Source organism: Sapajus apella, unplaced genomic scaffold (genome assembly GCF_009761245.1).
Source record: "Sapajus apella isolate SASKATOON/1434 unplaced genomic scaffold, GSC_monkey_1.0 scaffold29, whole genome shotgun sequence".
NCBI classification, from domain to species: Eukaryota; Metazoa; Chordata; class Mammalia; order Primates; family Cebidae; genus Sapajus; species Sapajus apella.
Window position 1 is genome coordinate 16,429,097 of NW_022436969.1, and position 144,179 is coordinate 16,573,275.

The window sequence follows — 144,179 nt, forward strand, 5'->3', positions numbered from 1 at the left end:
TCTATATTTGTAAATCTTTTCTCTAACAGAGAGAAACCTGACTCCCATTCTCTTGAGTATATTGACTTATTTGCTCCATCTAGCCTTACATAACAATCTTCTGATGACATCAGCCACCTCCTCACTCTTGTCCTGGCTGCTGCACCTTTGAACCTCCCACCCAGGCATTTGGCTCCATCACCGCCTCTGCGACTTGTCTCCTTGGCCCCTGGTTCTGCTGCTGCCTCCTCAGCTCCTGACCATACCCACTCAGTAAAATGACTTTGCTGTCCTTGCAGTTGTTCAGGTCAAAATCCTGAAATCATCCTTCATAATATTCTCTCTTTTACATTCTGTACCCAATCTATAGCAAATTCTGTTTGCTCTACCTTCAAATAGGTCCAGAATTCAACCCTTTCTACCAACTCCACCATGACCACCCTGGCTCTGGCCAACATCACCTTTTGTCTGGACTTTTTTTTTTTTTTTGAGACAGGGTCTTACTCTGTCACTCAGGCTGGAGTGCAATGGTGAAATTTAGGCTTACTGCAACTTTTCTGCCACCCAGATTCAAGAGATTCTCCTGCCACAGCCTCCCTAGTAGCTGGGATTACAGACACCTGCCACTGCACCCAGCTAATTTTTGTATTTTTAGTAGAGATGGGGTTTCATCGTGTTGGCCAGGCTAGTCTTGAACTCCTGACAGGTGATCCACCTACCTTGGCCTTTCAAAGTACTGGGATTACAGGCATGAGCCACCGCGCCCGGCCTTGTCCGGACTTTTATGATAGCCTCCTAAGTAGTCCCCTACACCACCCTTTCATTACTTTCCTAAAGATCTTGTCGGTCCAACAGCTTGAATAATACTTTCAAAATATGCCACATCATTTCACTTTCTTGCTCAATGGTGTCCACATAGGCAGATCCTAACCAATCTGCCTCTTTCACCTCGTCTTCTACTGCTCTCCACCTCTCCCTCCTCAGCACACTGGCTTTCCTACCCTTCCTTCTACCTGGGGCTTTCTTCCCCACGTAGCCTCAGATCTCCTTTTCTCACCACATTTAGGTCTTTGCTCAAACGTGTCTTCTCCAGTGAAGTCTTCTCTGGGCACCATACTTAGCATTGCACTCCCTCCTTCTGACTCACCTTCTCTCCCTCACCTGCTTGGCTTTTCTCTATAGCATGTAACACAATCTACCATACTATATATTGATATTGTCTTTTTTTTTTTTTCCCCCCAAGACAGAGTCTTGCTCTGTTGCACAGCCTTGAGTGCAATGGTGCGGTCTTGGCTCACTGCAACCTCCGCCTCCCGGGTTCCAGCAATTCTCCTGCCTCATATAGTCTTGATCCAGTTATAGTCTGCAGCCTCCCTGTTCCCTGGCTTGACTATAAACTCCATGAAAAGGGAGATTTTGGCCTGTTTTGTTTACTGCTGACTCCGTGGTGCCTATTGCAGAACATGATATGTAATAGACCATCAATTAATATTGGTTAAATTAATGGATGAAATTACAAAAATACAGAAATGTATTTAGGAGTAACTATAGATGTACCCAAGATAGGTGGTTGCCAATGTGACTTGAGGGACCCAGGCCAAATGGTGTTAACCTGAAAGGTTTCACAGAAAGGAATTCTGCATGCACATTAAAGGCAGAGGATAGCAAAAGACTATCAAAAATGTAAAGACAGAATAAAACACATTTCATTCAGCTCATTGAGCTTCATTGTGTTGGGTGATTATGAACTAGAGTAAGTAATCTGGAAACAGGAGGTTATCAGGCATCAATTAACCACTTGTCAGACCATATTATGTACTATTAGGCATTAAAATTAAAAGTTCTAGAAATATTTCCGTAGTCTCTAAAATCAACTATTCTGTTCACAGGTTTTAGACATATTTTTCTCTTGTGAAAACAAAAGCAGAAAGAACTCATTAAAGGGGCTCAGGAAATTTGAAATCCAGTACCTTCTTTTTTTAAAGGCAGCCACTCAGTTCACTCAGTTCACAGGAGAATAAAGCCTCTTCTTCTATTATTAAAGACCTGGGTTCAGCTTGGTCCTTTATAAGCCATAAGTCCTCAGAAAACATCTATATAAAATGAAATGGAAACTCATACACATTGGACAAATTTTCAGCGTCGATTAGTCATCACATTTTTAACGTACCTCATTCTGCACACTTTGGAAGACTCTGAGTGCACATTTAAAAACTGTTTAGGAAGCAAGTTTTACCAAGGCCAGTCTTACAATTATTTAATGACAGTGCTTAGTGACAACACATAAGATATATTTGTAATTGCAAAAGTTATTTTTATTTTCTACAAATCCCTCCAAATATATAGATACAGATTTCAGATATTTCAGTGAAGCTCAATGAGTTGAATGAAAGATATAGCTCTGATAAAAATAAATATTGGTATTCTAACTTTTAAAGGTTTTCAGCACATCCTTAAGGGGATGTTGAGGTGGTTGGAAACAGTGTTATTTCTTTTAAATTTATCTCATTAGTGTGTAGCCTTCAAAATGAATTTTGGACTCAGAAGAAACAGCTATCTGGTTTATGCATTAAGGATCATTTGCAAGCAAGAGCTTTCATTGTTTTCTCAAAGGAGTCATCACTGCTAACACAATGACTGGCAAAACTCATTGCCGGTGTCCAATGCCTACCTGTGCACGAACTGGAGACTGACCCTTGCAGCATAAATCACTTCTTCCTGATGCTGTTATTCTGCCACTGAAAAGTGTGAATGTTAAGCAAAAAGTCAAATACAGTTAAAATTTCTTGAAATGCTTCTAAGTTATTGTCTGGTGCTGTTCCTTTATTAGTAGTGTGGTCTCACACTAATCTCTCTGAATCTCAGTTCACTTATGTGAGTTGGGAATGGCATTGAGTATCTTGTGGAATTGATAGGATTAAATAAAATAATTTGGTGAAAAGACTTTGAAAACTGTGAAGTTCACAATCATCCTCTTCATCAGGCTACCTACAGTGAGCAGTGACAGAAGTTTTAAGGTGCTGTCAAATGTGACGCCTCCCCTCCTCTTCGGCCTTCCCCCTTCTCCACCTCTTCCTCCTCCCTTTTCTCTAGATGCTACAATCCTGCTTTCTCCCTAAGTGAAGTCCTACTCTATTTTTTAAAAAAGCAATTGAGCCCTCAGTGATTTCTCTGTACTCCAGAAGTTGTTAGGTTTGACATGACATGAACTAGCCCCAGAATGGTTTCTTTGAAATTGCCCCTAAATTAAAATAAAAATTTAAGCAAGTTGCTGATGCCAGAAAGTTCCAGAGTAAGCTCTGCCCTTTGCAGCAAACTATCAAACAGCAGTGACTGATCAATAAACTTTCCACATAACTGCAGATCGTAAAGTCACTGTAAAGATTTAGCACTTGACGTTTCCTTGTTCTTTGCTTGATGCATGCCAGCCTATGAAAAGAGCACTCTCGGAGACTGAAATCTGTGAGGTTATTTTCTGATTTGGGGCAACGCATGCAACCTCAGCAGTAAGCTGAAGTTTATTATCCGAAAAGTGAATTCTTTGTCAAATTCTACAAAGCAAGAAATGTTCAAAATACAACCTAAGATTGAAATATGTAAGTTGGCGGCTGTTGACATCTGTATCACCTTAAGCCAATGCTGGTAACTGGAGTGAATGTTAATCTGAGTTATGCATTTTCTCTTGTAAAATGACAGCCACACTCTTGGTCATGAAAATCCATCTATTTTAGCTGATATTTATTTTCATTTACTGAGATTGAGTTCATTTTAAGTTTTCCTAAATGAGATCACTGAATATCTTTCATTCAGCTAGAAGCTAGGATCAGAAGCCCAGTTTCTAAAGGAGGCAACCGCTGTCTCCGATTATCTTGGATTCTGTTGGTGCAAACCTCCTCCAGTTTTGTTACTTTATGGGAAATGATCATATCCTTCACTGTACTTGTGATTTAGGTGCAAGGTCACTGCTAACCCAAAGGGCTGTCTCTTCTGAAAATAAATCCCCACAGGCACAAAGCTATCTTGTATTAGGGCAAACAGTTGGCTGGGTCCTGGTACTCACTGACCTCCCTGTATTGTCTGGGGCTTTAAAGTCATGTGTCTACATATTCAGGTCCCACCAACGTCTAACAGTAGCTGATTACGCAGTGTTAACCCTTCACCTTGATTGATTTCAGGAACTCCATCCTTGCTGGTGGTCCCTGAGGTTTTTGTGCTAGCAAAGACTTGAGTTCCCTTTCATTAATGTTATGTTTAGGGAAGAGAGGGAAGAAGAAAAGCTCATCAAGACAGGGGCCAGACAAAAGGCTTTTTGCTTGACCAGACATTTTATAGCTCTAAAATGGATAATCCATGAGTTGAATTATTACCCTTTTAATGCATCTCTCTAATACTCTTATGAAGTCAGTTGGGATCAGTTCAGGTCAAAGCAAGACTAGCCAATGTCTGTAGGGTTGGGATCCTACAATCTCGACTGCATGGCTCCTAGACCTTGTCAGTCGTTGTCTCGGACCTAACCCTCAGTTTTATGATCTTGTCTTACCTGGCTTGATGCAGTTGTTTGTGGGGGATGGATTGTCCCCAGGGGAAGAGGCTGATGCAAGACTTTGCCAGACCCGAGATGTTGTGAAAAGGGATTTGAGACAAGTATCGCACAGGCATCACAGGGAGACACGCAGGAACCCCACAAACATGAAGGGCTTCTTTGGAACTGTAAGACACTGAATTATGAGTCGTTTCCTAAGCAAACAGTTTATCAGTGACACTTTAAAGGGAAGAATTCGCTCCAGAGAATTGTTTGGTCATCAGATTCTAAGTAAACTTGTGAGTGTTCTCGTATTTCCCACATCATTGATCGATAAAAGGACAATGCTTATTTTTAAAAGCTAATCTAGAATTTAAAATCTATAAGAAAAGGACATTTCTCCCAGTGTTTCAACTTTAAAACCTGTATTTCTGTGCACATAGCAAAGATTCCTGTGAGTCCCTGAGTCATCTGGAGACTTATCAGGTTTGGCCAGATCTGCCTCCAGATTAAGTGTTGAGCATGCCCACCTCTTCTGTCCCGCAGTTGCCAAACCTTTGTTTTCTCTTGCCTGGGTTATCAGCAGCCTCCTGACCATTCCCCATCCCTACCGCCTTCAGCCTCCTCCTCCTCATTCCATCCAGAGAGGTCTCTCTTGCTTGATACTTTTCAGTGACTTTCCATTTTCCACAGATGCAATGCGTAAGTTTACAGCAGAGCTCAGGCAAGGATTGCCACCTGCCGACCCGGCAGCTTCATCTCCTTCCACCTCCCGGGGCCCCAGCATGCCCTTACTCTGAGTTCTGTGATTGCCAGGAGCTGTTCTCTTCCCCAGGCCTCCTCACAGGCTGTTTTATCTGCCTGGATTTCTCTTTCCCATCTCTTCATCTTGCTAAGGCCTGTTTTATTCCTCAAGCTCAATTGCTGACTCATCTTCTCAGGGGGAGCTGGGTCTCCCCTTGCACCTCTCAATTTCAGTTAGATCCCACATAACCTGTATATTCTCCCACCCCGGCCCTGGTCACTCAGTACTGACCGATTCATGACATTCCCTGAGATGACTGCAAGTTCTGTGAAGACTGAATTTGTTCTCCCCTTTATCTACAACAGGCAGACGACCCTCACCTGGAGAGAAGGTGGAACGTGTGGTTGATCATACCAGCTCCGGAGCCAGACTGCCTGGGTTGAGTTCCAGCTCTGTCTTTCTGACCTGGGGTGAGTGACCACCACCTCTATATGTCAACTTCCTTATCCGCCAAAATGGGCCACTGTGGCACCCATACCATTAGATTTCCTATTCTGTCAAGTGGGGTCAAGTGGGGTCAAGTGGGGATAGGCCCCTTCCACAGCAGAAAATTGTGAGACTTCGCTTAGTTATATGTTGATATTGTTTGGATATCTGTCCCACCCAATCGCGTGTTGAATTGTAATCCCTGTGTTGGAGTGAGGCCTGGTGGGAGGTGTTTGATCAGGGGGGCGGATCCCCGACTGCCTGCCGGGTGCTGTCTTCCTGACAGTGAGTCTCACAAAATCCGGTCACTTAAGAGTGTTGTTCCTCCCAGCGCTCTCTCTCTTGCTCCTGCCCTCCCCACGTTTTGCTTGCTCCCCCTTCGCCTTTCATGATTATAAGTGTCCTGAAGCCTCCCTAGATGCCAGCACCGTGCTTCCTGTAAAGCCTGTAGAACCTTGAGCCAATTAAAACTCTTTTCTTTATAAATTACCCCATCTTAGGTTTGTTTTTATAGCAATGCAAGGACTACCTAACACAGATATGTAAAGCACTTAAGAAAATTTCAAGCACCTGGTAAACAATGTTATTATTATAAGATATTCTTACAATCAATAAATCTTTTTAAGTGAAAAAATGAATTAATTTATTCTATTTTTGTCACAGATTTTTGCCTCCTTTTGGATAATTCTTTCTTGATTTATCAATACATATTATTAATCCGTATTATATAATTATAAGAGAGAAAATAAAATCCTCCTGGTTAACATAATTAGTTAAGAATTTTATTTTTTTTATCAACAAAGATGTGATAAATAGCTTCAAAAGTGCCAGATTTGTACTTTTTAAAGTATCAGTTCGGAGTTACAATGGATTTTTTTTTTGACACTTTCTTTGCCTTTCCATCACAGTCCAGGCATAAAATGATGACTCCCACAGAATCCCAAATTTGACACTTCTTTTGATAGAAAAATAGAAGAAGGACCTGGGAAAATCTCTGATAATTAAAAAAGAAGAGCTATTTTGTTCTCTTTTTTTTCAGATAATTTTTGTAATCATCCAAATATATGTATTAAGAACATTGCCATGGAGAAAATGGGTGAAAGAGTTGCCAGCTTCTTTACTGGCATCAGAAAAAAATGCCTAAATTAATATTAGCTACCTATATTTTTGGTCTGTTTTTTTCTTTAAGTGAATAAATCCATTACATGAATAGAAAAAATAGCGAAAGAAACATTTGTTTCTACTCAAACCTTGACTGTTTATGGTTGCAATGCCTCGTTTTAAACTAAAAGCATCTCTGTTATCATTTTCTATAATTAGTCCATCATTTATTACAACATATTTATTATTTTATAATTTCCAAAATTTAAAATAAACCATTGTGACACTTATGTCAAGGTAGCCTGTTACATTGAAATGGCTTCTCTAATAATATACTAATGGCTGTGATTTGAATATGTGATTATTTACTTTATAATCGGGCAAAATAATTGAGTATTTTTAAAATGTAGGTACATTATATCCTGGATAGTTGTTCTGTTTTTATTGTTGTTACTATTGTTGTTGTTTTTTATTAAATGTATACATATGGGCTGGGTGTGGTGGCTCACACCTGTAATCCCAGCACTTTGAGAGCTGTGGCAGAGGACCCCTTGAGCCCGAAGCTGGAGACCAGCCTGGGTAACATATCACAAAAAAATGTATACATATATATGTGTAGACTTCACAGTGAACATTGAAGAAAATTAACCTCTGCTTTATAACAATAGTTTCCAGTTTCTCTCAGAGCAGGGCATGACTTAGTTACCTGCTTTGCTGAGTTTTGAAAAGGCTTTTGTATATAAAATTACACCTTAATTTAGTGACTCAAACTATACCTATTTTGGTTAGAAGATTGGAATATAATTAATGTCCTCAGTTGTTGGCTGGTTTATCCTTCAAAGGCTAAATTTAACTGTATAGAACTATTTTATATTAAAGGCCATTTTATTTGCTATTTGTTAAGTTCCATGTTTTTATCTAAAATAAGCCTTTATATTTTTTCACAGCTTCCCACTTCCCCATCCCCAGATTATCCCACCCACTGTCAAATTTGCTGCTTTAAATTTTTAACAATCTCATTCTTGTATATATTTTTTAAATGTAAAAATAAAACCTTACCATATGTACTATATGGTAACCTGGTTATTTTCATTTAATAAGTATTGTGAACATTTTGCTGTTCAAAAAGTATAATTTTTACTTTTTTGAAAAAAGAAACAAAACACAGTTCTGATTCTTAGAGCCTGTTTCTCGAGGGCTCGAGTCCTGAAATACTGACTCTGCAAAGACCTGGGTATGAGTCCGAGCAGTCCATGAAGCCACACCAAATGTTGCAGTCAAATATGGGAGCTAAGCAATATTCTTATGAAGTGTTAAGTTAGGTTAGCTCCTCAGTAAAGCAAGGACAGTCCAGAGCACAAAAGTCTTTCATTCATAATTTGATTGTTTTTACAACATCTGCAGATATAGCGATTAAAACAACCTTCTGCTCGAAGTATAGATATATACACATTTTATTGCCCGCATATGGATTCCTCTTGGCTGAGATCAGGCCATATCAAATGTAATTAGCCACATTCTACCTGCCTAACCCTGATCATTGTCTTGATTTAGGCAGCTGAGAGCAGAGTTGGAGTAGTTTTTCTTCACTGCAGCTTGAGCATTCTCCCCTACTTTTTTATTGTGGCACAATAGACATACTTACCATATTACCCGTTTTAGATGTACAGCCTAATGCATTAAGTACATTTGCATTGCTGTGAAATCATTGCTTGAAACCTTTTGAGTTAAACAGCAATGTGGACTGTGCTAAGGTGTTTTGTTTTGTTTTGTTTCTCCTTGGCTGTCCTTCTCCCTCCAGAAGCGACTGATGAAAACACACAGCTAACCGGAAGTACTTGGTATTTCTGGATGCTGGAAATTTTATTCAACATAAAGTACCTTCTGATATTGTCTGGGATGGTTATTTAGAATGATTTTGAGTTTTTCATTGTTACTGAGGAGCAGAGAGCTTTATAGAAAGCCGCTAGTATTAAAGACATTGATCTTTGCTATTGTAAACAGTGCCACAATGAACATACGTGTTCATGTGTCTTTATAATAGAACAATTTATAATCCTTTGGGTATATACCCAGTAATGGGATTACTGGGTCAAATGGAATTTCTATTTCTAGATCCTTCAGGAATCGCCACACTGTCTTCCACAATGATTGAACTAATTTACACTCCCAACAACAGTGTAAAAGTGTTTCTTTTTCTCCACATCCTCTCCAGCATCTGTTGTCTCCTGATTTTTTAATGATCGCCATTCTAACTGGCATGAGATGGTATCTCAATGTGGTTTTGATTTGCATTTCTCTGATGACCAGTCATGATGAACATATTTTTCATATGTTTGTTGGCCTCGTAAATGACTTCTTTTAAAAAGTGTCTGTTCATATCTTTCACCCACTTTTGAATGGGGTTGTTTGCTTTTTTCTTGTAAATATGCTTTAGTTCTTTGTAGATTCTGAATATTAGCCCTTTGTCAGATGGGTAGATTGCAAACATTTTTTCCCATACTTTTGGTTGCCAGTTCACTCTAATGATTGTTTCTTTTGCTGTGCAGAAACTCTTACGTTTAATTAGATCCCATTTGTCTATTTTGGCTTTTGTTGCCAATGCTTTTGGTGTTTTGGTCATGAAGTCCTTGCCTATGCCTATGTCCTGAGTGGTTTTGCCTAGGTTTTTTTCAGAGATTTTTATGGTGTTAGGTTTTATGTTTAAATCTTTAATCCACCTGGAGTCAATTTTAGTGTAAGGTGTAAGGAAGGGGTCCAGTTTCAGCTTGCCACAGATGGCTAGCTGGTTTTCCCAATACCATTTATTAAACAGGGAATCCTCACCCCATTGCTAGTTTTTGTCAGGTTTGTCGAAGATCAGATGATTGTAGATGTGTGATGTTTCTTCTGAGGCCTCTGTTCTGTTCCATTGGTCTATATCTCTGTTTTGGTACCAGTACCATGCTGTTTTGGTTACAGTGGCCTTGTAGTATAGTTTGAAGTCAGGTAATGTGATGCCTCCAGCTTTGTCTTTTTGTTTAGGATTACCTTGGCTATGCGGGCTCTCTTTTGGTTCCATATGAAGTTAAAGTGTTTTTTTCCAGTTCTGTGAAGAAGGTCAATAGTAGATTGAACCCAAATGCCCATCAGTGATAGACTGGACAAATAAAATGTGACACATATATACCATGGAATACTATGGAGCCATAAAAAAGGATGAGTTCATGTTCTTTGTAGGGACAAGGATGAATCTAGAAACCATCATTCTCAGCAAACTGACACAAGAACAGAAAACCAAATACCACATGTTCTCACTCATAGGCGGGCATTGAACAATGACAACGTATGAGCATAGGGAGGGAAGTGTCACATGCTGGGGTCAGTTCAAGGGGAGGGCTGACTTAGGGACAGTGGAGGGTGGGGAGGTTGGGGAGGGATAACATGGGGAGAAATGCCAGATATAAGTGATGGGGGGATGGAGGCAGCAAACCACCTTGCCATGTATGTACCTATGCAACAATCCTGCATGATCTGCACGTGTACTCCAGAACCTAAAGTACAATAAATAAACAAAATACAATAAAGCCAACATTAAGATGAGAATAAATAAATAAATAAAAATAATAAAGACATTGATCAATACCAGGAGATAGTTGTCACAGAACTTGCCCTTTAGAAGTGGACACTCTATTCCTCTTTCAATGTCCCAAAGTTCTGAAGCAGTGGACCTCAGTGCTATTTCTTATTTTATCAGATAATTGCAACTTTGGGTGCAAATGAAACCACCGTGTATTGTTATGTTTGATTGCACTCAGAATAACCAATCAGACTGCATTTGCATGACAGTCAATGAGACAACTTTGAGACTGAGCTCAATCACTTGGTTTAGGAGTGCCATCCTTGACAAGATTGAACAGGTGGGCTCTCTGTAAAGCCATCGTGCCTTCACATCTTTCATTCAGAAGCAAAGACGAGCCAGTGCCAGGCATGCATGCCTTTTTTCTCTGATTTCCTTTCTGTAGTCTTCAAAGAGCACAGACAGACACTGCAGAATCGTGCGGCGTGCCTCAGATGGCTCTCCAGGTATTTGTGCATGGCCAAATGAACCAGGAAGCCCAACATGTGTGCAGACCCATTTTCATTTGAATTCCCATGCTAATCCCCTCAATTTTGCTCGGTATTAACTCTGAATGAGTGTGCAAATCACGAATAAACCATTGCTCTTTTGTTTCCTACCTTCGGTTTGCCACTCTGTATGCAGCAAGAATTGACCAGGTGCGAGCCCCAGCCCGAAGTGCTCAGAGCAATCTATGGGAATACTGGAACTCAGGTTACTTTCCCTCTTGTTACCTTCACGCTCCCCATGCTGCTGACTTGTTGTCTTTTTTCCTGAATATTTCATGAGGGGCTAAGTTCAAATGAGCAAGTATGTTTTGTAGCAGCTGCTTTCAGACTTTTTGTTTTCCTGATCTTTTTACACTCCACTCTAATCTGAATGTTTGTGCCCCCCAAATTCACATGCTGAAATCCTAACCCTCAAATTGATATTGTTAGTAGATAGGAACTTTGGGAGGTGATTAGGTCATGGGAGAGAAGCCCTCATGAATGGGATTAATGCTCTTATAAAAGAGGCCTGAGGGAGTTTGTTTGTCCCTTCTGCCATGTGACGACACAGAGAAGGTGCCCTCTGTGAGAAACAGGCCTCACTAGATGCCAGATCTGCCGGTGCCTTAGTCTTGGACTTTCTAACCTCCAGAACTGAAAGAAAGAAATATTTGTTGTGTATAAGACACCCAGTTTATGGTATTTTGTTACAGCAGCCCAAATGAACCAAGATATTCTCACAAATTTTACTGGGGACCCCAAAGAACTTATGCTTATGTGGATTACATCAATATTTATCATATTAGAGAATAAATGTAAGAAAGTGAAAAATATCTAAATACAAACTGTTAGATCAATGACATCGTTACATGTCATGCAGACTCTGGGAACTTCATAGTCTTCTCACAAGAGAATAAGAGTAAAAAAGGCAATAATGTCTTAATTTTATTGTGAAAATAGTTTTAACTATGCAGATTCCCTGAAAGGGTCTCAACTACTGCCTAGAATTTCTAAGACCACACATTGAAAACCACTCTCCTAAAATAAATCCTCATATTTTAGCTCTTTATACTCTTTAAAGCATTACTACTTCACAGAACCCAAAGGACATATTTAGGAAACAATATTTGGTAACATTCTGCTTGACTTGAAGTGTAGGTGGGTGGCAAAGGTGCTTGAAAAAGGAAGTTTTTTTCCCCTCAAGATACTTTTCTTGGAGTCAGATTATCTATTTTTTCCCACCGCCTACATCTCACAAAGTTAGTCCCCTGTCAAGAATAGAGTCTTCAGTTGCAGTTTAAAAACTGTGGTATATAAATAGCAGATAAAACTGTAAATAAAGCTCAACTTGTTTCCACCATTGTGCTGAAGTTTAGTTAATGGACTTTGTAGGTATTTGAGCCCTGCGTTTGACAAGCAATCAAAATAAGGAGAAAACATCCCTCCTTTGGACAATCATTCTGCAGGGGATGTGGTGGGGACATGGTGCTGGCATTTCAGAAAAATGCTGTCAGATTGGCCTGCTGCTGGAGATTTCAGAGAGAAGCCATAGAGATCCAGAAGGAATTAAACTGTAATAACAACAACAATAACAAAACTTCAGGGAAAGGTGGTGGGATTAGGAATTAGAGGAATTGGGTCAGCATGTGGTGGGGGACAGGTAAAGGTGCATAGGTCTTTATTTATACTGAGCACATACAACTCATTTGTATGTGCTCAGTATACATTTCTTGCCTACTCAATAATGCAGGCAAGAAATAGCAGAGGGAAGGGAAAATGCTGTGCTTAGCAGTCAGGCTGTCATGCCTTCCACCAACTGACTGTGTGAATCTGGATTAAGTAATCAAGGCACTTAATCCTTCTGAACTATTTTATCTTTTGGAGAATAGCATTCAAATACTACCTAGCCCAGTGATGGCCAGGAGTAGACATAATAGTTTCTGTACATGCCAGTTGCTAAATAAGCAATAGTAGGGAAGATGGGCAGGAAATAAAAAGTCACATGGTGATCATGATGATGGTTTGTTCACTCTTCGCCTCCACAGACCTCCAGAAATCTAAGGGAAAGGGAAACACCTGTAACTTCACTCCCCACCCTGGTCCTCAACTTGCCCTTGACCCTAAGATCACCCCCATTGTTCTGCAGGTACCTGTAGATACAGCTAGGCTCTGTGCTGCTCAGCCTGGGAGTGGACTTGGGAGTAAACGGGAAGGACTCCCACTGTTTGAGTAATTCTAAAACTTGATCTCCAGGGACCAGGAGAGTGGCTCCTTCCTAGCCAGACTCTGCTTTCCAAAATCAGATGCAAGACCACAGTCTCAACTGGTAACATTCTTTCACCATGAGGTCAGTGAAAGCACCCCTGCCTTGCATTGAAAGTGGAATGGGGCAACCCTCTGGCATTTTATACCAAGGAATATGAAAGACTAGCCTTGCTGATGAGTTTCGTCTTCTCTGCCAGTTATTATCACATGTCTAAGGTAGGGTGTTAATGCTTCAGATGAGTCACTCATGGCAGCGGCTAGACATTTTCTCATTACTTATTAAGAATAGTGTGACTTTTTATTTCCTGCTCATCTTCCCTCCCTCCCTCTCTTTGAACTCTTTGCAACTATGTAATTTGTCAGCGCTGGCAAATTTCACTTATGTGCTACTTTCTCCATCTCCCAGATCATTAACAAAGGTGTAAAACAGGAGGGGGATAACAGAAAGAAATGAGACATATTTCAGGACTTTTTAATAACATAAGAGTACATTTAAGGATGTGAAAATGACACTCAAAGGAAGAAAAGCACATCTTAGTAATAGGACTCCCTGTGCTTCTGAGAAATGATCAGCTGAAACTTTTATTAGAGGAAAATAGTGATTTTTAAACATCATATTGTTTGTTAGATGTTGGCCAGGGTTCATAGTGTCACCTTACATTTTACTAGGTGCTTCAGGGAATGCCATCTGACTTCCAGGTAATCCAGGGACATCTAAACACGGTTAAAGAGAGGCAGGGAAGATAGGAAGAAAATAAAATGCCAAAGTATTTTTAACATACCAAGACTTGGTGAAATATTTTATTCTCTCCTGGGCTACAGGTCAGACTATTCTTTTGGAAATCCTTAGTTTTGCAGGAACTGGCCAAGTGACATTGGATGCATTAACTACCTAGCTTTCTTTTGAAGTTAGGTGAACCTAAACCACTACTATCCTATTTTGTACAATGGCCAGGAGCTGTGATCTAACAATAACCAATGGCCTGGAAGGCTTCACCTGCCAGCTGGGTGCTCTGGACATCAATGGAAAAATATCAATAATGAATTGGGCACCTATTCTATGGCACTCCATTTTAGTCACTGGAAACAGAGTTCATTTCTCTTAAGGACATACAATATATATATTTTTAAGAAAATGAGCTAAGTGGGTGGCTGGCAAGATGGCCAAATAGGAACAGCTCTGGGCTGCAGCTCCTAGTGAGATCAATGCATAAGGTGGGTGATTTCTGCATTTCCAACTGAGGTACCCAGCTCATCTCATTGGAACTGGTTATACAGTGGGTGCAGCCCATGGAGGGTGGGCAGAAGCAGGGTGGGACATCGTCTCACCCAGGAAGGGCAAGGGGTTGGGGAACTCCCTTTCTAGCCAAGGGAAGCCATAAGGGACTGTGCTGTGAGGAATGGTATACTCTCGCCCAGATGCTACACTTTGCTCATGGTCTTTACAACCCACAGACCAGGAGATTCCCTCAGGTGCCTATGCCAGCAGGGGCCTAAGTTTCAAGCACAAAACTGAGCAGCCATTTGGGCAGACACCAAGCTAGCTGCAGGAGTTCTTTTTCATACCCCAGTGGCACTGGAATGCCAGCAAGACAGAACTGTTTACTCCCCTGGAAAGTGAGCTGAAGCCAGGGAGCCAAGTGGTCTAACTCAATGGATCTCACCCCCACAAAGCCCAGCAAGCTAAGATCTATTGGCTTGAAATTCTTGCTGCCAGCACAGCAGTCTGAAGTTGACCTGGGATGCTCAAGCTTGGTGGAGAAAGGGGATCTGCCATTACTGAGGCTTGAGAAGGCGGTTTTCCCCTCACAATGTAAACAAAGTCTCAGGACGTTTGAACTGGGCAGAGCCCACCACAGCTCTGCAAAGCCACTGTAGCCAGACTGCCTCTCTAGAGTCCTCCTCTCTGGGTAGGGCATCTCTGAAAGAATGGCAGCAGCCCCAGTCAGAGGTTTATAGATAAAACTCCCATCTCCTTGGGATAGAGCACTTGGGGGAAGAGGCAGCTGTGGTCACAGCTTCAGCAACGTAAACATTCCTGCCTGCCAACTCCGAAGAGAGCAACAGATCTCCCAGCACAATGTTTGAGCTCGGCTGAGGGACGGACTGCCTCCTCAAGTGGGTCCATGACCCCATGCCTCCTGACTGGCAGACAATTCCCAGAAGAAGTTGACAAACATCTCATACAGGAGAGCTTCAGCTGGCATCTGGCAGGTGCCCCTCTGAGACAAAGCTTCCAAAGGAAGGAAGAGGCAGCAATCTTTGCTGTTTTGAAGCCTCTGCTGATGATACTCAGGTAAACAGCATCTGGAGGTGACCTCCAGCAAACTCCAGTAGAACTGTAGCAGAGGGGCCTGATTGTTAGAAGGAAAACTAACAAACAGAAGGAAATAGCATCAACAAAAAGCATGTCTACACAGAAACCCCATCCCAAGATTACCAATATCAAAGATGAAAGGTAGATAAATCCAAGAATATGAGAAAAAAACAGCCCAAAAGGCTGAAAATTCCAAAAACCAGAATGCCTCTTCTCCCCCAAAGGATCACAACTCCTTGCCAGCAAGGGAACAAAACTGGACAGAGAATGAGTTTAACAAATTGACAGAAGTAGACTTCAGAAGGTGGGTAATAACAAACTCCTCTGAGCTAAAGGAGCATGTTCTAGCCCAATGCAAGGAGGCCAAGAACCTTGAAAAAAGTTAGAGGAATTGCTGACTAGAATAACCACTTTAGGAAAGAACATAAATCATCAACTCAATGAAATAAAGTGTGAACACAAGATTAGAGAAAAAAGAATGTAAAGGAATGAAAAGAGCCCCAAGAACTATGGGACTATGTGAAAATACCAAACCTACATTTGATTAGTGTACATGAAAGTGATGAAGAGAATGGAACCAAGTTGGAAAACACTCTTCAGGATACTATCCAGGAGAACTTTTCCAACCTAGCACTACAGGCCAATATTCAAAGTCAGGAAATGCAGAGAACACCACAAAGATACTCCTCGAGAAGATGAACCCTAAGACACATAATTGTCAGAATCACAAGAGTTGAAATGAAGGAAAAAATGTTAAGGGCAGACAGAAAGAAAGGTTGGACTACCCACAAAGGGAAGCCTATCAGACTAAGAGCAGATCTCTCTGCAAAAACCCTACAAGCCAGAAGGCAGTGGGAGTCAATATTCAACATTTTTTTTTTTTGAGATGGAGTCTCACTCTGTCACCAGGCTGGGTTCAAGCAATTCTCCTGTCTCAGCCTCCCAAGTAGGTGGGACTAAAGGTGCACACCACCATGCCCAGCTAATTTTTTGTACTTTTAGTACAGACAGCGTTTCACCATGTTGGCCAGGATGATCTCAATCTCCTGACCTCATGATCCACCCATCTTGGCCTCCCAAAGTGCTGGGATCACAGGCATGAGCCGCTACCCCTGGCCTCAACATTCTTAAAGAAAAGAATTTTCAACCCAGAATTTCGTATCCAGCCAAACTAAGCTTCATAAGTGAGGGAGAAATAAAATTATTTACAGACAAGCAAATGCTAAGAGATCTGTTGCCACTAGGCATGCCTTACAAGAGCTACTGAAGGAAGCACTAAATATGGAAAAGAAAAATCAATACCAGCCACTGCAAAAACATACCAAATTGTAAAGACCATCAACACCATGAAGAAACTGCATCAATTAATGGGCAAAAATAACCAGCTACCATCATAATGACAGGATCAAATTCACACATAACAGTATTAACCTTAAATGTAAACAAGCTAAATGCCCCAATTAAAAGACACAGACTGGCAAATTGAATAAAGAGTCAAGACCCTTTGATGTGCTGTATTCAGGAGACCCATCCCATGTGCAAAGACACACATAGGCTCAAAATAAAGGGATGGAGGAATATTTCCCAGCAAATGGAAAGCAGCAAAAAAGCAGAGGTTGTAATTGTAGTCTCTGATAAAGCAGACTTTAAACCAACAAAGATCAAAAGAGACAAGGGTATTACATAATGGTAAAGAGAACAATGCAACAAGAAGAGATAACTATCCTACACATATATGAACCCAATGCAGGAGCACCCAGATTCATAAAACAAGTCCTTAGAGACCTACAAGGAGACTTAGACTCCCACACAATAATAGTGGGAGACTTTAACACCCCACTGTCAATATTAGACAGATCAACAAGACAGAAAATTACCAAGGACATCCAGGACTTGAACTCAGCTCTGGACCACACAGACCTAATAAACATCTACAGAATTCTCCACCCCAAATCAACAGAATGTACATTTCTCTCAGCACTACATCACATTTATTCTAAAACTGACCACATAATTGGAAGTAAAATACTCCTCAGCAAATGGAAAGAACAAAAATTATAACAATCTCTCAGACCACAGTACAATCAAATTAGAACTCAGGATTAAGAAACTCACTAAAAACCACACACTATATGGAAACTGAACAATCTGTTCCTGAATGACTACTGGGTAAATAACCAAATTAAGGCAGATATAAATAAGTTCTTTGAAACCAATGAGAACAAAGACACAATGTACCAGAATCTCTGGAACACTGCTAAAGCAGTGGTTAGAGGGAAATCGATAGTACTAAATGCCCACAGGAGAAAGCAAGAAAGATCTAAAATCAACACCCTCACATCACAATTAAAAGTACTGGAGAAGTAAGAGCAAACAAATTCAAAAGTTAGCAGAAGACAAGAAATAACTAAGATCAGAGCAGAACTGAAGGAGATAGAGACATGAAAAACCCTTCAAAAATCAATGAATACAGGAGTTGGTTTTTCGAAAAGATTAACAAACTAGATAGACAGCTAGCCAGACTAATGAAGAAGAAAAGAGAGAAGAATCAAATATACACCATAAAAAATGATAAAGGGGATATCACCACTAATCCCACAAAATACAAACTGCCATCAGAGAAGACTAGAAACACATCTATGCAAATAAACTAGAAAATCTAGAAGAAATGGATAAATTCCTGGACACATATACCCTCCCTAGACTAAGCCAAGAAGAAGTCAAATCCCTGAATAGACCAATAACAAGTTCTGAAATTGAGGCAGTAATTGATAGCCTACCAACCAAAAAAAAGCTCAGAACCAGACAGGTCCACAGCCAACTTCTACCAGAGGTACAAAGAGGAGTGGGTACCATTCCTTCTGAAACTGTTCCAAACAATAGAAAAAGAGGGAATCCTCCCTAACTCATTCTATGAGGCAAGTGTCATCCCAATACCAAAACCTGGCAGAGATACAACAACAACAAAATATTTCAGGCCAATATCACTGATGAACATTAATGGGAAAATTCTCAATAAAGTACTGGCAAACTGAATCCAGCAGCACATCAAAAAGCTTATCCACCATAGTCAAGTCAGCTTCATCCCTGGGATGCAAGCCTGGTTCAACATACACAAATCAATAAACACAATCCATCTCATAAAAAGAACCAGTGACAAAAACTACACGATTATTTCAATAGAGCCAGAAAAGGCCTTCAATAAAATTCAACACCACTTCGTGCTAAAATCTCTCAATAAACTAGGCATTGATGGAACATATCTCTAAATAATAAGAGCTACTTATGACAAACCCACAGGCAATATCATACTGAATGGGCAAAAGCTGGAAGCATTCCCTTTGAAAACCTTCACAAGACAAGGATGTCCTCTGTCACCACTCCTATTCGATATAGTATTGGAAGTTCTGGCCAGGGCCATCAGGCAAGAGAAAGAAATAAAGGGTATTCAAATAGGAAGAGAGGAAGTTAGTTGTCTCTGTTTGCAGGTGGAATAATTGTATGTTTAGAAAACCCCATCATCTCAGCCCCAAATATTCTTGAGCTGATAAGCAGCTTCAACAAAGTCTCAGGATACAAAATCAATGTGCAAGAATCACAAGCATTTCTATACGCCAATAACAGACAAACAGAGAACCAAATCATGAGTGAACTCATATTCACAACTGCTACAAAGAGAATAAATACCTGGGAATACAACTTATAAGAGATGTGAAGGACCTCTTCAAGGAGATCTACAAACTACTGCTTGAAAAAATAAGAGAGGACACAAACAAATGAAAAAACATTCCATGCTCATGGATAGGAGGAATCAATATTGTAAAAATGGCCATAGAGCCCAAAGTAATTTACAGATTGAATGCTATCCTCATTGAGCTACCATTGGCTTTCTTCACAGATTAGAAAAAACTACTTTAAATTTCATATGGAACCAAAAAAGAGCCAGTATAGCCAAAGCAATCATATGCAAAAAGAACAAAGCTGGAGGCATCACGCTACCTGACTTTGTACTATATTACAAGGCTTTTTTGTTGTTGCTGTATCTCTGCCAGGTTTTGGTATTAGGATGATGCCAAAACAGCATGGTACTGGTACAAAAACAGATATATAGACCAGTGGAACACAACATTATTCTGAGAGACCTCAGAAATAATGCCACACATCTACAACCATCTGATCTTTGACAAACCTGACAGAAATAAGCAATGGGAAAGGATTCCTATTTAATAAACGGTGTTGGGAAAACTGCCTAGCCATATGCAGAAAACTGAAGCTGGACCCCTTCCTTACACCTTACACAAAAATTAACTCAAGGTGGATCAAATACTTAAACATAAGACCTAAAACCATAAGAACCCTAGAAGAAAACCTAGGTAATACCATTCAGGACATAGGCATGGACAAAGACTTCATCACTAAAACACCAAAAGCAATGGCAACGAAAGCCAAAATTGACAAATGGGATCTAATTAAACTAAAGAGCTTCTGCACAGCAAAAGAAACTATCATCAGAGTGAACAGGCGATCTACAGAATGAGGGAAATTTTTGCAATCTATCCATCTGACAAAGGGCTAATATCCAGAATCTACAAAGAACTGAAACAAATTTACAAGAAAAAAACAACCCCATCAAAAAGTGGATGAAGGATATGAACAGACACTTCTCAAAAGAAGACATTCATGCAGCCAACAAACATATGAAAAAAGCTCATCATCACTGGTCATTAGAGAAATGCAAATCGAAATCACATTGAGATACCATCTCATGCCAGTGAGAATGGTGATCATTAAAATGTCAGAAAACAACAGTTGCTGGAGAGGATGTGGAGAAATAGGAACACTTTTACACTGTTGGTGGGAGAGTAAATTAGTTCAACCATTGTGGAAGACAGTGTGGCAATTCCTCAACGATCTAGAACCAGAAATACTATTTGACCCAGCAATCCCATTACTGTATACCCAAATGATTATAAATCATTCTACTATAAAGACACATGCATACATGTGTTTATTGTGGCACTTTTCACAACAGCAAAGACTTGGAACCAACCCAAATGCCCATTAATGATAGATTGAATAAAAGAAATGTGGCACATATACATCACGGAATACTATGCAGCCATAAAAAAGGATGAGTTCATGTCCTTTACAGGGTCATGGATGTAGCTGGAAAATATCATTCTCAGCAAACTAATGCAGGAACAGAAAACCAAACACCACATGTTCTCACTTATAAGTTGGAGTTGAACAATGAGAACACATGGACACAGAGAGGGAACATCACACACTGAGGCCTGTTGGGGTAGGGGGAGCTAGGAGAGGGATAGCATTAGGAGAAATACCTAATGTAGATGACAGGTTGTTGTATACCTACTGCACGTTCTGCACATGTATTCCAGAACTGAAAGTATAATAATTAAAAAAAAAAAAAAAGCTAAGGACATATGACAAGCTGAACAAGGAAAGGTGGCAGCAAATTATGAAGTAATAACACATTGGTCAGAGGCTGGGATCTGTACAGGAACCCCAGGGCCCTCAAGATAGGTGCAGTGGCTCATGACCATAAACCCAACATTTTGGGAGGCTGAGGTGGGTGGATCGCTAGAGGCCAGGAGTTAAAGGCCAACCTGAGCAACATGGCGAAACTCCATCTCTACTAAAAATACAAAAATTAGCTGGGCCTGGTGGCCCACGCCTGTGATCCCAACTACTTGGGAGGCTAAGGCACAAGGATTGCTTGAACCTGGGAGGCAGAGGCTGCAGTGAGCTGAGCTTGTGCCACTGCACTCCAGCCTGAGTGACAGACCAAGACTCTGTCTCAAGAAAAAAAGAAATAAAAATTTAAAAGAAAATATTTTAAGATGAAGAAATAAAATATGAAAATAACCATGCTTACCTTTTATCTGTGAATTCCTATTTTCATGATCCATTAAACTGCACATTTATAATATCCATTAGGTAGTGCATTTATACAGTTTATAAAGGGGCATACATAAATGTTTTACCAGTGGGGATTTTGTTCAATAAAGTTGAGAGACCCCTGCAGCAGGCAATGACAGCTGAAGACCTTGGGGAGAAATAGATCAATGTGGGCTCCAGCCAAGGGGCAAGGAGGGGCAAAATTGAAATGGGTGGGAGAGGGGAGAATATCCCAGTCCAGAAGACAACAGGATCCAAAACATGGAGGTCGGTAGCCACAGAATGTGTCTGAGACTGGAAAGAGACTGACCAGTCTAGGGAGAAGGAAATGCGCTTAAGAATGGAATAACAGATACAGATTTGTTGTCAGAGAGAGCAGGGCAGGGCACAGGGTGTTTCAGTCCATTTATACAAGGTGAGACCCACAGGTGGAGGACCTGAAGACTCTGAGAGGTGAGAGTGGGTATTTAGGAGGTTTTGAACTAGGCTCTGATAGGTTGAAAGTTATGTTTATGAAAAACTAATGGGGTTGAAGTGGAAAGTGTGAGGTGGGGATTTTCAGCAGAAATAATGGACAGAAGGTGAGAGCAGATTATGTTAAATTGGTGCAAAAGTAATTGCAGTTGTGCCATTAAAAGTAACGTCAAAAACCGCAATAACTTTTGAACCAACCTAATATTTAGGTGATAAAGCTACAACATGAGTCCTTGATGGTTCTGGGTTGGTGACTAACCCTGTGCTCAAGTTCATTGTCCAGGGTGGTCTACCCAACAGGGAGCACTCCATGCTAGGCAGGCCCGGGCTCTGGGTCAACAGACTCAGTTTGAATTCAAGCTTTACGGCTTTTTTCATCTATAGCCACACACAAGACACTTTCACCTCTGAAACTTGTTTTCTCATCTGTAACACGGGAATAATAATAATAATAGTGCCCACCTGATGGGGCTATTGTAGGAACTAAGAGGGATTTCCACTTACTTTGTTAAGGGCTTATCAATATAGTATTCAGAAGGGTTTCTAAAATTCTGAAAATTATGTTAATGAAAACAGCATTAATTGGATGAGATGCTCTTTAAAAACAAACCTAAAGACAAATATATACATAAGAATTTTTTATTGACCCAATTTTCTGTTACTTTCATTTATTTGTATTTCCCATTTCATTCCTTCAAAAGCAAACGTTAAATTTTTCCCCAAGCTTCCACTTTGAATTCCTGCCCTCCTCCTCCCTCACAGGCTCTTACGCCGTGAGGGGTAATGACAGTGACACTGAGCAGGTTCTCAAACTTCAGCACGGCTTCTTTAACACACATTGCTGGCCCCACTCACTGTTTCTAATAAGATTCCGGGGGATGCCAGCATTGCTGGTCTGGAGATCACTCTTTGAAAACCACTGTTATAGAAAACAGAGTCCTACGTTTTTCTTCCTAGGCATATCCCAGGTTTAGATTCTTGGCTCTGTGATTCACTCCCTCACTTCATTAACTGAAGAAATCTTGGTGGCGGTAGGTTTGGGAGATGGGAAGGCAATGTATTTTATTTCCCAGGCTTAGCTTCGCTGCGATTCATTACATAAGGAAAAGCAGAAAAAATAGAAATGCATGTAGTCTTTGTGTGCCTCCACATAAAAAAGATATGACAAGCTTTGTTCTGTCATTAAAAGTAATCTCAGAGTTTTTCTCTAGCCATGTGGGAACCAAGTCACGAAGCAGCCAATCCCTTTCTTCCTCCATCCTTTAGTATGGGCGATTGGACATTTCTGCCAAATGAATTTTCATTACAGTGGTTCCCTTAATAACGGCTGATATTCATACACTTGCGTAAAACACAAAATGTGTTCTGATATGTAGATTTTGTTTACAAATCCAAGCTTATGCTAAAGGACAGATTTTTTACAATTATTTAAAACATTTTAAAATTGTGGCAAAATACATATAATACCAGCATATCTTGTTTTATTTCAGATTGCTTTATCACACTTTGCAGATACTGCATTTTGCCCACATTAAAGGTTTGTGGCAACCCTGCCTTAAGCAAGTCTATCAGGCCATTTTTCCAACATCATGTGTTCACCTCACGTCCCTGTGTCACATTTTGGTAATCCTCACCATATTTCATACTTTTAAATTATTATTATATCTGTTATGATGATCTGTGGTCAGTGATCTTTGACATTACTATGATAATTGTTTTTGGAGCACCATGAACTGCATCCACATAAGACAGTGAACTTAATCAGTAAATGTGTGTGTTCTGACTTCTCTACTGCCAGCCATTCCACTGTCTCTCTCTGTCTCCTCGGGCCTCCTTGTTCCCTTACACATCAATATTAACATTAGGCCAATTAATAATCCTACAATGGCCTCTAAGTGTTCAACTGAAAGAAAGAGTCATGTGTCTTTCAATTTAAATCAAAAGCTAGAAATGATTAAACATATTCAGGAAGGCACGTCAAAAGCCAAGACGAGACAAAAGCTAGGCCTTTTGTGCCAAATAGCCAAGTTGTGGATGCAAGGAAAAGTTTTTGAAGGAAATTAAAAGTGCTACTCCAGTGAACACTCACTGATGATAGAGAGAAAGTTTAATGGTGTGGTTACAAGATCAAACCAACTACAACATTCCCTTAAGCAAAGCCTAATGCAGAGCAAGACCCTAACTCTCTATAGCCCTATGGATGCTGACACAGGTAAGGAAGCTGCAGAAGAAACGTTCAAAGCTATCGCGGTTGAATCATGAAGTTTAAGGAAAGAAGCTGCCTTCATAATATAAAAGTGCAGGGTGAAGCAGTAAGTGCTGATGGAGAAGCTGCATCAAGTTATCCAGAAGATGTAGCTAAGATCACTGGTGAGGTGGCTACATAAACAACAAATATTCGATGTGAGCAAAACAGCCTTCTATTGGAGGAAGATGTCATGTAGGCCTTTCATAGCTAGAGAGTGTTGTTTGATGTATAGAAGTTTTAAACTTTGATATAGTTCAATGTATCTATTTTTCCTTTTTTTACTTGTGCTTTTCCTATCATATCTAAGTAATCATTGCCAAATCCAAAGTATGAAGCTTTCCCTCTATGTTTTATTCTGAGAGTTTTATAGTTTTAGCTCTTTCATTTAGGTCTTTAACCTATTTGGGGTTAATTAAGGAAGGGTCCAATTCTATGTTTTTGCATATAGATATCCAGTTTTCTCAATACCTTTTGCTGAAAATACTATTTTCCCTATGGAATGGTCTTGACACTCTTGTTGAATGTTATTTGACCATATATGTGAGTGCTCAACAACTTGTAACTATCTATTGTTCATATCCATATTATCACTCAAAGGTTGAAATCTCGTAGTGGTGCCTAAGGCGACTTGAAATGTGATGATGCCACATTGTCTCCCTGGGCAGTTCTAAAATCTTTGTTTGATAGTTGCAATATCTGGGTCACCTCAGCATCTGTTTTTATTGACTATTTTTTTTAAAGTGTCACATTTTTCTATTTCTTTGCAAGTCTGGTGATTTTTGATTGGATAGTGGGCGTTGTAAATGACAAGAGATTGGGACTCTGGAATCTGTGACATTCTTCTGAAGGGAGCTTTCTTTTTCTAGCTGGCGATTGACTTGGCTGGCTTTGAACTCCCAATTGTCTCCCATATGGTGGGCAGCAGGTGAAATCTCAGCTCAGTTCTTTCAGATTCTAGCTCTTGCTTTTGGTTTGGCCTCCCCTAAGATTCCCCTATACATGTTTGGTTTAGTAGCCTGCCAAGAGTTTAATCAGATTTCTGTTCATAGATTGTTATGCACATTTTCTAAGACTCCCTTTTTTCTAGCCTCATAACTTGCTGACTTCTCTGAGCCTTAACTGTCTTCTGGCACCTTAAGCCAATAAGGTCACTGATTTCTGCCACTTAAATATACAGAGATTGAGGATTATCTCCAAGAAAAAATCACACACTTGCAAATCTCACCCACTCTAGTTGATCTTTCAAGGTTCTGCCTCCATTTGGCCATTTCAAATAGTTGTCTTATTTTCTATTTGTCGAGATTTTGTAATTATCTCAGTGAGTTATGTCTTATTAAGCTATTTTACCATTAGCAGAAGCTGGAACTCAGAGTCTGTAAAACAATGGATTTAATAAAGAATTTTCTTAACATAGGGATGGCACATTTCAATTCATCTTAATGCTGTAAGGTATGAGATTTCTTAGCTTACTAATCCTCTGTGTAATGCAGGTACACAATATTTACTCTGTAATCGCCATTATTACATCACATATTAATCTCACGTTATAGGTTTCATCTCCACGGTGATTCTTTAAGCAAGATACTCTATACTCTATTTTGTGTTTGTGTGGAGGGAGAAGTGGAGGTTTCTTCGTAACACATAAATTTCTCTAAAAGTTGAATTATCTATTCTGCTTTTAAGAAGGCCTACATTGCTGAGACACTAAGTCTCCTATGATTCTATTTCTCCAGGTCTCTCAGTGTCTTAAATAGCTTTTATGTATTATTGATTTGAGGCGAGAGAAGACAAAAGTGTTTCTTTTCAAGCAGCTTCTTCAAAACCTAATGATGCAACATAAAATTAAAAAGAAAATCTATGTCACACAGAACTTGTGATGTACATTTTGTAGCATTCTCTAGGGTCCTGTTCAGAGAATCTGGAAGCAGTTTTTAAAGCTATTTTAAGAATATATTGTATGTCCAAACTGCAAACAGAATAAATTGGAAAATAGAACCTTGGGAATACAAGCTCAAAGAGTCCATTGGTGGATGTACTGAAAAGCAATATTGGGCCTTCAATAATGGCATCATACTTCAAACTAGAATTTTAAGAAAGTAGCTATATTATTGTAGTGAAATCTTCACATTGTTGCTTGTTTTTACACACCAGCAGAAGAGGCATGATTTACACAAAAAGAGTAAAGAGTAACTTGTCCCCATCATCTCTTATTATCTAATACCCATGTTAAAGGTTTTAAAAAATATTTCACTATTAAACGCAATGATTTCAATCAGGGTGATGATCAGAATTATGTGGGGCCCTTTTTCAAATACACAAGCCTGAGCCCTACTCACAGGGATGTGGATTTGGTTGAACTCAAGTAGGGATTTGAACTGCTGTATTTTGTAAAGGCCCTTCAGAGAATCCTAGAAGCACCCCCTAGGTACCCCTAGAAAACGTCTCATCAATAAGAATACGTAACAAATCATGCTCAGAAGTAAGGAAATAATGGAATGAAGAATGTTTATCATGACATTCAAGTCAAACTTGCGCTATTTCAGATCATAAAAGATACAGGCAATAATGCTAAATGCTATATTTGGATGAAATTGAGCAAGTCTAAGAGAGTAAGTTTTGCAGATTATTCTTGGTGTCATCTTTTAAAAAATTACATAAGGCTCATTAAAATATTATCCTGATGACAGATAAAGGACCTAAAAATCCAGATATGCATTTTATTCTCTTTCAGATTCAATAAATAGGAAGCAGATCTCAGCCACATGCAGAATTTAGCATGCACAGAGCTGTTCTCAGCCTCTGGAGGCAAATCTGGTTTCTGGTTGAAATCACGTTACCATTGTAGCTGTTTCTGTTCTGCTTATTGAAAGAGCCCTTGCCATGATTGTGGATGTTAAAATAGACTTCTCAAGAGCTGGTTCATGATCTGATGAAAGTAGCAGAGGTAGAAAGGCCCTTGAGAAAAAGAACACCAACACCAGCTCTTGACCCATTTCCCACATACCTTTCACTTCTGGAGTCGGCCTCTCAATTTCAGTTGAAACGTTTGTAGATTAGCACACTGCATGGAAATTTTTTGAATGTGAGAACCAGACATCAGTTGGTGTGCTTAGTGACTGGTTCCTTTGTAGACAGTCAAATATGAAACAGGAAAGCAAAGAAGAATAATGCTCTGGGAGCAATAAGGATGCCCTCGTGTTCCGAATGTTTTAATTCTTCTTGCTCTCGTATAACAGTCATCAGTGCAGGTGATCATGGATGAAAAAGCTCTTCTCCTATGGAATCAAAGACTGAGAAGTTCTTTCATATTCATTCAATGCTTGAGAAATTTGTAAATTAAGTTTTCAGTGTAGAATAGTGGGAAAATGTTCTAAAGCTAAGATTACTCAAAATATTGCAAATGCAGATAATTTGCAGAAACTTGATATGTGTGGAATGATATTGTATTAAGTTGTTTTATAATATTGGAAGCATCTTACCTTATAGTATAGTATATTTTTTTCTCAGCTTGCAACTTTTCCCCAACCATCTTACAGCTTTCAGTGTTGAGTGCCTGGTAAATTTGTTATCAGAAAAAGTAGAGTACTAAGGCTGAGAGATTATTTTAATTTCTATCAACATCTTCTCACAACCTTGCAAAGTTGAGATTAATTTTTTCAGACCACAAGCCTTATTGTAATTGCACAACAGTTATTAGTCTTTGTAATACATAGAAATTCACATATGATAGACAATATATATGGTAAAGTATAATATATCATTGTCCTTCACAATCAAAATGGCATAAACAATGTTATGATGGTATATGTGCAGGTGCCTCACACTTTGAATCAGTGCCCATAACATATAGAGGAAGAAAACAAAGTATTTTTAATTGCCATGTACTGTCCAGTAAAAGTAGATATTCTTCTAGAACGTTAAACATAGCTAAAACTTTATACATTTGGGACATTATGTTTAAACTAAATTCCAAGCCCAGTAATAGAGGGCATAGGTCACACATTCTCAGAATTTGATCCAATAGTCTTTAGAGTGGTATGTAAGAGAAATGAGGAACACCTCTTTTTCGTTTCTGTGTTAGCCACATTATTATCTGCTTTTAATGAACTTTGACAGAATTCTTTACGTTTCTATGTCCATGATCTGAGGCCTTATCATAAGGGATGGGCCAAAAATCTAGATACAGAGACTCTTTTCATTAGGCTCAGAAGGACATGATTTAGTGTTAGAAATTATTTTAGTCCAAGATTTAGCATATTCTAGTCGGATTCATGCTCTGAAGTAAGCTAGATGAATACATGCTTAAGGCTGGACAATTTATGAATAGACTAAAATTGATAATGTTGCCAGCGTCAAGGCATCCTCTTCCTGGAATGGCAACCATTTCTAGACGAGAGGGCATACAATTTTAAATGAAAAAGGAAGTTAAAACAAAGTGAAATCAGTAGTTTATGTTATGGCAACAGCTAGTTAATATTGATATCTACCAAGAATATGTGTGCTTGTCAGATGGTGTGGTGAGTTTCCATCCCTCCAGCTCCTCTTAGGGGTGCTCCTGCAACCTGCCCACCCAGATCCCGAGCCAGACTTGGCTGGATCAGGCTGACTCTGTCTCTAAGGGACTGGGGACTAGGTGAGTAAGGAAGGGAGAAGGGGGGATTAGTCTTGCATTTGTTCTGGAGTCATCAGCCCAATACTGAAGGACCCCCGGGAGTGACCGTGTACACTGAGCTGTGGCTTTGTTCTAAGCCTCCCTGGAGTTTGCCCAGGGGCCAGGAGAGCCAGGTAAATCCAGTCCAGCATCTGGAATCAGTATCCCAGCTTTAAAGCCCAACTCTAGTCCTCACTGTATGACCTGGGCAATTTACTCAACTTCTGCAGCTCCTGGCAACCACCAATCTACTTTCTGCTCCTATGAATTTGACGAATCTAGATAACTCATATAAGCAGACTTACAGTATTTGTTCTTTTGTGAACATCTCACTTGACTGGGCATAAGGTTCTCAAAGTTCATTCATGTAATAGCATTTGTCAGAATTTTCTTCCTTTTTAAGGCTGAATAATATTCCCTTCAGTGTATATATCACATTTTGCTTCTCTAGTCATCCATGGATGAATACTTATTTCTACTTTTCAGCTATTGTGAATAATGGTGCAGTGAACATGGGTGTACAAATATACTTTCAAGGGTCTGCTTTGGATTTTTTAGTATATATGCAGTAGTGGAATTGTTGGGTCATATGATAATTCTATGCTTAATTTCATGAGGAGCCACCACATTATTTTTGAGGGAGGACTTCTCTTCATAAAGGTTATTTTTGCGCAGTTTTGTGGGTTTCACCTTGATCTGAGTTATATAATTAAGTATTGTACTACTTGACACCTAGAGTTCAGCTCTGATGCCAATACTTGAGGTCGACCCTGTTAATTTTTGTGATCATTTCATGAAGGACAGACTTTGGCTGTAAAAATCTAAATATGCTGAAGAAAATGTTAAAATGCTAGATCAAGAACAGAGGAGACACCAGGACATCTGGAAATCGTTGGCATCAATCAAGAAATTGTTGCCTTATAGGTATGATGATGAGTGTTCCCTGTCAGTTATAATAAACTGGTGATCTAGGAGGAGGAGTGAAAAGGTGGTTTTGCTGAGTTAAGAGGAATTAGCGTAGACTCCAAGCAGAGCAGATGTTGACGCTCAGTTTTTAGATACCAGACTGGAAAGTCTTGTAGTATGCTCTCTGGTTGTGTTATTCCAGGCAAGGCACTGCCCACTTTGCCCTCAAGCATATTTCACGGTGAAAGCTCTACCTCCCAGAGTCTGTCTCATGGTGACACATAGACTAAATGGAACCTAGTAGGAGTCACAGGAGCCATTGATTCAAGATCCTCCATTAACCAATGGGAAGGAGCAGAAACAAGAAGTCCTTAGAAAGGAAGTATTTTTGAATTCTTGGGAAAAACACCAACTGTCCATTTGAAAATGACGATTGAAAATGACAGCAACAAAAAAATCTACTATTTTATTTATTGATTTCATTTCATTTCATTTATTTATTTATTTATTTTTGCGACAGAGTCTTACTCTGTCACCCAGGCTGGAGTGCAGTGGCACAATCTCAGCTCACTGCAACCTTTGCCTCCTGGGTTCAAGTGATTCTTGTGCCTCAGCCTCCTGAGTAGCTGGGATTACAGGGGCATGCAACCAAGGCTAGCTAATTTTTGTATTTTTATTAGAGACAGGGTTTCACCATGTTGATCAGGCTGGTCTGGAGCTCCTGACCTCAGGTGACTTGCCTGCCTCGGCCTCCCAAAGTGCTGGGATTACAGGCGTGAGACACTGTGCCCAGCCACTATTTTATTTCATTTAATTGAAAATTTATCTGAAGTTTCTTCATAGTGTTTAAGTTATATTCTGCCCATGAAATGAAAAAAGATTGATTGGTTTCATCTTTATTAATAGTTTCCTAAACCTAGAGAGAAATTTTAGATTCATGTTAATTTTTATTAAGTCCTTGGGCATTTTATTCTGTAGAAAGGAAGTCGAGAATTAAATGTTTTCTGGTTTATGATGAAATTTTTTTTAAAAAAATCTCAATTTCCAATCATCAAAACCAGAGTTTTCAAATGGCTTTGTAACCCTTCAACCTAAGAAAAAGACCTTTAGAATTAATTATTTCATAGGAGAAAAATGACAAAAAGGGAAAATATTTGTGTTAAAGTCACTGTAGTGCAACAAGCCATTAGCTTGTTTAGCTTTTCTATGGAGGAAAAAGGCAGTGAATTAATTTTAGCTGCAATATGATTCAATAGATTCAATGTTAAGAGGCTCACCAGATGTATAATACCTTGAGTGCTAACATTGATGCAAATCTCGAAACTCAGCCCTAGGACATTGCACAGTGCAATCACCTGTCCTCTTTCCTTACAGTTTCTTTTCTACAGAGAAAATCTATAGGACATTAGTGGTCACAAAGAGGGATTCACAAAGGATTATTATTTGACATTCTAATTCATGTAGAAACAGAGTATTTAATAAGCCAGGTATTAAGGACATTGGCAAAACGTGTTTTGAAAACATAATGTTTGCACACACAGTAATTACATTCTGCCAAAATACTGGAAGAATGATGTAGTTATTTCTGTTTTGTATAATAAGTGCTACTTCTCATTAGGCTTTGAATAGGAAAAATTTACAGTGTTTTACTTGTGACTAATAGGACTGAAATATGGAGAATTAAAAGACATGCTTTTCATTTTTCTGACATACAGTATCTTAAAAGTTGGAAATTTGATATTTAGGTTAATTTTTTATTTTTAGTGCTTCTGGTAGGCATTCCTCACATGATATTTTTAGGTAAGTATGGGTAGAACAGTCCATTTTACAATTACTGAGCAGATGGATGAGAGAGCCGCAGTGATTACTGCAATCACTTCACTTAGCCATTGCCCAGTTCAACTTCAGGGACCTACCTACTGGTCTCCTAAGCTGCTTGTTGACTGACCCAAACATTTAGAAGTTATTTATGGTAGGCCTGCTTTTGTACTAAACCCTATGCTAGGTTCTGAGCCACAAGAAAGACAAAGGAGACACCATGCCTGCCTTCGTTAAGCTTGGAGTGGACAGATACTTAGCAAGTGACTATAGCGTGTAACGCACACACATCCTTTGCCAAGTGCTTTGCGGAAGGCCATGGGGATGCTGTGGGAGTTATGAACAGGGGTCTCCAGTGTGGAGAATGGATTGTGGGAGGTGGGTTGGAGAATGAAGATCAATTGGGAAGTCCAGAAATTAAGGCTAAATGTGTTGTGCTGGGGGTTTTGGGACATAAAACTCTTCTAGGGCATTTGTATTTTAAAAGTGAAACTATGGGATCAAACCGAATCTCCCTAATGAAATGGCAGAGTGCAAGGAGGTATTCTGGGACAGGATAGCCTTCCCACTGCCCTCGCCTGCAGCTCCTGACCTACCCCACTCCAGGCCACCTGAAAATCACTGCATCCTACTTTCTTAAAAGTCACCTATATCTGTCCTAGAAACAGATTTCTTAAACTATTTTAATATCCTCCATGTAGTTGAATGCTTCATGGAGTTGAATGCTCCATGTAGTTGAATTCTCAGTTTTAAACTCAATTCTTAGCAAGCACTGGAAGTAAGCACCTTGGACTTCCATAAAATCAGATTTCTTCCTTTCATTTGGTGGAGACTGTTTTTTAAAATTTTAGATAAAATACCCATAACGTAAGATTTACTATTTTAACACACTCTTTAAATGTACGGCTCACTAGCATGAAATACATTCACATTGTTGTGCAGGCGTCACCACCCACCTACCTCCAGCCCTATATCCATTCAACAATAACCCCCCCATTTTCCTCTCCCCCAACCCCAGCAACCCCCATTCTACTTTCTCTGTGAATTTGATACTCTAGATACCTGATATAAGTGGATTTACATAGTATTTGTCCATTTGTGACTGCTTCATTTGACTTAGCGCAATGTCCTCAAGATTCATCCATGTTGTAGCATGTGTCAAAACCCCCTTCCTTTTGAAGGCTGAGTGACACCCTGTTGTCTGTATATGCTATATTTTGTTTATCCATTTAGCCTTTCATGGACACTTGGGTTGCTTCCGCCTTTTGGTTATTGTGAATAATGCTCTTACGAACGTGGGTGCATTGGCTTTTATTTTTAAGCAATAATATACCTAAATGATTTTCATCTCTGTATAGAGTAAATTGGTAACAGAAAATATTGTGAAAAAAGAGATTCAGGAAACCTGCTTGCAACACTCACTGTATCCTATATTTGACATGTGATTTTCATCGAGGGATGTCCCTCTTTGGGCATCCATTTCCTTGCCTGTGAAAGCAGAATTGAGCTTCATCTCTATGGTCTGTGCATAATCCTAACCACCACTCAGGAATTAATCCTAGGATTATAGAAAATTAAGAGTTGGATTAATATGGATGCTATATAATGTCTTTATTAACTGGGCTGTCCTAGGTATTTAAATGACCTCATGAACATGTGAATTTTCTTTTTTTTCCTTAATCTTCTCATCTTGGGAGAGAAGGGGAAATTAAAGTCAGCAACTTTCCAAAGGAATTTAGAAGTGAAAAAAAAAAAAAAAAAGGTACCTTTTTCTGTGTAGGAACCTATAAAAAGAATGCTAAGTGCTCTCCTTAGCTTCTCCTTGTTAACTGACACTTGCCTAAGAGGGTCTGTCTAATAGTAAAGCAATTTTCATTGGAATATAAGTGGAATCCTTTGTCTCTGTCAAATGTAATTTAGAGAAATGGCTACAAAAGCCCTCAATTTAAAACATATTTAAAGTCCTAGCTGTAGACCTGGCTAAGATCTTCATAACCTAAGAATTGTGTTAGATAAATACCTCAGCATTTGAATGACTCTCTGGTGACCCAGAATATTAGATCCTCATTCTGTCTTGCATGTCGTGAATACAATGGAGGGAGACCCGTCTTTCCATGTGTCCTTAGAAACTCATGTTTTTTTCCCTATAGGTTCATTTAGGGTTTATCCTATAAGGGTGGTCTATATGCTTAGTTACTAAGAATCTAATATGACTGGGCCGTATCAGAAGCCCTCTCCAAATATACACAGAGAAGGGCTATCCTTCAAAATAAAATATTCTGGCGGTTGAAATTGTCTTGTGCAAAGACACAAAAGGTTGAGGAAGCAAGAATCATTGGGTTTGTATGCTAACCTTCAATTTATGGAAGGTTTAGGTTCACCAGATAAGATGGAAGATACCCAGTTTGAGCATCAGAAATACTTTTTATTTTTTATTTTTTTTTGCTAATATAAGTGTGTCCCAAATACTGTATAGGGCATATTTATACTTAACAAGTATTTATTTATCGGAAATCTAAATTTCAGGCATTTTGTATTTTTATTTGCTAAATCTAGCAACCCTGACTAGATTGTATTAAAAACATGGTAGATGTACTCAGTTTCAAAGATAACAGAACTCTCAAGAGGAAGAATTTATTATCTAAGAGGATCTCACAAACATGTGTGCTCATTTAAATCATGCTTTACTGATGAAGACACAGAACAGTAATAGGCAAGACTTCTATATGGATTTGAAAATGAAGACATTTTTAATGACTGAAAATCGCAGTGCAATGAATAAAAATCAATATGCCCCCAGCACTAAAATTTATCCAGAGTTAAGTGTAATAAAGTCCAGGTAGCAGGCTTAAAAGAATTGTACCATATTCTCTTTTTCAAATTTTTATAAAACTCTATATTTGTGGAGTGTTTGTTAACATGGCTGCTGAAGACAGATGTTTCTGTTCTATTAGCCCAGAGTCATATAGCAAACTAGAAAGAGGATAAAATCATTTTTAAATAGAGAAGATGGTTTTATGAGACGTAGAAGTTTGCGGCAAATGGAAGAGTTGGGGGACAAATAGCCTTTTTATCAATAATTGAAAAACACTAAAAACCACCTGCATAGGTGCCTCATGAGCAATTTGTTGTTGTAGAAAGAACTTGTAATATTTGACTATGTCCATAGACCAAGGTCCAACATTCCCCTCCACCTGTTTACAAGTCAACTCTTAAAAACTTGAACAAGCATACCAAGCCAATGATGCACTCAATAGCCACAAGACGGCCCATTAGTGATTGGTGATGAGCCAGGACTCTGCCAGACAATGTGAGATCTCCTGAGCCAAAGAACACAATTAAACCAAAAAGAGATACTTTAAACTGTCCAGGGCTGCATTACTGGAAAACTGCAGGCTCCCAAGCATCACAGGGAAAGAAGGGCCCTGTTATTTCTGAATGCCAGCTCTCCAGATGGTGCAGTGCTTATGGGAACAAGGGCTTGATCTTTAAATGTTTATTGGTCAGTTGTTTCCAAGAGAAAAGCTAGCATCTATTTCAAGCAGAAAAATTCTAATTCATTTCCCCCATCTCATAAATGAAATGAGAGATTGAAGAAGACTGACTCAGTAATAAATACTTCACTGGGTAGTCATTCTCATCTGGTAGAACTAAATTCCCCAGTCTAGATCTGCTTTCTATTTGGAAATAATATATTGAATGAATAAAATAATGAATCCCTTCCTCTTGGGAGTTCTGAAAAGGCTTTCTGTATCCTTTCTGGAAGGGTGAGAAAAGGGAGATGACCTCCATTGCCCTTCTCAAGATCTAAAAAGTGAGCAGATGCTCCCTCAGTTTCCCTCCCTTGCCTTTGATAAGAAAATACAATTGGCTGATCAAGTCAAACAGCCTGCTGTCATCCTTCACTCCTAAGCCTCTCATTCAATCACTCTCCCCATTGTCTTATTCTCCCTCTGAGATTCTCCCAGATACAACTCTTCCTCCCCACCTTGCTATTGCCTGACATGGGGTCCTTCCCTCCTGCATGGCTTACCTTCAGTTGTCCCCTCATTGGCCTCCTTCCCCTGAGCTGCCCCCCCCAACTCTGTGTATTTTGCACTAGTTACTAAAATTATATTTCTAAAATGGAAACTGTATCATTAGACCCATTTTATTCAAGTTGGGTTCAAATTACTTAGCCTGATTATAGAGCCCTTGCCTAACCTTTGCAGCATATTCCCTAACAATACTCTCATCCCTGAATACTATGTTTCTGGTATTCTGCACATGTTCCCTGATGTGAGGTCTTCCATGCACAAACCTTCCAGCACTCTGGCCTCTTATAAACCCATTCTTCAAGAGGCAAAGCAGTCACAGGACTCCCAGCCATTGCAGCTGCAGCTCTCTATGTAGTGACCTTGCATCTCTCTTATGGCTCTTGGATTGTTTAAAAACTATTTGTGCCATACTATACATCACGGGCCTCCTGAAAGGGTTTGCCATGATCAACCAGTGAACCCTAATTGTTTCTTATATTCTATCTCTTAAATGTCAGCTTGGCAATAAGAAACATAGATGGGACATTTTATGTTTGCCTATTCAATTATTGTCTGCCTTCTCACCTTCTCTCCAAGCCCTTCCCCAGGCCCCTCCCTCACCACCAGAATAAAAATGTGAACAAGAAGGCCCTGCAGATTTCTTTAGGAGTGCCCTTACCACCTCAACTCCTCTCGCCCCTGCCCCGTGCACCAATTCACATCCCCATTACCAGGGTGTGCAATCTGATAATCGGGATCCGAATTGGACACCCCACCCTTTGCCTGGGGTGAGGATGTGGCCAAACCTGTTAAGCATCACTGTTGGGGTAAGCAGGAAGGACAATGTCTGTACAAGCCAACGATAAGGAAGCTAAGGGAAATCAGCAGCCTAAAGCTAAGGGTGGGAGGAAGCTAGGGAGGTTGGTAGTTACTAGTGCTCTTGAGAACTGTAGAGGCTCAGGTACTCCTAGTGTAGGAACTATTACTGATGGTAACTTGGGCTGGATACCTTTGAGGGTAACCCATTGAGACCAGGTTCCAGGATCTGGGGGAGGCTCAGGTTGCTCCCCAGTGGGCTGTCTTCTTCCAGGCTGTTTGTCCCTCACTTACCCAAGAATGGGAGAGAGGGCCCCACCAGGAACAGTGCACACATAAGTAAATAACAGACCCCAAAGAGTTTTTGCAGAAAGTGATTTATTTAGGCAGAGAGAGAGAAAAAAAGAGAGAGAAATAAATGGATATAGAGAAAAGCAGCTTCCATGAGGTCATGGAAGGGAATCCAGATATGGAGTCTGCCTGCATGTGGGGGATGGGGACTTTTAACCTGGGAGGAATCCCCGCCCCATTCAAGTTTCCCGGCCTCTGAAAGGAGTTCCTTTAAACTTCCGCTGGAGTGATTGATCTTTGATTTTTTTCCCACCGGCTCGAAGGTAAAACAAAGACCTCTAAGATCCTGGGTGGAGAGGTGGGTGGAAGTATGGTGCAGGGAAGTTCTTACCTTTGAAACTATGCCCCCTTGTGGACCCGGAAAGAGAATACATTCCCTCACTATTAGGCTGGCAAACACGATTTCCTGCCTCCATCTCATTCATTGTCATACATTTTATCTGTTCTTTATTGCAGTCAGAACTTCCCCTAGGGAAGGTCCAGAGTCCACTTATTCTTGTGAAATAAAAACAAGACCTTAAGTTACTTTTCTGCAAATTCTGCATTTTCTCTTAAAAAGATGGCCTAATGAATAAATAGATGATACATCTTTCAGTATTGGGCCACCTGTTCTCTGAAGTTTAGGATGGAATTTAAAAGATGCTTACTGCAGTATCATGCTGCAGATAAAAAGAAAAAAAAAGCTGCAAAACATCTTTATGAGTTTTTCCAGGCAACCGAGCTTAATAGTATATTTTATGTATCATTTTTAATGCTACATTAACTACTTCATTTGCAGGAGCTAGAGCTTTTAAATACATGCAGGGAGACCCCATTTCTCTGTGTAACCTGGTCCTGGAGGACCAGCAATGCACTCTGCACCCCAAATCCCTTGTGCAGGGGAGGAGAAATTTGAAGAGATTTCTTGCCTAGCTCAGGGCTACAGGTAAGTCTGGGTAAACAGGAAGATAAAGGTTGAGCCAGATCCCACAGCAGAATCTACCAAGTACACCCTAATCTCCCAGGATTAACCTGTTAGTTGTCTGAAAACTTCATCACATGGGCAAGCCTTTCCAATGACCATTGGCTTTGTGATATGTGCAATGTGCTCATGTCTTGTGGAATCTGTAAGACAGAACTGTGGCTCTAATTACTCCACATGGCTGTGTGGCCATGTGGCCTTGTCTAGTTTAAGGAAAAGTGGATTCCATGAATGGATGGCAGGTTATTTAACTTAAACCAAAATCATTCAAAGTTTTATACAAGCATACCTCTGAGATATTCAACATTCAATTCCAGACCACTGCAATAAATCAAGTAACATGAAATTTTTGGTTTCCTAGTGCATATAAAAGGGATATTTACACTCTACTGTAGTCCATCAAAAGTACAATAGCATTATGTCTGAAAAACAATGTACATCCCTTAATTTAAAAACAATTTATTGCTAAAAATGCTAATGATCATCTGAGGCTCAGTGAGTCCTCATCTTTTTGCTGTGGAGGGTCTGGCCTCCCTGTTAATGGCTGACCAAGATGGTGGTTGCTGAAGCCTGGGGTACAAAGGCAATGTTTAAAAATAAGACACTGAAGTTTGCACATTGATTGACTCTTCCTTTCACCAAAGATTCTCTGTAGCATGCAATGCTGTCTGATAGCATTTTACCCTTAGAAGAACTTCTTTCAAAGTTAGAGTCAGTCCTCTTAAATCCTGACACTGTTTTATTAACTAAATTTATGGAATATTCTAAACCCTTTAATGTCGTTTCAACAATGTTCACAGCATCTTCACCGGGAGTAGATTCCAACCACTGTCTTTGCTCATCCATATGAAGTAACTCCTTACCTGTTAAAATTTTATCTACAAAAACTCAGTCACATCTTCAGACTCCATTTATATTTCCAGCTCTCTTTCTATTTTTACCACATCTGCAGTTACTTCCTCCACTGATGTCTCAAACACTTCAAAGTTAATCTATGAGAGTTGGGATCAACTTCTTCCAAACTCCTATAAATCCTGATATTTTGACTTCCTCCCATAAATCACGAATGTTCTTAACAGCATCTACAATGGCAAATGCTTTCCAGAAGGTTTTTAGTTTACCTTGTCCAGTTTCGTCAGAGGAATTACTATGGCAGCAATAACTTTATAAAATGTATTTCTTAAATAATAAGACTTGAAAGTTGAAATTACTTCATGACCCATAGGCAGCAGAATAAATATTGTGTTAGCAGGCATGAAAACAACATTCATCTCTGTACATCTCCACAATAGATCTTGAGTGACCAGGTATATTGTCAATCAACAGTCATACTTTGAAAAGAACCTTTTTTTCTGAGCAGTAAGTCTCAAGAATGGGCTGAAAATATTCAGCACACCATGCTGTAAACAGATATTCTTCCATCCAGGCTTTATTTTTCCATTCCTAGATCACAAGAAGAGTAGATTTAGCATCATTCTTAAGGGCTCAGAATTTTCAGCATGGTAAATGAGCACCGGCTCCAAAGTCACTTAGCTGTGTTATCCCCTAATAAGAGGCCAGCCTGTCCTTTGAAGCTTTGAAGCCAGGCATCACCTTCCGTCTAGTTTGACAGGCCTAGATGGCTTCTTCTTCCAATAGAAAACTGTTATATCTCCACAGGAAATCTGTCATTGAGTGTAGCCACCTTCATTAATGATCTTAGCTAGATCTTCTGGATAAACTGCTGCAGCTTCTACATCAGCACTTTGATTTCACCTTACACTTTTACGTTATGGAGATGGCTTTTTCTTTAAACTTCATGAGTCAAACCCTGTTAGCTTCCAACTTTTCTTTTGGAGCTTCTTCACCTCTCGTTGCCTTCATATAATTGAAGAGTTAGGGCCTTGCTCTGGATTAGGTTTTGTCTGAAGGGAATGTTGCGGCTGGTTTGATCTTCTATCCAGACCACTCACACTTTCTCCATGTTGACAATACATCTGTTTTGCTTTCTCATCATTTGTGTGTTCACTGGAGTAGCACATTTAATTTCCTTCAAGAACTTTTCCTTTGCATTCACAACTTGGCTACCTGTTTGGCACACGATGCCTAACTTCTTCTGCTTTCAATATACCTTCTTAACTAAGTTTAGTCATTTCTAGCTTTTCATTGAGGTTGAGAGACACATGACTCTTCCTTTCACTTGAACGCTTGGAGACCATTGCAGAGTTGTTAATTGGCCTTCTTTCAATGTTATCATGGCTCATTGCAAAGGGAGACCCCAGAAGAGGGTGAGAGGTAGGGGAACAGCTGGTCAGTGGAGTAGTCAGGACACACATGACATTTATCAATTAAGTGTTCTGTCTGTTATGGGCATGGTTTGTGGTGCCCCAAACAATTACAGTTGTAACATCAAAGATCACCGATCACAGATCATCATAACAGGTGTAATAATAATGAAAACATTTGAAATATTTCAGGATCAACCAAAATGTGACACAGAGACATGAAGTGAGCACATGCTGTTGGAAAAACAGTGCTGAGACTTGTTCCATGTAGAGTTGCCACAAACCTTCAACAGTGCATTATCTGGAAAGTACAATAAGGCAAAGCACAATAAAACATGGCATGCTTGTACTCCCAAATCCTATTGGGAATGACACCGACTGGCACTTCCAAAGTGTCCTAAAAGTGTGGTTTTCAGACAAGGCTTCAAGAAGTCCTTAGGATTTCCAAGTGTTCACAGGTCTCATTGCACAGAATGCATGTGTGTATATATATGTTCCCACGTGAATGCATGCATGTGTGTTCATGTATGTGCACATGTGCATGTGTGTTTTACGTTATGTACATGTATATGCATGCAGGTGTAAATGTGTGTGCAGATGTGTATTGAAAATGTGTATGTGAGTGCAGGTGTGTATATGTGTACTGTTTTGTATATGCAAGTGTGAATTGCAGGTATCTGTGTGAGTGCAGATGTGCATATGTGTACAGGTGTGTGTGTGCAGGTGTGTATTGCAGGTGTGTGTGTGAGGTGCAGGTATGTATATGTATACAGCTGTGTTATGTGTACAGATGTGTATTGCAAGTGTTTGTATAAATGCAGGTGTGCATATGTGTCAATGTGTGTGTGTGAATGTGAATTGCACGTGTCTATGTGAGTGCAGGTGTGCATATGTGTACAGGTGTGTGTGTGTGCAGGTGTGTATTGCAGATGTGTGTGTGAGGTGCAGGTGTGTATATGTATACAGTTGTGCTATGTGTACAGGTGTGTATTACAAGTGTGTAAATACAGGTGTGCATATGTGTCAATGTTTGTGTGTGAGTGTAGGTGGCAATATGTGTACAGGTGTATGTGTGAGTGTAGGTGAGCATGTGTATACAAGGTTGTGTCTATACAGCTGTGTGTGAGTGCAGGTGTGCATATGTGTACAGGTGTGCATATTTGTACAGGTGTGTGTGTCTGCAGGTATGGTGAGCATACAGTAGTTGAGGGGAGAATGGGAAGATAAGGAAGCTGACAACTTGTCACTCACTGCATTAGTCAGAGCAGTTATTTTTAATCACATTACATATGTATTTGAAATGTGAAATTTTGTTTGAATTAAGGGCTCTGGTGCTTAAAGGAAGGAAGATAGTAGAGGAAAGTGAAAAGAAGGATGAACAGAAAGATGAGAGGAAATGTGAGAAGGAGGAAGGAGAGAAAAAAATCATTTTAACAGGAAAAGAGGAAAGGGTTTTATTTCACTTTCTACTATTAGATAAGCTGCCAGAATTCACCCCTCTGAGTCTGGCGCAGTAATATCTCCTGGGTTGGGGAGAGATGGAATGTCCTCAACCCAGAGTCCCTGAGTGAATATATCCAAATTATCATCCAAAGATCATCAAGGGCTGGTCACAGTGGCTCACACCTATAATTTCAACACTTTGAGAGGCAGAGGCAGGAGGGTCACTTGAGCCTGGGAGTTCAGGACCAGCCTTGGAAACACAGCAAGACACCGTCTCTACTAAAAATGAAAACAAACTAACAGAGAAAAAGCATTAGCTGGGTGTGGTGGCACAAACCTGTAGCCCCAGACACTCGGGAGGCTGAGGCGAAAGGAGTTCAAGGTTGCGGTGAGCCATGATTGTGCCACCACACTGTAGTCTGGGTGACAGATCAAGACCTTGTCTCAAAACAAAAGCAAAAAATGGAGATGTTTGCCAGGTTCATGGAACTGGGTTCCTGAGTGGAGAAGGAATCACTTCTCAGTGGAGCTTCTGGCTTTCTCAGAGGAGTGGGTGTGAATCCCCCTGTGGTGTGCCCTGGAGCCCTCACTCCCATCCCAGGCAGCTGTCCCATGCCAGGCTGAGCACTGCCCCACTTAGGAAGGGGCTAGGAATGGGTCCAACTGGAGAACCTGAGAGCTCACAGACATGCCACATTTGAAAGGAAAAGCGTATTAATACATTTAGCAACAGGATTTAGCGAGGAGTCAATCATTATAAAACAAAACAAAACAAAAAAAACCTTTGAGGCTATGAGGAATAAGATCAGGGTAGAGAATGACAGTGATTATCTTTACTGAAATTTGCATAAATGAAAGTGTTATCATCAAACAGAAATGTAATATGCTCTGCTAACAAGTTTTGGGCTGATGGGTGCATCTGGAGTCAGCTTTATTCCAAGGAGGTTTTCCATGGCAATCCAGGCCATCTGAACCTGAAAATTCTAACTTGTCAGTGCTGCTTCAGGATGTGTTCTTCTCCTCGCAGCCTGGGAATAGAGCTGCCTGGATCCCCAGGGAGCTGAGAACTCAGTTGCAATGCATTAATGACTTCGTATTTAATAGGACTCCTTTCCCACTGAGGCTTGTCCAACCAGACAAGCCCTCAGAAAGACCAGATTGGGTTAGTGAAAAACAGACTTAGTTCATAAATTGTCTGATGACTTTTGCAGGCCAAAGTGTCAGCTCCAGCCTTCAAAAAGTAAGGCACATTGATTGTTCACTTCAAGATGGAGACTCATTCAGCGTCGAAGGACGTTGAATGGTTTTCCTCCGAATTTTAGTTCAAAACTAGATTAGCTCCTTGTTATTCCTGCATGTATGTGAGTATTCATTTTTCTCTAAGGGGTATATAGCATGAACACCATCTTGGTCCACATTCCAAAATCTAGACTTCAAAATCAAATCAAGAAAATATATCGCTTGTCTTTGCACTCATTCCTCTTCCAACCCCATCCAAGTCCACAAGAGGAGATCAGACCTTGACTGTGAATCTTTATTGAGACAGCCTATATAACTTCTGTCCGAATTGGGGAATAATCCACTGTACAGATAATCCCTAGTTTAGAGCAAGATCACAGTAGCTTCTGGCTCCAAGCATGCTAGGCTTACAGGAATGGAGTGGGTGGAGTGAAGAGGGACTTGATATTTTGCTGTGTTTGTTTTCCAGATAGCAAAGGCTATATTATCCCTTGTAAACAAGTCACAACGATTTCTTCTTCTATTATATAAACCCCATGAGGGACAAAAATCCCATCCTCTGTAATAGTTCTGACTGTCAGGGGCTGGTGCTGCCAAATACAACCATCTGGGCTGACATTGATCCCAGAGAGAAAGCCAGGCACAGCCTCTGGTCTGACGAAGTGCTTATCTGTGGAGTTCATACACCTATGATCTTTTATAGATTTAAAGTGCTTCTGGATTCATTTAATTCTCACAACTGAGTGTCACTGTTGCCATGTCTGTGTCCGAGACTGCGAAAATGAGACTCAGGGAGGCTGGCTCACATGAGTGCATCACAGGGCCATCAGCTGTATGAGCTGAAGCTCAAGTCTCCTGATTGCAGAGCCCAGGTCCTTTTCCAGGCCTCCAGGATGCTGACCGTCAGCAGAAAGATATGCAAGGCCAGTAAACACCTCATTGCAACTCAATAGCATTTACTGAGGGCCTCCCCTATCCTGCTCTGAGCTGGGATGTGGGGTGTGAGGACTGCCTATCCATGGGACAGCAAGCCATGCCCCTCAGAGTTCCTAATGGGAAGGAGAGCAAGTCCAGTACACTGGCCATTAGCATCCAGGCCTAAGTGCTGCCATGGATTTAGGCCAGGGGATGGGGTGCTACACCCCTCGGACCTCAGGGAGGAAACCCACCCTACTCTGGACTCCCAGCCCCACAAAGCCTCACAGAGCTGCGTGTAGTGCAGGTGGTTAAGAAGCGCTAACTGACAAGGGAATCTAGAATCAGCCAGAAGAAATGAGACCCTGTGATTGGCATTTGAGAACAGCTTCCTTTGAGGGTTTTCTTCTTTAGGATTAAAATCTTAAGAGTTAGTTGTCTAGAAAAAAAGTTAAATATTTTATGTGTTTCTCTCCTTGGATTGTGAACTCCTTGAGGTTACTGTCTCACCACCCAGAACAGCACCATAAAAACACAGTAAATATTTCATAAGGTTCTATGTTAGGTTGCCAATGCCTGAAAATGGCTCTCCCTGCTTGCCCAATTCTAGGCCTGGGAACCAGTCAGAGGAAGCCCCTTTTCTCCCTCTGCCTCAGCTGCTACTCCGCCACCCAGAACACTGAAAGGCTAGGCTATACTATGCCAAGGGAAGCTGAATCATTTCCAAGACATGAGTTAGGTTTCCCTCCCTTTTTCCCCAGCTATAGCTTCAAATCTGAATGAAATTACAGGCTCTGTATCATGGAGATCATGTGGTTCCAACTTAATGAAGATAGTGAGGCCCAAAATGAGGAGGGCAAGTAACATTAACTATAGAGAGGTTTTATTTACTGCCATTATTAGGTGAGTTTCTGAAATAGAATGAGGAGTGTGGATTGGAATTAATGGAAAACACTAGAAGGAACCACCATTTAAATGAAATCACAAAAGACTCAAGCCAATCATTATGCAAATTAGTTGTCTGTAAGTAATACCCTTGCCACCATGCAGCCCTTCTCAAGCTTGCTGAAATTGAAAGAAAAAAATATGTACACACACACACACACACACACACACACACACATCTATCTACTTATCTATAATCAATCCATCCATTTCTCTAGCTAATCTATCTATCTAATAATTAGAAAAGCATTGCTAACCAAGACCCCAAATTTCCTGAAGAGGTCTAGAATTGCACTATAGCATTTCATGGGTATCTGTTACCATGTAAATTCTTCAGGGATTTACCTACTTACAGAAAAGGCATTTGTCCAATACTTGGAGGTATTATACCTTATTTATATTCATCAAAGAGATTTTCTTGGTTCTAGTTTTGTCCTGATAATGTCTCAAAATTGTTCTCTCCTTTTGTGCAACGTGTAAACAAAATGATGCTTTTTTATTTCTTAAATTAAGCTGTATTTATATATATAGAAGCTAAAGCTATTACAAAATCCTGGAATTCATTTTCTTACTAGGGACCTAAACAGCCAAAGTGTTTTTAATTTTAAAAGCAGGTTGTAATTATTTCTTTGTAGATAACATAAAAATTCTTTAAAACTCCAAGAACTTATTTTAATACTCACTATAGATCTAGATAAAGATATCGTTATCCTAAGGTGTTCATTAAGTGTTTTTAACATGAAGATAGATAGCAAAAATACCATGTCATTTGACAGCCAGGATCTCAAATAATCAGTAATACTATAATGTGGCCACAAACCTAAGATTCTCTAAATGCTGGTTTAAATCAACAGGAACTTGATTCTCTGTGATTTCCTCCAACTTTTGGATCCCCAGAGCCTGTTTTCTCCATCTTTATGTCCCTTTATTTAGTTTCCACTTATAAGCCAGAACATGCGCTCTTTGATTTTCTGCTTCTTTATTAGTCCAGTTTAGATCCTGGCCTCCAGCTCCATCCATGTTGTTGCAAAAGACATGATTTTGTTCTTTTTTATGGATGTATAGTATGGTAGGAGACAGGTGAGGACTGAAAAATTACCTAGCACAATGCTCGATACTTGAGTGATGGGTACATCAGTGGCCCAATCCCCACAATTACAAAGGTAATACTCATGTAACTAACAAGCACATGTATCCCCTGAACCTAAAATTATATTAAACTAAACTTATAAAAAGAAGTGGGGAATATCTTTGAATCTCAAACCTGATACTGAGGTTGGAATTAGGCAGGATTGGTTTTGCAAGGTACAGGTCACACAGACCCCACTGATAAAATGATATGTGGTAAAGAAGCCAGCCAGAACCTGCCTAAAACCAAAAAGGCAAGGAAAGGGACCTCTGGCTGTCCTGACTGCTCTTTATACAGTAATTATAATACATTAGCATTTTAAAGGAAACTCCTACCAGTGCCATGACAGTTTACAAATGCCATGGCAACATCTGGAAGTTATCCTAGATAGTGTGAAAGGGGGAGGAACCCTCAGTTCCAGGAATCACTTGTTCTTTCCCAGAAAACTCATGAATAATCTACCCCGTGGTTAGCATATAATCAATAAATAACCATGAAAGTAACCAACCAGCAGCCCTCGGGCAGCTCTGCTTACAGACTAGCCGCCCTTTTGTTCCTTTACTTTCTTAACAAACTTGCTTTCACTTCACTCTGTCCAATAGCACATGAATTTCTTCCTAAGAGACACCAAGAACCCTCGTGCCTCCCAGGTTGAACCCCACTCTGGAGTTTGCCCTGACAGCATCACCACAAATGTGTATCTTCCAAGCCATTCAAAGGAGAGATGCAAAGAAGCTGAACTAGTTAACATCAGCTGCTGTGGGTTTCTTCTTCCTCTGTAGCTGTGGGAGTCTCTGGGTTCTGCTCATGGAACCTGGAGGGAATATTCTCAGAGCACAAAGAGGAGATGTTTTGCTCCCAAAGTTTCTAATCACTCATACTAGAGCTACCTTTCATTTTTCCACAAGGCACCTATGCGTTGAATCCCCATTTTTTTAATAGAGCTTTCTAAGATTTTGCCTTTTTTTATTCTGTTGATTCTATTTTGTTGCTTTTACAAGACATGTTTTTAACATCACTCAACTCCAGTAAGTGGCAGTGATATTATCTCATCTGGGTTGTCCAGGCAATTGTCACTGCCTGAAAATAAATAAGAGAGAAATTTGCATAGTAATAAGGGTGTACAGGCAAAAATAATTGCAATTTATCTTCACGACAAATGGGTCAGTTATTAGCCTAGGAGGAGGGAATAGGAATCATCACCCCTGATGTTGAAAGGCAAATAAATGGCTGGCCTGTTAGAAAGTATAATATTCATGATTAAAATTCTCATAATAATTCTGAGTCTGGACAATTTCAGAGTACATTTGGGAAAACATCCCTTGGTTAGCAGTGTTTAACTGTTTTATAATTGCTTTGGAACTAAATAGAATCTGGTGCTAATGTTTTTATTAATAAAGGAAAGGTTAAACATGAGCAAATAGCTATAATTGTTCATAAAAAACACTAACCATTTGAAATCCTTGCACTGGCTAAATGTATTAATGATGGAGTGCAGATTTTTTTTTCTTCAATGGCAAATTTTCAAAGTTTCAGGTCGCAGTAACATGAGAATTTGAGGTACAAGCTTAGCAATATCCTCAGGGTCTCATATGGCTTGGTGAGTACTCCGAGTCAAAAAGGCAAGAAGTCAAAAGATTTGCGTATTCAGGGGCAGTGTGCCATCTTGCTCTAAAGGCATATAACACCTGTTGCTGGGAAAGAGGAAATGTGAGAACACGTCATTTCAGCATTTATTCATAAAAATGCTGTGTCACTTTACGCTGCTCTCCAGTTTACCTTGAGACTTGGCACTCAGCCCCCTTTCCCTTCCCTTTCACCTTGGAATATATTGTAGTTCAGATGTTCATAAACCTTTGAACCACCTTTAACAGAGACAGAAATTGTTTAAAGTACTGAGATTCCTTCTAGTTCTGAAAGATATTGAAATTTCTGAGTCTACTTGGACAAATTACTTCTTTCATCAGGATCTGCCTCATGCCTATATACGAATTCATCTGTCGTCCGACTTCCTCACCACTCCAGTGTGATCCCTGGGCCAGCTGCCTCAGTATCACCCAGAGCTCATTAGAAATGCAGATCCTCAGGCTCATCCTGAACACACTGAATCCAAATCTTTATTTTAAGGCGATTCTCTGCAGATTCATATTAGATGCATCTGAAAGTTTCAGAGGTATTAGCCTACTTGACCTCCTAGGTTCTGTGCACACATCCGACTTGACCACCAAAACTCCACTTCACTTTCAAACAAAGGCCCTTGCATGTTGGCTCCTACATGCTTGGGTTCCTTTGGACCCAGTCACTGTAGGGAAATGCATATTTTTCTAGTCGTGGACAAAGCCTTCCCTGTTTTTATTTCTCAACTTGATTTCTGTAACTCTTTCAGTCCTTGCATACACTGGAATCCTAACGGTTTGTAACCCATGAGGTGTTGTGGACAAGGGAACATAGTCCAGCAATGAAAGAGTAAATTCAACATGAATTACATTTGTTTTTCTCAAATATCATGAAGTGATCACATTTTAAGATTCCTTTTTTTTTCTTTCTCTCATCTACTTTCTTCACATACCATGGCAGTTCCAACTCTTTCTCCTTCATACTTTCTGAAAAGCTGCTCAACCTAAAATCTCTTCCACAGTCCTAGATTGCCTGTTTCTCCTTTTAACCTATTTCCTTGTCCCTTAATTCTGCATTTAGAAGGACAAAGAAACCTGCTGCTGAGAGAGAACCCTTCTTGAAAGGGATGGGGACATGCAGGGTTACTTACCACTATACTAATGAGGAGGTTCCTAAAGAAATGAAAAGTGAGATTACTATATGACTCAGCAATCCCTTTCATCTCCCAAGGGAGATGAAATCATCACCTTGTAAAGATATCTGTACTCTCATGTTTACTGCAGCATTGTTCACGATAGCTAAGATATGGAAACAAGCTAACTGTCCATTGAGGAATGACTGGATAAAGAAACCGTGGTATGTACACACACACACACACACACACACACACACACACACTGGAATAATTCAGCTCCAAAAAAGAACAAGATATTGTCATTTATCAAAACATGGATGAATTTGGAGGACATTATGCTAAGTGAAATAAGTTATCTCCTTTGGGTCCAAAGGAAAATACTGAATAATCTCACTCATATGTGGAATCTAAAAGAAAAAATTAAATATACGGAGAGAAAGAACAAAACCGTGGTTACCAGGGACAGCATGGGTGGAGTGGAAATGAAACGATATAGGTCAGAAGATACAAAGTAGCAGATATATGGGATGAACAAGTCTAGAGATTTAATGTATAACATAAGGACTATAGCTGATAGAACTGTACCATATTTGGGATTCATGCTAAATGAGTAAATTTTAACTGCTCTTGCCACAAAAGCAAAAAAAGATAACTATGTCAGATAATAAATATGATTTTTTTACTATAGTAACCTTTTTACTGTTTACATGTGTCCTATAACATCATGTTGTGTACCTCAAATGTACACAATACAATTTATTTTTTAAAGAGAAAAGGACAAGGCATGGTGGTGCACACTGATAATCCTAGCATTTTGTGAGGCCAAGGCAGGCAGATCATGAGGTCAGGAGTTCAAGACCAACCTGACCAACATGGTGAAACTCTGTCTCTACTAAAAATACAAAAATTAGCCAGGCGTGGTGGCGCATGCCTGTAATCCCAGCTACTCAGGAGGCTGAGGCAGGGGAATCACTTGAACCTGAGGGGCGGAGGTTGCAGTGAGCCGAGATAACACCACTGCACTCGAGCTTGGGTGACAGAGTGAGACTCTGGAAAGTAAAGAAAAGAAGAAAAGAAAAGAAGAGGAGAGAAGAGGAGAGGAGAGGAGAGAAAAGAAAAGAAAAAGAAGAGAAAAGAAAAGAAAAAAAGAAAGAAGAAGAAAAGAAAAAGAATTGGCGAGGAAAGAACTGAATGAACAGGAACCATGGTGCAGAGAAAGCCTGGGAGACCTGTCTGTTAATAACATTCTCCCTGTCCCACGTGCCTGTTCAGAGTGTGCACTTCTCCCTTGTGTATGATCTGTGACAGAGACAGCTAGCCCTCATCCGATTTCAGCTCTCTGTTTCTTCCTGAGTATTCAGCTACAATACATTTCTCAGCCTCCTTGATTCTAGGTGAGGGCAGGTAAAGAGTTTCTCATTAGTGCAATGTGAGCCCACATGGTGTGTCACTGCAGGGCTGAGGCATCTGTGAGTGGATTTGCCTTTTCTTTTCCTTTATTTGCTGCCCAAATATAAAGGACTCAGTGGAGGACACCCAAGTCCTAGGGCAATGGCTCTTAACCCATGGTGGAGGAGTTCAGGAGGTGCTTTTGACCTTCAAATGACACTTCACAATGTCTGAAGACATTTCTGGTTGTTATAACTAAGAGGTCATAGAGCATGTAGTAGGTGGAGCCCGGGGTGCTGCTAAACATTCTGCAATGCACAGGACAGTCCCCCACAACAAGGAATCATCCAGCCCAATAGGACTGCGTTTGAGAAGCCCTGTTCTAGGAGATGGTGGAGGCATGAGAGGGAAGGAGGCTAGATTCTCTAATGGAACATCACAAGACCCAACTGATAAGATGCTGTGAGCGGAGCTAGCAGTAAGCCCTTTGTGGATGAAACCCCGGAAGTCTGAGGGTTGCTTATTTCAGCAGTTAGCCTACCCTGACTGAGCATGCAGCATTCCATCTAGAACTGAATCCTGAAAGGCTTCTGTGGGGCTGCTGTGCAGAGCCACCTAGCAAGCTTCATTAGAGTGGTCCATTTTATTCAGAGACTTTGAAATAAGCTGAGCATTGTTATGAAAATATGATCTTTCAATCAGAAGCAGTAGATGTTTACCATAAGCCTCATGAATTTCTGTCACTACACATCAGAGTTGACTCCAGGGCTGAAAGTGGGTACCTGTGGTTATTCAGGAATCAGTGGCTACAGCTGATCTCACTGCACCCCTCTCCCCCATCATTACAAGAGTAGGGGCCAGATTGGTCTCCATTACATGCATGAAGAGATTTTATTTGGTATTAATGCTATGGTGCCACCTCCATTTCAGTTCTTTCTCAAATGAGGGAAGACGCATCCTTCTGTGATTCAGACTAAAATGTTCCTTTCAGTTTTATAAAAATCACAGACAACTAAAAAACAAGCCACATTATTTGCAAGCTCCTATAAGCTAGCATATAAAGGTGAAAGTCTGCTGCAATATGATTGTAATTGATGGTTGTGTGTCACTAGATTGACTTATGTATGCTCCTATACATGAAGAAGTTGATGCTGAGTGGGTAAGTGACTTGCTGAAGTCCCTCAGTCAGCAACAGGCCAGAGGTAAAACCCATGTTGGTTAACAGCCTCTGTTGCCTTGCACCTTCTGGTTGCTTTTAGAAGCAGCATTCCCAGTATCATGCCCGTGGGCTGCCATTTCATTTATGGAGCATCTTTCTGCTCCTCTAGGCAATTAGAGAATGAGCCTCTGCAGTGTCACATTGATCTTTCCTGTTCAGATGCATCTTTAACTGTTAGCATTTCATTATAATCAAGGTTTTCTTGAGTTCTCTGTGACCCTTGACTCATCAAGTTCCCAGACCTCTGAATGCTGTGAGTTAATTAATTTTGCTGTCTGATGTGAACATATAAAACTGGCATGGAACCTGACGTCTTGATAGGAAGATACTGTTTGATGATGACATTATTTTTCATATGAAGTAAGATTTATCAGAATCACCAACAGAGAAGCAATTTAACCAAACTGTTCTCTCTAGGTTTAAGAGTGGCACTAGGCTTGTAAATAAATGTTAAAAGAAGGCTATATTCAGTTATATGTGAATATCACTGCTGAATATCATTCTTATTGAGGGACAAAGCCATCTATTACTCAAGGAGATATCCTGACACATTACTCTTAGATTGTGGGATACAGCCATATGCACGTGCTCAGATACTAACCCCAGCTCCATTTAGTCTCCCTTCCAAGGCAGGTACAGAGCAGGGGACAATAGCTCACTCATACAGGAGATAAGCCAGTTACAGGTAAAAAAACTGACTATAATGTGTCCTTTAAGTCCAAAGATGAAACTACTATAGAGAAGGCAGGGAGAGGGCCTTGCAGTCCTCTCTGCGCTGTGGACAGGTCCCGGCTTCTTGCATATTCAGCCACAGCTGCGTTTTCAGCATCTCTCACTGTCTGTAGCCCTACCATCCTTCAGGAGGCCTAAAACCTCTGATAAAGAGCCTTTCCTTTTCCTTTTTCTTTCTTTTTTGTTTTCTTGATGCAAAATTAGCTGTTCTCTTTGATAATTCGGCTCCATTAAACATTGCAACTATACTGCCTATTTCAAGTGATCTTTTTTCTTGTTTATATCTCTTGTTGCAAACTCACTTAAACTCAACATATTCCTCCCGTTGGACAAAGGGGCATGCTCACCCAGAATAAGCCTAGGTCCAACCCCCTAGAACTGTGCAGGGGCAAAAATGGATTGAAGGCAAATCAATGGGATATATTATAGGATGCTGGTGGCGATTACGGTCTTCATTTAAATTTTAGTATGCTTTTCTGCCAACTCTGATGAAAGTAGAGAAGAGACTAAATGTCATGTCTGGATAAGTTTAAGTCTTATAGAAAATGGGTCAGTAGATGGTAGTGTAAGAGGTTGTGCCTGAATGTAGTACATGTTTGCTTGATTAGCAAATCACTGCATGTCTATAAGGGTGGGAAAGGGTTGATGAAGAAAAGAGACATCTTGATGCTTAGTTAACTATCACTGGACCAGGAGCCACCAGCTCAAAGGCCGTAAGCTTCATGAGCCACATTTGCTTTCAGGGTCACTCTCATTAGCTGGTGGAATGAAGGAGGACTTTGCTAAAGCTCTTGTTTTATTTCCCAATGCTGCTGTCCTGCCCTTCACCCCTTCTTCACTTCGGGAGTGCCTTCTATGAAAATTTATCTGATTTCATTCTCCCCACTTATGGGTTTGTTATATATGATAAACACCCCATAGGCTTCTGATTTGATGCTGAGGACTTAGAATAGTCTGGAACTTCTGCCTTTGATCAGACACATTTATGTCGAATTCTAGTTTCATCACTTAGTTACCATATGTTTTTGGACAAGCTACTTAATTTTTCTGAGTTGTTTCCTCAACGGCAGAGTATAGCTAATAATAGTTATCTACTTTATAGGCTTTTGGATAAATTAAAATAAATATGAGCAAAATGCTTAGCAACAGATCTGGCATATGTTAAGTATTTGGAAAACAATAATTGTTTATGGGTTTTGCTTATGCTTATTCCTACTATAATTTTTATTATTACTATCATGAGGCTGGTCAGCTCTGTCCTCAAAATGTACCTTGAATACAGCCAGCCTCACCTGCCTCTCCACTGCTTCCTAGTTCAAGCCACTATTGTCCCTGGCCTGGAATACTTCAGCACTCTTCTGAACCACGTTCCTGCTTCCTTGCTTTTTTAAAAAATCTGTTTCTCATACAGCTGCCAGAGCCATCTTTAATAATGATTTAAAAATCAGATCATATGACTCCCTGACTTAAAACCTCCATTGTACGTAAAAGAAAGTTCACACCCCTTACCTAAGACTGCTGCATTAGTCAGGGTTCTCTTAGAGGAGCAGAACTAATAGGATATAAACATATATTATCTATAAACGGAGTTTATTAAGTATTAACTTACAGGATCACAGGATCTGTGTCAGAAATGACACATAGATTCTGTCTTTTGTCAGGGGGTACTGTCTACTGCAGCACTGTGTTGAGGAGGCTTCTGAAGCTGCCTTCAGACTCAGCAAAAACAGTGCGTGATTGACCAGCAATATCCTCCACAGGTAAGACGTTTGCTGTTCCTCTTCCAAGGAATTTAATTGTGTGTGGAAAGTTTTGTCAGTGCAGACCAGGACAGTGTCAGCTTGCTGTCTCATTACAAGTTCATAGTGCTTTCCTGTCACACCTTCTTACATATGCACTTTGAAGGCCACTTACTGATATCCAGTGGGTTCCATGCATTACTTGAACATTTCCAATAACGTTTTTGTCCTTGATTTTTCACTTTACTTAAAATGCATAAAATATTCTGATTAAGTCTCTAGATACTTTTAATATGACTGCTTAAAATTTATTCAAACAATTAGACATGTAGTGCAATACTGCTTTATATTATTAAGATAGGTCAGATAGGACCCATCTTTTTTTTTTTAGTAAGCTTCTTTAAATGGTTGTGGTTGCTTAACACCTTCTAGAAGCTACCCTAGGTTTTCTAGAATAAAAGTCTTAAGATACAGACATGGAGAGAATATATTGTCCCATGCTTACTGTAAGCTACTTTTCAATTTATATCAACATGGAAAATGATCCAAAGCATATTATTAGAATAAAACTTGGATTCTGTGACTAGAGCTGTTTAAATTGTGAATCCAATAGACACCCAGTGAAATAGACCTGGCCTCATGCATCATTCTCCTAAGACAGACCCCTCAAGAATTTACTTTCCCCTTAATTCTGACAGCTAAGTAAGTTGGGTTCAGGGAAGGAGTTAGTTATGAACACTCTGGGAACACTGTCTGGCATACTTACATATGATGCAGTATTAAAAATGAGTTGCCCAGCACACTCCTCTGGGCTCCTGTCCAGTTTCTAATTTGTATTCCCTGAGACAAAGGAAGCAGACAGCAAACCTGCCTTTGTCCTCCATTTCCCCGCAGGAGCTTGTGTCCCAGTCAGATTGGCATGCTCCTTTCTCAGCTGCACCATGCGCCTTCCCCATTCACTGCCACTGTGCCAAGTAACCACCATTCATACTCCAACTAAGCTCTAAGCTCGCCCAAGCTTCAGTGTGATTCATTTCACATACCTACCATTTCTGTCTCTTACCAGGTGTTCTGTGATGCTCACTTGTTTAACTGGCTAGGACAGTGGAAAGCTTTCTTCAGTGGAGTGATCTCCCTATTCTCCCACTGTCTATAGGCCATCTATTTCATTTCTGTCTATTTTATGCTACTACCTTGTAACATCTGTTCTATTTTGTAACCTAATGCCATCAAGTTTTTATGTTGCACTTATACGAGGTTTTAACTTTTGATGTGTGTGCACACAACCATGGGCACTTTAACTAGATTCCATATTCCTGGAAGCAGAGGAAGAATCATTCTTTATATCTTCAAAACAGATAAAATAGGTAGCAGATTGCTAAGCACGTGGAAGTTTCCTAGTTAAATAATTGCAGAAGGATAGAAATAGAAGAAGAGAGACATGGAATGAGGAAGGGAAGGAAGAGGGAGGCAAAAGATAAAAGAAGACAGGATGTGGCTCTTCCTGAAACTCTGGAGTCTGGTACAGTGCTTGTTTAAAAATAGATGCTAAAAACATGCTTAATATAGAGAGATATTCTATCTTGCAAAAAGCATCCTAACATTGCAAATTCAGTTATGCCCTTTTTAGTTCTCTACACCTCTCCATATATACAAAGCATCTCTTCAGATTCCACTTCCAAAAGGCAGATTCATAAGGATCCCAATCCTGACTTAAAAACTAAGTCAATAGTGTAAAAAAGTGGCATCAGTATATGGTTTGATCTTCATTCATCTAACCTCCAGAGCTAATGGACCTCATCCTTAAAATGGTGCATATTTTATACCAATATTAACCACATAATCATTGATTTAGAAGTTACTTGCCAGATTTCAAAGTTGTTAACAAGGACCTTTTAAAATATAAGTATCTTAGATCTCAAAATCAACAATTGACATTTACTTTTTTGGTAGAGACACATGTATATATATATTTAAGGAGAAGATCATCCAAGTAGAGGAATATTTTAATTCAGTGAACTAAACTCCTTCTACTCCCAGGTACAGGCAAACTGGTGGAATGAATGAGATGTTTGTGAAAGAAGGAGCCCCTGCAGCCCTTGTGATAAGTGTGGCACCAGGACAGATTCACAGGTTGTCCAGGATCAAGAGGAGTGAGCATGTGTGTGGTGTGCATGCGTGAGTGTTGTCTAGACCTAAAAAACACGAGCACACACTTCCAGGCAGGTTCCGTCTTTTGCAGTCCTAGTAGATGTGATTTCAGGGTCAAACAAGTCAAGTCCATTCACAGTTATTGAGCGTTCAGCATGATGTTCCGGAGTGTGGTGAATACAGAAGAACTTGAAGCCCAGCATTTTATTCTGTGTGGCCGCAGCCTGTTAACACCTTCTCTTTTTCTGTAGGACAGTGCTGTTTACCCACCTGCCCAAAGTAATGTCTATCTTTTACCTGGCCATTTGGGGTAGTAAATTTTCCCCCTAATTACAAAGGTACTATCTGATCACCGCCAAAATTTTATTAGATACATAAAAGCACACAAGCAAAAACAAACAATACATAATCATTTAATTTATTTATTATTATTTTAATTTATTCAAAAAAATAAGAGACAAGATCTCACTGTATTTCCCAGGCTGGTTTTGCACTTTTGGGCTCAAGTGATCTGCCTGCTTTGGCCCTCCAAAGAGCTGGGATTACAAGCATAAGCCACCTCGCCCAGCCAAACAACACATAATCTTACCACTAAAAAATTAGATCTGTTGCTCGTATTTTGGTGTTTGTTCTTCCAGTGTTTTTCAAATTTAAGGTAATATGATTTTCATATACAATGTTGACATTCTGGTTTTAAAAATATGTGTGTATACACACACACACACACATATATTTTCTATATATTTGCATATATAGAAAATATATATAGAGAAAAATATATATAGAAAATATATATATGAGGGCAGAGTGGGGCAGAGTGGTTTAGGTGATTATAAGCTGGGATCCTGTTTGACTGATTATTGAAATGATGGCATCTGGCCCTCCAGTGTCTGCTTCCATGAACTGATATGATTAGAGAGAAGTTTTGATCACAGGGCACTGAGGCAGAAACAGTAAAACAGGAAATGAAGAGACGTGGATGTGTTTGTTCGAGGTTTGAAGTTCTGTAAGAAGTCCTTCCCTGTCCTTAGGTCACAAAGACAGTCTTCTGCATTGTCTACTGATAACATTAAGCTTTTCTGTTTCACAGCTAGTCTGTCTAGCATTCATGTTGTATGTGATGCCAGGGAGGAATTAAGTTTCCTTTTTCCCCCAGTCAGTGAGCCAGTATCACAAACACCATTCACTAAACAAGGGGTCCCCAGCCCCCAGGGCCATGGGCTGGTACTGGTCTGTGGCCTGTTAAGAACTGGGCTGCACAGCAGGAAGTGAGCGGTAGGTGAGCAAGTGAAGCTTCATCTGCATTAACAGCCAGTCCTCAGCACTCACATTACCACCTGAGCTCTGCCTCTATCAGATCAGCAGACGTATTAGATTATCTTAGGAGAACAAACACTATTGTGAACTGCACATGTGAGAGGTCTAGGTTGTGTGCTCCTTATGAGAATCTAATGCCTGACGATCTGTCACTGTCTCCCATCACCTCCAGATGGGACAATCTAGTTGCAGGAAAACAAGCCCAGGGCTCCCATCGATTCTACATTATGGTGCATTGTATAATTATTTCATCATATATTACAATGTAATAATAATAGAAATAAAGTGCAAAATAAATGTAATGCACTTGAATCATCCCGAACCTATCCCCTCACTACTCCCAGTCTGGAAAAATTGTCTTCCGTGAAACTGGTTCCTGGTGCCAAAAAGGTTGGGGATGGCTGTGCTAAACAACTCTTCCTTGCCCAGTGGATTTATGAGGCTGCATCTGCCATCTATGATGGACCCATGGGTGTATCTGGATCTGTTTCTAAGCTCCCCATTTTGGCCAGTCCGTCTGTTCTTGCATCAACACTGCCTGCTATTATTACTGTGGCTTTATAATCACTTAAGGAATCTGCTAGACAAGTTGTTACTCTTTACTCTTCTTTTTCAAAGTTGAGTTAGTGACTCTTAGATATTTGTTTTTCCATTGAAAATTTAATCTAAGATTATTGAGTTAAAAGATAACACCTGGAAATTTTATTAAGATTACATTTAATTTGTAGATTAACTTGGGAGAGAATTTACATCTTCATAATGTATTATTCTATGACAAAGCATGGAATGTCTTTGCATTTAATAATAAAATCTTCTATGGCTTTTAGTAAAGTTAAGCCATCTTTACCATATTATAGTTTTTCAATATTATAAATATAAAAATTTCTAGACATAAAGAAAATTTTTAGAAATTTAGTTAACACTTATATAACCCCTACCTAGATCCTGTCACTACTATTTTACTTTTCATTTACTCAGTAAAAGTATACATATCTATTCGTCTATCTATCTCCTTATCCATACTTTAATCGATCTCATTTTGGGTACATTTCAAAGTAAATTGTAGACATCAGTATACTTTCCCAATACTTGAGCATTTATATCCTTACAGGTCAACAGTTATTCTGTTGATAACTCCATTTATATGAACCTCCAAATGGACAAAAGTTATCCACAGTGGAAAAAAAATCCTAACAATGAAATCATACAGTGTATACTTTTTCCTGTAAAGCTTTTTTTAAATTCACCTACCATAATGTTTTTTGAGATCCACACAGTCTTGCAAGTATCAGTAAAAATTAGTGACTTTTTGTTGTCAAGCAGTATTCCATCCCGTGAATTTGTTTTCTTTTTCTCTCTTATTGGTGGACACTTGGGCTGTGTCCAGTTTTTTTGGCTTTTATGAATTAAGCTGCTGTGAACATTCTTGTTCAAGTATTTGGGTGAAGATATGTTTTCATTTCTTTTGGGTAAATACCTAGACATGAAATGGCTGAGACATGGATTTATGTTTAGTTTTATAAAAATAAAGTGTCAGACCTTTACCCAAAGTGGTTGTATTATCCTATATTTCTACCAAAAAAAAATTTAATTTCTCTACAACCTCAGCAAACTTAGGTTTGATATTTTACAAATAAAATTGTTCATTTTGGTAGTATGTAGTGGTGTCTCATTATGGTTTCAACTTTCGTTTTTCCGATGAGCTGTGGGGTATAGCATTTTTTTGTGTGCTATTGACCATTTAAGTATCTTTTGCTGAGAAAGGGCAGCTCAAATCTTTTGCGTATTTTTTTTGTAAAAAAAAACCCAAAAAATGAATAGGACATTTTCACTGAGTATGGAATTCTAGATAGCCAGTTATTTTCTTTCAGCACTTTATTATAACCTTGCATTTTCTTTTGGTTTCCATTAGAAGTGAGGGTTTGGTTTTACTATTGTTCTTTTGAAACAATATATCTCTTTCTTCTACATGACTTAAAGGTTTTTGTCTTGATTTTTGTTTTTCAGCACTTTAACTGAGATATGCTTTTGTACTTATTCAGATAATTTCCTTAGAGCTTCTTGAATCTTGGTGTTTTCACAATATGGATTTTTTTTGTTATTATATTTTTACATAGTCATTCTGCAACAGTGAAAAATAAAATTGTTGCTTTATCGATTTCTTCCTGGTGTTCTGTCAATGTTACTTGATATAGTTTAAGGCTGCATTTAGGTGTATGTGTGTATATGAGTGTTGTATTTTCTTCTTCTTCTATTGTCCAACTTACCAAACACCTCTTTTCAGTCCCTTTCATGTTTTCCACTTACATTCTCTGTCACATATGGATTACTTTTGCTTCAAATTTGCCTCTTTTAACTTTTTCCATCCTTTCTCTGTGTCTTCTTTTAAAACATTCTATTGCAGACAATATACTGCTAACTTTTGTTCTTGTTAAATTCAATCTGAAGATTTTCATCTTTTAATATGCAAGTTTAACCCATTTATATTTATTGATTAGTATGTTTTTATTATACTTTAAGCTCTGGGATACATGTGCAGAACATGCAGGTTTGTTACATGGGTATACATGTGCTATGGTGGTTTGCTGCACCTGTCACCCCTTCATCTAGGTTTTAAGCCATTCATGCATTAGGTGTTTGTTGTAATGCCCTCCCTCCCCTTGTCCCACATCCCCTGACAAGCCACCGGGGTACGATGTTTCTTCCCTGTGTCCATATGTTCTCATTGTTCAAGTCCCACTTATGAGTAAGAACATGCGGTGTTTTGGTTTTCTGTTCCTCTGTTAGTTTGCTGAAGATGATGGTTTCCAGCTTATCCATGTCCCTGCAAAGAACATAATTTCATTCTTTTTTAAGGCTGTATTGATTACTATTATATTAGAAATTGGTTTTTAATTCTATTTCATGTTCATTTACATTTGCTCTATTTTGCTTTTGTTTTCTCCTTCCCAATTTTTCTTTAGATTGAGTTTTTTTCTTCTGGTTTAAATGCTATACATTTCTTTTTTGTGCTTATGTGTTTGGTCTATAACCTAAAATTGTTCGCGATAATTTACACATATTTTTTTTAAGTCAACAATATCTTTATCTTTCCACTAATTAGTATTTGGACAAGTTCTCTTGTTCTTTTGATTCCCCTCACTTTTGCACCCTTCTTCCCCATCTAGTTACTATTATGTAGAATTTTAGCTGAGGGTTGTAATGGAATTCTTTTCCCCCCAGGAAGAAATCTGATAGTCCATATTTCTTTATAGAATTGGGCATGACTTTTTTGGGAGGAAAAAGGCCTAAGTAGAGCAGAATGTTCCTTGGAACTGTTTTATGGCTTTGAGGGTTTCAGAGAGAACGCCCTGAGCAGTTCAGAATTATTGTTACAGGGGTCGATGCAGCCCCACTTAACTAACTTAGGGGAAGAAGAGGACAACAAAGAGATATGAATGAGAGGATATTGACAAATTTTATTCTGAATATGTGACTAATTTCCTGGGAACTCCCCTCCAAAAACCTGGGGGAAGTCTGAAGAAGCTGAATGGAGATGGGTATGGATGGAGGTTCTCCCTGAAGTTCTACAGCTACCCAGGTAGGGGGCATTAAGCCTGTTAAATTTGAATATTAATGTTATATCTTTAGTACTAATATATACTGAGTGTGTTCTAATTATTCTCTCTCTATATATATATATATATTTCCTCACTCCCTTCAACCTTTCACAGCTGAATTGAAGCCTCCAAGAAGTGCAGGATTCTTTACAGTTCTGTTGATTGCTACATCCCCAGTGCTGGGCGCATAATAATAAATGCCCAAACATTTGTTGAAATTGTACTGAAACTGAAGTTTTTTCTTTACTAAATTTATGCTCCTACCAGGCATGTATGAGAATATCTATTTTCACAAGCCTTTACCAGTACAAGTTATTATTGCTTTTTGTAAGTATTGCGGATTGGATAAATAGAAAATGATATCTCACTTTTATTTTTTATTTGTGTTTGTCTGATTCTTTTTATAACGGAATATTTTTATTTGCATTTTTCTGATGCTTTTTGGAATTGAATATTTATCACAGATTTTGTTTTATTTTTAATTTAGTTTTAAATGTATTTTAATATTATTTTTGATTGGAAAATCATAATTATGTACATTTTGGGGGTACAATGTGATCTTTTCATAAATGTATGCAGTGTGGAAAGATTAAATCAACCTAATTAACGCCACTTCTACTGTTAATTTCCCATTCTTTTGTCTATTTTCTATTGGAGTGTTCATTGTTTTCTTACTAATTTTAAGACTTTTTATAAGGATAGCACCTATTTGTTATACATTTATATCAAAATAAATTTTTTTCGTTTGTCATTTGGCATTCAATTTCGTTTTTCAGTTATTAATTTTTTACATGTCAAGTCTACCAAAAAATTTTATATTCGTGTTCCAATAATTTATTTAAATTATCTTCTAACTCACTTGTCCATTAATTTTTTTTCTTTTTATTTACATTTTACACTAAAAAATATTTTACCTAAATAGTTAACTGATTATCCTGGGACCATTTTCCTTTGGCATCATTTCCCTACACTAATTTGAAATTCTCATTTTATCGTGCTCTAAACACAAGAAATTCAAACATTATAACTTTTAATGAGGAAATTGAACCACAGGAAGATTAAGTATCTTGTCCCAAGTGGTGGTGTACGGCTTAAACTTGGGCATGTTGACTCAATAGCCTGCACTCCACTGACACTGAAGAGTATTCATAGAATAACTCATTTAGCCTTGGTCATAAGAAATTTCTTGGAGCATTATAGATGAACAAATACAATGACATAACTGTGCACACTGCTCTGCTCAACACGTGGAAGCTCCTGCTCTGCCAGCCTTTGAAGACAGAGGCAATCGCATGCTCCTCTTTTGTGTGCTGCATTTCTTTGGGCCACAGCAGTTGTGTGTCAATTATTTTCTAAATGTCTTATCAGGCCAGGTGCTGTGGCTCGTACCTGTAATCCCAGCAATTTGAGAAGCTGAGACGGGTGGATCACCTGAGGTCAGGAGTTCAAGACCAGTCTAGCTAACATAGTGAAACACCATCTCTACTAAAAATACAAAAAATTAGCGAGGTGTGGTGGCAGGCATCTGTAATCCCAGCTACTCAGGAGGCTGAGGCAGGAGAATCACTTGAACCCGGGAGACAGAGGTTGCAGTGACCGAGATCATGCCATTGCACTCCAGCCTTAGGTGACAAGAGCAAAACTTCATCTCAAAAAAAAAAAAAAACAAAGAAAATAAATTTAAAAAAAAGTCTTATCAGAAAGATACATTTGTAGCTACAGGCACCAGGTCAAACAAAGAAGCTGAGCAAAGGACTTTGAAATTTAGAATGGTTTCAAACCAAAAAGTAGTAAGAGTTGGTGGCAGTTAGTGTGGCAAGGGTTGCCATTTGGAATAAAAATGTGTGCTCCCATCATGCTGCCCTGAATCTTCTCTGAAGGAGATGTGATTACAAATATCTGAAGTGACTCAGGCAGCCCCGATCACTCCAAAGGAGGCGAGTTCTCGGGTTAACACAGAGCAGTCTAAGAGTCCTAAGATTTCCAAAGCTGCTTCCTCCTGAATCACAGTTTTCAGTGACACACTTTCTTGCAACAAAGGCCAGGGAAGAATACACAGAAGTCACCTCTGAGGATTTAGGGGGCCCTCCATGACATCTATTTAAAACAGAACGTTGGATAGCCCTATCATAGGTCTAGGCCTTAGCCACCTCTTGTAATATCTAAAAGCAAAGCTAAAGAGGCAAAGCGTGAGGTTACCGGCCCCATGTGTTTTGCAGCCCTTCCCCTAGCTATGGCTTCCATTAGCATTACTGATGGACAGATGTGGGCCCTGGGAGTCAGAAGGCCAAAAAGGCAAAATGCTCCCTCCCATTAGCCCATTAGTGCAGGAGCAAGGGCCTGTGCATCAGGAGAGTACTTCGATCTCCTGGTCCCAGAGGGAGTGATGTTTGGGAGAACCACTCTCCACCAGGCAGGGTATGTCATTAATAAACCCTGATGTCTATGAGACAGGCAAGACCCAGGATCAGGAGGTTATCCCAGCATAATGGCCTCAGAGCATGGTCCGAGGCCACTGGATGCTAAATAACAGAGCAGCGTGACATGGAGAGAGAAGGCCACAAACACATACCCAATTCTCAAGCTTGCCTGGGGCTGCTGCCTTTACCACCTGCACAGGGAGCTCCCTATCCTGCTACCTCATAAAGAAACTTCTGTGGCACAGAGCTTCAAGAATATAGTGAGAACTGCTGGTCTCAATTCTGAGGTTCAGAGAGGAAAGTGATCTTCCAACATTACACAACTGGGGGCAAAGTCCGAACATCCCATTCTGCAATGTGTGCACACTGGTGTGGTAAGCGACCTCTGCCTGTGAGCTCCACTGAGTGGCCTCTTGTGGGTTCCACTGATTTTGCCTTTAGAACAGTGCTCTGAAGGAGGAGTCCTCTACTCAAGGAGAGCAAGGCAGGTGAGGAATCGCAGTGCTCAGGGATCTGCCACCTGCTGATGTCCCCATGGCCTTGCCTACCTCATCTCTTTCTCCAACATCTCAGTCACTTCTGAACTTAACTTTCCATCCTCTCCATCCACTCTGAGACTTGCTAAGCCATCTATCTTGACCTCTTCTTCTAGATGTGATGGAACAATATGTGGTAAAGAAGCTGGAGCATTGGGTAGTGGGCCAGGGAGATGTGAAGAGCACCCATCATGAGTCACAGACTCGGCACCACTTCCCTCCTATGCGCAGGACACCCCTGCTGCCTCTCACTGAGGAACCTGCACTGCGATCATTTCTGATACCAAGCCATGGTCAAGCCCGCTGAATGGCAGAGTCATCATCTTCTAGAATCAAAGGAAGAGCTTAGCACTTAGGAAAGAGAAAATATAAATCCTCAAAAGAGAATTAACAAAGAACACAAGCCTGACTGTCAGCCACTTAATTCTAAGCAAAGATGAAACCTTGTTAAATAAATGCAGTGTCAAAGAGACTGACCATTTCGGTGCAGTCATCTGGAATCAAAGTTCCACTGCTTGCCTGGGGGCAGCTGAGTCACAGAAAAAGCCATTATGTGAGGCAGATTATGACACTTCTCGATCTTGTCCAGCCTGAAAGGCTCTTCAAATACCTCCAGGAAGGTTCTGAGACGTATGGTTCTCTCTGACCAGTCAGTGACTCAGGCAGATCCCTCTTTCCTTCCTTCATACTCATATTCATGCAATAGACACACACTTATTTTACCTCTAGTCAGGTAAAAATTTATGATGCACCAGAATGACCTGGAGGGCTGTTCAATCACAGGTTGCCGGGTCCCAACCATGAGTTTCTGATTCCATGGATCTAGGGAGGAGCTTGAAAATATGCATTTTTGACTAGCTCCCAGGTGACTCTCCCTACTGCTAGTGCCTGTACTGTGAGAAGGAATCACCGATGCAGGCGCCAAGTCCCAAAGACTTGAGTGCTTGTTGTCTTGGTTTTTTTTTTCTATCGGAAGCTGAAAACTGCAACAAGGATTCCAGGGTAACAGGTTTATTTGGGAGCTGATCCTAAGAAGCCCTGGTAGGGGACTGGGGATGTGAGAAAGTGAAGGAAAGGAAAGAGATAAAGCTTGAGTTGGTGACCACTGGCCACCCTCTGGAGACTCATGGGAAAGTGTAGACCATGGCTCTGTGTTCTCCATGAGGGGAGAACCAGGGGTCACTCCTGTTCAACCATTGGTTAAGGACTGCTCCTGGAAGGCATGGCCTGCCTTGCATCTGTGGCCAGCCCTCACCCAGGCAGAGCAGGCTCCGAGCAGAGAATGCACTTAGGCCAAGCGTCTCCCATGCCATGCCCACGTGTCTGTTAGGGGTGCCTGGAGTCGGAGCCTTGGGTGGGCAGTGGCAGGGGCTGTCACGCAGGCCTCCTAGCTCCATTTGAAAAAAACTAATGATATGCACAGAAATTTTTTTTATAATTCCAGACAGAGAATATTAAAATTTCAAAATAAGTAGCCATGTTAAAAAATTTCCTGTGCAATTTTGAGACATAGAGTCAGGTTTTGTTTTTTGTGCCCAAGCACTTTAATTCTCTTGGAAAGAAAACCACCAGACTCTTCCTGAGACACTAGCCACCATGGAAACAGAATACCTGTTTCCAGACATGCACACACATGCACACACAGATACACATATGCATGTGCACACAGAAATACACACACGCACATGCATGCACACACACTTATGCACACACAAATATGCACAATGCATGCACACACACACACATGCACAACGCATGCATGCACACACACACATGGTCATTGAGCTTCTTAATCTAATTTCTTCTCTCCTTCTCCAGTCCCAGCCTCCATGGCTACATCTGATTTCTCCAGCCCCTGCCATCCCTATCCCCAGGCAACTAGACTCTCCACAACCCCAGTTGGCTCCTCTTTTCTGTCACTGACGGTGACACGAACTTGGTCTGTGAGATCAGGGTGGAGGTGAAGAGCTCAGATGCTGGTGTTAGACTGAACTCAGTTTTAGTCAGGCTTCCACAGCTCACAGCTGTGTGACCTTTAGGCAAGTTGCATGGCCTTTTACACCTCAAATTTCTCAACAGCTAAGGGGACAGGATAATAGTTCCCTCTTCAAAATTGTTGCAAGGATTAAAGGCCTGGGACTTCTTAAGTGTTTGCTAAAAGCCTCTAGAATAATGAGCCCAATTGCACAGAGCTGTTGTACGGATTAAATAGTACAATGCCTATAAAGTGACCGACACAGCTCCCAAGTCACAGTAGGCACTCAGAAATAGTAGATGTCATTAATAACCATTACCTTCTGAGAGCAATTGTGAGGTGGGTATTTGCACACAAGTTATGTTAAATTCAATCCAGGATGATTCTGATCCTAAAAGCTTACGCAGGCCCTACAAGTTAGGACTCGCCTCTGACCTGAGGCCCAGAGCATGTGGGCAGCATTTGATAGCCCCATTTCTGGTGGACAAGGTAATCAGCACCCTTTGCACTGCCACCATCCTGCCTACAGATAGCAATTCCTCATTCATAATAAATATGCTTTTGCTTTAAGAATACACATAATAGCATGCCTTACTGACTGCAGTAAACATTTCGCTGTCTTTGTAGACCATAAAATTACTCAAATTTTAGTCTGCTTGTTCTATTCAGAGAAAAAACTTTGAATTTAATAGGTTTCACAAAAGTAAGTAATTCATGAGCATGTTTTAAAAATCTTTGAAGCACAAAGAGTGCAATGTTAGGAAAACCATCCAAGTTCCAGATGGAGGATTCAGGATGTGAAGACTCCCAGCCATCATCGGTGGATTGGGTCTGCAATTGGATGGCCTTACGAAGCCAAGTCCCCTCTGGTGAGTCTCTGGTTCCTGCCCCACTGGGTTATACACAGTAAATTCCTCATGTTCTTAGGCAAAACACCAGCTGGAACACAATATGCACCTGCAAATATGTATCCTCTAATCTCTATCCCAGCATCAAGTCAGAAACCTTGTGTAATCACTTTGGAAAATCCAGAAGGAAGTGACACTATTGTATTCCTCGTGTGTCCCATCACAGTGCCTAGCACTCTGCTGGGACAGGGCAGACACATGATCATAGCTACTGAATTTCTGGAGATATCTGATATGAGAGAGACATGAAATGCTTAACTACCAAAGAGAATCTTAAGTCTATTTTTAAGGTGTAATTGACAAGTATGAAGTTCACTCACCAACTGACAGTTTGATGAGTTTGTAGCTATCTGTGCAGCATCACCCAGATCAATGTTTAGAAAATACTCATCACCCCAGAAATGTCTTTCAGTCCCCTTTCCTCTAGATGCCTCCTCTCCATCCTTTCAGAACCTCTATTTTGCCATGTAATATCAAAGATCTTGAACTTTGGGTCTATATAGAATGCATGCTTTTGTTTCTGCCTCCTGCTGTTTGACATAATGTTTTTGAGAGTCACTCACATTGCTGCAAGCTTCAGTTGTTCCTTCTTTTTTATAGCTGAGTCATATTCCTTTGTGTGGATACAGCACAATTTGCCTATCCATTCACCAGTTGATGGACATCTGGTCTGGTTTTAACTTTTAGCTATTATAAGTAAAGCATACATGAATATTCTTGCACATGTCTTTTTTGAGGGCGTACACACTCATTTCTCTTGGTAAATGTCTGGGAGTACTATTGCTGGATCAGAGAGTAAGAGCATAGTCAACTTTGTTAGAAATTGTCAAACATTTTTCTACAACGTTGATGCCATTTTACAACCCACCAGCAGTGCACGAGTATTCTAGTTGCTCCACACTCTCTCAAATTCAAGCCCAGGTTTTTAAAGGTCAACCGATTGTCTATTTCCTATGTCTACTTCCCGTGCCTGCAGAAAATGCTTGCCATCTCTCAATGGCCTCCTATATGCCTATTAAGCAAACATTTACTTTAAATGTCACAACCTGCAATGCAGATATTATTTTCTTTTTATAGATCAATAAAGTTAAGTAATGCTCTCTTCTCACCATGAATAAGCCTCTGCACTAGGATTCAATGTCTGTGTTTTGAGTGATGGACAAGGTCAGAGGCAGGAGAAACCTCAGAGAACCTTTCTATCTTCTACCTAAACTTGCTGTTGTAGGGCAGGGGATGAGGCCTGAAGACCTGTGTACTTGTATAGGCTACCAATTTAAAGCCTGTTTATCAAGCAAGGTTTGGTCTAATTTCTCTCTGCAGTCAGATATAAATGTGAGCCCTGTAGTAAAAGGCCTTGTTTCAAAGACGTGCAAGAAAGACGTCATCATTGACATTGCTTATTTCTTCTAATGTATGTGAACACAGATTTCAGTTTCTAACAGCACACTGAAATTGGTTTTGCTACTGGGGGAGATAACTTATAAAGACAGTGAGATGACATTTGGGTAAAAATGCCTTGAAAACTCACATGCTGGTAGTTCCGGAACAGCAGTCTGCAAGGTTGTTGAAAAGAATCAGATGAGGGATGTGGGCAGGTATCTTAGGAAGGCCACACATCATTTAAATCAATGGTGGTAATCCAGGTGAGTTAGTAGAGACTGTTTCCTAAAATGGAGCCTGCAGCAGGGATGGCCTGAGCAGACACTGTTGCAATTCTGAAACAAACAGAGTGTTTGGTTTTGGTCAATACAATACATGATGCAATTCATTTTTAAGTTATGGAGGAAGACCTGACTCTTCTTCATCAACTACTAGACACCGGGCACTTACACATACTCTCTGGCTTAATCTCCACTCTGGCCTCATAAGGGAGGGATTTTTCTTTTCCTTTTCAGATGAGGAAGTCAAGGTACAGAGAGGTTAACTAATTTTCTCATGGCTACACAGCAGTGGCAGAGCTGTAGTTTCACTCAGCTCTGTGTAACTTCAAAGCCAAAACTCATTCTATTATACTACACTGTCTCTCCAAAACAGAAGTTTTTGTTATATGTTTTGATAAATTAAGGTTTTGGAGTTAAAAAAAATCATGAGTGTTTAAATAGCCAATGTTCTCCTACATGTCTAATATGAACCAAATTTATATTGAACAAAAATTATACCAAACACTGTCTAGATAACATTCATTACTTGTGTGAGGTCTTCTTATCTACAGAAGAACATAAGTCTATAGACACAAGAACTTGAAAAAGAATCCTAGTAGATCGGAAAGTAAAGCAAACAGCTGTTCACTAAGGGACCACATGACAATCAAAACTTGAATACCTAGGATCCAACTAATGAAGATCATCAATTAACCAGACCCCTTTTCATACCATTGATGGCAATTTATAAAAAGGAAATGGAAAGATTTATTTCTAAATCTCAATCCTAGAGTCTATGAGGGTTTTAATCGTACCTAGACCAGCTTCTACATCTACTAAAATGTGAATAATCTGATAGTCGACATTCAGAAATGAGGGCCAAGAATTACTGCTGAACTTCCAACATCAAAGGAAGATTCCACTGAGTTTACCTCTCTGTGCTTATGAAGAATGGGGTAGAACATTTTGAAAATATCTTCAATCACAAGGATTGAAGTGGAAAGGATCTGTTACTTAACTCTCAGTCACCTAGAACATGGAATTAATCAAAATACTCCATTGTCCACACATTTCTCTCAATCAAGGCTTTACTGCACTCACAGATTTGCTTTTTTTTTTTTTTAATTGCTGCGTCATTCTGATGACACTGACAAATACAGAGGAAAATGCCAAGAGGAGGCTGGTGAACCCAGCGGACCTGGGCACATAACCCAGTAGCTCTGCAGGACACAGCACAGGAGAGGTGGGGAGGAAGCCAGCCGCAGCACTAATTAGCCTCCCAGAATATTTACCTGGCATTGGCACTAATTATTTTTAAGCTGGGGAAATATGTGTCTTCACATTTAATCATGGTGAGCCATATAAATGCTTCCCCTCCTCCCGGAGGAAAGTGGGCAGGCCTGGTTGACCATTCACACTACTGGTGGCTCATCCCCCAGGGAACCCCGAGTCTGGTATCTTGTTCCTCACAGATTGGTTTTGTGGGTTTTGCTGCTGCAGTTTGTTTCATAACCTAAACTTCTAAATGTGCTCACTTGTCATTTGTAAAGGAGGGATTGTGGTCCAAATCCTCTTGAGAAAAGAAGGAGAGAAGAAAATGGGATGTGAGTGACTCTCACCATTAAAATCAGACATGATCACATAAATCCAGGCTTGGGGCATGTGCTTCAGGTAAGGATCCCCTGACCAGGCAGAGTGTCCTTGGAATAATTCAAATGTATAGCTGCCCATTGAAGAAGTCACCCAGGGACTCGGGCATCTTGGGAAATTCCATTCTGTCTTTCAAGCCACACTGAACAATTTACTAGGGTCCTGAAATGATAAATTACTAAATCTCTTGTGATAAATTCATCAAAGCCACAAATATTCCTAAGGGCCTACTATGCTGCAGACCAGGTACTGGCCTTCAGTGACAAGCATCACAGTCCTTAACCCTAGATGACCTTTCTACAATGCAGAGACACTCCTGGGCTGAGCCTACCAGTCCGGGAGACATGGCCTTGCAGAGGCCTCGTGCCCAATACCTGACTTCAGGGCAGGTCAGCACCGCAGAAAGTCAGCTCACAAGGCTATCTCCAAGGAAGTGATAGGCAAAGAATTGGGCAAAATTACTTTACAAGTGTGGATAAAAGCAAGCGCTGATTAGCACGCAGGAAACTGGTACTCTTGGTACCACTTTATACGGTCATTCGAAATATATGGTCACCTGGTAGCATTTAGCAGAATTAAGTATGCCCAAACTTATGACCCAATGATTTCACTCATGCCTACATTTTCCGGAGCAATTCTTGCAAAATATTGTAAGAGGTGTATGTGTTGGATTTCATTCTGGCATTGTGTAGGAAAGGAGAGAGGATGACAACCTTGTGCCCATCATTAGGGCCATGGCCAGGTGACAGGTGGCAGATGACCCAGCATGGGATACAGTGAAGCCACGAGAAGCATCACGCCAAATATACCAACAGTCACATGGAGAGAATCGTGTAGAGCAAAAACCGTAATAAAATTACTTAAGAAGTGGAACAAGAGTTATAGTACAATACCAGTTATATAAATTAAAAACACATACAAAAATATTTTACAGGGCCACATGCATATTTAAGGAAAAATATATTTTGGTATCAGGATGAAGGAGAAAAATAAATTAAGAACATTGCATTGGTCAGTGTTGATAATACCAAGTAAAATTATAATGATCAAGCAGTGAGGTTTATTCAACTTTCTATGTTTCAGCTCCAAAAAGAAGGGTAACGTGTAAAGGTACAGAAATAGAAGGATGTGGCAAAATTTCCAAAATGTTTCTATGAGCATGTAAAACTTTTTGTTGTACTGTTCCCCCATGGCAATTGCAGAGATCCTGCCCTTGTCTACAGAGCACTGTGGGGATTCTCCTTGGATAAAGCAAGGTAGGCTAGATTATGCTGTACTTAAAAAAAAAGAACCAACAACAGTCAAATCTCCACAGTTTAAAGCAACCCATACCATAGGTCTCTCACAGGACTTTACTTTGCATAAAATACTCCAGGACCTTGGCTCCATAACAGCCACATGGGATGTTATTTGTCTTTGTGGCAGAAGAAAGGAAGCCTCAGGTGAATTGCACGCTGGTTCTCCAAGCTTCCATCTGGAAGGGACGACTATGACTCTCACTGACATCCCACTGGTCATCACAAGTCTCATGGCTAAGCACACTCAGAGAATACCTGGAAAGATGGCAGCCAGAAATATCTGGTAGAAAGCTCTAGTACATATCATACTACCCTTCAAACAAGACTCTTCCCAGGTTTCTCCCAGTTTTCTCATTCTAGCGGTGTGACTGTGACCAAGTTACTTAGATCTTCATGCTTCAATTTTCTTTTCTGTAGAGTGGGAACTTTATTACCTACTCCATGAACTTGCTGCAAGGACAGTTGACATAGCACAATGAATGTGCCTAGAAATGGCCCTGGCATCGAGTGAGCCCTCAGTAAATTGTGCTTTCCGTTACTATTATCACCATTAGTCTCATGTCCTTCTATCATTCTTCCCACAGAGCCATCCTACACACTATCTCTACTTTAATCTTCCTTAAGCATGGCTCTAATCATGTTGCTACTGCCTTCAAAAGCATGCAAGGGTTCCCTGTTACATGCTTTGCCTAGACTCCTGCCTACATGCTGCATGTATGTTTCATGTGCCACACTCCATCTGCCAGCTGGACCTTGCTTCCAAGACCACTCACCCACATCTAAAGCCCACCAAAATCAGGCCTCAATCGAACTTTCCAACCTTAGCTATCAAGCCTTTTTTGTATCCAGACTAAACTGTATGCAAAGTGAACTACCTCAATCCCCATTCGGTCCTTGTCTGTTTCTCCTTTCACTCATTCATTCAATCAATGAGTACTGACTCTACTACAGACATTATTCTCGATGTTGAAGATAGAGATATGAAAAGAAAAAATAATTTAACCTAGTAGTATAAAACATGAAGCTTTAATGGTACTTTGTTATAAAACACTGTATTCCTTACTTAAAACACATATATCTTTCATTATTTATAATAAGTGGCCTCTCTTAGCTCAGTTACTCAATTCATATGTAGCACTTTTTTTTCCCATTTATTTATTTTATTGCATTTTAGGTTTTGGGGTACATGTGAAGAACATGCAAAATTGTTGCATAGGAACACACGTGGCAGTGTGATTTGCTGCGTTCCTCCCCATCACCTACATCTGGCATTTCTCCCCTTGCTATCTCTCCCCAGCTCCCCACCCCTCACCGTCCCTCCCCTATTTCCCCCCAACTGACCCCAGTGTGTAGTGCTCCCCTCCCTGTGTCCATGTGTTCTCATTGTTCAACACCCGCCTATGAGTGAGAACATGTGGTGTTTGATCTTCTGCTCTTCTGTCAGTTTGCTGAGAATGATGGTTTCCAGGTTCATTCATGTCCCTACAAAAGACCCAAACTCATCGTTTTTGATGGCTGCATAATATTCCATGGTGTATATGTGCCACATTTTCCCTATCCAGTCTATATGTAGCATTTTTTAAAATGATTTTATATCTGTGTACCACCCCATATAGTTCATATTACTGTTTCACATGTACAGCTTTCTACTTCTTTGTAAGAACACAACCAACCAAGGTTTCAGTGATTAATAGGCTTGAGCACCGGGTGGCAGATGTTCTATGCAGCGTGGTTCAAATTTCTTTGACCACACTTATATGCATTGCTAAGATGGGATTTAAGATACCATACAAAGTCTCTCATGGACCTCTCTCTATTGTAGAATTATGATTTATGTCTTACTTGCCAAATTTTTCTGAATGTGACTTTTTTTGCTAATTTGCTGGGTTTGGGATTAACTAGTATTATCTTGCCACCTTTATATTGTATTTATAAAAAAAAAAGTACTATCATACTACTTTGGATTGTCGTGCTGGTGTAATGTGGATTTAACATCAATAAACATTTGACAAATAAAAAAAAGAAAAGAAAAGTCAGACAATGCTCAGGGCTCATGGAGCTGGTAAGAAATGTGCAATAAAATAGCTGAGATTGTTTTCAATTAGTGATGTGTGCTCTAGAGGACACCTCATATGGCAAAAGGACAAGGGTGCCCAGGGAGAGCTTGCTAGGGTGGCCAGGGAAGGCAGAATGATGACCTGAATGAAAAGGAGATAGCCATATCAAGACTGGGAAGAAGAAGATTCCAGAAAGACGGTGAAAAATGTCATGTCAAAGAACTGAAAGTAAGGCTAGAAGGAATGAAGCATCATGGACAGGTAGAAAGAGGTAAGAGGAGAAGCAGCAAAGGAGAATGTAGGGGCAGGCTGTTTAGAAGAATGGTGGACAATTAGAAGCCCTTCGAGGGTCCTATGCTCTGCTCTAGTGTGCAGGCTCGTGCCTTCAACATCCATGTAACCAGACCTCATCAACCTTCCAGGTCCAATTCAAATACACCGTCTCTATGAGACCTTCCTTGGTTTTTGTTTCTCCTTTCCACCATCTCTTGTTAAAAGCAGTATTTTTTTCTACTGCTAAATTCACAGGGTAACTTGTCTAGCCCAGAAGTTTGCATCCTTTTACCTGGAGAAACACTTCCCCAGGGGCTCACTGATTTCAATTCTATAAAACAAAATGTGTGTTTTTAAAAGATATCCAAGCATTGGGCATTTGTTTAATAGTAGGCATAAAAGCAGTAATGACATCTAAATACAACTTGAAAGTCATATAGGAAAAGCTTCAGAAAAACAGACAAAATATTTCTAGAACAAGCCATTAACTGTTTTCAGTACAAAGCACTGGGACAATAAAACTGCTTGATCTGGATAATTCTTTTAAAAAATGTTTCAGCCAGACCCCTTGCCATAGTCTCCATAACCCTTTATCCTTTTGCGTATTTCTAGAGTAGTCAGCTGAGTAATAAAGTTTAGCTGAGGAAATGACAGCTCTATGTTTTTTGTTGTTTCTAATGACTTTCCATTACGGCTGCCTGAGTTAGAGTTCCTCTTCAAAACACAAATAAAATAAAATAAAACATAGAGAACCCAGTAAAAGTAAATAATTGTAGGTATTTCTAGGCCTGAGTATAAAATATCACATTTTTTTATATAGCTAGTTAGCTTTCAAATCTTAATTAATAGCTGTAGAATGCATCAAAATGTGGTATTCAGTTTTTCTGGTCTCATTGTGCCAGGGGCTTGAGTCGCTTACTCACGCATAGTTGTTATTATTTATTAATGTTAATTGAACATCAGCAATGCGCTTAGATGCCACTGGGAAACCAGAATTCGCTATCATCACTCTCCAGTGAAGTCAGACTCCGAGTGTGGCAAGATTCAAACCAAAGGAGACTGCCTACCTGCAGAAAGCAAGGATGGCAATGTGGCAGGGGTTTCAGATGGCACCATGTGCCCAGCTGACTCTGATATTTATGGGTCTTATGAGATCTCCGGATAAGCAATTTGATTACACTTGGTTTCAGCGGGAAGATGTGAGGCAGTGAGTTGAACAGCAGGGTCAAGGGTATGTGAACCACTGGGACGTGTTCTCCTAGGTCCCAGGCTACAGAAGGAATGTTCTCCCACCTTGCTGGGAAATAAGTCTTGAATTTATAGATTTCGTTGTACTGTATCTTAAGAGTGGATATGCTGGGAATGAACAGTAAATGAGAGAACGTAAAGGGGAAAGAACACAGGAATGAGGGCCAGCATTTTGGCAGCCCAGGGAATGAGGGGGTGGGAGCAGAAAGAGGAGCCCACAAAATCAAGGTTAAGGTTACAGGGTGAGAATAGATATTCAATAGTAGCAGAATGTCTGGGGAGAGAAAGTTTTACTTTTTAAGAAAATCGCTTGTATTGAATTATAATTTTCAGTGAAATTCATAGATCTTAAGGGTATGGCTCAAAGCGTTTTGGCAGATGCATACACTGAAATGTAGCCCCTTTCCTACCAAGATATAGAACACTTCCATCACTCCAGAAGGTTCCCTTGTGCTCCTAAGTAGTTTGTCTCTGCCCTCCATGTCTTCCCTTCCTCAGACGACGCCACTGTTCTCATTTCTGTCAGCACAACTTAGTTTGGCATGTTTTGATCATCTCGTAAATTGAATCACATAGCACATCCTCTGTGATGTCTGCCTCCTTACACTCAGCATGTTGCTAAGGATCAACTTTGTCATTATATGTACTATTCCTTTTCATTCTGAGTAGTAATCCATTGTGCTACTATACTGCACTTATAAAATTCATCCTCCTTTTAAACATCATTTGTTTCCATTTGTGCTTTTCCATCTAGTTTTGGCTACTGTTAGAAATGCAGTCACAAGCATTCTTGTACAAGTCTTTATTTGGACATATACTTTTATTTATTTATTTATTTTTGGCAATGCCAAGGAGCAGAATTGCTGGGACTAATATTGTTATGTTTAGTGTTATGAGAAACTGCCAGAGAGTTGTCTAAAGTGGTTGCACCATTTTACATTCCTGCCAGCAGTGCCTGACCTACAGCTGCTCTGTCTCTTGCCGCCTTTGGTATTGTTCGTCTTTTAAATCTTCATTTCCCTAATGCCTGATGGCAATATTGAACACTTTTTAAATGTATTTATTTGCTGTTTCTCAGTCTGTTAAAGGTTTTGGGGGGCCACATTTATCGGTGTTTTGCTCTTTACTATTAGGTCGTAAGGGTTCTATATATGTTTTAGATATGGAATCAACCTGAGTACTCATCAACTAATGAATGGATAAAGAAATGTGATATGCATGTAATACATACACATATATATTCCATGGAATAATACTAAACCATGAAAAAGAATGAAATAATGTCTTTTGCAGCAATTTGGATGGAACTGGAGGCCATTTTTCTAAGTGAAGCAGGTCAGGAATGGAAAACCAAATACGGCATGTTCTCATTTACAAGTGGGAGTTAAGCTATGGGCATGAAAAGTTTGGCATAATGGACATTTGAAACTCAGAAAAGGGAAGGGTTGGCAGCGGATGAGAAATAAAAGAAAACTACATATTGGGTACAATGCATGCTATCATGGTGAAGGTACTCTAAAATCCCAGGCTTCATAACTAGACAATTCATCCTTGTAACGAAAAACCACTTGTACCCCTAAAGCTATTGAAACAAAAACATTTTAAGAGTTTTGTCTTCTAAATTGGGTTCTTTGATAGATATATTTATTGGAGATATTTTCTGACAGCTTCTAGCTTGCCTGTCTAAGAAATCCTTGCTTATTTTAAGGTTACAAAGATTATCTTCTGTGTTTTCTCCTAGAAATTTATAGATTTAGACTTTATGTGCTGGTCTAATTTATTTTTGGTATAAAAGTTAAAATGGCAAAGGAGGGGTTAATGTTTATTTTTTCTTGTACTGACTTCCAGTTGTTCTGGAACTACTTGTGAAAAGATTTTTCCTGTGTGGATTTCTCTGCAGCCCAGTAAGGCTAGCATTTGACCAGGAAGAAGTCACTGGTGACCTCAAAGAAAAAAAAAAAAAAAAACCTAGGGAAGTTTGGAGAGATGCTCAAAAAAGAACAAGCCTATAAAACAAGATAAGCAAGCACTTCAAGAGAAAGAGCTAGAAACTTTAGAGTCTAATGTATACGAAGCAGATAAAATGGAGAGAGCAGTTATACATCACACGGCTAAGGAATTTGGCTCAGAAAAGAAGGGTAAAATAGGACACTAATTGGAAGAACCATGTCTAGGTCAGGAGATCAGAAGCTTATTTATTATCAGGAAGTGGGTTAGGGAAATAATAATGCTAATTGGGAACTTACAGACCTTGGGTTGGAAAGTAGCTCAGATTATTCCCTTTTTTGGAGACCTTGCCACTTGCAGTGTACCCAGAGGGACTTATTGGGAAATATACATTTATTGTGTAAATGTTTATTCAATATACAAGTCTTTTTGGTGAAAGCACACTGCGTGGATGTTTACTGTCTGATTGAACAGCTGGACTGTCAGATAGGAGGAGGGCAGAGCACCTAGGAGTGCTGTGGCTGCACCATTGTGAAGGGGTTTCCCTTGGGCTAAAGGAAGGGTCGAATAAGTCAGTGCCTCCCACCATTCCTCATGCTGGACAGAGCAGTGGACTTCCAGACGATATCAACAGAGCTCCTAGCTCCCTGCTTTTCTACATGACAGTTTTTCTTAAACATTTACATGGATGAGCAGGGTAGTGCAACTGTTTTCTTCAAACCTTCACTTTAACCATGTGCCATTGACTCTAGCTGCTCTCCGGACCTCACCTGGGATACTTTAAGGCCCTATTGCAATTTGTTACCCAAAGCAGCTACTAGCGGAAAGGAAAGTAAATGATTTACTGGATATTGACTGTATCCTAGGCAGGTTTGTTATATACAGTTATACAGGCTGTGCACTGCACAATACTTCATCACCATGTATGATACTCTTCTCATTCTAGCCTGATATAGTGCAATGTGGTAGTCTTGGTATCAAGTGTTATTCTGTGTTCTTTGCAAAAGGAAGCCCACTGAGTCCTTGCAACTAGCCTATAAAAGGTTCATTATGATGTCCTTTCTATAGAAGAGATAAAGCATTTGCTTTTATAAAGGATTTGCCTTGTTCCGTTATTAAGTAGCAGAACCATAATTTTTAGATCCTTTGGCTCCAAAACACATGTCAGTGGTCTTAAAATGTTGGACTGATAAGAATCATCTTTAGTAGCCAGACAAGTAGACTATCTGGGATGGAACCAGCAGCCTTTGGGAGGAGGATGGAATGAAGAAAGCCATTGGATTAGCAGAGAGAGGGGAAGGAGTTGTAGAAACTGCCAGAGTGGCTGGAGGGAGATGGAGAGAAATCCTGGATTGGCAGTGACGGGAAGAGCAGATGGGCCAGCAACCCAAGCACACCCATCCATATGGGACAGAAAAGAGCCAACTACAAATACCAGGGCTGCCCAGCCTGCTTGGCTTGGGGAAACCCCAGATGGGAGGGTCCACTGAATTAGGGCATCAAGAATGGGGGCTCTCAGGAGCCATCCCATTGCTCAGAAACTTGAGCAGAAATACCCAGTGCTTGCTAGGTACCTATTGTGTCCTCTTGGGAAGGCAACCTGGCTCAGTGGAAGAAATAAAGATTTACAATTTAGGGATCAAATCCCGATTCTCATATTTAGTAGGTGAGAGACTTTAGGAAAGTTATTAAATATGTTTCTAATCTGTAAAGTGGAATTATGGTACCACCTACAAAATTGTTTTGATGATCAAATCAGAAATGTGCCTGAAGTATGTAATCATCATTGAATAACATCAGTGGCTCTGTGGCTTGGGGTCCAGTACTGCTGACTTGTGTCATCCTTTGGGTTCAGCACCAGGAAGGTGTTGAAGCTCGGGTTCTGCATTAGCTACTCCATAGCAGGTTATTTCTGCCTCTTTGTAAATGTTTATCTGTTCCCACTCAATCCTTCTTTTCAGGACACCAGGTGCCCCAGAACAGCAACCTAAATTGGCATCCATGACAAGCAGAGCTGTGTAATCTGAACTTCTGGCCAGAGAAATTCCAATTCTAAACTCCTAGAAAGAGATAGAGTTGAATCTTGTTCACTTGGGCATTCTCAGAACTTGGAACCTAGGAGCTCCTCTATAAATGTCCGTCGGGTGACTCGCCAGTTAATGCACCCACTCCTGGCCACTGCACCTCAGAGCTGGCATGTAGTCAGGGCTGGTGAGTTTTGGTGGATGAGCATGAGAAAGTCTTGCAGGCAAGGGTACTATAGTGCAGTGGGAAACCTAGATTTAGCTGTGGGCTTCAAGACCAGACTCTAATTGCAAACCATCTCTGGTGGGGGCTTTAATTCATGCACCAAAACCATAAACTGAATAAGCAGACGCCTGGCAGTAATAGGCTGCCGGTTTTCAGATAGCAGCCATGCCTAGTGGGCACCTGAAGCACACAGCCCCATTGCACATGAGCTGTTCTGTCAGCACAGAAATAAACCTTCCCTTTCCCTGGGCATTGAAAGGATGGAGCTTCTGAAAAGCGATGGAAAAACAAATCAACCAGCGCTGCCCTGTGAAAAATCCTCTCTCTCCTCCATCCTCGTAAAACAAAATGAGACTGGCTCTGCTCTTCCATCTGAATTAGTCACTGGTCAGTGCCAAGGTGACTAGTTAAACACTTGAGGGAAGAAGCCAGATTGACAAGGTTATGCTGTAAAACTTTGGGATTGATATCTTCTGATCAGAAATGAGGTAGGAAATGAAGAATGCTATCAAATTTCCAGTAAATGTAATGCTAAAATATTCAGCCATTGGATATTGCCATGTTATCAATCCAATTAACCTCACTTCATGCTATCAACTGCATTCAGTGATACCAATGTGTTACAAAGCAACATGAAATATCCTACTGATGATTATGATTCAAGATAACAGAGAAAATACAGCTCTTGCATTTCAGGGTTTTGAAAAGAAGTAAAATTCAACGCACATGTTATGAAGGCAGTGATAACCTATAATTTGGTTGCAAACAAATATGATTTCCATTTTATTAGCCACATAAATTTGTCAAAATCATCAGCATGTGGTACTCCATATTAATGGTGATAACAGGAAATGAATCTTAATATTCCACAGTTGAAATGACCCTGTTAGTAATGAAATAAAATTGATGAACTGAAATGTTTTCTTGACGAAGGTTATTTTTTGAATAATGCCCACTGAGTTTTATGGATTTTTTTTCAATTGCTTTATAAATAGAGAAACAGATGTTTCTCTAGTAACAACTCTGCTTCTTTAAAATTACATTTTCTGCTCAAGGTAAGAAGTGCAAAAAGTACAAGTTGTAGCTATCATCAGTCCTTCCTTCGCAGGGTTTGAAAATGTCCTGAAGTTGATTTTATAAATATTTTATTACCAAAAGAAGACATATGGGAAGGAAATTGCCAAAATATTCTGGTAGCTATTAGGTCTTTGGTTCTATTTAAACTTGATTTATCTACCTGTCTATTCATCTATCTATCTTTATACGTAACAGATATTTCTCACAACTTATAGCATTGGTAACTCTTCTACAAATGTGACTGTGGCTGAAATTATTATTAATTTACCACTCTCAAGTGTCCACATGTAAGGCTCATTAGAATTTTGGAGAGAAACGAGAGAATCCAGAAGAAATTTGATTTGATATTTCTGTTTCAATTAAATTTAAACATCAGCTCATCAGCAACCCTTAACCAAAAACAAGGTGGGACTTTCAAAAATGTTTCTAAAGTCTGCGGAATTTAAAGTTCTGCTTTGAAAGAAACTGGATACAGTTCCCATTGAAATGTTCTCCAACATCACTGGAAAATAAAAAACCTATTACATTTGTGTTACTTATTTCAAACTTAGGGAGGAAATGACAGAGTTCAACAACCTTTTCTCTATAAGGTATTATCCTGGAACCTTTAAACCTGGCTATTACTACTTATGGAAAGTGAGATATTTTCCTGACATGGTTTATAATTTAAGTATACGTGAGAGTCAAAATGATTTGAGAGCCTGGATAAATTACTGTAGCTCTGGCTTAGTAATAAAAGGAATTTATTGAATTAGAGGGTGACTTGTGCCAGTGAGTCCAGCTTTGAACAATAGAACTGCCAGGGTGCACTGATGACGAGAGAATGAGCCTGGAGAAGGAAACAGACTTTTCTCCATGAACAGCTGGTGATGGAGACGTAGCGGCGGCACAGAGGAGGAAGTGAGATGGCCACACACCAACGCTGTGCACTGCTGTGGCGACGGACGTTTCTTTGCTCACGCACTCATAACAATAAATGCTGTCCACCCCAGGGCACTGTATGGTGTCTCTTGTTTCCAAGTACCCTCTCCACACATGCTCTCTGTTTTCTAGTTAGCTGGGGAACCCTAGAGGCTTAGCTGGGGGACGCTAGAAGACAGGGAGCTTAATTGTGAATGCCTGGCACACAGCAGGTGCCCCAAAATGTTCTAGGATAAATATGTACTGGGCACGTTGCTAGGCATTATGGGAATACAATGAAGAAGAGGTTCTTGGCCAGTAGGTGCTTACAATCAAGTTAGGGAAAGAATATGTGAATAAAGAAAATCAGTAATACATGGCAATAAAGATAATTGGAACAGGAATTAAGAATGTAAATGGGGAGGAAGAGAAAAGAAGGAGAAAGCAGAAGCTAACTAATGAATGAGAATCAGGGGTATTATACATACTAACTTGTTACATGCCATATATATATATATATTTATAATTTTTTAAGATTTTTATTTATTTATTTATTTTTAGAGACACGATCTTCCTCTGTCACCCAGGTTGGAATGTAGTGACATGGTCATGGCTTACTGCAGCCTCAAACTCCTGGGATCAAGGAATCCTCTTGCCTCAGCCTTCCCAGTAGCCGGGACAACAGGCGTGCATCACCACGCCCAGCTAATTTTTTGATTTTTTGTAGAGACGGTGGATCTCACTATATTTCCCAGGCTGGTCTCAAACTCCTGGCCTCTAGCCATCCTCCCACCTTGGCCTCCCAAAGCTCTAGGAGAGGTGTGAGTCACCATGCCCAGCCATATGCCATATAAATGACAACATTCAGGTATGGGAGTTGGCTGATTAGAATAATAGATTATGGATTCCTTAGGGTAGGGACTAAGGAATTGTTCCCCCAAGCATCCATTCAGCTGTAGATCAGTACCTGACAAAGCAGCAGCCTATAAAAACGTGCTGAGTCACTGTAAAATGGATGAAAGAGGGAGAGAGGGAGGAAGGGTTGATTATGGCTTGTACAAGAGGGGTTAGATCTGAAGGACTGGGGTAGAAATGAATTGGCCACAACAGAACCAGGATTTCTAATCAGTGGGAGCTTTACCATCTAGGCAGAGACAATGTCCCTCAGGCGAAAGGACAGTGGCAGAATGGTGCTGGAGGGGAAGAGAGGTTGGGAGAACCTCCAAACAGACTGTGGGGACTATGAGCCTCTCTGTCATCTAGCTGAATCCTGTTCCTCCTTCTGGCCTTGCTGTGGTCTGATGTCCCTGCCACTGAGCCTCTGCTGACCGACCCCCAGCCTGGGTTTGGAATTCTCTCAGCAGCCCTGGCTGCCTCCATCGTGGATCTGTCCCACGGTAATGGCACGGCTGAGGCATGGGCTTTCCCACCCTGTCGGTTAGACGCTGGGCCTCCATGGAGAAGGATGGAAGTGCTATGTTTTCAAGAAAGAAGGAGTGTGATCAGAGTTGCACTGTGGAGGCCTTACTAAAGGCAGGACAGGTACAAGTTTGTCTGGTATGAGGAGGGACAAGGACCCTGCATGTAGAACAGCTTGTGGCAAGACCCCCAGGGTTGAAGTAAGAAGTGGGATTGATGCAGAGAGCAGGGGCCCGGCCTATCCAAGAGGCAGCAGAATGCAGGGACTGAGAGCAAATGAGAACATGTCAGTGGGTAAGGCCCAGGGGGACACCCTGCCTACAGCACTGACAGGGAGGGAAAAGACCAAAAATAACGCTGTGAGATCCAGCTTGGGAGTCTCTGAGGTGCTGTAGCAGGCGAATGATGGCCAGGGCCCCGGATGAACTCGGGAGCTCCAGGAGAAGCTAGGAGCAGAGTTTAAAGGCCCGAGAGGGCAGGAGGGATCTGAGTGGAGCCTGGCAGAATGCAAGGAATGCTGCCAGATGCTCAGGGGCCCAGGGACCCCAGGCTCGGGCGGCGAGGATTGCAAGAGCCTAGAGCAAAGGTGTAGGATGCTCCAGTCTTGCTCAGTGACGCAGTCCAGGCTATCCCCAGCTTCAGATGTCTTCTCACCCTGAAACAATAGCCGTCTTCTCAGTCATCAGAGGATGAAATGCTTATAATGGCATCTGCGTCTTAACAGGGAATGAGAAATAGCCGTAATTTCCAAACGCTTGTTTTTTGTAAGGGAACACACAGCAGCATTTCTGAACAGATGTACCATTGGTTAACTTTGAGTTTCTGTTGGGGAACGGAACAGAGAAAACCCAGTGGGTTTATTTTTAGTACTTGCAGGGATGAATGACCATCCCCAGTGGTTTAACGATTATTGAGTATCCCTTTTGGCAGTAACCTGCAAAGTCAATCTGTGGTTGGCACAGCTTAGCCTGTTCAAAAGTGATCGCTGCAACTTATATTTTGAGAGAGGGGAGGCAATGGTCTGATTCCAGGGAAGGTTTGCCTTAAAGGCCAAGGTAGGAAGGTCTCAGTCCTGCTGGCCCATGGGTGTCATCTGGGCCCTGGGAGGGGCAAGCATCCCCCCGGCATCTCCATTTATCCACCTGTGAAATGGGGCACTGCCTGCCCCATACTCCCCTCTCCTCACAAAGAAATTACAATGATGCATATATCCTAAAGGAAGGTTCTTCAGGATCTTCCTTTAGGGGGACAACATCTGGTCCATGAGGAGACAAAGGCTCAAAAATGTAAAGTGACTCGCCACACGTCACACAACCGGTTACTCACAAGCCAGGAATTGAAACCCCCTTCTGAGGCTGACCTTTGAGAGTTCTTTCCACTATGCTGAGGGGCTTGTTTAAAGGAAAGGCATAGAACTGTGTAGACAAACATAAAAAGATGTCCAGAATACATGGGGAGAAAGGCAAGTTGTAAAAAAAAAAAAAATATATATATATATATATACACACACACACACATACATACATACATATATGTATATATGTACACACGTATACATATGCATGGATATATACCATGTATGTATAAAATATGATTATTTCTGGAGCGTATGATTATAGAGAATGTTCACTTTCGTTTGTTTTTACCATTTGCATCGTTACAAGCTTGCATTTCTTTCATAATTGGAAATTTTGATATAAATATAAACAGGTAAATGAAGAAGCTTCCCTGCCCATGGATGACCCTTTTGCTCCATCAATCAATGGATACTGCTGTCTGTCTCTGGAAAAAGTCTAATGCAGCTAGGGCTGCAAGACCTCAAATGGCCTTTACTCCTGACAATTTCCTTTTAATGTTCCCACCTCTTGTCCTGGGGCTCTAATGCCAACTGGCTATCAGAGCCACGCTGATGTCAGTTCATGCAAGATGCCCATGCCCAAATTTAGTGTGTTAAAATTTTAAAGCCTACTAAAATGTTCCCTGACAGAAAAACGCCTCCTCACCAGGAAAAAGCAAGTATTTGGAAAAACACATTTCTTTGCCCTAAAATGGTTGAAGAACAATCTTTAGGGGGAGGGGGCACTCTTTTTTATTAGTGTTATTATTTCAAAGGATTTTTAAAAAATGAGATGTGGCAGTATTTGGGTTTCCCTAAACAGGAGTGAGGAATCAGGACAATGGCATGGAAATGATAGGAGGCCCCTTGGGCCCAAGCTCTGAAGGGCACTGGAGGGCACTGGGCCGCCCAGGCTGTTTCGTGCATTGCCTGGTCTGTCATGAGTTGGGGTACAATTATAATTGGGGTACAATTATGACGAGCAGTATGAAATTAGGACAGCTCTGTTCACCAATTAATACTGACCAAAACGAATTCTGGCCTGCAATAACTAGGCTGTAACTTTTAGGATACTTCAGAGAACGATGAAAATGTACATTCATATGCTTCATGCATCTGGAGGATGTGATGTGAGGAAGTGACAGGGAACCACTTTCAAAAATCCATGCCCATTTTACTCAATCAGAATCTTTTAATCTAACTAGCTATTAACCTTGATGTGTGGTATTGAAAATTCTGGACTTTTCTCATACGCTTCTGTTTCCTGTGACTCCTAAAGGAACGCTGTATCTTACAATTTCCATGTTGTCCTTAGACTCCCTGATGTTGATCCTTGCGTGACATCTTTCTTTGGCAATCTTGAGAACCTTTTTAAAGTATTAGTAAGAGCTGTTGATCGTCACAAAAACCCCTGAGAGAAAAGGACCACTTCATCTGGGCTTATTGTGAATTATTTACAGAAAATAACATTTAAACAAATAAATGGACATCTATTTCTGTCACCATATCTAGTCTCCTCATGCCAAACAAAGCAAACAAAATTGTCAAAGCATTAGACTTTCTAGCATAGAGCAACCAACAAATGTGAGGTCTTAGTCCAGACTGGAAGGGCTAATTGATGTAGGGGGCATTTGCAGCATGTCAGATGGAAATGAAAGGGGACAACATCGGGTCCAAGAGGAGACAAAGGCTCAAAAATGTAAAGTGACTCACCACACGTCATACGACCAGTCACTCACGAGCCAGGAATAGAACTCCGCTTCGACCTCTCAGAAGTCTTCCCACTCTGCCGAGCCGCTGGCTTACTGGGGCTCAACTTGTACTTCTCCGAAGGCACACAGCATTTTTAAAAGGCCCTTCTGAGACACATTGATTTAACCTGAAAGAATCATGCCAACCATGGCAATTTCAGACATGGCAAAATTGTACCGAGAGATATTTGGAGCCATCAGAACTTTTGGCACTCTTCCAAATCACTGCCCGGGGTGATTATTTTCCTTGTGTTGCTTTCCCCTTGGAAAACCATTACTTGCTTTTCAGTTCTATTAGACTTGGAAAGATGCCATATATGTGGGCTTTCAGAGTCCTACAATGCACACTCAGTTTTCTTTGATTAACTGATAAGTTCTAATACTGTTTATGTTGCCTTTATCCTGTTTCAAGTGCAAATTTTTCCATCACTAAAAACATGCGTTTAAAGCAGTAGTGTGTTGGAGATGGCTCCTACCAGTTCAGAAGAGCAGAATCAAATCTGTGCATCTTGTCCCAACCCCAGTTTGGTGACTTTACACTGGTGTCTTGAAATCAGCCATTGGGAACGTATTTACATCACAGAACTTGGCAAACAGTAAAGGTAGAGATTTTTTCCCTCCAGAGAGCCTATTTACCAGCACACCCTTGGTTCCAAGTATCCATTTTTTTTTTTTTTTTTTTACTGTAGTAGGAAACTTTATTCATTTGGTAAACTATTACTAATAGTGCTTAATGCATGGTAAGTACATACACAATAGATCTTTGTAAAGGAAGGATTGAATGAATGAGTGAATGAATGGGCCGCTTCCAGATATATACAATGCTCCATCTTAGTTTTTGAGACTGAACTGGGCATTGAAACTATGCTAATTTTGGATTCTCCATCCCTTTTCAGTTTTATCTTATATTCATATGGATCTCTTAAACACCAATTCAGAGTGTGGGAGCTTTTCTACAGATCTCTTTCTAGTGTTCCTTTTGGAGGCAAGAGAAAAACATATCTACAAAAATGAAGAAGTATAATTTTCATTTTCATAAAAGAGTAATTTTGATTTTTATGGTATAATATGAAGGAAAATATTTTTATACAGGTTATTTTTATTTTTAAAAGTAGAAGCAAATTTCAACTATAAGAGCTAAACTATCTGACGTCGTCTCATTAATATTCTGCTTCTCTGATTACTAGCTCCAGAAATTATGAAGAGTTGCTTTTAAAATTGATGTTCAAATTCATTATGATTGTGCTTTGCATCTTGTTCCAGTAAAGTCTCTTGTTGGTTGGCTTGTCGGGAGCCAAGAAAAGCAGCAATTTTTGCCTTGGAAAATCCTGTGAATATTTATGTAGTAGCTCTAAGCTGCAGGGAATTTAAGAAGCTTAGAAAAATTTTGCAAACTTTTTAAAGCAGGGAGTCACTGTCATACCATGGATGGAAATACATAAATGTCAAACTCGAAATTATGTGAGTACTTACCATTATTCTATTGGACCGGGACCCGCAGAACTGTTTGAATGTTTATGAAGTAATGTGAGTTGGCATTTTCTACTTACTCAAAATATTCTATTCAAGATTATCTGCACTAGTGTGGTATGTCTACTAAACTCCTCTTAATAAAGGTTCAGGCTTTTGGTCTTTGCTTTTCATAAACACCTGTCAGAATCAGACCCCCAAAATTACAGACCAGATATGATCACTCATGTAACTTAACCTCACTATTCTGTTCTTGGTTGAATCTTCGAAGAAGATAATGAGTGAAGAAAGCTTGAAGCAAAAATTTATTTATTACATTATTCCATTTATATAAAGTTAAAATGCAGGCAAAACTAACCTATGGGGCTAGACATCCACATAGTGGTGACCCTTTCGGGGGACATTGACAGGAAGTGACAGGGGACACTTTCTGAGGTTCTGATAATGTGGTTTCTTATTCTGTGTTCTAGTTACATGATGGGTGTGTCACTTTGTAAAAATACATAAAACTGTTCACTTAACGATTTGGGCAGGTTCTTGTATGTAACTTATATTTCAATAGAGAATTTACTTAAAAAAATTGTGCTGCTCTCTGATTCTCTGAGATTCTAAAGTGTTTTAAAAACTGAGTCCAAGTTGGCAAGAGTGGCCTCCAAGAGGATATTACTTACATGAGGTTGATGACTAAAAGGGAAATGAAATCCCCACACAGAGAAAGACTTAGTCTTAACATATGAATTCCACCACTTCACTGGACAAAAGGAAGAACTTTTATTTCATGTGGCTCAGCCATTTATTTCAAGGAATACTTTCACATTCCTTCTTGCAAGTGGCTGTTTATGCGTAAGAACCAAACCTTGTTTTTCAGGTATTTAAAATATGATTTGAAAAAAAGAAAGATGTTTAGGGGTTACAAAGATAGCTCTGTGACAGCTTCAGAAAATCCAGTTCTGTTTTTTTTTTTTTCACCCCATCCTAAAATCTGCTAGGGAACGCTGAGCTAACTAGAAGTGGCCAGCCAGCAGTTAGTCAATAAATAGCTTGGCTCAGCAGATAGGTAATGCAATACCAGATCAATAGGAACTCTGAAAATTATTTCTTCATTTCCTTCTATGGCAAGTAAGTTATCCATGAAGGACAGAATGTCAGCCTTCAGTCATAGAGGCACGGAGCTTTTCATTATTCTGACATAAGAACTTGAGAGGGGGCAGCGGTAAATAGTTCCAAGTTCCTTACTGATGTGATGTCAGATTTTCATTTTGAAATGCACTAGGCTCTAAGAAGCTTTTGCAAGAAAGCCCCACTCTTCTCAACCAAAAGTGCTCTCTCCTTTCCTGGAGATATCCATTAGAAATGGGAACCCCTCTGTCACATAGAATGGCTTGCTGTGATTTCAGTGTTTAGATGATAGGTAGTCACCTGTCACAATCTTACAAAATGAAGAAAAAAATATTAAAAGATCAGAAGAAAGGTTTTGGAGGAAGAATACTAAAATTTTTATTCAGGTGACCTTCTAGTAATTCATATGGAATGCCACTTGGCTTCCAATTTTGTGGCTATGTAAGAGTGAAAATAAAACTCATTTTCAGTACTGTGTGATCTGAAAGAAGCCTTAAAGTGCCAGCATTCACCATGACCCGGTTGCAAGGTTATGGCTTTGAGCCTTAGAAAAGCAATGACTCAGATACTAAATGGGGAATAATATACTCCCTAAAACTAATAACCCCTCTAGCCAGTTAAGCAGTCCAGATGGTAACAGGATGACTGCCTTGATTTTTGAGAAGTGAGGAAAATGTAGAGTAAAATTACAACATATCAGAGAGAGTTCTTTCATTTCTATGATGAACTTGAAACTGATAACTGAAGCCTATTTTTATTCCCACACATAATTTGAGAGCTCCTTTTCTGAATCTCAGATATAGAAAAACATTCATACTTCAGGGGCAGTTTCTGCTCTACTTATTTCCTTGGAACCTCCTACCTCCTGGCAGTTCAGTAACATTTCCCTAAGGGCAAGCAATCTGGAACCCGAGAGTGGGCTTTTTCTTTCTTTTTAAGAAAAAGATTACAGAATTCCTTCATCTCTGAAGACAAAATTAAATTTTGTTGCAATGTCATCAATTCAGGGGAAATAATAGGACAGGTCTGTCATTTCATCCAAATTTCCTGTGCATGGTTGTTTATTTTTCTCCCCCAGAATTTTTTGATCTCCTGTTCTCTCTATAGGATCATAATGGAATATTGATTGGCCCACTAAGAATTCATTCTCAGCATTTCCTTTTTTTTTTTTTTTTTTTTTTGTCAAATTACTTAAGACAGTATTAAGGAATATTCTATCATGGGGAATGGTCTTTTGTGTTAAGTGATGAGTTTTCAGATGCCTACAGTCATGTAAACAACAGACTCCACACTGTTATCAGAGAGTGGAAGATCCCCTTGGCAGCAAGCCTGCCGGGGTGAAGGCCAACTCTCCACACTTAGCAGTTGGCTTTCATCTTCCGTGGTTTCGATGGCGTTCTCCCTCCAACCTCCTTCTGTGCTTCCTGCCTCTCCCAAGCTCAGCTACCATGGCATTGCTTTACACAAGCTTTTTCTCTGCTCAGACCACTTTTTCTCCCACTACCTCAAGCTAGTTCTTTTTCCAGTCCAGTTCTGAGCTTAAATACCATTTCCTTTTGAAGCCTTTCTTGACCTCCCTGTGTAAAGTTGGTGTCGATGCATCCTGTTACCTTGTTACACTGTCCTTTAGCTTGTCCTTCACTCTGTTATTCTGCTCACTTCTTGATTTAATTGAGTTATTTGATTTTCCTAACTAGAGTTTGAGAACCAGGAAGTTTCAGGTTCTCCCTCTCTTGCTCAGTGCCCCATCCTCAGGATCTGCCGTGGTGCCCGCTGCGTGGTACACACTTGGTAAAAATTCGCAGACTCTTATTTTTCCTCTACCATGTTAAGGCTGTGCTTCCCATACAAACCGATACCTTCAGAACCCGACACCAGAAACAGTTATAGGTGGGTCAACGATTGCTTGACAGACTTTGACTGTGCTTCAAATAATTGTGTGAGCAAATTCAACTGTAATAATTTCTTGAGGTGACTATACTAACCAAAAGTACAAAAACTTCCTTCAAATTTTATCTTTCATGTAGGGCTAATTCTGCTATACATATTCTATTTTAAAAATATATTATTATTCGTTTATTTCAACTTTTATTTTAGATTCAGAGGGTACATTTGCAGCTTTGATATCCTGGTGTATTGCATGGCGTGGTGGTTTGGGGTATGACTGATCTTATCACCCAGGTACTGAGCACAGTACCCAATATCCTTTCCCCAGCTCCCTATGTACTCCTTCTAGTGGTGTCCAGTGTCCATTATTGTCATTGTTATAATATTCTATTTTTTATTAAAATTGGGTTTTAAGTTCATAAAATAATAATTTCTACTAAAATAAAACTAACGAGTTTATATAATTTATGTCCCTCCTGTTACCAGGCATGGCCAGATGGGAGTAAGATAATAATGTGTTTCTCTTACACAATTTCCACCTTCTCTTTCCTCGTCTCCTCCCTTTCCCATTTCCCTCAGGTGCTCACACCTGTTTTGGCATTCTTCCTCTCTGGATATCAAAACTAGCCCTTTTAATAAAAACTAGATCCCTTATTTACTCCAAAGAATACATAACTTGTTTCAAAATCATTACCCCTCCAAGGATGTTTAACACATTAGAATGAAAGTGACATAATGGATTACATAGTCCAATCTCCTCAATTTCATCCTCATTTGCATTTTAACATACGAATGCAATGATACCACTCCCTTGTGCAACATCTTCCCCTTCCAGAATCCTCCGCCCAGCAGAGCGGGGTCTTAGGACCTGGCTCCCCGCCTGGCTTCATCCTCTGAGCCCATTTGAGGCTGAGCTCACATGCATCTCTGCTGACAGCTCCTTTCCTCCTGCACATTTCCACCCTCACTGCATCTGCAGCTCACTCTTACACTTCCATGGCTATCTCTCTCCTGGGACAGTGGGCAGACTCTCACATCCCTACCTGTATCCCCAGCCCAGGCTCGGGCCTGTCATGGGGTACCACCAAAATCAGCAATTTGAATGAAGGAGGCTAAAGACAGGGAGCTTGGAGAGTGGAATGAGGGATGAGCCAGCAGAAGAATGTTCATTTGGGGACTGAGGTGCTGTGTCTCCCAAAACTATACCTCCCAATCAGCCTTGTACTCTGCCTATGCTTCTGGTCCATCTACCACCAGGAGATGGTTCTTTCTTAAAAAATTACTTTTTTATTGTATTTGTGTATTTTGAGACAGGGTCTCTCTGTGTTGCCCAGGCTGGCCTTGAACTCCTGGGTTCAAGCAATCCTCCCTCCTCAGCCTCCTGAGCAGCTGGGACTACAGACATGAGCCAACATGCCTGGCTTGGACAGCTCTTTTTGGTGATAAGTATCATACACACTTGCAAGCACTGGCTAAGGGTAGTCCATCAGTCAATTAATAAGTATGTTTTTTAATGTTATCATTTGCCATGTGTTCCACTAAGCAACATTGTAGAGTCAGGCTAACTGCCTTTTTCCTCCAACCCCTCTCAACCCTGGAAGGATCACCTCAGCCATGCATGATTTCACACTGGATAAATCAGCCCACTGTAGCCTGGGAGGGCACCCTGCCTCCCTTCTGTGAACAGAGCTGATTAAAATGTATATCGACTATGTTGAATGTCTTCCCGGACTCAACTGCAGTACCTCCTTACCATTCTCCTGTTGGATTAGAGTGAGCAAGTAGGTGAACTGGAAGAATAAGAAAAAGATGAGTATTTCCAACTGTGTTATATTCACAGTCCAAGGACAAGGCAGTAGCACAGAGTGCTAGGAGCGCTTTGGAGCAGGGGGCCCGGTTAAAGCTTTGCCATCTGCTGTGATCTTGAGCATGCAGGGCACCACTCCATGGCCAGGAGAATGGGGTCTGCCTAACTTACAGAGTTCTGAAAAGAAACAGAGGAGACCATGCAAGATGTGTGGACTGGCCTGGCCCATAGCCATATTCTGTCTTTAGCCATTCTCATTCCTGAAAGGAGACACCTAGAAGCCATGAAGTTCTAGACTGGAGGAAAAGTTCCCAGATGTCAGGGAATATTTAGCACTCAGCCACACTTATTTTCTCTGTTTTCCTTTTTTGATTGAGGTAGCAACAGCCTTGCACAACTTCAGCTCATAAAATTTCAAAATCCTCCTGAAAAAGCTGTACACAACTGTACCTGCACCTCTCTGCTAGGTGCAGATGCCTACAGTCATGTAAACAACAGACTCCACACTGTTATCAGAGAGTGTGGTATAGAGAGAGATCATTTCTAGATGCCAGAAGGCTAGCACAGGTCTAGCCCCAAACCTTCACGAGCCAGGGTCCAAAATGTATGTTCCTTGGGGCAAGAATATGGCTTTTTTGTCTGGTTACTGTTATTATTCAGATCAGCTTCATGCATTGTAAAGCAGGGTGGACATTTACCATAGTTTTTGCATAATGAACGTGACTGTAACTTTGCTGGAGCCAGCAACCCAATGAGTCCAGCTTGGCTAGAGCTCCAACCGTGGGCGCATGTGTTGCCCAGTGCATGTGAGCATGCATGTTAATGTGTACGGCAGCATTATGTGAGGGCATGAGCATTTATATGCGGAGGGGAGGACACGTGTGGTGTGAATGTGTATGAGCATGTGAGTGAATGTGCGAAAGGGTGAGTGTGAAAACGTGTGTGTGAGAGGGCATGTGTGTGAGCGTGTATGAGCATGTGTGTGAGAGCATGTTGGCATGTGGGAGAGGGCATATGTTTGTGAGCCATGTATGAGTGTGTGTGTGAGCATGTGTGGGTGAGTTTGTGTGTGTGTGAGAGAGTATGTGTTTGAGACAGAGGACATGTGTGTGTGAGTGTGTGAACATGTGTTGGGGAAGATACGTGTATGTGTGAGCATCTGTACGAGTGTATGAGTAAGTTTGTATATGTGAGTGTGTGTGAGAGGTAACTGTGAGAGCATATGTGTGAGCATATGTGCATGTGTGTATGTAGCCCCTGACAGCAGCTCTCAGGGCAGAACGTGTATTTACAGCTGTGACCAGTTCATCTCGTCTTTTCCAGGCTCCCCCAGAGTAGGCCACCAGGTTCCTTAACCATCTGGGCTGTCTCTGTGAAATGTGCAGTCTGGGCTGGGCGCGGTGGCTCAAGCCTGTAATCCCAGCACTTTGGGAGGCCGAGGTGGGTGGATCACGAGGTCAAGAGATCGAGACCATCTGGTCAACATGGTGAAACCTCGTCTCTACTTAAAAAAATACAAAAATTAGCTGGGCGTAGTTGTGCATGCCTGTAGTCCCAGCTACTTGGGAGGCTGAGGCAGGAGAATTGCCTGAACCCAGGAGGTGGAGGTTGCGGTTAGCCGAGATCGCGCCATTGCACTCCAGCCTGGGTAACAAGAGCGAAACTCCCTCTCAAAAAAAAAAAAAAAAAAAAAAAAAAAAAAAAAAAAAAAGAAAAGAAAAGAAACGTGCAGTCTGCATCATCACTGTTTTTCTGTAATTCTATCTTTTCAGGCAGGGGTGTTTTGCCCCAGGGATGCCTAACCTCACTCCCCTGCCCAGCTCCTCCTCAGAAGATTCAGCAAACTAGTAGCCATGAGTCCATGAGGTATCACTTCTGAGGCAGCCTGCAGCAGCCCCTCTTCCTCCATGGCCTCTGCGGGCATAAAAGAAATGAGGAAATGAATGAACATCAAGTTTGTGGAAACTTACTAAAACGTACTCTGTGCCAGGCAGTGTGGCCAGCCTATACTTCTATTATTACATTTAATTCCATAAGGGCACTATAGGAAAAGAACTGTTGTTTTGTTCCTTTAAAGAGAAGGAAATTAAGGTTCAGAGAGGCAGATAGCTTCCCAAGTTTACCAAGACAAGCTGGAGCTGGGCCAGGATCCAGCCATGTTTGACCTGGACCCTTTTTAGCTACTCCTTGATGATTTGGATTGAAGGGCAGGGGCAGAACAGGAAGGAAGTTGAAAGGAACTCACAGAGCGTCCAACTATCTCACTTCACTGATAAGGATATGAGAGCCCACAGTCCGCATGTTCTCACTTATAAGATTCAGCTTTCAAAGACGTGGCTTCTGCAAAGATGCACAGTTCTGAGGGTAGAGCTAGGAGAAAGACGCAGATGTCCCAACCCCAGCCCAGAGCTTATGACAGTTAAAATTCCATGTACTCACTCTGATTCTGTAGACTGGCTGATGAAGACCTGCAGAAGGTCTTCAGAAGGGGTCATCTTGAGGCTACAACTCTCATTTTCTCTCCTGGTCATTGGCGCAGCCTGACTCTGTGTCATGGTTCAACACCTCTCCCGGTGAGTGAAGAATGGGCCTTAGAATGACACGTAACACATCGACCGGAATGCCTTGTTTTGATGTTACAAATGCTACATTTCAAATTCCATTTTACTTAGCATTTTCTTTCTTGTATTGCACTTGCAGAAGTTGTTTTCTTTCCAAACTAAACTCTAGGCTTGTATGTGCATTGTGGAAGTACAAACAGACTCAATTCGTGGAAAAAATAATAGTGATAACGGCAGCAATAGTAGTAAAAGTTGTTTTGCTTTTTATTTTTAGCTTATCAAGGATGCACAATGACAAGGAGGTTCAGTTTCTGATCACCTTGGGAGAGAATTCCATGGCAGAGGCAGCCTAGTTCCCCTCTATGTGTTATTATAGCTTCAAGCTCTTGAAACTTCAGGAGAAAAAAAATATGTAAGAATCTCCATCCTAATAGCTAAGACTTCTTTCTTCACTTTGGTTTCCAGTGGACCCCACTTGACTGCTGTAAGAGTGGCTTTTAAGTCAAATCTGAAGGAAGCACACGATTATCCAGAAAGATGCTGGCACTGGTGTGGAGAAAAGGGAACGCTTGTATATTGCAGATGGGGTGTAAATGATACAGCCTCCAGGGAAAACAGGATGGAGGTTTCTCAAATAACTAAAAATAAAACTACCATTCAATCCAGCAATCCCACTACTGGGTATTTAACAAAGGGGGAAAAAGTTATATAAAAAGATGCCTGCACTTGTGTGTTTATCACAGCACAATTTACAATAACAAAGATACGAAATCCACCCAAGTGTCCATCAGTGCATGATCAGAGAAAACAAACGTGGTTCATATACACCATGGAATACTACTCAGCTATCAAAAAGAGTGAAATCATGTCTTTTGCAGCAACATGGATGGAACTGGATGCCATCGTCTTAAATGAAACAACTCAGAAACAGAAAGCCAAATACTGTGTGTTCTCACTTATAAGTGGAAGCTCAGTAATGTGTACACATAGACATAGAGGAATGATATTGAGCTGGAGACTCAGAAGGATGGGGGCGGTGAGGGGTGATAAATCACTTAATAGGTACAATGTATATTACTTGGGATAGTTATACTAAAAGCCCAGACTTCAGCACTATGCAATATAACCATGTAACAAAATTGCACTTGTACCCTTTAAATGTACGCAAATAAAACAAACAAAAGAGACGTCTCTTTTCTACCAACATCCCCCATATTCAGAACAGGTAAATTCACTGGGCACCAGATAGGAGGGAACGTGTTTATTTTTTATGTCATGCTTGTATGTATTTATATTCTATGTTATAAACATATATTCAGTTACAGTCATATTTTAAAAACCAAAGTGGAAATCTATTAATGACCATTCTTTTTTCCCCCTCGATCTCTGCCTTCCTTCACTCCCAGTCTCTGAATGCTTCCAGAGGGACTGTGGGCAGCCGTCAAGAGAATCAATTTCAGGCTGAGGTTTCTATGACCAGCCGTCAATTATAACCACTTCTCAAGTTCCTGTTGTGTGCTGTGCAATAGCTAGGAATTTTGTGCATGATACATTTGATATTTAAATAATACATACATAGACTTGCTCCTTGTCTTCTGTAATTTCTGGTCAAATGAAACAATCCTTTTCAAATATTTTAGCTGTTTCTTCTGGCATTTCCCCCCATTTTTCTAAATATTCTCCTTATACTGTGATTTGTTGACTTTTCAGCTGTATTCATTCATTTACACTTAACGATTTTTTAAAAAATTGACAACAAAGGTTTAGCTCTTCCTCCTTCATTCCCCAACATTCCATTCACTCCTCCCTTCACCTGCCTTCTCCTGGTAGTTACATCACTATTGCTGGTTAACAGACTAGGCAATGCTTATATTATTTATATGCATATAATATCATGTATACCTGAGCCACATAGCATATAATTATTTTACTTCTTTCTTTTGAAATGTCTTTCCCCTGTGGAGTTAATACTAACATGATTTGGTTTATTTTTCTATAGATATATCACTAATTCATTTTTAATACAACAGTAAGTTTGTGCCTAATATATTACAATACAGAAGACAATATTATCAGTTTCCCTTTTGAAAAACATTTGAAGATATTCCTACCCATTATAAGAGGAAGTCCACCATCTTCCTATAATCCATATTGGTCATTCCTACACTGATGTACAACTACCAGCTTGAGACTTCTTTTCCCACCATCCTTTATCTTTTCTTCTTTGTTAGAGCCACTACGGTTGACCATTGAACAATGTGGGTTTGAACTGCATGAGTCCACTTACACATAAATTTTCTTCCACTCTTGCCATCCTTGAGGCAGCAAGATCAGCCCCTTCTCTTTCTACTCTCAGCGACTCAACATGAAGATGACAAAGATGAAGACTTAATGATCATTCACTTCCACTTAATGAATAGTCAATATATGTTCTCTTCTTTATAATGTTCTTAGTAACATTTTCCTTTCTCTAGCTTACTTTATGGTAAGCCTACAGCATATAGTACATTTAGCATTCAAAATCCATGTTAATCTACGATTTACGTTATTGGCAAGGCTTCCAGTTAATAGTGGGCTGTTAGTAGTTAGGTTTTGGGGGAGTCAAAAGTTATAGGTGAACTTTTAGCTGTACAAGAGATTCATGCCCCTAACTCTTGCAATGTTCAAGAGTTAACTGTATTTTCATCTTCATTTTTCTTTGCTTTCCCTACCATCTGCCTTTCGCTATTGTAGAAAGATATCCAGCAGCTAACTCAGGACAGGTTCATGCGAGTAATTTTTTGAGAACTTGAATGTCTGAACATATTTTCATTCTACTTCTACATTTGAGTGATAGTTTGAATATGGAATTCTAGGTTGAATATACCTTTCTCTTAGGTTAATTTTGCTGGAGGACTCCTGAATCACTGTAGATTATTTTTCTTTGGCTGAGTTTCCCTGAAAGGAGTCCTGTAATCACTTTCTGGTGGAAATAGCCTGGCCATTGAGGGATAGGGGGAGAAGGATTAGGGGAGTGTCACACTGTAATATACAGACTTTCATTTACTCCTTCTAGTTTTAGCATGGTGCTGTACTCCCACGCTTGGTTCTTTCTGGTGTTCCAAGCCTAAAACACCATTGGTTCAGGCTCTCTAGAGAGAAACCTCCAGATTTTAGTTAGGGTGTTGGAGAGCAGTAGCCTGGTGGCAGAGACCAAGGAGGAAATATTTGGTGGTCTTTATAGACGTTCAATAAACCCTCCTTAATTTTTTTTTTTTTAAATCTCATCCACACCTTTGTCTTCAGAAGTTCTAAGTACCTGCAATCTCTGAGCATTTCTACAGGCCAGTGTAACTGGTCACCTTGCTCATTATTTGTTTCCCTTCTTACAGTCTGAGGTTTCAACCACTAATCTTCGTTCCTTAAGCTTTCCAACTTTCAAAGATGTTTAACCACTCTTCCCTGTTGTCATCTTTGTCCTTTTACATTGATCACCTCTCCCATTAAAAAAAAAACAAAACAAAACAAAACAAAAAAAAAAAACCCTGATCTCTATGTTATAGAAACATTTTAGGAAGAAGTGAACTAAATGTATGTTTCAATATGCCATATTTAACTGGACTTTAATCATTCTCACTTGACTTAAAGATATTAAAAACTTACATCAGGCCACACAGCTCAGTATGTGGCATGGCTAGAATTTCAACCCTCTGGGAAGGAAAGAAAAAAAAGATAAAAAAGAACTGAAGACTGAGACTGTGCAGGGTGCTGGTTAGAGAGTGATGAATGATGGAATGATGAGTTTGGTCATGAAAGGCATTGCTGTGAAACATGAAATGGAGTTAGGGGAGCAGCAGAACGTAATGTCCTTGGACAATGATTTCACCTGACTTCTCCCTTCTTCTGTGCATCTGTTTCTCTTTCCATCTTTTCTTTCTCATTCACTCTCTTCCATCCATATGCAGGTTTGTAAAGACTTCCATGTTTTAGGCTCAGGGTTAGTCCTGAGAATACAATGGTACCTAAGACGGGTGTGCTCCCTGTCCTAACTTAACAGCATGAAACAGTATTTCAGTGCAGCATGCTCAGGACATAGAGGAGGGACATGGATAATTAACCTAATTTTAGAGCATCAAAACAGCCGGCTCTTCCAGCCACTTCCAGAGCTGCTTGTTCTCCGACCCATTTCTCCTTAATGTCAACATCTTCTTTAACACCACAATCATCATTATTAACACTATAACTACTTTTAGAAATTCTATTTACCAGGTCCCACGGTAGACCTTGTATATGGCTTATTTAATTTAATCCGCATAACAATCAAGGAAGATAGATTTGGTCGGCTTGAAAAAGTTAAGATTAAGTAACTCACCCAAAGTCACCAGTGGTTAGCAAAGCTTCCTGGCTGCCACCTCCCTCTGACTTTTCAGATGTTCCCTTTCTGTGCCTCCCTACTAATGAATGTAGGTGACTGTCATTGTGCCTAGCCAACAAACATTTAAAAATCTTTGTGTACACACAGAAACTATTCCTCACTGATCTCTGTATCTCTAATGCCTAACACAGTGTCTGGCACAGGATTAAAACTCAATAAATAAATAATATTTTATGTAAGGCAAAGACAGGATTTGAACCCAGATTTTTAAATTACAAAGCTCATGCCTTTCCATCATGCAGCATTGTTCTTCCGTTAAGACTTTTTCTCATTAATATTCCCTTTCCCCTTGTACACAACAAGGTTCACCTTTGGCTTGCTCTGCCCCATACATGCTGGCCCCGGCTGACATCCGTCTTCCTCTCTCTGGAAAGCCTTGTGATTAAACCAAGCACAGATACATCTTTTTCAAAAGCAAATAAATGCCTTTTGGAAAAAAAAATCTCTCACTGCCTTCAAGTGCAGTCACAGCACACAAATTTAAGCATCAAAACAAACTTTTTGTTATAAATATTTACTCCATTGTGGACAGAGACTTCGGAGTCCATCTGTTCTATGGGATTTTCATTTTAGTAGAATTTTTTGAAACCAGATCAGCAAATCATTGTTACTATTGGCCACACACGGAAATATCTTGCTTAAACAGAACTCTATGTTCAAATGGCATGTGTTATGAAGCTTGAGCCTGTCTACACAGAGCTACAGAAGGCAGCAAAGATAAGCAGTGGTGGGAACTGAGTCATCGACCGTCAATCAAGGGACTGCACCTCCTGGAATATTCCCTGCTGGTTCATGGGCTCTGGAAACCCAGGTGAAAACAGCAGATGGAACTGGTGTTGATATTAAGACACTGCTGCTTCCTTCCAATTCTTTGCCAATTTCATTTTCTTTGCCAAATTTGTAAACTCTCACTTTTAGAGGCAGAACAGCAGAGGAACAAACCTGGTTATATTCTTTCTCACTTTGCATTTGGAAACTGTGGCCTTGGAAAGCTGAAGTGGCTGCATCCTAAGTCTCTATTTTCTCACCTGTAAAATAAGCCTAACAGTACTGTTGTGAAGACTAAATGAGAGAGCTCAGTGGAACACCAGCATTCTTCAAGTCCAATCATGGTTGGACAATGACTCTTCATTTCCCTTGAAAGAAGATGAAAGAATCACACACTGAGGTGCCCATAAACCACCCCCAAGTACTCTGATTCAGTGTGAGGCCTGGGCAACTGTACATTGTCAGTGAAACTGAAGTGGAGAACCATTGCCATAAGGGAGGTGTGGAAATTTTCTCAGTTGAGACAAAAGTTTTTGGCTTCCAATCTGGAATTTAAAATGAAATGTCAAGTTCAGGATGTAGCAAGCCCTATCACTGTCTATTTATAAAGCATTTTACAATGATAATGTTTGTATCCTTAAGGACAGGTTTGCCTTTATGAGCCATGCTTTCTCCTTGAGAACACAAAGATAAAAAGATTCATTCGGAATGTCAATGGCAGCAACAGAATTGAAATCCAGACTACTTATCATCCACCATAGCTCAATGCTGTGGTCCTTGCTCAAGCAGGATACCTACTGACAATCTGAATAATTGACTGCACTAAAAATTTTGTCAAATCAGATTAATAAATTAGATTTTAATGGAATGTTATAAGTTGGCCTAGCTAAAAGGCAAATATCAATCTTATGATTTGTATTTAAGAATGAGTTGAAAATGTCATTCAACCACTTATGGAAATGATCGAGAACTAGTCCCCCAACATAGATTTTTAGCAGGAATAGAGTCAAACTCAGAGTTATACACAAAGGAAAGAAAACAGTTTGTATTAAATAGAGGTTTCTAGGTACAAAATACTAATGAGAGAGCTTGGGAAATTCCCAGAATTTTACTTAATAAGAAAGTTTGAGTGTGCTTCTAGGAATGGGCCAGGAAGCTCTTCTCCCAAGCTGTTCGTTTTAGGCTGAATTCATGAGAGTTTTGTATTTCATGTCTTGTTTTCACAACTGCTTTAATGTAAAAAAAGAAAAAAAAAACCCTCAAATTAGAAAAACAACAACAGACCAGTTATCTAGAAACTGTCATCTGCTGGAAATTTTGTTTAAATGTAATTTGTTCCCTATTCTTCTGTTAAATAGATGGAAAGCATGAGAACAGTGGACGATATTGTACAAAAATCCTTTGCTAAAGGTTATAAAGCGGCTAACAGAATTCAAATGGTGAAACTATTCCTATAGCACAATTATCTTTCAAAGTTGTCTTTGTACCATTCTTTCCAATGTAAAGGGACAAAGAATATAGTGTTCCCCACTCTAGGTGCTCCAGCTATCATTTCCGCAATAAAATATCGTGAACTATGCCATAATATAAGGCATTTAATTAGAGTCATTTAACATATTGTAACTCACCAATGATTTTTGCATTCAGCATGCTTCAAACAGCTGAGTTTTAAAAATGTAGAGATTTGTTCACCACTAAATATCAATGGGCCTCTGCAGCTGCACAGCCCTTAGATCTGGTTTGCATATGTGGCTTAATGAGTCCTCAGGAACAAGATAGAATCAAGAAAACAGCAGCAAAGAAAAATATCCAACTGGAGAGGAAGTTAACCCAGCCAAGGAAGTGGCACTGGTCCACAGACCCTAGGCTGAAAGACCTCAGAAATCCGAAGGAAAGCGGGCTGCGAGCCAAACGGAAAGTGACCCTGGGCCTTGGGTGAATGTCATGTGCCTTCTTAACTCTATTGTCCAGAATTCTTGGAGAATCTCTGTAGGTTGAGGAACTCAATGGGTATTCTCTACAGAATAATACCTGACCAGTTACAAGCACATTACATAGTAAGGCCACAAGAAGGCTCAAGTTTCCCAACTCTAATTCTCATACCTGTCTGCTCCCATGGAAACCCCTCACCTCCATCTGACATGGAATTCCCAATGTTAATGTTACTCCCCCACCATCAATATGACAAGGAAGCCCACTGTCAACAGACAGAAATGTTACCTGCAAGGAAAAGGAGGCTGAAAGGGACATAATTTCCCTTTGTTTTTTCTTAAATATATTTTCCTCCTTACCACAGAAAAAAATTCTCTCAACAATTTAGAAACCATTAACTAAGAAGAGGAAGATATAAAAACTCACACTAAATCCACATACTGAATGTAAGCACTGAACATTGGGAAGTACATCCTCCTTATTCTCTATCATAACACCCTTCTAGCTATACCTGGTCCATATCTATCATGGTTTCCGGCACTACCTCAAATGTCCTAAGCCTTTTTGATAAATATTATAATATTACAGTATTTATAAAAAATATTGTCCTCTAAAAAATGAATTATTTTGAATTTTCATCAGAAGAACATAAGAGTGACCATTTCCTAACACATTTGCTTATTGGGAATATTATATTTAGCTTGCCAATTTGAAAGGTGGAAGTCATTTCATAGCTGTTTACATTCACAGTACTTTCACATCTGCTTGAATGTTTTTTTTAGTTGTACTTTAGATTCTGGTGTACATGTGCAGATTATGCAAGATTGTTGCACAGGTACTTTCATGTCAAGGTGGTTTGCTGCCTCCATCCCCCCCATCACCTATACCTGACATTTCTTACCACGTTATCCCTCCCTACCCTCCTTCCCACTATCCCTCCCCTAGCCCCCTCCAACAGACCCCGGTGTATGATGCTTCCCTCTCTATGTCCATGTGTTCTCATCCCCTTGAATTTTTAACTCTCTCGGTCATCCCCGGGGGGACTGGTCCTCAAGGGAGACTCACTGAACACCCATCTTCTCTTTTTCCCTTGTTTTCAAAAAGGATGTTAGCAGGCTAGGGCAGACTGACGTTTTCAAAAAGGATGTTACTGCAGAATGAAATGGAAACAAGAGGAAATAATTATAGAAAATTAAAACAGCATAAAAATATTCACGTCTGAGGCTGAGCTGAGGAATACTTAAGATCAGAAAATAACGTTCCAAAATTTTGCATCCATCTTGCCCGGATTTTTTTTCTTCCCACACTCCCAGGCTCCATATGTTTCCTGACCTATAGAAACAGACCATCCGAGCACCTTCCTTTCACAGACAAATAACTGCTTAAATCTAAGTCATGCTGCTGGTCTAAATTTCCCAAACTCCTAGAATTCGGCCCTCTCAATAATGATGTTTCTATATTTCCTGGGTCTAAACTCTGAATACTTATTTTGATCCAGGATTTTAAATGCAGGACTTCATAGTTGCATTCATTAGTAAAACATTTATATTACACTTGGCTACATATTTAACAAATTGCCTCTGTTTAAGAAGAGAATTATATGTAATTTTGAAGACATTCCAGATGTGTTGAAGCGAAGTCCCATAAATTTCATGTCTTGAAGAAAAAGGCCATGAACCAGTATTTGAATGTGTTTCTTGCTAAATAAGAGACAATATCCTTGTAAAGCACAGTCTCTATGGTCAAAGTAAACCACCGATCTATAAAGAGTTTGGGAAGTGTGGCATCTAAGAACTGGTGGACTTTCACTAATGGAAACGTGTAGGAATTGATTGACCTGGTTGATTCTGTGTGGAAGTAAAGCTACTAGAGTGAGACACTTGTTGATTGGTTGAATTTGGGATATGTGTGGCTGCCACCGATTGGCTATTTTCGGAAGCATTAATATAGCCATGTAAATAAGTTGTCCTTGATCAACTGGGATGAGCTTGAAATTGATTCTGGTGAGCTCTTGTTCATGGCTTGGGATTACTGCCAAAGAAAAGTCTTTTTCTTGAATTTGAAGGACTGGAATGTTTCATTCTCACTTGGTTGCCTTATCTTTGAGAGACATTTTTTTCATAAATGATATGCATTTCAGTAAAAATGGGCAAACTTAAAATGTAACTGGATGACAAGTGCCTTTAAGGTCTGATATTTGAGCTCCAACCACTTCTACAGCATTCTGAGATAATCATCAGATTGATTTATTAGAATGGCATCATAGAGTAATGAAATCAGATATTCCTTGGAAACGACCTATTAAGCCTCATTTTGTGACAGATGAAGAAACTGAAGCTTGAGAGGTGTTTTCACATTCCTAAAAAATGTATCTTAATCTGGTTTCCTATGCACCTCTCAGCACCAAACTTTTCTGACATTGTTTGATGGGAATCTGGTCAATAAATAGGAGGAAATACTATATCGATCAATTATTTATTCAGAGTAGTTATATGCTATTTAATAAAATATAAATTATGTTAAATGGAAAATACACTGTTAATATAATATGGACATATTTCTTGATCTTCTATACCCTATCCATTTTCTGTTTTCTCTTTATTCTCTAAGAGTAGAAAAGGAAAGTGTAGAAGAGAGGAAAAACAGAACATGAAAGTGTTCTGATGAGAGGGAAGAAGATCAGCCAAGGAAAGAAGGACATTGTGAAGCTGCAAGCAGCCAATTTATGATCCATAGAAGCAAAATGTTGGTATCATACATAAAATCATTTGTTTCTTTCTCATGGGAAGGTAGAGAAATTAAAGGTGAAAGCAATGGGTTTGGCATAGAAATAATGGAAAACAAAGTTGATGATTTACTTCTTCATCTGAGGAGGCTCACCTTGTGGTCCTGCAGCCAGCAATAAAGAAAACAATGGAGGAGGCTAATGGTGATTTACCACTAAAAACATAGCTCCCGAGCCAGGCATGGTGACCCACACCTGTAATCACAGTACCTTGGGAGGTTGGTAGCGGGGAGAATTGTTTGAGGCCAAGGGTTTGAGACCGCCGCCCTGTGCAGCGTAATGAGACCCTGTATCTACAAAAAATAAAAAATAAAAAAATTAGCCAAGCATGGTGGCACACACCTGTAGACCCAGATACTCTGAGAGGCTGAGGTGGGAGGATCACTGGAGTCCAGGAGGTGGAGGCTACAATGAGTCATGATCATGCTGCTACCCTTTAGCTTTGATGACAGATCAAGACCCCCATCTCAAAAAATAGTTAAATAAAAATAAAAGCATAGCTCCTGTTTGTCCACTACTCTCCATTTCCACCACGCTCTTTATCCTGGTCCATGTCCTTAGTCTCCACATTGGTCTCCGTTTTGTCCACTCTTGTTGTCTTCCCACAGCTGCCAGTTATCTTTTAAAAATACAGATCTGTTTTACTCACTGTCCTTCAAAGGCTTCCTATTGTTCTTGGCATAAAATCCAAAATCTTGTAAATATCTGATAAGCAATGTGGATACATAATTTGTTATCCCTATAGAGGTACCTTGAGAGAGAAAGAGGACATTATTGCTGGTACTCTCTGGGGCCCACTGGGCCATGTGGTTTCCCCCAGAGCCTTCCATAATCTTGCCCCACCTACCTTTCCACTTTCCTTTGCTTCTTCCCCCACTAGCACCACATTGGCTTTCTTTCTGTTCCTCAAACGCCCAGTTCTCCCTGACTGCAGAGCATCTGCACGTACTGCTCTTCCTGCCTGGAACGCTCATGCTCCTCCAGGGTCAGCTTCTATTCAACCTCAGGATGTGTTTCTGATCCACAGAGCACACTTCCTGACAGCCCAATCTAACTTCAGTATCCTGTTACAATCTCTCCTGGAGCCCTTTATTTTTTTCTCCATAGCATTTTCACAATTCATAATTTTGCATTTCTTTGTAAGGTTGTTTGCTTAATGTCCATCTTCTCCTCTAGTTATGAGCGCCCCAAGGCAGGTACTGTACCTTTGTGTTCAAACTTTACTCCTATGTCCTAGCAGTATGGAAAGCACATGGCCAGCACTCAAGACACAAGAAATATTTGTTGAATGATGGATTGAATAAATATATACCTGGATGGGTAAAAAGAGGCAATATTTATCAAAATGCATAGGATGAAGGCAATACAAATACTATAGACTTCTGCTGGACCTATTCATAGGCCTCAGAATTTCCTAAACAATATGTATCTATTAGCTTAGGCTCAGTATGCTACAGTAACAAACATCCTCAGACTCTCACAGCTGATAACAATAGCAGTTTATTTCTTGCTCATGTTACATGCCTATTGTAAGTCAGCTACATATCTTCTTCATCCAAGACCCAGGCTGTTGTAAGAGTCCCCATTCCAACATTGCTTGTTTTTTCGCAGAGGAATGAGAGCGTGGCCAAGGATGAGAGGGTTCTTGCTTCGCTCAGAATCAGCACGCCTCGTTTCTTCTTCCATTTCATTGGTCAAAGCAAGTAACATGATATCAATGGGGCAGAGAGGTGTAATCCTCTCATAGGGAGACATCCACGTAAAGGTGCCCATGGGAAAGTGATCAATACTTCAAAATATCGTAATACATAGGTGTCACATGTTTTGTTAGATGATCTAAAGGGAGTTTTCTTGCTTGCATATTTTGGTAAGGTCTGGGAGTTAAACAGAAAATGTGATGACTCTAATTTTATTCTTGGGAAAACCAGGGCTCGATGAGCTGAGGCAGTAGGCTGAGACTAAAAAGTACCATGCCTGAGAGAGTGAGTCTCTGGACTAGTCCGTGGCTGCCTTGCTCTTCTGTGGGCTTTAATTTCCTTTTCACCCATGGCCAGCATTTGGAGTCATCTTCTGATGTTTCATGATATTCCTCGATACCTTTTATAGTTGCACAAGTTTTCTTATTATTAAAGTTAGGCTTTATGCAAGAGAGAGATAAATGCAAATCAGAGGAAAACCCAGCCTACTGTTTCTAGCGGAGACATTCTGTATTTAATGCCTTCTACAGACCATTAACATCTCATTTTTAAAAGAAAATGCACGTTCTTCTGGGTGGGTTGATCATTCACTCTCCTGATTTCTGTCTTCATCTAGTTTTCCAAAAGCAAGACTCTAATAAGAAATTTAACTCAGCATTTTTGGGTAAACCTCATCCTTCCCTCATTTTAAAGTGAAAGACAGAAACCCTAAAGAACTGAAAGGTAGGTGACATCACAGCACTTATACAATAATTCAGTTAGCATCTGCTTTGTTAAAAGCAGATGTTAAAATGGCATCTGCAGCTTTGAGGCATAATCTGAGTTTCTCTTTGGAAATGGGATGATATTTAAAGAATAGAAATGTGTGGCCAGGAATGGAGTGAGGCTGAGACAAAGCTGGGGGCATGTGAGAAGTCAAAGAGCCTCTTTTAAAATGGCTGTGATCAGCAAATGCACAAAGTAAGAGATTTATTTTTCCTTTTGAAAATGAGGCTCTAATCTTCAATTGAACTCAAGTACCTGCAACCCCATTTGACTTCCCTCTATTGTGCCAACAACATAAAATTAGAATTAAAACTGGATGAACCTAAGTGCAAAATATATGAAAAGGCAGGCATTGTGTAACAACAATTCAGCAAGCAGTGAAACTTCACTGTCATGATCACCAAGGAGAACATCAGAGTCATGGAATCCTGTCAATCTTTTTTTTTTTTTTTTTTTTTTTTGAGACAGCATCTCAGTCTGTCACCCAGGCTGGAGTGCAGTGGTGAGATCTCAGCTCACTGCAACCTCCGCCTCCTGAATTTAAGTGATTCTCCTACCTCCATGTCCCGAGTAGGGATTACAGGCATGTGCCACCATGCCTTGCTAATTTTTGTATTTTTGGTAGAGACGGGGTGTTTCCATATCGGCCAGGCTCATCTCCAACTCCTTACCTCAAGTGACCTGCCTGCCTCAGCCTCCAGAAGTGTTGGGATTACAGGTGTGAGCCACTGTGCCTGGCCCCTGTTAATCATTTGGATAAGCCTGTGCTGTGCCATGAAAATCTTAGCTATTTCTGAAGCTTTAGAGAAGAAGGGTCAAATACCTCTTTATTCTATTAAACTCTCTGTTTTCAGCTTTATCTCAATGTGGTATTCACTATAGTGAGAAACAAGTTGCATTTTCAAGACATACCCACAGGTGGGTGGTTATTTCTGTTTGAGACCAGCCACATCTACCAGTGAACTGTGGTGCCAGACAGGACAGAATTTCAGCATTACCACCCAGTTCTTACCATGAGCAAGTGACTAAAGATACAGGAAATCAAAGCAAAGATTCATCCAGTGCTAAATGCTTTGAAGAAGACTCTTCCCTTGCTGAACCTCTTGGTATGAATTAGCTAAGGGATGAATAAATACACAATGTCTACGCAGAAGCAAGAGTTAAAGAAATTGAACAAAGGAAGTGCAGATGGATATCATGATGACTAACATGCTGGCTTTAAGTAGTCAGCTTATCTGCAACGTCCTCTGAGGTTTCTTAGAACTCACAATGACTGTTTCATATTTGTACAGCACCCTGGAGTCTCAGACGTCACATGATCTCTGCCACTTGCCTAATTCTATTGACAGAAACTACTTCAATATGACTGCTGAAATTTAAAGGTGAAATTGGCTATTTAAACTCAAGATGTTTAATTACATTTTATTACTTTATTTGCATAAAACATAATATAGTTACTTGTAGTAACTACAGGATATAAATCTTTTATCCCAACTGTTCTTTTTCCCCTCCAACAGTTGAATCTAGCTACCTATCTTTAGTTTTTCCTAGGCTGCTCTTGTTTCCGCTGTTTAGGAAATTACACCAGCTTTATATCCAGAGAACCTTAAGCCTTGCATCCTTCCCTTGCCCCCCACACTCATTCACCACCATTGTGTCCAGGAAGGACATAGTAACATTTTCCCATTATCTTTATACCTCTTTACCTAAGTAGTTCTTACTTCATCTTGCACTTTAGAATTCTGGGTATATGATGTGTCTGTTTGTCTCCAAAGAGGCACTATGTCATAATAGTTTACAGTAAGGGTTGGAAATTATTTTCTGCAAAAGGCCAGATTGTAAACATTTTAGACTTTTCAGGCCCTAGTGGGTAACTTCTCAACTCTGCCATTGTGTTGTAAAATCAGCTATAGACAATATGGAATCAAATAGGCACGGTTGTATTCCAATACAACTTTACTTACATACACAGCAGCTGGCCAGATTTGACCTACAGGTTGTAGTTTGTGGCCCTTTGGTGCAGGGCATGGACTTCGGAGCCACACTGCCTCACTTCCTGGCGTCACGCCCTTGGGCAAGTCACTAACCTTCCTGTGCCTTAGTTTTCTTATAGTCATGGGAAGAATAATACCTGCTTCACGGGGGTGTCTTGAAGATTAAATTATCTGGTACGTGTAAAGTTGGTAAAGATTTCTCTCTGGAATGGTATGAAATCAATATAAATGGTTGCTATTGTTACAAGCAACTTGTGGGAAAAGATACTGTGTGTTATTTGCTTTGCTTTTCCTTGTATTCCCACATTCTCCTCATTCTCCATTGCACATAGTGGAGTACAAGTTGTAAAGATACTCAGTAAATATACGTTGAATTGAATTATTCTGGCTTGCTTTGACCCTTCTTTTTTTTTTTTTCAAAGAGTAACTACTTAATTTCTCTTCTTCTCCTTCCATCTGATGAATAAGTCATGTATAATTATTACTTTCTTACTCCTGAAGCAAAATTATAGGTATCTATTTGAGGTGACTTGAATCCATGTCTCCCAGCTTAAATTTTTTTTAAATATGTATTTTGAGGTCCTGCAACCAATATGCTTTTTCCCTTCTTTATATTTTAGACCTAAACTTTTTTCTTTTTCTTTTTTTAACTAATCATTTTCCTTCATGTGTGGACCTAAACTTTTAAAGGGGATTTTCCTAAAGAAATCAAGTATTTTTCCCTTTCTGAATATTTTCTTGGAGGAAAGATCTAGGCAGCCCTCCGGTTATCCTCCCCTGCTAGTATTCATACTATTGTATGATCCCTTCTCTGTGAGTATAGGTGAGACTTGTAAGTTGCATCTAAACAGTAAATTACAACAAAGATGAGATGATATCGCTGCTACTATTATGTCACATAACATTATGACTTCCCTCTTGCTAGTAGACCCTCTCCATTCACTCTCTCTCTTTCTGGTTGAATGTAAGCTGCTATATGAAGGGATCCACAAGGTGAATAATTGAGGGTGACCTCTGGTCAACAGCCAGCAGGGAACTGCCTCCCTCAGATACATAGATCACAAGAAACTGAAGCTGAAGCATATTCCTCCTCAGTCAAGCTTCAGGTGAGACTCTAGCCCTGCCCAACACCTTGGTTATAGCCTTATGACAGACCCTGGAGCAGGTGACACAGCTAAGCTGTACCCAGATTCCTGACTCACAGAAACTGTGAAATAATAAATGTGTATTGTTTTAAGCTGCTAAAATTGTGGCAAAATACTGTTATGCAAAAATAGATAACTAATACAATATGAAACTATTGGATTATAACAGTAATTATTCAAAATAATTATAACGGTTTCTTATCAATGATTTGGTTTGTCAATCATCCAACGTATTTAAGAGTTGATTTTTAATGGCATCACGCTTGTCAACTTGGTTCACCACCAATGCTATGGTAATTAATAATCTACAATAACACTTGCATAATCCAACCTTCTGGAAAATTTAGTACCCCAAAAGAAGTCTACATCTAGAAGACAGTGTTAGAAAATAAACAAATTCAAATTTTTGTGAAATAAAAAGCACAACTAAGAAGAACTGAAGATTAAAATATTGCAACTGCTCTATTGTAATTGTGATTGGGTAGCTCATGACACAGAAGCAAGAAGTTACTCATGGTTCCAAAAGGAGAAATTGTAGCTGGGCTTGATGGGATTATACACCATTGCTCCTAGTCCACCTAAACATGGCCTCATACATAACTATGGTCAGTGTTTGGGCAGGGGACACTGGCACAGAAATGATCCTCTGAATTAGTATCCTGTAACCTAACAGCTTTGCTGTATCCTGACATCCTAAGCACTAACTTCCCAGTGTGCGGTGCATTGAGCACTGTGGGAATAAGTAGCAACAAGCCATATTTTCTCTTTCCTGTTAATGAAAGTGGACATGTGAAATCATGAGTTGGATGGACAAAATCACTTTCTCCTATGCTTGAGAGATGTAAATAGACCTTTCAGATCCAGAGACAGATCTATCAAAGTCAAATTTCCAACACCTGCCACTGGTTTCCCTTGCTTTTATAACCCAACACATAATAGGGCCATGTTTAAAAGGAATGGGGGTGATGGTATAGATTCTGGATCTAGGGGTTATTCGTTATGATATCTGTGTTTATCAGAGTGTTGAGAATGGGTCACCAGCGGAGTTTCTGATGTAAACTAAGAATGATGAAGATGCTGGAAATCTGCCCTGTCACACTTCAATGAAGCACAGATAGCTGTGCCCATCTCTCAGACAACTGGCTGATGTCATGGCAGGTAGTGGGAACTGAACTGAACACATAGGGAGGAGAGGGACTTTGCTTCTCATCAAAGGTCACAGAACAAAGCCTTCAGCCCAGCTTTCCATGGAGTCATTTTTATGGATTTGGGGTTCTATAGAACTGATCAATAGCTTTAAATCTCCACTTAGCTTTGTCTTTGTAAGAAGAAAATACCTAATTGTATCTCAGATTCACATAAACTTGGTCCATATCTAATTGGAATTTTTTTTTTTTGTTCTTCCACAGAATCATTGGCTGTAATAATCCATAGATTCACTGTGTCTGGGCTATTAAAACCTAACTCAGACAGCATGACAATTGTATTTGATTAATACTGTGGTACCATTCTGAATAAGCTTTGAATCTTGTCCTAGTCAAATTCATTACTTGCAACACGGCTTTCCTGGTTAATTCTGGATTCAGTAAAGAGCTCCAAGGCTTGTTATCACTAGACTGATGTTGAGCAGAGGCCAGTGGCTGCCAGAACTGTCATAGTCACTGCTGTCTCCATGAGCCAGGCTGGAAAGTTACACAGAGCTGAGATCTCAAGTATACCCTGATCCCACTCTCAGATCTAACTGGGCTACCACCATCACCACCCTACTGCAGAAAGAAATCACAAGTGACCAGTTGGCCCGGGGCTTCTCTGCTGAGGCCATCCAATGGCTTTCCTGGCAGCCATCTTTTTATGAAAGAATAGAGGTCACCCTGACTGCAACTTTCCAATGGTTAGAGGCGAATCCGCAGGAAATTTATGGTAGACAGTTAATGGGAGGTGTTGATTGTGTGTGTATTTGAGAACACAGGTTGTAAATTCTGGCTTTCCTTGCCTGAAGTTTGCTGTAATTTTTTTTTTTAAGAGTGTAATTACATTAAACCAGTTCCTGGAACCATGGGACCGTGATGTGCCTTCATCTAACATATCTGCTTTATTGCTCTCATAACCAGTCCTAGGACAAAGGTGGGGTGTGGTATAGCCCCCAAAAAGCCACTCTTCTCTCTGCTCAAACCAGTTACTTCTCTGACTCGGGTACCTGTGTCAACCCAAAGGCAAATGTCTTTAAGCACTAGGAAGCTTTCTGCTTCTTGATCAGCAGAAAATGACCTTAAGCTACCTGAAAGCTCCCTGTCTTCTCAAATCTCATCTCCCCATCCCCCCACCATCCACTCTTCAGCTCCTCTCTCACCTGGAGGTCTGCGTGAAAGAACTGTCCACCCCACCCCACTAACAACCCGAAGAAACAAGTGCAGTTAAAAGGAGACCTGTTAACTGAGTTCCACAGCCCAGTCAACAGCAGCTCAACAGTAAGAATGAGCAAAGTATGCAAGTTCTTTAGGGAAGTTTACCCAAATCTGCTGGGCAGTGCAGTTATTCTTATCTCATACCCACTGGGGATTCCAAGGAGCTGGTTCCCAAAACATGCCAGGAGGTACATTATAATTAGAAGAGGGTTCTAGTCACTGTTTGAATTAGGAAAGTAAATAAAAACACCTGCCCCCGAATTATGTTTAAACAAAACACATTTTCTTTCCCATAGTAATATAATGACTTTTTTTTTTTTTAAACTCTTCCCTTTCTGCAGAGCTCTGAGATCAAAAGAAATTCAATCCTGCTGCCCTTGATGCTGGGACCTTTTCCTCCTTGGCCATTTCCTAGCCTATTTCCAAGAGGATTGGAAGGTGTCCAAAGGTCTGAGTTCCAGTCTCAGGTTTATAGGAATCTCATGATATCTCGTAGTAATAACGTGTGTGACTCCCTGGAAACTCCCCAACAGCTATGTTAAGGGGAAAGGCACCCCAAAAGGATGAAACCTAGAGACTCTTCCCTTAATCCTCTCAATCTCTTCTGCTGTAAGAAGAATGTGTTGGGTGAAGCTAGTATCTTAGGTACAGCCTGTGGCACTGTTTCCTACCTATGGCGTATACTTTTGAAAGACCCATTCCTGTCCTGCAGAACATCTTTAGTCTTCACCAGTTCTCCTGCTGCAGGGGACTCATCTGACCTCTGCAGGCTGAAACCAGTTCCCCCAATATCCCATAGAGCCCTTTGTTTTTCCCTGTGGCTGCACCAGCGTCTTGTGTCACCGTGCTCTGCTCCTGGGCCTGTCACCTTCCATGGACTGTGAGCTCCTAGAAGCAGTTCATTTTTGTATCCTAGCACCTGGCACAGAGCCTGGCATGCAGTGGACACCCAACAAATATCTCTGAATGAATTAATGAGTGAATGACAGTAAAGAATATCAAAAGTAAAACGTTCTTCCAATCGAAGTAGATGCTGAGAACAAAGTCACTCCTCTGAATCACCCCTGACATGCATAGACCCGGGAATCCTTCCATTTCCTAAGAAGTAAAGTGGATGAATTCCACTCATGGTTGTTCCAGAGCCAAACACAGCAGCCTTTAATGTACGTAGCCTTGGACAGAGGCAGAAAGCCACTGAGCTGGATGCTGACGCTCATCCTGGCTCCTACCCTGAAGCAAGCCCATCTTCACTTCCCGTCTGGCAGATGGGGTTTCCAGTTTCCTGTAATTCCTGCCTCAATTTTTCACTCATTCAATGGAGATAATAATACTTATCACTGATGAATTCTGGAGAAATGAACAATACTACTTGCCTTTCACCACTAAGTTCAGGGGCAGTGAGTGAGGTTGCAAGGGAAAGCATGCACCTGTAAACTCAGCTATCTCCAATACGTGCTGAAGTGTTTATTTATATCATTGTGAACCATTTGAAGAATTAAATAGTTCTAAGATACTTATTACTTAAATGCAGCTTTCCTCCTTCCCCATCACCTCCCCATATGCTCACGTCTTTTCCCCCATTCCTCACAATGTGACTCATTTAGTTTTTGATGAAATTCTCAATATTTATATTATTAGGAGCATGAAAAGTTACTTACAGCTATGTATTTACTATACCACAGTTATAATACCTTTTTTTTTAATAATTCCTCTCATCTGCAGTTAATAATCACCTTCTTGACTCTTTTGCATGGTGTTTAATTTACCTATCACTATTGCAAAACCTGTTGATAGATCTGTAAATCTCTTCTTGACACATTAGAACACGTTAAGAAACATATCCATTCTACCTACCTACCTACATATCCATCTGTCTTGGAGATATACCTTAGGAAGCCCTCTATTCTCTTCCTTATTTCTTTGCTCTAACTGTTTTCTAGGCCTGATGTGCAGGTTTTATCCTGAGATCCTTCCTCTCCATTCTCCCGAAGATTAATATTATTTCTTTTTCTCTTCCTGTGGTGTTGGGTCTCTGATTTCTTGAATAGTTTTTCCTTTTCCCTCTTTCTGTGTTTATTCTGATTAAACAAATCCTTCAGAAACTTCTTGAGAAGCATTTGAGAGGTAAAATTTCTGATGCATTTTATTTCACACTAGATTGACAGCTTGATTGAGAATAGAATTCAAGGTTAGGAAGCCTTTTGCATAATAGTTTTTGTGTGCATGACAGGGTCCCACTCTGTTGCTCAGGCTGGAGTGCAGTGACACAATCACCACCACTCACTGCAGCCTCTGCCTCCTGGCTCAAGTTATCTTTCTACCTCAGCCTCCTTAATAGCCGGGCCTACAGGTGGGCACCATCACACCCAGCTAATTTCTGTATTTTTCTTTTCTTGGTAGAGATGGGGTTTCACCATGTTTGCCAGGCTGGTCAAACTCCTGGGCTTAAGGGATCCGCCTGCCTCAGCCTCCCTAAGTGCTGGAATTACAGGCGTGAGCCACCCTGCCTAGTTAGCATGGAATTTTGAAAACATTGATTTATTGTCTTCTGTCTTCCAAGTTACTTTTAAGAAGACTGGTACCATTCTAATTCTTGATATTTTGTACATAATATTTTTTTCTCTAGAATCTTTTAAAATACTCACTTGGCTTCAGTATTCTAAGTTTTTTATGATGCTACTCTTTGGTGTGGGTTCATCTGTCATGTTGGCCAATGGCTGGGCCCTTTCAATCTGGAAATACAGGAGCTGTCATTTGGGTCAATGTCTTTGAATTATTGCATTGATGACGCCCTTCACTCCATTTCCTCTGTTCTCTCTTTCTGGCACTCTTGTTATTTGTGTATCATACTTCCTAGATTTACCCTCTAATTATTTTATAATTTCCTGTATTTTTCAATCATTTTGATTTTTTGATCTGTATTCTAGAAAATCAACCTATCTTTCCTTTTTATTCTTTCCATTAAACTTTTACAAATATGTTAATTTAATTTTTAATTTCCAACGGCTCGTTTTACTTCTCTGAATGTTTTTTTTAAAAGCACGCTGTTCTAATTTTATGGATGAACTGTCTTCTCATTTCTCTGAGGATATTAGTAATAGTGGGTTTGCTGGTTCGTTAGTATTCTGGCAAAGAACTTTTTTGTTTTTCCCCATGTTTCTCTATCCTGGTTATCTGTCTTTGTCTCTGTATTAGTTTTCTAGGACTACCATAACAAGGGACCCTGAACTGGGTGGCCTACATCACAGAAATTTATTGTCTCCTGGTTCTGAAAGCTAGATGTCTAACATCAAGATGTTGTCAGCAGGGTTGGTTCCTTCTGAGGACTATGAAGAAAAGATCTGTTTCAGGCCTCCCTCTCCTTGACTTATAGATGCTCAACTCTGTGTCTGTGTTTATTTTCTTCCCTCTATGTATGTCTCCTTCATATGGCATTCTTTTATTTTTTGAGACAGAGTTTCACTCTGTTGCCCAGGCTGGTGTGGACTGGAGTGATCTCAGCTCACTGCAACCTCCAATTCCTGGGTTCAAGCAATTCTCCTGCCTCAGCCATCCTAAGTAGCTGGGATTATAGGCATGTACTACCACTCATCTCCTGTGCTTAGAACAGCCCAATTTGGATTCTGGTAGCAGAAATAAAAACCCTGGCTGGTAGAGGAGGACACGTGGAAATGAGGGAGTGGGGATGGGATCTAAAGCCACCATTGCCTGCCCGCCGTATACTTCAGCCAAGCATTAGCCAAACCTTGCTGATGTCTGCAGAAGTCAGGCTGTTTCTTTCCTCTGTATCTTTATTTATACTTTTTTCTTTATCTGGATTATCCCTTCTCCCCCTGACTGCTTAGAAAATGTCCACCTTTCAAGAATCAGTTAAAGGCTTACTGACCCCATAGAAGCCCATTCTAACCCTTTTCCTAAGAATTGGCTCCTCCATCTGCCCCTCTTCCTCCTCCCACATAGTAGATTTTATTGTACTTGTCTGTTTACAAGTTTGTCCTCCTCTTGATTCTGCACCCTTCCAGGTAAAGATGTGTTTTGTCTTTGTATCTCCATGCCTGACGTATAGTAGATTTTTAATCATTGTCTGTTTTTCATATCCTAGATAAGTTCTGGTATGATTTCAGGATTGCATATTGGGAATATCATATGAGTGGCATGTTTCTATGCAATGCTACAGTTCCTGGGCACATATGGAATTCTATTTCCTTCTTAGCTCAAATTATCCTTTGAAAGATGTTAAACTGCCTCAATTTCCCCAAATTGACCTCTCGCCAGGTTAAGAGGAGAATGGCCACAGACGCACGTTGTCTGCTGCTGATTTCTCTGTGGATATGCAGACACATTAACTGATTTGACTTAGCTGGAAGAGCTTTGTGCTGTTGGGGAGCATATGATAGTACACATTTTGCAACACTTTGGGAAGAGAAAATAGTGCTCATTTCCTTTCTAGGGTTTCCAAATACTGATAAACTTTATTGAGCCAATTTTCTTTCTTTTTTCAGTCCTAGATCTTTAAAGGCCAGGACTGCCATGCTTCTCATAGGCACGTCCTGGATGAATGCTGTGACAACAGCAGAGAAGAGGCTTGTGCACACAGGTTACCTCCATCAATCAAAAATTTATGACGATGATGATGAGTTCACTAGCTAGTTCTAGCAGTGAGCAATTCAGAGTGCCATCGTATGTCATTCATTCACTTAAGACGTACCGAACCCCCTGAAATTCACAATGCAAGCTGTTAAATACTGAGAAGATAAAATCATTAAAATGCCCAATAAGTAGTAACTTCTCACTATGTACCAAGTACTGCACTAAATGCTTTATGTGATACTAACCATTCAGGGGCAGGAAATAGAGGAGTAAATAGAGATTTCCAGCAGTTAAGTAACTCAACCCAGGTTATATAGGTGGGAAGTCTACGCTTCTCAGTTTGAGGGATTGGCCACCTGCTTAACCCTCTGCTGCCCGCCTTGGGAATGAGACATTGTCCTCACCCACTGAAAACTCTTCCTCGGCTTTTCCTGAGTCACAGTTATACCCTGGCTGTCTCCTCCTCCCAGTAAGATTAGACTGAGAGAAGAAAATGATTCTCTTGAGACCAGAGAAGTAAAAACAAGAGCTCAAGAGAAGCTCAGTCATTAAAGTATTAAGTTTCACATTGATCCATGGCTATTCTCATGCAGCTATTGAGGACTCTGGTAAACTCTGGTCTCAGCACCGCCCTCCTCTTGTTTGGAGGTCTTACCATAGCCAGTGGAAATGTCATCCAGTTTGCCCTCAGTTTCCATCTGAAAAATAGTCTAAGAGAGATTTTTTAAATCCCTGACGGTGAGAGATTTGTTGGCATGTTTTAACTTTCAAGGCCAGCAACGGGGGATTCGCGGCATTATTTTTTCCACATTCATGAATGGAAATGTATGCCTTGAGAACTGATTTGTCACTGTCTGGTTTTAAATTTCTGACTGGAAAATAATGATAATCATGTTACTCTCCTGATTTCAGCCAAGTCAGGAAGCGGTAAGTGGCAGGGCCATCTCGAGAAAGAACCACCAGTCTCCAGAGAGTTTATGTCTTAGATATGAAGCCTCAAGTAATTTGTAGAGATTGTCTCGCCTGTATAACTCACCCTGTTGTTGCGTTTATAAAACCAAACTTACAGGCGTTTATGAATCAGAACGATGGCTTTGGATTTTAGCTTAGGGAAGATAAGGAATAAACAATTTTAATGGCTTTGGGATAAAATATGATATGGCTACTTTAAAAAATGGAGTTTCAAGCTTTTCTGTTATAAAATTGTGCAGGTGTGCAAAGTCTTTTTACTTCTCTTACAAAAGGAAGGAGTATATTACTCTGCAGTTTAATGCACTGGCAAAGAAAGGAAACAGAAATAGAAAAACAGTGTAAAATAGCACCTAAGCCACTCTTACCATAGCTCTTAAACAATTAACCACCTCCATAAGCAACTAACTAAAAAAATAAGAATAACAATGATAAAAAATGACTTTTTCTGTGGAAATCAAATGACATCAGTATGCTAGAAACCATTTAAAACATAAAGGTCATCTTGGAAATCTATAGGCAATTCTTGAGTTCAGTTTAGGTATAAGGAAGATTAGGCTGTTGCAAAATTCTCTAACCTAGATTCAGGAATTCATGACACCCAATCCAGGAAACAGATTTGTTCCTACTCACACCTAGAGGGAGAATCATGGAACTAGTATCAGAAAAGAAATGTTGGTGTCTCCTGGTCAAATATCAGTATTTAGACCTGCGTGTGTTTGTTTATTTGTTCATTTCTTGGTTGTTCAAGTCTCATTTACTTTTCACTCTTAGAAAATGGATTAAAAATGGCTAACATTTTTATTTGGCTTTATATTCTTAAAGATTTAACCAATGAGTAAAATGCAGTTCAGAGCATTCCAAAGCAACACAGCTGGTTACTAGCTGAGCCAGGACCACTCTCCGCCATCCCAGCCTATATGCATTTTTGCCAATTAAGGCAACTTTTTGAAATTTTATTTCAAATTTTTTTTTCTTCAGAGATTGTTGTCATCCCTCCCATTGCTTTGAACAACATCACCACCTAACCTTTTCTGGAAGCCTTAAAACTGCAGCATGTTTAAACACACAACCATTTTGTCATTTGACTTTGAAAAAATCACTAGTAAATTACCAGGCATCCTTTCTGCTTGGCTTTGTCTCACATGCAGAGGGAAGCCGCTCCCTCCTGTTTTCTCTGGTAGGATCTAGGCAGCCTGGGATGTGCCCAGCAAGTCTGACTGCTCTCTGCAAGTGGAAAGAGAAAGCTCCACATTGATTGGGCAGTCACTGGCAGCCCCGTGCCGGCTTCTCATCCATCTGCAATTCTCACGACAATCCCACAGATAGATAATATTTTTAATGGCCAAGGAAATTGAGGTTCAGAGAGAGATTAAGTTACCTGCTCAACCATGTAGCTAGGAAATGTCAGATCTTGAATATGAACACAGGTCAGCCAGCCAGACACCAAAGTAGGTATGCTTTGCACTGCATACTGACTCTTCTTCAGGATATAGAATTATATGTTAAAGTGAGGCATAGATCTTTCAGGAGATTACAGTGCAAGAGGAATAAATAATGACAATAATAATGTATTATATCTGTGTAGATTTTCCATCTCTGTGCAAGAGAGTGAGCACAACATAGTCTTAGCTTGCTGTAGGGCTCCGTAAACCTTTAGTAATTACAAAAAGGAAGGAAGGAAGAAATGCAATACAAAGGTGAACAGGTCATGGTTCATACCCTGGCAAGTCTTACAGTCTTGCCAGGGAGACAGACGTGCTGTTAATTAACTCTATTCAAATTAGATCAATGGTTCTCAACCTTTGTTTTATGCCTGAGTCCCTGAAGGGGGAGGAAGTAGGTGGTGGAAAAAGCTTTCTAAAAATGCCAATGCCAAGTGCTCATCACAGGCCAGTTAAAGTAGAATCTCTGGGTGGAACCAGGTGGGTATTTTCAAAAGCACACCCTCCCCAGTGGAGCTAATGTTCACCCAAGCCAGGAGATCACCAATGTGTACAGCATTGGGTCTGTAATGAGGGACAGAGAGTGGAGGTATCAGTGCAGCTGTGAGCACAGTAGGTCTTTCTGAAGGGATGTGATATAGAGCAGGCTCTGTAAAGATGACTCCAGTTTAACATGGTGACCATGACAAGAGACAGACTTTGACCGGAAAACCACAGAGGAGCAGGAAGTCACCTAGAGTCACTGGTCAGAGGCATGACCTGAGATCGAAGGCCAGGCTTGGGACCTCCAGAAGCCACTGTGATCTTGGAATGGTGGGGGTAGCAGGAACAGAACACAGAGTCAGTGTGACTCTGCAGCTTGAAATGCCGATGGTAGCGCCTGCAAGCAGCTAGAACTGATCACTGGGAGCCTAACAGGGACTCAGCACCTTTCTACATGGAGGTGAAAAGAAAGCTGTACTCGGTTTGGGAGGTCTGGCTGCACCCCTCTGCAAATCAAAAGAGTGTCTCGGTAAAATAATGGAGTTGTCCCAGAAGAGCAGTTTTTACATTATGCTCTTGGAGCAATGGGCAGTGGCTCTGAAATTTTATGAATATGAGACTCAGTGGAGGATCTTGGTAAAATGAAGATTCCTAGGCTCCCACCTGAGAGTTTCATTAGCTGAATTGCAGGCAGGGGCATGGGACGCAGAAACTATGTCTGCTAACAAGCATGTGGGAGAGTCTGACACCAACCGACTTTGAGAAGCCCCACTTAGGGTGTCACTGGGTGCCTTAGGGACTCTGTGTGCATGTGGGAAGGGGCAACAGGCAGGCCATGGGCCATGAGCCCTACTTCAAACACAGAAGCTTTGTCTTTGGTTTATATATTGGATTCTGCAAGACCGGCTTTGCAGAAAGGATCTCATTGAGAACAGCAAAAGGAAGTTGGGAACCATTATAGTAAGTGATCTCAATATCCCTGCCAAATTCCAACAGGCTGTGAGCCTTTGCAGAGGAGATTACCAAGAAACAGGGAGCAGAGGGAGAGCACAGAGAAGGAAAGATTAAGTTGGGGACAATGCTTTTATTTAATGAGTGGGCAGAGGATATCACTATCAAGGGAAAACAAAATTTTAAAAGTTTCAGTTTTCCAATACTTTTGGAACCCATATTTCACAGAGATAAACCAGAGAAACGGCAAACATCTGGCAAGGCAGCATTTTGCCTTATATAAAGAAACAGATTTTAACCTCCTTGAAGGATCCAGTGGATAGCTGGTGGGAAATGAGAAATTGTCCCCTAGAATGGGGAAATAGCTTCAGAGCAGCCATAACAAGAGAAGTTCTTCTCAAGCTTACATCCAGCAAGGACTGTAAGACCCTTCCCACCGAGTCACAGAGGTATTCCCAAGATGCATTTTGAAGGAGGCATTTGCAGAAAACATCCACGGAGTATTTTGCATTGGGAGAGAACTGAACTGCAATTTCAGTGGCTCTGGGTTCCAGCATATGCTTTTGAAATAGCAAACAGGGGAAGACATTGAGAGGACAATAGATATAGTATTAACATATGAATTTTGAATCATTTCGAGAAAGTCAGCTGATCACTCTCCTCATAATGTATTATGAAGATACAGAGAAATGGCCAGGCTGACCTGCACGCATGTGACCTGTGCATGTTTGCAGTTCCATATGCCTGCATGTCTCTGCATAATGTAATTGCCTGTCTTCCTAGATAGAGTCTAAGCCCCCTTCATGAAAACTGTGCTGCCTTCACTGTGGTATCCCAGTACTCAGCAAAGTGCCTACCAGATAATGGGCATATAATAAATATTTCTTAATTTTAATTGGCATGGACCTAATGGAATGCAGAAAAGAACTCACTACATGTGACTTAATAGAAAAAAGATTTGAATGGAACCTGTGCTAGGATATTCTCTGATCAACCATGGCTAAGACTGTTCATACAAGAACCACACTGGTGCTTAAAATACTATGTTTACACATTATTTCTATCTTTGCTTACATTTCTGATTAAGTAATGCATGATTCACTCTGCACTGGGAGTTCAAGTGCAAGTACTTTATTATCTAATTTAAGCTCCAAGTTCAGGGATCCCTTTAGTTCTTGTATGTAAAAATTCCTGAAGGAGGCTGACTCAACTAAAATGTGGGATTTCTCTCCAGGTGCCCAGCCAGATCGGTAGAGAAGACCAACCACAACCTCTGCAGTACGGCACCTGGAGAGGAACTGCTGCAATGACCATAGAGGACACTCTCTGTATATGATGCCAGGTCTCATCTGGGACTGACCAACCTACGGACCCCAGGCACCATCACCCAGACCTGCTCAGCACCTGAAAATAAGTCCTACCCTTCTGACAGAAAACTCTAGGGTGGGAGCATAAACTTCTCTGCCTTAGAGGACTGCAGGGAAAGGGACATCCTCCACAAAGCACAGAGCAGTACTGGAATGACAGAACAGAGAGGCTCTACGAGGATGCGGTCAGGTATAGTCAGCATCCCTCGCTTCCCAAATCCTCTTCCAAGACATTCCTCTTGCACCCTTGTGTGAAAACCCTTCCTCCTTTGAGAGACTATCAATCTGGCTCTATCACAGTGTCAGTCAAGATTCCTTTGGATGTAAACAACAGAAACTAGCTGGCTGAGGTGGGCTGAAAATGAATGTTTTCAAAAAATGCTGGAGAGCCACAGAATCATGGGGATGGTGCAACGGGATGGGGTGAGAGGCATGGCTGAAGAACCAGGTTCTCGGGCTGTGCAACCAGGAACAATGGCCAAAATCACACTGCAGGCAGAGCTTGTCTGTTGAAAATCCAGAGCCCACTCAGCACCAGGTATTCCTGGAGGCTGCTGTCCATGCCAGAGTCTCTGCAGTTGGTAATTGGGCATGTGAATTTGGCAATGATCCCTTTCCAGAGTGGCTCCTGCCCAATGCATACAAGGTTGAGCTTTCTGCTGCAAGTTGGGGTAGGTGCGTCTGATGGCAGAGCTTGATCACATATCTGCCAGGGAATCTGAGAAAACAATCCCAATTTCATAATGAAAGGAAGTCTCCACCTCCTAAGATGGGGGATTCATCAGACAGATTCTGTCCTACCAGTCAGTTGCTACAATCACCTGCTACTTTTCCTTGTTGCTTCTGTCTCTCAGTCTTCAAGTCATTCTGTCTCCTGTTAGGAGCCCCAACACAGACTTTTCCTGTATCTTGTCCTGCTATCATCACCAAGCACTTCCTTATTCTCATAAATGGTCCATCAAACATCCTCACCTCACAGTTTCTTGAGAGCCTAAATCTACAGACTTCTACCTCTATGTTATTCTTGTCATGTACGCCCAGACTTACACCAAGGACTCTACCATTGCCAAGAACTCCTCTAATTTAGAACTCTTCACCTCTAATTTCCTCATGACTTCATCACCACAACACCTGCTTTTCTGGAGAGAGGCTGCTAGCGCTGATGCTCTCCTGTTGGTCTCCCTGGGGTCCCTCTTTTCTCCCAACACAAGATGGAGCTGAGCATCACTTATGAGCATGAATAACTCCTTGGTTCATCTCTGTCCCAATACTGTTCTGTGCTTTCTGGAGGATGTCTTCCTTTGCATCTGTCCAGCAAACCTCCAATAAGGCATCCATTCCATAAATCATCTACTACCAGACTGCTGGCCCTACAGAAGAAGGTTCCTCAGCCTGCTGTTTGGCATTACTAACGGTTCTTGATCTCCTGCCTTGGCTGGACTTTGAGTGCAGAGAAACAATTTCCTCCTGTTTGTCAACTACCATTTTAATACTTTTCTGCTTTCCTCAAGCACTCCTCACCCCCTTCAATGTTTTCACCCTTAGCAAACTGCACGTCTCCTATCTTATCAGGAAAATGAAAGTAACAGAGCATGAAGAATTTCAACGACATATCTATTTTTATTGCAACGCAAACTTCATTCCTTTCTTTCATTTTTGGATAAAGGGCTGTTTTCTTTTCAGTTCAAGGTCAACCTCTCTTCCAAACGTTGTTCTCCACTGTCTTCTCCAATAGTTTACTTCAACCACTGTGCATTTTCAGCTTTTCTCTCTCTCCTGTTAGCTCTTAATGTACACTTATCTTCTCCAGGTCACAAGAGACTCAAGAGCATTTTTCTATCCATCAGGAACGACTACACAGTGAGTGATACACATTTGTTGAGTTGCATCCTTATATTTCCACACATATTATCAACATACCTGAATTTATATTCTAAAATATATTTATATTCTAAAAATGTGTATCTTAAAACTCATCTCTGGTTAAGGGCACATTAACAGGAAAAGGATTTTAGCAAATTTATTAATTAGAGTCAATCTATTGTTAATTATTTATTTAGCTTATCAGCTTAGTTTAATTCTATCATTATTACTTGTAGGTAAAAGAGAATGAACTTGAATTTCATAGGTATATATCAATTGTATGTTAAATAATAATTGTTACTATTAAATTCTACCCACAGCTTTTATTACAAGAACAGTTCTATGCTAACTAAACTTTTTTTCATAAAGTTGTTGTCATAATGTAAAAATTACTAAGGGTAACTCCTGGTAAAAAACTCTTTCCACATGCACCATCAATGTGCATGATGGTGGGGGTGCTAAGGAGGAGGAGAGAATGAAAGGCAGAGCTTACGATGTCTACTTGGACAGTACAAAAGTTTGTCATAAATTAAAAAAAAAAATGAGGATGGCCAGACATATTAGCTGAAACCTGTAATCCAGTGCTTTGGGAGGCCAAGGCAGGAGGTTCACTTGAGGCCAAGAGTTTAAGACCAGCCTGTGCAACACAGCAAGACCCTGTCTCTACAAAAAACTTAAAAATTAGCCTGGTGTAGTGGTGCATGCCTATAGTCCCAGCTACTCAGAAGGCTAAGGTGGGAGGATTGATTGAGCCAGGAGTTTGAGGCTGCAGTGAGCCATGATCACACCACTGCACTCCAACCTAATGACAGAGATGCCCCACCTCCATCTCAAAAATAAATAAATAATAAAATGAAGGTGACACTCAGAGCCACAAGACCAATCCCCAGGGAAGAAGAGAAGGTGAGCATTAGAGTCTAAGAATAGTTAGTATATGCCTTGCTTTCTAGGAAGGCCCAGAGCTGTTCACAAGATACACTGGGGATGAAGAGAGATGAAGTCACAAGAAACTATATCTGCTTCGAGGTACCTTCTTACAGCTCCATACCTATGACCTTCCAGAAAAAGAAAGCCCGTTTTCTTTGATGCAGAGATTGTGTTGTGAAAACTCTAGTGCTATGGCTGCTGGTTATTTCCCCTTTCATTCACAATAGTAATTTCTCCTCCAGCTGATGAGGTCAAAGTGTTATGATTCCAAGAAAAAATGCTACTTGCAAACAAACAAACAAAAAATCAGAGAGAGTGTGTTTAAATCCAAATCTTTTTATCTTCTGGTTTGTATGTGGGGAAAGCCTCTTTTTTAATATATGCAATATCATGAGTAGCTCATTACTCCAATGCTGGAATAGAAGGAGAAGGCTGAAGTTTGGATAAGATATAAAAATAGATTATCTTTCATCAACACCCAATAGTTGGAGATCATTTTTGATTGGATAGTAAAGAGACTTCTTTGCTAAGGATGTGCTCTTGACAAGAAGTGTTTCTTGAACTGAGGATTGAAGTCATTGCCTTGGCCTCCAGGTAGAATGCAAGTCTGTGGGTCTTCCACAGGCTTCTGAAATCTTACAGCTGTATTTCTGGGGTCATCTTTCATGTTTCCAAATGCTAACACATATGCGGGAAATACAGGTTTGTAATGGTGAATGTCCCTCCAATGGGCTTTTTTGTGTTCTTGAGATTTCTGAACATGTTTTTATGTGATTCTCCAATCCCTGCACCTATATTCCCTACCTTGGAAAACTGAATGGCTGTTCTTGGTCTCAGTTGGTTCTTCTCAATTTCAGAAACTATCTCAGGACATTCGTTTATATATGAAAAAAAGGATTAATAGTGTTTCTTACCTTTTTATAAATTCATTAGCAGATAAAAGTGGGACTCGAAGAATAGTAGAGATAGTTGTTTACCCTCAGTGTAACTAGTGTGCTCTTCTTCATAACTGACTGTAAGTAAAACTACTATCTAATTAAGAGGTTGACTTGGCTTAAAATATACCTCCTAGGCTAGGCATGGTGGCTTCTGCCTGAAATCAGCACTTTGGGACACTGAGGTAGGGGAATCATTGAGGAAAGAAGTTTGAGACCACCCTGGGCAACATAGTAAGACCCCATCTCTACAAGAAATACAACATAAAATATAAATTTTAAAAATAGACCTCATTGCTTATGAATCTAATGTATTGAATCCTAGCAGAGCTCTGACTGGACACATTTCAGTGTCCTGGCCCAACCAGTCAATGGTAGGGTATACTTTCCCTGTAAGGGCTGAGACCTAGCAGTTCAGGATGGAAAGAAGCAGGGATGGACAAGTGGAAAGCATTAAAAGAGTCTAGAAGCAAGTTATGGGCAGTGGCGGAGAGCTGGGGACTTCAGTTCTTAAAAGAATAGGTAGGGAGAAGACAGAAAAAAACCTTCACATGTTTCAGAAAATATGAGAAAAACCATTACTAAATGAACAAATGCTTAGTCATAAGGAAGAAAAGAGAAAAAAAAAATAAACACCTGGTCTTAGGAACTACAGAAGAAGGTCAAGGGCACAGTGGACATGTCACACATCCTCCTCCACCACACTTAGCACAGAAGACACACACTTGTCCAATCAGTGATCAGGCCAAGGGCACCTCCCACATCACATCTTTTAATCTGCCTATTTCTCACCCACCCTACTGTCACTGCCCCAGTTCAAGACACCCACACCCCTGACCTGTATTACTAGAACACAGCCTCCTAATTCTCCCTCTGATTCAAGCCTCCCTCCAATCCATTCTCCTCGTGGCAGCCTGAGTGAGCTTTGAGAAGAGCAAACCTTACCAGTCAGTTTCCTGTTTCAGACCCTTCAATACCTCCACATTGCCCTGAGCTACAAATGCAGCTCCTTGACCATACCCCTGGGTCCTAGGAACCCCTTTCTGCTCTCTTTTGGTATCTTCTCAAGTCAGAGGAAACTCTCACAAGCTAGCAAGCTTTGTGTCTTCAGTTTTGCTCTTAGGACCTTACACACAGATCTCATGGCTCGGTGTGAACCATCTTTTCCACTCATGACATTGGCATGCCTAATTTCTACTCCAGTTTTCGACATAGCCTTCCTTTTCCCCTCTTTCCCCCAAGGAAGCCTTCTCTGACCTCTCCACTCTGCAGTGGGCACTCCTGCTCTGTGCCCTTAGATCATCCTACAAACTCCCAGTCTTAGGACTATCACATCCCATTGTCATCTCTGTTAATAGTTTCTTCCATCCAGCCTTAGGGCCTTGCCACTCAAAGTGTGGTCCAGGGGCCAACAGCACTGCCATCACTTGTTAGAATTGCAGTATCTCAGGCTCCAGCCCAGAGCCACTGAATCAGAATCTGCTTTTACCAGAGTCCCTGGGTGACTCACACACATTAAAGTCTGAGGAGCACAGCCCTCACTATAAACTCTATGAAGACAGGAGCTCTTCCTTCTTGTTCACTGTGGTCTTCCCAGGGGCTACATGATGGCCACACGATATGTCTTTCTTTCTTGAAGAGATCAAGAGCATGGGTCACATGGAGAGGCATGAAGCTCAATCTCACATGCATATGTTTCTCCTTTCATAAATATTCATAACTCCTCCTATAGCTCATTGAATATGCATAGTTGGCCACCTTCTTCAGCACAAATCCCCATCTTATTCTTCCCACCCTCAAAGTGCTTGTTTCTGGCTTCTGGAAGGAGGCTGTGTAACCCTGGAGGCTGCAACCTTTATGAAAAATAAGTTCTCCTTTCCAAATTTACAAACCTCATCATTCTTCAGCTGACAACACTGAGGCTGCTACCTCCTCTGTGGCTGGGAGCAAGATGAGCTGAGATGTGTATCCAAGTGAGTCTGATTGGGACAGGAGCCCACGTGGGACGTGGAGGCTGGAGATGGGAGCAGTCATGCAGTGGGCTCACTGGCATGGGGCAGGCAGTGGGCTAAGTCTTGGGTTGTATCTGTTCCCGTTAGCTGAGCAACACTGGACAAATTCCTTCACCTCTCTAGGCCTTCATTATTGACCTATTAATCGGACAGATAAAAATATCTATCTTTCCTTTCTCATTGGAGTCTTACTAGGATTAACTGAGACAATGCATACAGAGATGCTTTGTAGAAAGGAATCAATTGTATATGAGAGAGAAAAGAAACACTTATTTGATCCTGCCCTTTGATCTACTCAGAGCCGTGCACCCACCCTGCAGCAGGTGGTCCAGGCTCAGGTTTTGGGCAGGTGTGGACCCTGCATGAGACGGCGGCCTTCCAGGTCACTGCCAGAGCCCACACTTCCCAGGAGCGCTGCACCAGGTGCAGGAGCATTGGGGGCCCCGCCCTGACCTACCTCGCTCAGTGTTGAACGTATTCCAACCATTCAATAGGGATAATGAGCAGCAAGAAATCCATCAGTCCCCTATCAGCCCTGTAATCCTGACCCTATTTAACAAATCTGATGATACTTAGCATATCAGCGTGTTTGCTTTCTTTCCAGCAAACAGTCAAACATGATTAAATTCTGTCCTCATTTCCATATTAATAGGACAGCCGTGTGAAGAATTTAGGAAAGCATATTTCTGGAAATCTCATTTTTGATTTAAAATTTTTCAGTGTTGCAATGAACAGAGACTCACTGGCATGAAATACTGTCCTCTCCTGCCAGGGAGCTCAGAGAAGGTGTAGCTCCCTTTCCAGTAGCTTCCAGTGGTCAACAGCTGTATCACGAAACACTCTGTTCCCCATCAGTTTCCTAAGGCTGCAACTTGAGGGCATTTCTAGCTGTTCTCTCCTTACTGGGAAGAGAGGAGAGGGCTTCCTAGGAGCTGGGTAAGGTCTCTTCTCTTACCTAAAGATGACAATGACATCCTTCTGTCCCTTCCAGATCTCAGTCCCTTCCTCTTCTAGTTGGATGTTCTGTTTCCTCTTACTTTTCTGCAGGTCTGGGGCTAGAACAGTATGTAGCTGATGAATGGAGAGAAATGGTGAGTACAGTTGTATTCCCACTTTCCACCACACCCATCTTGAAGGCTGACAGCCCGTCACACTCTCTTCTTCGTGGAGGTATGGGGCTGGGGAGCAGCCTCATCCTCTCCTGCACAGGCACTTTCCTACTGAAGAGACACTGAGGACAAGCTCAGGCTCCAGAGGCAGCATGGCCTGGGGTTGCATCACAGCTTCCTCAGGGACACACACATCATTTGGAGGAAGTAGCTCCCCAACACTGCTTCTTTACCTGTAAAAATTCAAGTAATGATGGTATCCACCTCATAAGGTTGTTAGAAAACATTTGAAATAAATGATGCGTGTAGAACACTTAGCTTAGTGCCCAGAATATAGCAAATACCCAATAGAATTTGGCTATTGTTACTTTGTTTTTGTTGCTCTAAATAATGCGTCACTACTTGCTGTTCCTTCCAGCATTCACAGCCGCGGGGAGGGAACTGTTCACTGCTACAGCCCTCATTTCTGGACCCTGTCAGCAGGTGACAAGGAAGAGAGAAAGGGACTTTGAAAAGAGATGGGCTTGTGCCACCTCTCCTCTGCCACTGTGCTTCCATTCATTGTCGCCATAGAAAGAGCCCTGGTCTGTGATGAGATGTGAGAGTTAGCCCCACCTCCGTCTCTCATCACTTAGGGGAACACTCTGTTTCTTTAAGTTCTAAAACTTGGGGATTTCTCTGAACTTGCTTCAACTTTCTGGTGTTCCTGACTTGGGTGCAGTAAAGATGATTTATCTGTAGAGGACTTACCAGAGCCCTGTGAGGCAGGTTTTACAGGGGAAGAAAATGAGATCCAAACTGAGGTTAAGTGACTTCCTTAGGACCGGAACACAGGTCTTCTGGGTACAAATTGTTTTTCCACATGGCCCCACTGACTGTCAGAAGACCAAAGAAGCCTGCTAGCTGAGAGACGCGTTGCTCCTACCGTGGCAGATTCACGGTCAACTTCTGTCCAGGAGGGCACTCTCTTTTCTCTCTGGACGCTTTCCTGCCCAGGCTTTGGAGTGCAGCCTCAGGCTAGCTTTTTAGTCGCTGCATTCCTGTCTCCAGGTGTCTGACCCTGTACCTGGAGTTACTGAGCTCCCTTCTGTTTCTGAGTCCTGCCATCTGCATACCCACAAGACACTAGCATTCTGAGTGTGCGTCAGGTGACATGTGACTCTTGCTCTGTGAACGTTTCAAAATAATTTGAGGATTTTCACACAAAACACAAAGCAACAAAAATGACCCTTTTTGTTTTGAGACTTGGGATAAAGAGGATGGGGGGAAGGAAAGGAGGTGTGGGTCCTTCCCTTCCCTCTGATTTCATCCCCTTTAATTTCTAGATCAGTGACATATGCACCTGTGCTTTGGAAAAACTCTCAAACTTCTTTTTTCTCTGTTCTCACACCACTGCAACACTAATCATCCATACAGAAGACTTCTGTGAGCAAATGCTGGGGGGATTTCCCGCACATCAAGCAGCGGACACCGGCAAGGTGTCCTCCAATTCCATTTCGACACCATCTACCCAGAGAAAGCATCAGATTCCACGGATTGAGGGCTCAGTCCTCAAGACTGCTCCCCGCCAGATACCAGTCACGAATCTGGGCCTGTGGAACTTCTAACCCACTGGCTTCAAGTTGGGTGAAGACCCCCTCTTTGGGCTTCAGTAGTGTGGGAAATACTTGCATTGCTGTTTATTATAAAGAATATTGCAAAGGATACAGATGAAGAGATGTATAGGTCTAGGTATGGGGGAAGGGCACAGAGCATTCATGTGCTTCCTGGACGACACCCTCTGGGAATCTTGACGTGTTCAACTGTTCAGAAGTGCTCCAAACCCAGTCTTTCTGGGTTTTTATGAAAGCTTCATGACACTACCATTCCTTCCTCCCAGGTATAGGGCTGGATCCTCTCTGTGGAGGGTCTCTTGACCCACAGTCAAAAAGGCAGGGAAAATTAGAGTCCTGCCTTGGTGCAGGAGAGCAGGAGGAGGTCAGAGAGATTCTGTTTCCTGAGGCCCCACACACCCAACACCATAACAAAAGACTGTAATGGGCTGTAAGGGTTACGATTTGATCCGTCATATCTGGATGAAAACATAAGTATATATCATAACAGCACAACCTGCCTGTGCCTGCCTGTCCTGGGGCGGCCACACATGGCCTTACTTCCCAGTAGATCACAGAGAGCTGCTCCGCTCCAGCCTCCCAGTTTCATCCTCCCCACGGGCTTCCAGATCCCTGTGTCTTTGAATGTTTGCCTGGGAATCACCACATGTGTGAACTAAGTTTATAAAGCAGCATGTTTAAGAATAAATTTCAAGATGCTATTTTTCAGCAGCCTATGAATCACTTAAACTCATTTGCAAAATAAACATTTTGCCAGCGGAAATTCATTTTTGATGACCATAGAGAGAATGGAAGTCGTAATGCATGGGGCTTCTCCCTCCTGGTCGTCATGAGCTATTTTCCCAGGAGGGATAAGCAGGGCCAGCCACATAACTTGTAAAGGCAAATTATTTTACTGAGAAATAAAAATATATATCACATGCTCTACTGTAGACTCAGACTATAGTTTTCAGAGCTGCATGGCATTTTGTCAAACAACTTGGGGCTTTATTTTGGTCTTTCACCAGAAGTAGGAAGATGAATATTATAATAGAGATTTTATAGAGTTGCTATATGCCTTGATTTACCAAGGACCCATTTATTTCACCACCTGGCCTTTCAAAAGAAGTATCTGAAAGATATTTTCCTCAGAAGGAATGTTAAGCAAGAGATTGGGTTCAGGCAAAATGTGGCTGGTGTGTCTCTGACGGATGGAGGGGACATGTGTAACAGTGATCAAGATTTGCCATCCATGTTGCCGGTTTTCAAATGTGTTGTTTTCATCTTATCACTTTGCGCTGCCTTTTTGTGTCTGTGATGCTTGGATGAATTGTGCCTCTTTAGCCTTCTCTGTTCAGTGTGTTGTTTTTTATATCCGTATCTGGAGAAACGACGCTGGAGCCTGCTAATGATGAAAGATACGTGCAGAAAGCAATCAGCACCACTTCATCAGGAGCAAAGCCAGTATGTAGGTCATTTCTGTGGATCAGGGCCCCTGCATCGATCTCACTTTCTTCAGAGAGCGTCCAGGGCTGTGCCGGGGAATTGTCTAGTGAGAGGCAGCGCGTCACAGGATGTGCCTGGGGAATCGCTGACCATTTCCAGATGGAGTGCAGCAGGATCAAGGAATTGCAGGAATGCTCTTGTTTATTTGCCATGGTAATTGTACAAATAATGCTGGCTTCCCTTTTCTAGCATATTTTCTTTTAGCAATTTCAGACATGGCTGTGTTTTTAAAATCAATCTTGATTGGGCCTCCAGGGATCAAACCAATCATACCAACTTTACCGAGTGATCAGTATATAAACACTGCATAGGGGTTGAGTACTGAGTATTGACAGAAAGCTGTGAAACGAGGCTTCTATGCTGGCGAAGAAGAAAAGTAGCGTATCAAGTTTTGGCTCAAAAGCAAGTTGCAGGTCTGTGATGAATAGAATTCAATTGCTTCCGGCTTTCCTGCTGACCTTGGAGTAAGAAAATCTTGGCTTGTGCTAATCTGGTTCCATACAACCTAGTGAGTTGAAAGCAACTTGGGTTTTTGCTTGGACTTAATAGCAGTATGCATGCATGCCTGCCTGGTGTGCAGTGTGAACCTGTTTTTCTTAATGTAAACATTGGGACAGCAGGAGCCAAGTCCTATGTCTGATGCACAAGGAACAGCCACACATTATTTTATTGCTTTTAATTTTTTTTTAACTCTCTGAGCTTTCAGCCTTCCTGCAAGGCAGGCCCTAGGTACAGTGGTCCCAGGCAGGAGAGGGCAGGGTCTAGGGTGCTTCCCAGGCTGCAGTTTCCTTTGAGTTTGGAGGTTGGAGCTTGGGAGTTAGGGGTTGGGAATTGGGTTAGGCCTCAATCAGTCACTGCTCAACATGTTGAACGCGTTGTTCTTGTCCACACAGCGCTTCAGGACTCTATGTGTGTGCATGTATGTGCTATCCTATCCCTGAGAACAGGAGCTGTCCTTCATTCTTCTGTTTATATCCCATGGCTAACACAGTGTGTAACCTCAATGAGTCTGGGAGACAATACCATCTTACAAGAAAGAAGCCCAGAGTCATAGCCCTGAATTAACTTTATGCCTAAATAAATCCACCCCCACCCAACCCCGCACCACCGTCCCGGAACATACACACAACCAGTTAGCAACTAAAGGGTTACTATAACAAGAAAAGCTTCATAAGCTGAAGGCCAGCATGAGCCCTAATATGTGCCTCCTAATATGATGTATGAAATCCATAATATATTCTTTCTAAAACAGTTAGATTTAATTAACGTTTAGATCTAACTTCTACTTCACGGAAAGTTCAGAGACCAGAGAAACAAGTTAAATAGCACCCAAAGGAAACAATCACACAAATCTAGACTCTGGGACATTATGTAAGACAACTGGCCCAGTCTTTTAAATAAGAAACTTAATATAAGACACTTAAATATTATTCTCAAAAGCCAGGGAAGGTGATGAGGAAGATGTTCTCCACTGTGAAAAAGACTTAAGAGATATAACAATCAAATATCGTGTGTGTTTCTTTATGTGAGAGCCTGGTTTGAAAAAAAAGAAAAGCTGTAAAGGATTCTTGGGCTAACTGGGCAAAGCGAAGCCTGAACCATGCATTAGATGACACTGGAGTGTTACATATGAGAAAGGAACGGTTGGATCTAGGTGGTGGGTGTTCATTGAACCAATCTTTGTATTCTTCTGTGTGCTTAAAAAATTTTATCAAAAAACTTTTATTAAAGAAAGTAAAATAGCAATTTGACAAGAAGGGGCAGGACATACTAATGCAAAGTGTCGTCTGAGTTCTTAGGCATGGGGGTGAGAATCGGTGTGGTGGGCTTCAGGCCCTCCAGGGAGCTCGATGTTGCTAGACTGTCAGATCTACGTGAGCAAAGCCAACAGGGGGAGTGGAAAAGAAGGACCCAGTGTGCTGCCATGGAGCTTGGACTTGGGAACCACAGGAGGCTTCTTTTTAAATAACAGCTTTACTGAGATACGATTTATATACCATACAGTGCACACTTTTAAAGTGTGTGATGCACCTGGACACACTGGGGGAACAACATGCACGGGGGCCTGTTGGTCGTGGGGTGGTGGGAAGGAGAACAGCTAATGGATGCTGGGCTTTATACCTAGGTAACAGGTTGATCTGCACAGCAAACCACCATGGCATGTGTTTACCTATGTAACAAACCTGCATGTCCTGCATATGTACCCCAGAACTTAAAATACAAGCTGAAAAAAAAAAAGATAAAGTGTGTGATTCAGTGGTTTGGGGTATATTCCAAGAGCTGTGCATTCATAACCAGTATCTAACTCTAGACCATTTAAATCTCACCAGTTGGAAACCCTATACCCATCAGCAGTCACTCCCCACTACTCTCACTGCCCCCAGCACCTGGCACCCACAAATTTGCTTTTCTGTCTCTATAGATATACATAGTCTAGACATTTCATATAGGTGGAATCCTAGAATATATGACTTTTTCTGTCTGGCTTCTTTCACTTGGCATGTTTTCAATGATTACTCATGTTGTAATATATATTAAAACTACTCCCTTTTTGTGGTCAAATAATATTTTATTGTGTGGATATACCACATTTTCTCAGTTGCTGGACATATGGATTAGTTCCATTTTTGGCCATTGTGATTACTGCTGCTATGAACATTCATGTACAAGTTTCTGTGTGGACATTTGATTCGAATTCTCCTGATAATATGCCTAGCAGCTTAACATTTTAAGAGCTGTCAAATTGTTTTTCAGGGAATTGAATCATTTACATTCCCACCAGCAACGCATGGGGGTTTTAATCTCTCCAAACCTCACCAACACTTAAAATTATCTTTTTAATCATAACCATGCTCATGGGAATTAATATCTCATTGTGGTTTTGATTTGCATTTTTCTAGTGAATAATGAGGTTGAGCATATTTTCATGTGCTTCTTGGCCAATTGTATATATTATCTGAAGAAATATCTATTCAAATCCTTTGCCCATTTTTAAATTATTTTACCTGTCATTTTATTGGTCAGTTATAAGGGTTTTTTAGATATTCTAGACACACGACCCCTATTAGGTATACAATTTGCAAACATTATTTTTTCCCACTCTGTGTGTTGTCTTTTCATATTTTCATGTGGTCCTTTGAAGCACAAAATTTTTAAATTTTCATGAAATTCAATTATATATGTTCTCTTTTGTCACTCATACTTTTGGTGTTGTATCTAAGAAGTCATTGTCTAATCCAAGATCACAAAGATTTACTCTTATGGTTTCCCCCTGGTCCCCAAAGAGTTTTCTACTTTTAGCTCTTACATTTATGTCCCATTTGTTTTGAGTTAACTTTTTTATATGGCATGAGATAGGGGCTCAACTTTATTCATTAGCCTATAGATATCCTATTTTTCTAATATCACTTGTTGAGAATACTATTCTTTTTTCCATTGAACAGTCTTGGCATCCTTGTTGAAAATCAGTTGCCCATAAATGTACAGGTTTATTTCTGGGCTGTCAATTCTATCCCATTGATATATCTGTGTAAGCCTGTGCCACAAGGCTTACTGCAGTAGTGAGTTTTGAAACTGGGAAATGTGGGTCTTCTGACTTTGTTCTTCATTTTCAAACCTCTATTGGTTATTCTGGGCCCGTTGTATTTCTACGCAGTAGGCTTAAAAAAAAAAAAGAAAAAAAAAGGTCCAGAAAAAAGAAAAAGCAGTGGGGGTTTTCATAAAGATTGCATTGTATCTGCAGATAAATTTGGGGAACATTGCCATTTAACAATATTAAGTTTTGTAATTCATGAACATGAGTTGTCTTTCCATTTATTTATACCTTTTTCTTTCAATTATATTTTGTCATTTTCAGAGTATAAGTTTTGTACTTCTTTCCTTTAAATTTGTTCTTAAGTATTTATTATATTTGTTGATCCCATAAATTGAATTTTTTTCTTATTTTCATTTTTGGATTGTTCATTTTTAGTGTGTAGAAATATAGTTGATATTAGGGTAATATTGATTTCAAAGAATGAGTTGGGTAAGTATTACCTCCTTTTTCATTTTATGAAAGAGTTTGTAAAAGATTGGTGGTAATTTTGTCTTAGTTGTTTTACCCATGATAGAATTCACCAATGAAGCCACCTGGGGCTTTGCTTTTCTTTATAGGAAGTTTTATGAATACTAATTCAGTTTTTGTACTTGCCATTTGTCTGTTCAGTTTTTATATCTCTTTGTGAGTCAGTTTCAGTAACTTTTGTCTAAGAAATTGTCCATTTTATGTAGGATATCTAACTTGTTAGCATATAATTGTTCACAGTATTCTCTTATAGTCCAGTAGTGATATTTCCTCTCTCATTTCTGATTTTGCTAATTGGAGGTTTTTGTTTTTTCTTCTTGGCCACTCTGGCTAAACATCAGTCAATTTCACTGATCTTTCAAAGACACAACATTTTATTTCATTGGTTTATCTCTATTTCTTTTCTATTCTCTATTTCATTTATTTCTGCTCTAGTCTTAATCATTTCCTTCCTTCTACATATTTTAGTTTGCTTTTCTTTCTATAGTTTCTTAAGATAGAAAGTTAGGTTATTGAATTGAGATCTCTTTCCTTTTTAATACAGGCTTATATAAATTCTGAGCTGTAGTTAAGCAGGCGAGGGAGTGCTGTCAGCAGACATGTCAGACGTGCAGCCCTGCCTTATGCCCAGTTTCAGAGTTGTTCACTCACAGGGATTCCTGTGGCAATCCATGACAACATTTTTATGCTAGAATGAGCCTCAGTGATTATCTAATCTCCTTCCACTCCACTTTCCAGGAACCTGAGGCCAAGAGAGATTAAGTGACCTTCCGCAAGGTCACACAATCAAGGGCAGTAGTAGTAGTATCTGTGTATATCAGTCCAAGCTTTGCCAACTTTCCTTAAATGGGAATGGCCAGACTATGTCTACTGTATCTTGATAATCTAACTGCCTAATTACAAGGAAACCTCACAATGTCAGCCATAGAGAACCAGATGCCTCAAAGCAATTTCTTAAGAATTTTCTGCCAATAGTCTAAATGTTTAGAACAGCCCATTTGTGGCTCAAGTGCAACCCTGTGTGTCCCGGGGTTCCGCTTGAGCCACAAATGAGCTGTTTTCCCCTAAAGACCTTCAATAAGAATCTCATAGATATAAAAATCGATATTTCTAGATATGGGCTACCATGTGGATGATTAGGGTGTTATGTGTTAGGCAGGAAAGCTCGTTTGTAGAGAGATCCACTTTAAAAAGGGTACTTACATATTCTTTGCTGGGAATCGGAAATGGTCCTAGGGAAAAAGAAAAAAGAATTGGTTCTGGCAATAACAAATGCTGGAGAAGATATAGAAAAAAGGCAATTCTTCTACACCATTGGTGGGAATGTAAATTAGTATGACCACTATGGAGAACAGTTTGGAGGTTCATGAATAAACTAAAAGTAAAGCCACCACATGATTCCCCTGGAATCACGGAATCACCGGATCATATGGTGGCTTTACTTTTAGTTTATTGGCTTTATTTTTTCTTTTATTGTTTAGGCATACACCCAAGACAAAGGAAATCAGGATATTGAAGAGATAGCTGCACACCTGCATTTACTGCAGCGCTCTTCCCAATAGCCAACATTTGGAAGCAATCTAAGTGCTCATCAACAGAGTAATGAATAAAGAAAATGTAGTACATATACATAATGGAGTACTATTCAGCCATAAAAAAGAATAAGATCCTGTCATTTACAGCAACATGGATGGAATTAAGGTCATTATTGTTAAGTGAAATAAGACACAGAAAGACAAACATCTTATGTTCTTGCTTATTTGTGAAATCTAAAAATCAAAATATTGAACTCATGGAGATAGAGAGTAGAAGAATGATTACTGAGGGCTGGGAGGGATAGTGGCAGAGTGAGAGGACGTGGGGATGATTAATAGGTACAAAGAATAGTTAGAATACATGAATAAGACCTAGTAATTGATAGCATAACAGGGTGACTATAGTCAATAGCAATTTCAATATAACTAAATACATTTCAATATAACAAAAGAGTATAATTGGATTGTTTATACACAAAGGACAAATGCTTGAGGGGATGGATACCCCATTTACCATGATGTGATTATTACGCATGCTTTTATCAAAATAGTTTATGTACCCCATAAATATATACACCTCCTTTAATGTTTGTGTAGCCACAAAAATTAAAAATAATTTTTTTAAAAAAACAAGAATTGGTCCTGGAGTTTCAGCCGGGACTGAACCCCAAGTGAGGTTAAGCTGACATGGCCATCTAGGTTAAGGGCTTTGGAGCCAGGGGTGTACATGTCACGCTGTGATGCCAGGTGTCAGGGCAGCAGTAAAATGAGGAGGCTAATAAAGTTCTTTGTTCTGAGATATTACAAGGAGGGAGAATGGAGAGGCCAAAAGAAAAGCCTAGAAGCAAGGGCCAGGAGGAGCAGGGAGAAGATAGATACCAGTGAGGGGTGGGAAGAGGGTTTGGAGGCTCTGGGGGCCAAACCGGGAGGGCTGATATGCTATGGAAAATGACCTTTCCCTTCAGGGGCCAAAAAGAGGCTCAAGAACATAATTTGGTGATAGTGGAAGAGGAGAGAGCCAGCCAAAAGTGGGTCAAGAGTCAGGGTATGGACTGTGTTTGTTCCCCCTGGAAGCTCAATACCTGCCCCATCATGAGAGCTGGTTATTTCTCCTTCACATGCTCCCCCACATCAGGAGCCTTGCTCCTCAGCCTTCTGCTCTGAGCTCTGGAGGAACCTCAATCACAGAGTCCCCTTCCCCTTGTGCTCACCACTCAGAATTAGCAACTGCTTTCCCCACATGGCAATATGCACCACAGATAAATAAATCTGAATCTTCCTCTTTCCTACCCCAGAGGAAGGACTATGGGACCACAGAAGGGCAAGGGAAGATCCATAAGAGGAGCTGGAGAGGCTGGTGTTAGGGATCTGTGTTGAGGTGTCACGATGACCTGTCCCGCATGTGTTCATCCCCAGGAATGCACTTCTTTCTCTCAGGCAGCTTTGTTGGTAGGGTCATGGGGTCATGGCTCATGTGTCAATGTCTCAGGTCCTGTTTGGTAAGCAGTGAGGATACAGACAGGAAAACATGTGATGGATTTTGGATTTTGAGCAGAAGGTCTGGGATTCTGGGTCACAGTAGAGAAACCCCCAAGGTGGAGATCCTGAATTTCTCTTCAATCATAATTTTGTGTGGATTCAGCCTTCACCTCACTGGTTCGCCCCAGGTGACACTGATAAAAACCAACTCTCTATGAGAGGTGGAAACACACTTCGTAGGTTGAGTCAAAGCTTAGTTTGCTTTTGCATCATATGGGAGGATGACTTCTCCAACGGCACCTGCTTCAACGTGTCCATGGAGAGTCCATTGATAGTAGCACTGCTTGTTGCGGAAATATCCTGCTTCAATTTTTCTTCAACCTATCTTGGAAGAGCAGTTATGAATACACTGGAGTAATTGCCAAGACATTAGCAGGAATTCATTTTATCATGTTATCAGTAAGTGTCCAGCCATGAGTACTTATGGGTATGGAAAGGAAATGGAACCTTCCATTAAAATTGAGGCAAGAACAGAGGTGGGGTTGGGTTGGGCAAGAGGATGACAATTTGTGCCCTGAGAGAAGGCAGAGCATCTCTAAGTTAGGACTCTGCAGAAAGAGATTAAAAGTTGTCATTTTACTGAATGTTCCCCAACCCAAGAGAAGATTTAAATCCATGATATTTCTACCTCAAGATGCATTTAATTTCTGGCTAATTGATTCAGATTACAAATCAAATCTGTTTACTGTAAATAGAAACCCAGTTAGACTTCACCATTCCTACCTGAGTCACTCAGCTAATTAAAGTCCTGATTTATCATTCAGTCTGTCTCTCTCTCTCTCTCATCTCTATATCTATCTCTCTCTTTCTCTCTTCTTAAGTCAGATTGCCTGTGGTCAGTGCAACTCATGCTTTCTCAAGATGAAAACCAGCTCTATGGATGGACAGCCTCCATGACATCAGACAACCTTAGATGCTCCAGTTTAGGGGATCAATACCTCAAAGGTCATGATTTACTCTCCTAACTCGATCTGCCTCCTAGTCAATACAACAACCCACAATTAGGAATACTTTCTTGACATATGATAGACTCCACACCATTTTTTGGAATATAGGTTAATTTTTATAATATCCTTTCCAATGTACAAAGCATCTTCACCTATCACCTAATCGATCCTTACATTAAAATAATCCTGTTAGTTAGGTAAAACAGGTATTACCATTATCACTGAAGCTCAGACAGGTTAAAGGGACTTGTTCAAGGCCACATAGCTGGTGTAGGAGCCAAGGGAGAGCTTTCCTTTTCGGCTCTCTGAAGTTTTGCTGAAAAATCAACTTATAAAAGGCAGATTAACTGGAAAAAAGGCATAGATATTTATTTAATGTGTACACACTGGAGCCTTCAGAACGAAGACCCAAAGATACAGGGGAAATTGTCCATTTCTATGCTTAAGTTTGACAAAGTATAAAGAGCCAAGCAGAAACACAACTGGACAGGAAGGATATGATCTAATACTAATAGACAAGTACAGAAACCCAGCAAAACCTGTCTGTTTAGATTCTCCTTGGGCTCTCTGAGCTTGCATTCCTTCCTCTGAGTGTAAGGCAGGACCCCCTCTGGAATGGGGGCATTAGGATCTACAATAAAACAGGGTAGATTAGATAATTTATTTGTGGCCAGATTTTACACAAAAAGGTGGAGGGAAAGTTAGAGTAATATAATATGGTTACGTTTTATGGCTGGCTTTGGAGAAAAGGGAGTCTGGTTTCTATCACCTGCTTTGGGAAAGAGGGATTCCAGTTTCTATAGCTAGCCTTGGAGAAGAATGGGACTGAGAGATAGAAGGGCAGGAGAAGGTCAGAGAAAAACTTTTGCTTCTGTGGCTGTTTCTGAGGCCTTCATTTTGGGGTATTATTTTCTGAGCCCCATCACTCCCCAAAATGAAACTTTTCAAAGAAGTTTCAGAGTGCAAATATCAGATTTGTGAAATGTCTCATAAGTCATTGAACCAATCTCTCAGTCCTGAGAATAGGGCAATCCAGTTTAAGAGCTAACGGCTGTGTTTCATTTCAGGCAAGTGTGCTACAGATGGGCTTTCCCCAAAGTCAGGACTTCTTATGATTTGGGCAGTCAGATATTTAGTAAGAGTCATTTAAGGTGAAATAAATGGAAAACAAATGTAAGAAAAACAACAAACTCAGATTTTAAATCCAGAGAGCAGCCAGCCAGTGAAGATATTTATGTGTTGGGCTCAAAGCAACTTCAGATGAAGTGAGAGCAGATAGTGGACCTCTGACACATTGTTTCTGGTTTGCAGCTTGCGCCAGTTTGCAAGTTCCAGTGAATTTCTGAGTAGACTATACGTCAACAGGCACAATCGTATGTTAAGTTATTCATATATTAAAGTATTCATATGTTAAGTGCTGTAATGATTTTCAAAGTTTTTATCAAGTTGTTTAGACTCATCTTACAGGGCTTTAGGAAAAAGCAGTTTTAATTTCAGACATTTCAAATCAGAAAAATGGGAAAATAATGGGAAACATTAGTTCAGAGACATGTAGCCAGGAAATATCTCAGGATTCAGTCCAAACTGTAGGCAAATAACAAGAACTCAGAAAGAGTGGGCAAGACTAGGACCTAATAACAGATGTACTATAGTTTTCTTTTAAGACGCAATTTTTCTCTTTCCAGTCCCCAGTTCCCACCAAAGATATTTAAATCATAGTAGAACCAATTTACTTGAAAAATAAGTTTTCATCTTAACTACATTGGGCCTGATTATTTGCATAAAATGCTGCAAGAATAGTGATTGGTCATATAGACTTTTATGAAGTTGGCTTTGCTGAAACTGTTTTTAATGAAATTTTCAGATTAGCTTTTAAAAGCCTCTCAAGGCTAACTAAGCCAAGGATTTGTCATTAAATTGTGCCTGCAATACCTGTACAAATTGGGGGAATTTCTCTTTTCTCAAAGTACCAATTTGAGGTTTCCGGCCCAGTTAGAAAGTGACCAATTCTTTTCTTACCACAAGTCAGGAACCCTGTAAAGGAACCATGTGGACAGGGCACAAGAACAGTCTTCACAAGGGGCTTTTTAATCAGCTTTATTAAGTTTACCTTAATTGCTCAAAGCAGTCTAAACATACCTGAAAATATGCTATTCCTTTGGTAAAACAATCAGTGTCTCTAGTTATGCCCTATTACAAAAGAAAACAGATTTTTATTAAATGTATGAAAAAAACGATATTGCCATAAATTAAGAATACTCATAAATAGTTTCCAGGTTCTGGAGAAATCAGCTAGAGAGAAAGATAAATCCTTCAAATTTGTGTTTACAAAAGTATACTTTAACTAATTTATTGTAAACTATAAATAGCCCAAATCAGAAAGAAGTCTTAATTATAGTCCGATGGTACAATCTCCAAAGTTATCAGAAACATGTATTCAAGAGTGCTTGTCAGTCTTTTCCATGAATATCCTTAAAGAAGCAAATTTTGGACTATAGCTAATTATAAACTACTTTCTGAGAAGAATCAAAGTAAAACAACAATTTACTATGGATGACAAAAGACAGAATAATCATGGTTAAAGACACAATTGACAAGGAAATTTTGTTGTTTCTGTGGCATACAACATTTAACATAGCGATCATAGTTAATATATATTTTGACAGTACTTTTAAAGCTTTTATTAAATTAAAATATATATACAGAACAGTATATATACCATAAGTTCATAAGCTTAATGACTTTCTTTAACACAGTATACTCATTTAATAAACAGCCATACCAGGTATTACTACATTACCAGCATCAGAAGTTCGTCAAATGCCTCCTACAATCACTACCCCAACTACATTCACTTCTCCTAGCACAGGTTATTTTTGCCTGTTTTGAACTTTATTTACATAGACTCGTTTAATATACAGGCTTTTGTATCTGGGTTATTTCACTCATCATTTATGCTTGTGTGGTCCCTCCAAATTATTAGATACAGTATAGTTTGTTCATTTTCATTGCTGTATGGCATTCCATTTTGTGAGGACACTGTAACATGTTTACACATTTCTCTCTTAGCAGGTGTTTGGATAGTGTTCAATTTGAGACTAATACGAATATGGCTATTGTGAACATTCTGCTACATAACTTGGTGAATATATATAAACATTTCTATCAGATTTCTAGGTTTTAGATTATGAATATGGTATTTTTTATTATACTTTAAGTTCTAGTGTACATGTGCAGAAGGAGCAGGTTGGTTACATAGGTATACATGAGTCATGGTGGTTTGCTGCACCTATTAACCCATAATCTACATTAGGCATTTCTCCTAATGCTATCTCTCCCCTATCCCCCTACCCCTGACACGCCCTGATGTGTGATGTTCTCCTCCCTGAGTTCATGTGTTCTCATTGTTCAACTCCCACTTATGAGTGAGAACATATGGTGTTTGGGTTTCTGTTGTATTAATTTGCTGAGAATGATGGTTTCCAGCTTCATCCATGTCCCTGCAAAAGACATGAACTCATCCTTTTTCGTGGCTGCATAATATTCCATGGTGTATATGTGCCATACTTTCTTTATCCAGTCTATCATTGTTGGACATTTGAGTTGGTTCCAAGTCTTTGCTATTGTGAATAGTGCCATAATAAACATACCTGTGCATATGTCTTTATAGTAGAATGATTTATAATCCTTTGGGCACATACCCAGCAATGGGATGCTGGGTCAAGCACTGTAGTATTTCTAGCTCTAGATCCTTAAGAAATTGCCACCTGTCTTCCACAATGATTGAAGTAAGTTACACTCTCATCAACAGTGTAAAAGCACTCCTATTTCTCCACATTCTCCCCAGCATCTCTAGTTTCCTGACTTTTTATTGATTGCCACTCTAACTGGCATGAAATGATATCTGATTGTAGTTTTGATTTGCATTTCTCTATTGACCAGTGATGATGAGCCCTTTTTCATATGTTTGTTGGCCATATAAATGTCTTCTTTTGAGAAGTGTCTATTCATATCCTTGTCTATTCATCTTTGATGGATTTTTTTTTCTTGTAAATTTGTTTAAGTTCCTTGTAGATTCTGGATATTAGCCCTTTGTCAGATGGATGGATTGCAAAAATTTTCTCCCATTCTGTAGGTCACCTGTTCATTCTGATGATAGCTTCTTTGGCTGTGCATAAGCTCTTTAGTTTAATTAGATCCCACTTGTCAATTTTGGCTTTTGTTGCCTTTGCTTTTGGTGTTTGAGTTATGAAGTCTTTGCCCATGCCTATGTCTTGAATGATATTGCCTAGGGTTTCTTCCAGGGTTTTTATGGTTTTAGGTCTTACATTTAAGTCTTTAATGCATCTTGAGTTAATTTTTGTGTAAGGTGTAAGGAAGGGGTCCAGTTTCAGTTTTCTGCATATGGCTAGCCAGTT